Source organism: Elephas maximus, chromosome 1, assembly GCF_024166365.1.
Source record: "Elephas maximus indicus isolate mEleMax1 chromosome 1, mEleMax1 primary haplotype, whole genome shotgun sequence".
NCBI classification, from domain to species: Eukaryota; Metazoa; Chordata; class Mammalia; order Proboscidea; family Elephantidae; genus Elephas; species Elephas maximus.
Window position 1 is genome coordinate 239,579,042 of NC_064819.1, and position 144,179 is coordinate 239,723,220.

At 42.9% G+C, this 144,179-nt stretch overlaps 1 protein-coding gene across 3 annotated transcripts; it reads left to right on the forward strand.

Moving 5' to 3' along the window:
• Positions 1-5,086: 5,086 nt before the first annotated feature.
• On the forward strand, positions 5,087-61,703 carry CEP43 (centrosomal protein 43). 3 transcript variants are annotated; one of them, XM_049905359.1, is made up of 13 exons: positions 5,087-5,263; positions 7,438-7,491; positions 23,329-23,383; positions 23,762-23,850; positions 24,301-24,438; positions 29,497-29,577; positions 33,519-33,578; positions 41,501-41,724; positions 45,571-45,683; positions 47,207-47,275; positions 52,849-52,888; positions 55,591-55,681; positions 59,309-61,703. In XM_049905359.1, exons 1-13 carry the CDS (start codon positions 5,162-5,164, stop codon positions 59,381-59,383), a joined length of 1,191 nt encoding a protein of 396 aa, XP_049761316.1. In that variant the 5' UTR covers positions 5,087-5,161; the 3' UTR covers positions 59,384-61,703. The 3 variants fall into 3 exon arrangements, with proteins under 3 accessions (XP_049761316.1, XP_049761306.1, XP_049761327.1); XM_049905349.1 differs by having other exon boundaries at positions 5,088-5,263; positions 55,585-55,681; XM_049905370.1 differs by lacking the exon at positions 33,519-33,578 and having other exon boundaries at positions 5,090-5,263; positions 55,585-55,681.
• The last annotated feature ends 82,476 nt before the right edge of the window (positions 61,704-144,179 follow it).

Genomic DNA, 144,179 nt, shown 5'->3' on the forward strand with positions numbered 1-144,179 from the left:
AATGCAGCTGGTGACTTTAAAGTAGCTGCTGAATTTAAAGTTGAAGCCAGTGCTCATTTACCATTCCCAAAATCCTAGGGCCCTTAAGAACTATGCTAAATGTACTACCTGTGCTCTATAAACGGAACGACAAAGTCTAGATGACAATATTGTTTTTATAACAGTTCACTGAATATTTTAAGCCCACTGTTGAGACCTACTGCTCAGAAACAAAAAGATTCCCTTCAAAATACTACTGCTCATTGACAATACAAGTGGTCACCCAAGAGCTTTGATGGAGATGTACAAGGAGATTAATGTTTTCATACCTGCTAACACAACATCTATTTTGCAGCCCAAGGATCAAGGAGTAATTTTGACTTTCAAGTCTTATAATTTAAGAAATACATTTTGTAAGGCTACAGCTGCCATAGATGGTGATTCCTCTGATGGATCTGGGCAAAGTAAACTGAAAACCTTCTGGAAAGAATTTTCCATTCTAGGTGCCATTAAGAACATTTGTGATTCATGGAAGGAGGTCAAAATATCAACATTAACAGGAGTTTGGAAGACGCTGATTCCAATTCTCATGGAGAACTTTGTGAGGTTCAAGATTTCAGTGGAGGAAGTAACTGCAGATGTGGTGGAAACAGCAAGAGAACTAGAATTAGAAGTGGAGCCTGGAGCTGTGACTGAATTGCTGCAATCCAACGATAAAACTTTAACAGATGAGGAGTTGCTTCTTATGATTAGCAAAGAAAGTGGTTTCTTGACATGGAATCTACTTCTGGTGAAGATGCTGTAACATTGTTGAAATGACAGCAAAGGATTTAGAATATTACATAAACTTAGTCGATAAAGCAGTAGCCAGGGTTTGAGAGGACTGACCTCAATTTTGAAAGAAGTTCTACTGTGGGTAAAATGCTATCAAACAGCATTGCGTGCTCCAGAGAAATCTTTCATGAAAGGAAGTCAGTGGATGCAGCAAACTTCACTCTTGTCTTACTTTAAGAAATTGCCACGGCCACCCCAACCTTCAGCAATCACCACCCTGATCAGTCAGCAGCCATCAACACCGGGGCAAGACCCTCCACCAGCAAAAGGATTACAGCTCGCTCAAGGCTCAGATGACAGTTAGCATTTTTTAGCAATAAAGCATGTTTTAAATAAGGCACGTACATTGTTTTTTAGACCAGATGCTATAATAAAAACTACCAAAAACAAACAAACCAACCTACTGCCCTTGAGTAGATTCTCACCCACAGTGACCCCACCAGGTTGCCAAGACTGTAAATTTCTTTGGGAGCAGACAGCCACATTTTTCTCCCATGAAGCGGCTGGTGTTTTTGAACTGTCAACCTTTTAGTTAGCAGGCCATTGCTCTAACCACTGTGCAACCAGTGTTCCTTTAATTACACTACAGCACAGCATAAATGTAAATTTTAAATGCACTGGGAACCAAAAAATTCATGTGGCTGCATTTATTGTAGTATTCACTTTAGTGCGGTGGTCTGGAACTGAACCTGCGATATCTCTGACGTATGCCTGCATAACAGACCACTACCTGGTCCTACGCCATCTTCATGACCATTGGGATGTTTGAGTCCATTGTTTTGACTGTTGTGTCAATCCATCTCATTGAGGGTTGCCCTTGTTTTCGCTGACCCTCCACTTTACCAAAGGTCCCTGGGTAGCACAAAGAGTTTACAATTGACTAGTAACCTAAAATTTGGCAGTTTGAGCCCATTCAGCCGCGCTATGGAAGACAGACTTAGTGATCTACTTCCATAAAGACTGCAACGAAGAAGGCTCGATGGAGAAGTTCTCTGTAACACATGGAGTCGCCATGAGTTAGAATCAACATGACTGCAACAGGGTTCTACTTTAGCAACCATGATGTCCTTATGAGGATACCACGCCCTTCATTAAAGTCCACTTACTCACTGAGTTTCTTCTTATCTTCCAGGTCTATTGGTCACCGTTTTCTCTCATGTGCCCAAATTCTCATCAGATTAGATCCCGCAACCCAAGCAGTACTTTCCAGTCCCTTTTCTTTTATTCATGTTGGCCCTTATGCTTAGAATGACTTCCTTCTCTTACATCAGTCTGACTTAATTATTCTCCTCAAGGCCAAAACTGCCTTCTTAATGAATTCTTTCCTGGTATCGAGAAATAGGTGTGATTTCCAACAAACCATCTCATTTATTCTACAAAACTCTGAGAGACAGGTTATATATTTCACAGCTGAGGAAACTGAGGCTTAGAAAGGTCTAGAGACTTTGAGAATTAACAGTATAAACCCTCAGATTCAGGAAGCCTAGGGAATACAGTGGAGTGCTGCTAAATGTTTAACAATTCGCTGTCTGTAAAAAAAAAAAAAAAAAAAAGGCAAATCAAGTCCTGGTTTACAGTATTTGCCTATTTCCACAGTGTAATACTCCCACCATAGCTGACTGCAAGCTACCAATAATATCAGGGGAGTTTCTGGCTTACAAAAATGGCTCCCACGTTCTGCCGCACACCGATAGTTGGCTGACTTGTGTCTGTCATTTCTTCAGCACTTTGGTGTCATAAAAAAAAAAAAAAAAGTCTTTAAAATTACTTTTTCCCACTTCTCTCAAATGCTATAGATATCGCATAAGTCAATACCTCCCCTTCCACCTGTGTTCCCATTTCAAGACAACACAGGTGAAATTTCTCATAATTGTAACTGCTAAACCATGCTGTGACTATCACCACCACCGCACTTACCACTAACAATGGGGTCCTTGTTGCCACCTGGCTGGAGAGTAACTCAATTCCAGGATCCAAATCCTAGCATTCGCTTAGTGCGCCCAAATCTGGTGTAACTGTCTTAGTTTGAGTTTCCTAGAAACAGACCCAGAGATAAGGATTTGAGTGCAAATTATTTGCGTGGAAGGTGATCCCAGGAAACACTTGTAGGGAATGGGGAAATGGGCCAAGGAAGGAATGGAAGGTAATACCATGTGTGCCAGCAAGCTGGTTTCTATTTAACTGGACCTGAAACCAGACACACTGGAAGTCTGCGTAGAACTCACCTTAGGTTACCTCCCTGCCCCCACGGGTAAAGGTGTTGGGGCTTTTATCTGTCCAGCTGAGGGCACTCCCAGAAGGTGTCAATTTCCTGGCATCTCAGGCCTTTCCTGTACACAGGCAGAGCAGGCTCTGGTGGCCAGAGAGAGCCAAAACCGAAAAACGAAACCCGGTGCCATTGAGCTGATTTCAACTCACAGTAACCCTATTGGATAGAGTAGAACATCCCCATAGGGTTTTCAAGGAGCAGCTGGTAAATCAAAACTGTTGACCTGCTGGTTAGTAGCCAAGCTCTCAACCACTGCACCAAAAGGGCTCCAAAAATATGGAAGGGTTCATGAATTCCAGCAGGCAAATACTCTCAGCTGCTGGACTTCGCAGTTGAACCAGTTTGAGTAAAATGTTCAGTTCAAGGGCACATAGACTATACCCAACAGGTCTGTCTCACCCCTAACACTGTGAATGCTGTTGATTGGTTTCCAATCCATGGACAAAGCTAGACATATTTAATTATAATGATCAGGGCAGATTAACCAATAAACCAGGTAGGTACGGACTTAACTGTGTTTACTTACTAATTTGTAGTGTACTACAGATTAGTAAGTAAGCACAAGTAAGCCCATGCCTACCTGGCTTCTTGGGTGAGCCGTCATTACTAATGATAGAAGAGAATGCAAATTTTTGATAGCATAGAAATAAGAATAAATGTAACAATATTAGTACGGGAGGACGGAGAAATAAAAGAAAGTAGAAATCTCAACTTTTACTTTCTTACTTTATATTACAGTTGGCCCTCTTTATCCGTGGGTTGCACACCTGCAGATCCAACGAACCATGGATCGAGAATATTCAGGGGTGGGGGGAAAACCTTTTTTTTCTTATCGTTAGTCCGCAAATAATACAGTACAACAATTACATAATATTTACATTTTAATTAAGTATTATAAGTAATCTACAGATGATTTAAAGTATGTGGGAGAACCTACATATAGGTTATAGGCAAGTACTATGCCATCTTATGGAAGGGAATTGAGCATCCGCGGATTTTGGTACGGGGGATGTATTGGAAAAAACCCCCAGCAGATAGAGAGAGGAGTATTTGTATCTCCAATGAGAATCTACAGACCACCTGCGTTAGAATCACACGGGCCACCTGTGGAAAAGAAGATTCCTAAGACTCTCCCCAGACGCCGTGAGTGAGAACACCTGGGGGTGGAGACGCAGCACCTGCCTTTTTTCTCACGCGCTTCCTAGGGACTCTTACACAGACTACCGTCGAAGTCCCGCTGCTTGTCGGTCATCTTGGATTCCTTCTCCTTCCCCAGCGTTTTACTGCGAACCGTTCAAACACACGGAGAAATGTAAAGGACGACACGGCAGTGTGCTGAAAGTTACACACCCTCCAAGCACGTGCCTCAGCGGAGCCGCTTCCCGCTCTCCGCGCGTGTCCTGTTAGCGCAGCTTCCCGCCCCGGCTGCACCGGCGGAGCGCGAGCCGCCCACGTCACGGTCTCCCCGGAGCACCCCGCCCCGCAGCAGCTCCTCGGACTGGCTTCTCCACAACCGGACGCGAAGGCGCAGGGAAAAACGGCACACGTGCACCAGCGCGCAACGTCAGCGCCGGTGCTTGTGACGTTCACGCAGACGGCGCACGGGCGCGGGAAAGCCAGCCCGAGAGCGTACGGAGCGCGGGCGGGAGGTGCGGCCGACGCCCCGTCCTCGTGTCGCGCCAGCCCGCGCACCGCAGCGTCCGGAGCTGACGGGCGAACGTGCCCGCCTCCCCCGGGTGTCCACGCTCACGCCACGCCCAAGGCCCCGCCCCGCGGCCCGAAGCCCAGCCCTTTCCGGGCCGCGCTTTTCGCACGCCCGAGGCCACGCCTACTGCGTCACCCCGTTGCCGCCGGCCCCGCCTCCCTACGCCGCAGTCTCAAATCTGAAGCCACGCCCCGCGATTTAAGGCTCCGCCCCTATAGGGGTCACACTCTCCGCACGCCCAAGGCCCCGCCCCACTGCGTCGCACCTCCCGCACGCCCAAGGCCCCGCCCACCGCGTCGCCCCGCCCCGCGACCTGGAATCCGCGGCGGCCGTTGGCCGTTAGTGCGGTTTGGCGGTTGTCTTGGAGAAGCAAGATGGCGGCCACGGCGACCGCGGTGGTGGCGGAGGAGGACACGGAGCTGCGGGACCTGCTGGTGCAGACGCTGGAGAACAGCGGGGTTCTCAACCGGATCAAGGTGCGGCGGGGCGGCCGCGGCGGTCGTGGCTGGCGGGGGGTCCTCACCCGGCCCGCGCCTGCGTCCCCCGGCTGGCGAGGCGAGCGGGCCGATTCCCGCGCTGGAGCTGGGTCGGCCGCGGACGGGCGGGAGGCCCTGTGAGCGCGGGGCCGATAGAAGCGCGAGACGCGGCGTCGTCCCGGGGGCGGCCTGGCTTGTCCGCGGCGCGGCCTGGGGGACGGCGGGGACGCCTGCAGCCAGGCCGCGCGCGCCAGGACGGGAGGCCTAGGACCGCTCAGCCCTGCTGGGCCTCGGCTTCCGAACTCCGGGTCCGCGACCGCCGGGTCCACCGGGTCCGCGACCGCCGGCTCCACCGGGTCCGCGACCGCCGGCTCCACCGGGTCCGCGACCGCCGGCTCCACCGGGTCCGAACCACCGGGTCCGCGACCACCGAGCCCGCGACCACCGGGTCCGCGACCACCTACCCCGCTGGCTGGCGGCCGCCGCCGTGCTGCAGGGAGTCGAGTGGCAAACGCTCGGGGTGGCGCGGACGGTTGTGCGCTCGCCTGCGAGGCTACGCTCCGGGCTCCTCGCCGCAGAGCTGGCGGTTGGAACCCACCCAGAGGCTCCTCGGAAGACAGGCCTGGCGGTTTGCTCCCTAGTGTCGCGGCCGTGGAAACCCTGGGCAGCGGTGGCTGGCACACCTGGGGTCGTCAGGAGTCGGAATCCGCTCCGCGGCAGCTACCGAGCGGCAAACCCTCTCTTCAGACGCCCTCTCCTGACTGTGGGGCCAGGCAGCTGAAGGTGGAGTGAACGCCTCCAGCTTGTTTTAACAGAGCTGTTGGGCTGGTTTCTGTGTGTTATTTCTTAGAGTTGTTGGGCGTTAAAAAAAAAAAAAAAACACAAAAACAGTTGCTCTGGAGTAGACTCCACCTCATGGCGACTCCGTGTGTGTCAGACTAGGACTAGGTCCATACGTAGGGTTTTCAGTGGCTGGTTTTTCAGGAGTACATCGCCAGGCCTTTCTTCCCAGGCACCTTCGGATGGACTTGAACCTCCACCCTTTTGGATAGTAGACCAATGCATAAACAGTTTCCACCACCCTGGGACTCAGTTGGACACTAAGCACTCGTTAATAGAGGGAAAGCAGAGTGTGTAACCAAAACAGTGATGCCCCACTGCCGTCCAGTTGATATCCACTCAGAGCAACTCTCTAGGACAAGGTAGAGCTGCCCCACACGGTTTCTAAGGCTGTGATCTTTTTTTTTTTAATTGTGCTTTAAGTGAAAGTTTACAAATCAAGTCAGTCTCTCATAAAAAAATTTATATACACCTTACTATGTACCCCTAGTTGCTCTCCCCCAATGAGACAGCACACCTCTCTCCACTCTGTATTCCCCGTGTGAATTCAGCCAGCTCCCACCCCTCTCTGCCTTCTCATCTCCCCTCCAAACAGGAGCTGCCCACATAGTCTTACGTGTTCGCTTGATCCAAGAAGCTCACTCCTCATCAGCATCATTTTCTGTCTTATAGTCCAATCCAATCTCTGTCTGAAGAGTTGGCTTTGGGAATGGTTCAAGCCTTGGGCTATCAGAAGGTCTGGGGACCATGACATCCAGGGTCCTTCCAGTCTCAGTCAAACCATTAAGTCTGGTCTTTTTATGAGAATTTGAGTTCTGCATCCCACTGCTAAGGCTGTAATCTTTATGGAAGAAAACTGCTACACCTTTCTCTTGCAGAGCACCTGGTGGGTTTGAGCCATTGACCTTTAGGTTGGCAACTGAGCACTTTAACCACGTACCACTAGGGTTCCCTTAAACAGTGATTACTAAAATAAAATTACAAGGAGAGGGAATAGGCTTGTGGAGAAATGGAGAGCTTATAATAACTCTTTAGAACTTTGGGATGACTTTCCGACCTCTCGTCTGCACTGTCCTAGTCTGCATTATTGCCTTGCTAGCTTTCGTTTTTGGGGTTAGATGGTGTGGATGGTGCCCGTGGAACTTACTAAGAGTTAGGGCCACCCCCACATTATGAATTTCAACTTCCTCAATTCCTTAATAGACAGACACAAAAAATATATCAGGAGTAGAAAAATCAGTGTGGAAGGCAACTGATAATTTAGGGATTTTTTTGTGTGTGCCTTGTCGTGAAAATTGTCCTGAGATAATTGTTCCTTTTTTTTTTTTTTTAAGGCTGAACTACGAGCAGCTGTGTTTCTAGCACTAGAGGAGCAAGAAAAAGTAGAGGTATGAACTTTACAAATTTTAATATGACCATATTCATTAATGTTTAACTCATAATTTATAGTTAGTGTTTATAGTAGTGCATAGTGCATAGTCAAGGATAAAGGAGGCCTGGAGGCGCAATGGTTAAGCATTTGGCTGCTAACGAAAAGGTCAGCGCTTCAAAGCCACTAGCTGCCCTGCAGAGGAAAGACGTCGCAGTCTGATTTTGTGAAGATTTAAAGCCTTAGAAACTGTGTGGGTCAGTTGTATTTTGTCCTATAGGGTCTCTATAGTTGGAATTGACTCGACAGCAGTGGGTTTTGGTTTAGCGTCAAAGATCCTTTTGGACCGTTAAGGATTGTTTGTTGTTAGCCATTGTCCAGTTGGCTATGACTCATGGCAACCCTGTATATAACAATGAAGTGTTACCTGATCCTGCACCATCTTCATGATCCTTGATGTGGTTGATTGTAGTTGGTCAGTACTCTGTTCTGATTTCATGGGGTTTTCATTGGCTAATTTTTGGAAGTAGATCTGTAGGCCTTTCTTCCTAGAGTGTCTTAGTCTGGAAACTCAGCTGATGCCTGTCTACCGTAAGCGACCCTGCTGATATTTGAAGTACTGATGGCACAGTTTCCAGCGTCAGAGCAAAACACAAGCCACTGTTGTTGTTAGGTGCCATTGAGTTGGTTCCGACTCACAGCAACACAACAGAATGAAACACTGCCTGGTCCTGCTCTATCCTCACAATTGTTGCTGTGCTTGACCCCATTATGTCAGTCCGTCTCATTGAGGGTCTTCTTTTTTGCTGACCCTTTGCTTTACCAAGCATGATGTCCTTCTCTGGAGACTGATCCCTCCTGAGAACACGTCCGAAGTATGTGAGACGTAGTCTCGGCATCTGTGCTTCTGAGGAGCATTCTGGTTGTACTTCTTCCAAGACAGATTTGTTCATTCTTTTGGCAGTTCCTGGTATATCAGTATTCTCCACCAACACCACGATTCAAAGGCTTCGATTCGTTTTTGGACTTCCTTATTCACTGTCCAGCTTTCACATGCGTATGAGGCGATTGAAAACACCAGGGGCTTCTGGCTTCCGGCAGGTATACCTTAGTTCTCAAGGTGACATCTTTGCTTTTCAACACCTTAAAGAGGTCTTTTGCAGCAGATTTGCCCAGTGCAATGTGTCTTTTGATTTCTTGACTACTGCTTCCATGGGTGTTGATTGTGGATCCAAGTAAAATGAAAACCCTTCACAACCTCAATCTTTTCTCCGTTTATCATGATGTTGCTTATTGGTCCAGCTGTGAGGATTTTTGTTTTCTTTATTTGGAGGTGTAATCCATACTGAAGGCTGTGGTTTTTGATCTTCATCAGTAAGTGCTTCAAGTTTTCTTCACTTTCAACAAGCAAGGTTGTGTCATCTGTATAACGCAGGTTGTTAATCAGTCCTCCTCCAATCCTGATGCCCCGTTCTTCTTCATATTGTCCAGCTTCTCAGATTATTTGCTCAGCAATACAGATTGAATACGTATGGTGAAAGGAGACAACCCTGACGCACACCTTCCCTGATTTTAAACCATGTAGTATCCCCTGGTTGTGTTTGAACAACTGCCTCTTGATCCATGTACAGATTCCTCACGAGCACAATTAAGTGTTCCAGAATTCCCCTTCTCTGCAATGTTATCCATGATTCGACTGATCCATACAGTCGAATACTGTAGCATATTCAGTAAGACACAGGCAAATATCTTTCTGGTATTCCCTGCTTTCAGCCAGGATCCATCTGTCATCAGCAATGATATCCCTTATTCCACGTCCTCTTCTGAATCTGGCCTTAATTTCTGGCAGTTCCCTTTCGATATACTGCTGCAGTGGTTTTTGAATGATCTTTGGCAAAATTTTCCTTGCACGTGATGTTAACGATATTCTATAATTTCTGCATTCGGTTGAATCATCTCTCTTGGGAATAGGCATGAACATGAATCTCTTCCAGTCGATTGGCCAGGTAGTTTCTTCCAAATTTCTTGGCATAGACGAGTGAGCATCTCTAGCGCTGCATCTGTTTGTGGAAACATCTCGATCATTACTCGGTCAGTTCCTGGAGCCTTGTTTTTCACCAGTGCCTTCAGTACAGCCTGGACTTCTTCCTTCAGTACCAGCAGTTCCTGAGCGTATGTCACCTCCCGAGATGCTTAGATGTTGGCCAGTTCTTTTTGGTGCAGTGACTGTGCTTTCCTTCCATCTTCTTTTGACGCTTCTTGCATCGTTTAATATTTTCCCCATAGAATTCTTCAGTATTGCAACTCGAGGCTTGAATTTTTTATTCAGTTCTTTCAGCTTGAGAAATGCTGAGCGTGTTCTTCTGTTTTGGTTTTCTACTTCCGGGTCTTTGCACATGTTATCATAATACTTTACATTGTTTTCTTTAGCTCTTTGTTCAGCAATTCTGCTTCATCATTTCTTCCTTTGCTTTAGCTACTCGACATTCAAGAGCAAGTTTTAGAGTCTCCTCTGACATCCATTTAGGTCTTTTCTTTCTCTCCTGTCTTTTTAATGACTTCTTGCTTTCTTCACATATGATGTCCTTGATGTCATTCCACAACTTGTCTAGTCTTCGGTCATTAGCGTTCATAGCGTCAAATCTGTTCTTGAGATGGCCTCTAAATTCGGGTGGGATATACTCAAGGTCATATTTTGGCTCTTGTCTACTTGTTCTAATTTTCTTCAGTTTCAACTTGAACTTGCATGTGGGTAATTGATGGTCTGATCCATAGTCAGCCCCTAGCCTTGTTCTGACTGATGATATTGAGCTTTTCCATTGTCTCGTTCCACAGATGTAGTCGATTTGATTCCCGTGTATTCCCTCTGGTGAGGTCCATGTATATAGTCACCGTTTATGTTAGTGAGAAAAGGTATTCGCATTGAAGAAGTCGTTGATCTTATAAAATTCAATCATGCGATCTCCGGCATCATTTCTGTCACCAAGGCTGTATTTTCCAACTACTGATTGTTCTTTGTTTCCAACTTTCGCGTTCTAATCTCCAGTAATGACCAGTGCGTGCTGATTTCATATTCGATCAATTTCAGACTTTGCCCTTAGTGATTGCTGCATAAATTCGAATAATAGCTGTATGAACTGGTCTTCCTGTAGGCCTGTGGATATTATCCTATCACTGACAACGTCGTGCTTCAGGATAGATCTTGAAATGTTCTTTTTGACGATGAATGCAATGCCATTCCTCTTCATGTTTTCATTCTGGCGTAGTGGACCATATGATTGTCCCATTCAGAATGGCCAATACCAGTCCATTTCAGCTCACTAACATCTACAATATTGATGTTTATGTGTCCCATATGATTTTTGATGATTTCCGATTTTCCTAGATTCATACTTTGTACATACATTCCAGGTTCTGATTATCAGTGGATGTGTGCAGCTATTTTTTCTCCTTTTGAGTCTTGCCACATCAGCAAATGAAGGTCCGGAAAACTTGGCTCCATCTGTGTCATTAAGGTTGATTGTACTTTGAGGAGGTAGCTCTTCCCCAGTCATGTTTTGAGTGCCTTCCAACCTGAGGGGCTCATCTTCCGCCATGATATCAGACAGTGTTCTGCTGCTATTTTTAAAGTTTTTCCTGGCTAATTCTTTTTAGAAGTAAACTCCCGGGTCCTTCTTCCTAGTCTGTCAGTCTGGAAGCTTAACTGAAACCTGTCCGCCATGGGTAACCCTGCTGGTATTTGAATACCAGTGGCTTGGCTTCCAGCATCACAGCAACACCCAAGTAGGACAGACAGACAGACACTTGGGGGCACAGGCCACTACAGTATGACAGATTGACAGGTGGTGGTAAAGAATTATTTTATTTTGGGAGGGAGCTAAAAAATATTAGTCTTTCTTTGTATATATTTTAGAGCTTTAGGTTAACTTAAGAACATCAGGCTACGACAATAACTTTGAGACTAATTTTAAATCTTAAGTTTGATAATTCCTTTTCATAGACGAAATCTGAAATACATGACCATTGGACTTACTTGAAGAAATGGTTCTATTGTTAGTGATACACTTTGCTGCAGGACTCTTGAGAAATTTTAATATGCTAATATATGTCATGAATTCTGATGGGGAGAAAGTATATAGAACCCCACTCTTCCCCAGCTCACCTGCCTACCCAGTTATTTTAAAATCATGCTAATCTTTCTTGCCATCCAAAGTCCAGTCACTTCTCTGGGGTGAAGTACATGATTTAACTCTTTCTCTTTACTCCCAAGTTTTACAACCATCCTGAGTAAATATCCTGGACCTTTTGGTCAACAAGAATCACTCCTTGTCCAAGTCTTAAAGGCTTTCTCTGTGACAGTCAGTCTCCTCTCCTCGTCACCTCTGTAGACCTACATACCTGCTCTATAATCCCATCAGACTCTCCCAGCCTTTGCTCTCTCTTGGATTTCCAGGCATCAGTCTTCTCTGGGCTGCCTTTTGTTCTCCACTAGTCCGGACCCCATGACCTATACCCTCCAAAACTCTTAACTCCCTTGCTTTCCAGCCATACTTGTAAAAAAAAATTAGTTATCATTGCTGCTAGGTGCCGTAGAGTCCGTTCTGACTCATAGCATCCCTGTGTACAACAGCAAAACACTGCAAGGTCCTGCGCCATCCTCACAATCATTGCTACATCTGAGCCCATTGGTGCAGCCACTGTGTCAGTCTATTTTGTTGAGGGTCTTCCTTGTTTTCCTCTTTACCGAGCATGGTGTCCTTCTCCAGGGACTGATCCCTCCTGATAATATGTCCAAAGTATGTGAAGGAAAGTCTCTCCATCCTCGTTTCTAAGGCACATTCTCAGTGTACTTCTTCCAAGATAGATTTGTTTGTTCTTCTGGCAGTCCCTGGTACAGTCAATATTTTTTTGCCAACACCATAATGCAAACACATTCATTCTTCTTTGGTCTTCCTTACTCATCATCCAGCCTTCACATGCACATGAGGGAATTGGAAGTACCACGGCTGGGCTCAGGTACACTGTAGTGACATTTTTGCTTTTTAATACTTGAAAGAGATTTTTTTGCGTCGGATTTGCCCAGTGCGATACATCGCTTAATTTTTTGGCTGTTGCTTCCACGGGCATTGATTGTGGATCCAAGTAAAATGAAATCCTTGACGACTTCAGTCTTTCCTCCATTTATCACGATGTTGCTTATTGATCCAGTTATGAGAGTTTTTGTTTTCTTTATGTTGAGGTGTGATCCATACTGAAGGCTGTGGTCTTTGATCTTCATCAGTAAGTGCTTCCAGTCCTCTTCACTTTCAGCAAGCAAGGCTCTGTCATCTGCATATCACAGTGGGTTAATGAGTCTTCCTCCAATCCTGATGCTGCTTTCTTCTTATTGTCCAGCTTTTCGGATTATTTGCTCAGCATGCAGATTGAATAAATACGTTGAAAGGATACAACCCAGACACACACCTTTCCCGATTTTAAACCACGCAGTATCCCCTGGTTCTGTTTGAATGACTGCCTCTTGGTCTGTGTGCAGGTTCCTCATGAGCGCAATTAAGTGTTCTGGAATTCCCATTCTTTGAAATGTTACCCATCATTTCTTATGATCCACACAGTGGAATGCCTTTGCGTAGTCAAAGAAACACAGGTAAAGATCTTAGTGGTATTTTCTGCTTTCAAACAGGAGCCATCTGAAATCAGTAATGATATCCGTTATTCCACGTTTTCTTCTGAATCTGGCTTGAATTTCTGGCAGTTCCCTGTCAGTGCACTGCTGCAACTGTTTTTGAGTTAACCTTCAGCAAAATTTTGCTTATGTGCGATACTAATGATTTTGTTTGATAATTTCTGCATTGATTGATCACCTTTCTTTGGAATGGGTACTAACAGGGATCTCTTCCAGCCGTTTGGCCTGGTAGCCGTCTTCCAAATCTTGGATAGAAGAGTAAACACTTTCAGTTCCATCTGTTTGTTGAAACGTCTGAATTGGTATTCCGTCAATTCCTGGAGCTTTAGTTTGTGCCAATACCTTTAGTGCAGCTTGGACTTCTTCCTTCAGTACCATTGGTTCTTGATCATTTGCTACCTCCTGAAGTGACTGAATGTCGACCAGTTCCTTTTGGTACAGTGAGTCTGTGTATTCCTTCCATCTTCTTTTGATGCTTCCTACATTGTTCAATATTTTGCCCGTAAAATAAAAAACAAAAACCTGTTGCTTTTGAGACAATTCCAGCTCATAGTGACCCTATAGGACAGAGTAGAACTGCCCCATCGGGCTTCCAAGGAGTGGCTGGTGGATTCGAATTGTGACCTTTTATCTAGCAGCCCTAGCTCTTAACCACTGTGCCACCAGGCCTCCGTTTTGCCCATAGAATCTGTCAGTATTGTAACTCGAGGCTTGAATTTTTTCTTCAGTTCTGTCAGTTTTGGAGATGCCAAACGTGTTCTTCCTTTTTTGTTTTCTAACTCCAGGTCTTTGCACATGTACAGCTCTTTGTTTTCTTGAACTGCCCTTCGAAATCTCTGTTCAGCTCTTTTACTTCATCATTTCCTCCATTTGCTTCAGCTACTCTACATTCAAGAGCTAGTTTCAAAGTCTCTTTTGACATCCATTTTGACCTTTCTTTCCTGCCTTTTTAATGACCGTTTGCTTTCTTCATGTGTGATGTCCTTGATGTCACCCTACAGCTTCTCTGATGTTCGGATATTAGTGTTCAACACATCAGATCTTTTCTTGAGATGGTCTCTAAACCAGGTGGGATATACTCAAGGTTGTACCTTGGTTCTCGTGAACTTGTTTTAATTTTCTTCAGCTTCAGTTTGATCTTGCGTATGAGCAATGGATGGTCTGTCAGTAGTCGCCCCGGCCTTGTTCTGACTGACGATACTGTGCAGCTCCATTGTTTCTTCCCACACAGGTAGACAGTTTGATTCTTGTGTATTCTGTCCACCGTGGTCCACGTGTATAGTTGTTGTTGATGTTGTTTGAAGAAGGTATTTACAGTGGATAAGTCAATTCTTTCCTGTGATCTCCGGTGTCATTTCTGTCACCAAGGCTGTATTTTCCAACCACTTATCCTTTTTTCTTTGTTTCCTTTTGCCTTCCAATCACCAGTAATTATCAACGCATCATGATTGCGTGTTTGATCAATTTCAGACTGCAGAAATTGGTAAAAATCTTTGATTTCTTCATCTTTGGCCTAAGTAGTTGGTGCGTGAATTTAAATAATAATTGCATTAACTGGTCTTCCTTGTAGGCGTATGGATATTATCCTATCACTGACAGAGTTGTACTTCAGGATAGATCTTGAAATGTTCTTTTTGACGATGAATGGGATATCATTCCTCTTTAATTTGTCATTTCTAACATAATAGACTACGTGATTGTCCATTTCAAAATGGCCAATACCAGCCCATTTCAGCTCATTGATGCCTAGGATATCCATCTTTACGCCTTCAGTTTCATTTTTGAGAAGCCCTGATGATGCAGTGGTTAAGAGCTGTGACCGTTAACCAAAAGGTTGGGAGTTTGAATCTACCAGCTGCTCCTTGGAAACTGTATGGGGCAGTTCTACTCTGCCCTGTCGGGTCACTATGAGTTGGAATTGACTTGATAGCAGTGGGTTTAATGCCTAGGATATCAATCTTTATGTATTCCATTTCATTTTTGAAGACTTCCAATTTTCCTAGATTCATACTTTGTACATTCTGTGTTTGGAATTTTAATGGATGTTTGCAGCTGTTTCTTCTCATTTTGAGTCTTGCCACATCAGCAAATGAAGGTCCCCAAAGCTTAACTCCATCCACGTCATTAAGGTGGACTCTCCTTTGAGGAGGCAGCTCTTCTCCAGCCGTGTTCTGAGTGTCTCCCACCTGAGGGGCTTATCTTTCAGTGCTATATCAGTGTTCTGCTGCTATCCATAAGGTTTTCCTGGCCAGTTTTTTAGAAGTAGATCAGCAGGTACTTCTTCATAGTCTGTTTGAGTCTTGAAGCTGTCCTGAAACCTGTCCACCACGGGTGACCCAGCTGCTATTTGAAACACTGGTGATATAGCTTGCAGCATCACAGCAACGTGTGAGCCATCAATATGACAAACTGACAGACGAGTGGCTGAAAAAAAAATTAGTGATTTAATCAGTAAAGCGACTTCCTCCTCTGTCTGTGCATCAGTGCTGCTAGAGAAAAGTCACTCGGCCCTGACACCTCAGCTGGGTCCTGAGCAGGGCCCAGCAGCTATGGTTTTCACCCAGCAGCTCCCACTTCAGCTTCACTCTGGCCTCACTCTCAGCAGATGGTCTTGTGTCTCCCTTCACAGAGAACATAGCAGCCATCAGACCCTCACTTTTTTCTCCCTTGCTCCCAACCTCCCACTCCCCTCAGAAAAAGCTTATGTGCATCTGTGTTGTCTGCACCTCGTTCCTGCTTACCTTAGGAGAGGACGTGTCTGCTCTAAATCTTTAGTCTGTGTTTGCCTTTCATGTTCTCTAAATCTCCTGAGTAGCCTGACATCAATCGTTTCTCATGCCTCGCTTTCTGCTGTACGAAGCGGGGAGTGGGGACCGGGCATTTCAGATGCAGAACTGACAGGGCAGATGGCTAGGAAAGCGTCAGATTTCTTGCTTGCTTAAAATGAAGGTACCTTAAGTAAGATCAGCCTAGCGGGCGGTCTCAGAAACTTGTCTGGAGCTCAGGTTGGGAGATTAGAGCTGAAGTTACTGGTTTGCTTTAGGTCATCCAGATAGAGACCGCAGAATAAAAATGTGACCAGAACTCTTACAGGCTATTGCACCAGCGATTTCAGTGAGGTATACAGGAAAAAGGTCATGCTAAAGAAACTAAGGAGTGGTCAAAAGAAAAAAGAGAAACAGAACAAAAAGCGGCCCCAGAGGTCAAGGGAATTTTCAAGCACAAGAAGGAATTAAAGTCAAATGCCACAAAAATGAAGACTGATAGGTAAGAACTAAAAATACCTAATTTGGAGATTCTTCTTGACCACAACAAGAGAAATTACTTAGGTACAGTAGCAGTGATGTAAGATTTTAATAGATAAAGAGGTGCCTGAAGCTTAAGGAACAGCATAAGACGTACATGTTCTTCAAAAACTTGACTACAAGCAAAAAAGCAGTGACACTGAGAGAATATGGGTAAAGAATTTTCTCTTTAAAAGAAATGTAGACGTATCTGCATGTTGAAAGGAAGAGCCAACAGAAAGGGAGGCATGAGAAATGACTGATGTCAGGCTACTTGTCCCGCTTAGTTATTTCCTCTCCAGATGGCTGCCACCTTCCCTGTCTCCCGTTTCCCCTTGTCTGCTGTCCCTCACCACCTTCCTGAAATCCTTCTCCACAGTGGGCCCAGATGGGTTGTATGTAATACACATCTGATCTTGGCCCTCCATTTTCTTTAAATATTTCGGTTGATTCAGTGTCTTAATGTTTCCTAGACCAGCCTTCCTAGTATCTTTGTGATCTTTCCCCTCATCTTTTTTTTTTTTTAAAGGAATTTCATTGAGGTATAATTCACCTACAGTAAACTGAACATGTTTGAAGTATACAGTTTGTTAAATTTTAACAGAGGTATGCAACCATGGAATAATGACCATGTGCCAGGTAGTGAACGTAACTGTGGCCCTCCAGAGTTTGCCCTTTGTCGTGCTCAGACAACCCTGGCCTTTTTAGGAGCTATACAAATGACCGCCCACGTGTCTGTCAGTTTGTCGTACTGTGGGGGCTTGCGTGTTGCTGTGATGCTGGAAGCTATGCCACCGGTATTCAGATACCAGCGGGGTCACCCATGGAGGACAGGTTTCAGCTGAGTTTCCAGACTAAGACAGGCTAGGAAGAAGGGCCTGGCAGTCTACTTCTGAAAAACATTAGCCAGTGAAAACCTTATGAATAGCAGTGAAACATTGTCTGATATAGTGCTGGAAGATGAGCCCCCCAGGTTGGAAGGCACTCAAAAGATGACTGGGGAGGAGCTACCTCCTCAAAGTAGAGTCGATCTTGATGATGTAGATGGAGTAAAGCTTTCGGGACCTTCATTTGCTGATGTGGCACGACTCTAAATGAGAAGAAACAGCTGCAAACATCCATTAATAATTGGAACCTGGAATGTACAAAGTATGAATCTAGGAAAACTGGAAATCATCAGAAATGAAGTGGAACGCATGAACATCAATATCCTAGGCATTAGTGAACTGAAATGGACTGGTATTGGCCATTTTTAATCTGACAATCATATAGTCTACTATGCTGGGAATGACAACTTGAAGAGGAATGGTGTTGCATGCATTGTCAAAAAGAACATTTCAAGGTCTATCCTGAAGTACAGTGCTGTCAGTGATAGGATAATATCCATACGCCTACAAGGCAGACCAGTTAATACGACTATTGTTCAAATATACACACCAACCACTAGGGCCAACGATGAAGAAATAGAAGATTTTTATCAGCTGCTGTAGTCTGAAATTGATTGAACACACAATCAAGATGCATTGATGATTACTGGTGATTGGAATGCGAAAGTTGGAAACAAAGAAGAAGGATCGGTAGTTGGAACATATGGCCTTAGTGATAGAAACAATGCTGGAGATCGAATGATAGAATTTTGCAAGACCAACGACTTCTTCATTGCAAATACCTTCTTTCACCAACATAAACGATGACTATACACGTGGACCTTGCCAGATGGAACACACACAAATAAAATTGACTACATCTGTGGAAAGAGATGATGGAAAATCTCAATATCGTTAGTCAGAACTAGGCCAGGGGCCGATTGTGGAACAGACCATCAATTGCTCATATGCAAGTTCGAGCTGAAACTGAAGAAAATCAGAGCAAGTCCATGAGAGCCTGAATATGACCTTGAGTATATCCTACCTGAATTTAGAGACCATCTCAAGAATAGATTTGACGCATTGAACACTAGTGACTGAAGACCAGACGAGGTGTGGAATGACATCAAGGAAATCATCCCTGAAGAAAGCAAGAGATCATTGAAAAGACAGGAAAGAAAGAAAAGACCAAGATGGATATCAGAGGAGATTTGGAAACTTGCTCTCGAACGTCGAGCAGCTAAAGCAAAAGGAAGAAATGATGAAATAAAAGAACTGAACAGAAGATTTCAAAGGGCCTCTCGAGAAGACAAAGTAAAGTATTATAATGACATGTGCAAAGAGCTGGAGATGGAAAACCAAAAGGGAAGAACACATTCGGTGTTTCTCAAGCTGAAAGAACTGAAGAAAAAATTCAAGCCCTGAGTTGCAATAGCGAAGGATTCTATGGGGAAAATATTAAATGATGCAGGAAGCATCAAAAGAAGATGGAAGGAATACAGAGTCATTATACCAAAAAGAATTAGTCGATGTTCAATCATTTCAAGAGGTGACATATGATCAGGAACCAATAGTACTGAAAGAAGAAGTCCAAGCTGCTCTGAGGGCATTGGCAAAAAACAAGGCTCCAGGAATTGATGGAATATCAATTGAGATGTTTCAACAAACAGAGGCGGCGCTGGAGGCGCTCACTCGTCTATGCCAAGAAATATGGAAGACAGCTTCCTGGCCAACTGACTGGAAGAGATCCACATTTATGCCTGTTCCCAAGAAAGGTGATCCAACTGAATGTGGAAATTATGGAACAATGTTATTAATATCACACACAAGCAAAATTCTGCTGAAGATCATTCAAAAACAGCTTCGGCAGTATAGCGACAGGGAACTGCCAGAAATTCAGCCTGGTTTCAGAAGAGGACTTGGAACCAGGGATATCATTGCTGATGTCAGATGGATCCTGGCTGAAAGCAGAGAATACCAGGAGGATGTTTACCTGTGTTTTATTGGCTGCGCAAAGGCATTCGACTGTGTGGATCATAACAAATTATGGATAACATTGCGAAGAATGGGAATTCCAGAACACTAAATTGTGCTCATGAGGAACCTTTACATAGATCAAGAGGCAGTTGTTTGGACAGAACAAGGGGATACCGATTGGTTTAAAGTCAGGAAAAGTGTGCGTCAGGGTTGTATTCTTTCACCGTACCCATTCAATCTGTATGCTGAGCAAATACCAGGAGCTGGACTCTATGAAGAAGAATGGGGCATCAGGATTGGAGGAAGACTCATTAACAACCTGCGTTATGCAGATGACACAACCTTGCTTGCTGAAAGTGAAGAGGACTTGAAGCACTTACTAATGAAGATCAAAGGCCACAGCCTTCAGTATGGATTACACCTCAACATAAAGAAAACAAAAACCCTCACAAATGGAGGGTTTACACAGGTAAACATCCTTCTGGTATTCTCTGCTTTCAGCCAGGATCCATCTGACATCAGCAATGATATCCCTGGTTCCATGTCCTCTTCTGAAACCAGCCAGGATTTCTGGCAGTTCCCTATTGATATACTTCTGCAGCTGTTTTTGAATGATCTTCAGCAGAATTTTGCTTGCATGTGATATTATCTCATAAACAGAGAAAAGATCAAAGTTGTCAAGGATTTCATTTCTTTTGGATCTACAATCAACAGCCATGCAAGCAGCAGTCAAGAAATCAAAAGATGCATTGCATTGGGTAAATCTGCTGCAAAGGACCACTTTAAAGTGTTGAAGAGCAAAGACGTCACCTTGAAGACTGAGATGGGCCTGACCCAAGCCGTGGTATTTCCAGTCACATCATATGCATGTGAAAGCTGGACAATGAATAAGGAAGACCGAAGAAGAGTTGACGCCTTTGAATTGTGGTGTTGGCAAAGAATATTGAATATACCATGGATTGTCAAAAGAACGAACAAATCTGTCTTAGAAGAAGTACAGCCAGAATGTTCTTCAGAGGCAAGAGGCTGCCTCTTACATACTTGGGACATGTTGCGAGGAGGGATCAGTCCCTGGAGAAGGATATCATGCTTGGCAGAGTACAGGGTCAGTGGAAAAGAGGAAGACCCTCAACGAGGTGGATTGACACAGTGGCTGCAACAATGAGCTCAAGCCTAACAATGATTGTAAGGATGGCTGAGGACGAGGCAGTGTTTTGTTCTGTTGTGCATAGGGTCTCTATGAGTCGGAACTGGCTCGACGACACCTAACAACACAACATACAAATGATGTCATAGAGTATATTCTCTCTTTTTTTGGTCTGGTTTCTTTTGCTCAGCAAAATGCATTTGAGATTCATTCATATTGAAGTGTGTATTAATATTTCATTCCATTTTGTTCTTGAGTGAAATTCCATTGTATTGATAGACTGCAATGTTTAGCCATTCACTTGTCGATGGACATTTGGGTTGTTTGCAGTTTTGTATTGTTAGGAACAAAGCTGCTCGGAACTTTGTGTACAAGTCTTTGTTTGGATATGTGCTTTCTGTTCTCTCGGGACAGAGAAACCCGTAGATGTAGAGTGGCAGGATCACATAATAGGTATATTTTTAACTTTTTAAGGAACTGCCAAACTGGTTTTCCTAGTGGTGGTACCATTATTTCACACATTGTCATCAGCAGTGGGCAAGGGTCGCTGTTCCTCTACACCGTTGTCAGCTTTTGGTAGATCAGATGTGTGTAGTGGTATCTCATTGTGGATGTAATTTACATTTTCCTAATGATTATCAAAGGAGCCCAGGTGGTGCAGTGGTTAAGCGTTCAGCTGCTAACGGAAAGGTCAGACTCGAACCCACCAGCCGCTCTGTGGGAGAAAGATGTGGCAGTCTGCTTCCATAAAGATTACTGCTTTGCAAACCCTATGGGGCAGTTCTGCCCTGTCCTCTAGGGTCACGATAAGTTGGAATCAGCTAGACAGCAATGGGTTAATGGGTAACAATATTGAACATCTTTTCTTTTGCCTAATTATATATTTTATTTTGGGAAACGTCTGTTCAAATGTTTTGCCCATAGATTTTGTTTTTTTGTCTTGTTGAGTTTTGAGAGGTCTTTATATATTCTGGATACAAATTCTTAACAAGATAAATGCTTTGCACATGTTTTCTACCAGCCTGTGGCCTGTCTTTTCCTTCTGTTCAGGAGCCCTTTAGAAGAGCAGAAGTTTTTGATTTGATGCAGTCCAATATCACTTTTTTTCTTCTATGGGTTGTGCTTTGGATGTTATATCTAAGAAATCCTCGCCCAACATAAGGTTGTGATAATTTCCTTCTGCGTTTTCTTGACGTTCTGTACTTTCAGACATTACGTTTGGTACAAGTTATGGATTCAAGTTCGTTTTTTTGCATGTGGCTATCTAGTTTTTTTTTTTTTTTAATCTAGTTGTTCCAGCACTGTTTGTTGAAAAGACTGTCCTATACCTACTCAGTTGCCGTATATGTGCAGGGCTATTTCCGTCCTCTGTTTTGTTCCATTGATGTATCTTTATTCTACTGCCACACTTCTGTAATTACTATACCTTTGTCGTAAGTCTTGAAATCACTTAGTCTTAGCTCTCCAGCTTGGTTTTCTTTCTAAGCTGGCTTTGGCTATTCTAGGCCCTTTGCACGAGTGAGATACAGCTCTCCATTTAGATAGGAGTAAATCTAACAAAAGATGTGTAGGACTTTGAACTGCAAACTATAAAACATTGCTGAGGGAAATGAAAGAATGCCTAAATAAATGGAGAGATATACCTTTCCAGGAGCCCTGGTGGTGCAGTGGTTAAATGCTAGGCTGCTAACCAAAAGGTTGGCTGTTAGAACCCACCAGCTGCTCCAAGGGAGAAAGATGTGAGATTGTGCTTCCATAAAGATTATAGTCCTGGAGACTGTATGGGGCAGTTCTACTCTGTCCTCTAGGGTTGCTATCAGTCGGAATCTACTCATGGGCAGCGGGATTTTTGGTTTACCTTGTTCCTCGGTCACAAGACTGAATGAGTATTGTTAAGATGTTAGTTCTCCTCAAATTAATCTACAGCAGGCCATTTTGTGGACATTAACAAGCTGATTCTCAAATGCCTATGGAAATGCAGAGGACCTAGAGTGGCCAGAGAAACTCTGAAAGTCAGCAGTGAGAAGACACACAACCCAGCTAACCTTAAAACCAGCACTCTCCACTTCCTCCCCTCTGGTGTCATCGGTTCCTTGCCCTTGAGGAGAGAATCACCACTGCCCTGACCTTCAGGGTAACCTCAGAAGTGACGACTTGACAGACGTGCAGGACGTGTGAATCCACTTAGTGACCGACATCGTCTGCACTGTCTGTATTCCCAGCAGTTAGGACTGCACGTTTAGATTTGAAGCATTCGTGAGTGTGCCGGTGCACTGTCCTTGTAGAGCACGTGGCCTGTTTAAGAAAGCTTACCGTATGCTACCTGCTTTAGCCTCATTCTCAGCAATTATCACAGATTCGATGTGCTAGAAATTTTTCTTCTTATATTTGTTCAGATGTATAATTACAAAGACACATAAATCGGGCTTTGTGCCACATATGTCATCTCACATACCGCTGATAAACTGGGACTTGCAAGTGTGTATGATTAAAGTCCCATTTGTAGTGACTGTGCTGTAAATGGTAGATATGTAGTTAGAGGGAAAACAAAGTGTCAAATTTCATATACTCGAAAGAATAAACAGTTTTATATAAGTTTCATTTCATGCAAATGGGCATTTGAAGATTTAACTTCTAAAGCAATTTAATAATTTATTAAACGTTTAGAAATTAAATATAATACAAACCATCATGTATAGTTTTGTTGTATTAATTTTGAAAAATTATTAAATAGCATGAAACGATTCCTGTGGTAATCAGCAGTTGTGGCATGGTTTTAACCATAATTTATGAATGACAATGTATTGCTTATGTTTTTTGTCATAAAAGTGAACTTAATCTACACTTTGTAGTTTTTAGGATAAATATATGACACTTAAAATATTTCATTTTTTAACAGAACAAAACTCCTTTAGTCAACGAGAGCCTGAAGAAGTTTTTAAATACGAAAGATGGTAAGATGTTCTACTTGGTTTTATCTGTCTCTGAATTTTCAAATCTTGACACAATTTGGGAGAAATCAAGAATTTCAGATTATTGTTTGATGTCTACAGTACTTTTTACTACATAAAGCAGAGTGCTGTTAGCCATTTATAAAGTGTGACGTTGTCTTACTAATACATAATTGCAGACTGATGATCATAATGAAAAAATTGGGAAATAGGCACTTTCATTACTTAATCATATTAATATAAAGAGATGAAATTTGTTATTTAAAAAATTTAGGATTCTGTTTCATTAACTTAGTTTATCTTGTGTCACGATGTTCATGAAAGGACTTTCAAAGTGCTTAAAGATTTGCTTACCCACATTCTTTTTCTTGATCTTTACAGGTCGTTTAGTGGCTAGTCTCGTTGCAGAATTTCTTCAGTTTTTCAACCTTGACTTTACCTTGGCTGTTTTTCAACCTGAAACTAGCACAGTAAGAATAATGATCCTTACATGTGTCCTGCGAGACCTCCTTGGTGCCAGGGGATTATTTATACGCTACAAGTTAGCGACACTTGACAACTTACAGTTTCTTGCATATAGATTGTTTTTTAGAGTTGATTATGTTTTTCTTCACAGCCAGCAGAGCTGTCAGGCAGCTGGCCTCGGTGTTGCTGCTTCCTATCCCTCGGGGAAGTTTGCTGAGGCAGGAGTCTTTTGTTGTAGAGTTTATTTCCTTAGGATGTTAGCCTGCAGCTGTTAGTGGAAACAATGTACAGGTTTTGCAAAAGAAATAAGTGTATTTAAAAGCGAACATTTTGTCTATCAGAAAGACAGGCTTTTTGAGTTCAGGGATGTCTTTAAGCTCCGAAAATATCTTTATTTAAGCTCTGAAACTATTTTTTGCTACGCTTTATGGACTTTAATCTTGTTTCTTCTCTAGCTTCAGGGTCTTGAAGGTCGAGAGAATTTAGCCCGAGATTTAGGTATTATTGAAGCAGAAGGTACTGTGGGTGGACCCTTGTTATTAGAAGTGATTAGACGCTGTCAGCAAAAAGAAAAAGGACCAACCAGCGGGGAAGTAAGTATAATCATCTGTTACTCGTTCTGTTTCTGGTTTAATTATCGGCTACTGAGTTTAGCCATGCTCGTTAGTACAAGGTTTAAACAAAAAGCCTTTAGCTTAGAAACAAGGTGAAATACACTCAGATTCTAACATGGTAATTGTAATGAAATTGCAAATGGGATGACTCTAAGGCTGCCGCCCCAGCTGTTCTGGTTGTCGACACTCGCGGTGTTGGGTTCAGGGGCCAGACTACCAAGGAGCAGATCCTGGCTTCGCTGTTAGTAGCTAGCAGGGACTTGCGACTTAGCTCCCTGTCCCTCATTTGTAAAACAGGTAAGATCCCTCTCCTTGTATATAGGAGAGTCCCTGCTGGTGCTTGCTGCTAACCAGGAGGTTGGCAGCTCAAGTGCACCCAGAATTGCCTCAGAAGAAAGGCTTGGAGATCTATTTCTGAAAAATCAGCCATTGAAAACTCTAAGGAGCACAGTTCTACTCTGATACGTACGGGGTCACCAAAGTCGGATTCGAATCCATGGCTGCAGGTGATGGTATTCTGTGTAAAACACTAAGAACAGTGCTTGGCATAGAAAAAACTAATTGTCAGTTATTTTTGTTGTTATATAATAATATATATATATATATATATAACATTTTATATAATTAAATGTATCTTATGTAATGACATGGTATATATAATAAAAAGGGCTGATATATAGTATAGTTAATTTTTTGGAAGGTATTGTTAAAAGTAAGTTCTTGCTTTCACTTAGTTTCTAAATGTTTTCAAACTTCTACTTTTTTGATTGGCAGTTTTTCTTCCTCTTATTCTTTCTTTGGGGAGGAGACCCTGCTGATGAGATGAGTAGTCTGGTCTCTGTTTCAGCACATTAGCTTTACCTGCAGATACTCTTTCTCAGAGGCAGCAGCTGTAAGTGTTGCAGATCTCTGGTAAAGTGGACTTCAGTAACAAATTTATAGGTAGAACATGGAGGGCTATGGGCTGCTCAGTTACTCCATTTGGAGTTTCACAGTGTATTTCCTGTCAGGTTAGAATCTTTGGAAATGAGTAAAGCTTGCTTGAGTACCTATCGAATATTAAAAAAAAAAAAAAAACTAAACCAAACCCAGTGCCATCGAGTCGATTCCTACTCACAGCGACCCTATAGGACAGGGTAGAACTGCCCCACAGAGTTTCCAAGGAGCGCCTGGCGGATTCGAACTGCCGACCCTTTGGTTAGCAGCCATAGTATGTAACCACTATGCCACCAGGGTTTCCCCTATTGAATATAAGTCACTGTAAATAGATTCTGTGGGAAATACTAGATATAAATATAAGGAAGTTCAGTGGCCTTAAAGAGCTTAGAGCTGTTCAGGATGAGATAATGCTCACAAAGTGTAATTAACATTAAAATAGTGGCTTAGGATTGTAGAGGAAGTATCATACAATATATGCTTCTTTCCAAACAGTCCATAAATAATCATTTCAGTTAAAATGGAGTAGTGATTGTTTCACGCTAATGGTTTGATAACCTCAGCCGTGATGGGTAAGACTAGGGTGTCAGTTGTGAGGACAGGATTGGGAAGGACATGCCAAGAAGACAGGGCATTACGAGCAAATGTGGATGCTGGAAGCATAGCCAGGCCTGTGGACAGTGAGCCTGGCTGGAGCCCGAGTTCTCACCTCAGCACCACAGTGTTTCGGGTTGTTCGTTTATGCATGTGCTCACTCGTCACTCACTTCCTGCGTTATGTTGTGTGCTTACTATATGATGGGTATGGTGCTAGGCACTCCCACTAAGCCCACTCCCCAAAATAAACCAATTTAAAAACCCTGAACCACCTTGGTGCCTGCTTTCTCCTGGGGTCACCTTAGCGGGTAGTGACAACCCTACTGGGCCCGTGCTGCTCTTGGCTTCTGTGCCACTGGCCTACGTTCCTGTCTTTTGCCTGCCCTTCATTTCCTTAGCTAGCTGCCCTTCTCACCTCTTCACGGTGGCGATTGCCCCCATTTGAGCTCCCTTCCCTAACAGTGGAGCTGGGCTGCTTGGGCTCGACTCCCAGCTCTGTCTAGCTTTGTGACCTCTGTAAGTTACTTAGCTTCCCCGTGCTTTAGGTTCTCCATCGATAAAATGGAGGCAGTTACAGCCCCCACCTCACAGGGTTGTAAGGAGGACTAACTAAAGGAATTCCTGTGTGTAAAGCTCTTCGAACAGTGCTGGGCAGGTAGTCATCCTTGCGTGAATATTCGCCATTGTAATCATTACCATTTCATGTTTTTCTTATTACAGTCTGGATGACTCCGAAAGTCTCCCTAAATCCAGCTTAACCTTTTCCCCTAGCACTGGACCAGAATTCCCAGTTCTTCACAAAACAGACCCACCTGGTTATCCCACTAGTGCATTTAAATCACGCATGGAAAAACCTGAGCCATGTATGCTCTTTACTTTCAGTGAAGTGAAGCCACGCAAGACAGAAATAAACCCACCCAGAGACCCGGTTCCGGTTCTTCCTCACTTCTTTGTTCCGACTCTCTTACTGTGACTCCTTGGTTTCAGCCCAAGGCGTGGCCTTCTCACTGTACCATGTCAGCCAGTCTGTTGGTAAGGACTCATGTTCTCCTGGGCCCGAGAGCTCTGGCTTCAGGTTGTAGGGGAACCGTTGACTACTGTTCTCTGCTAGACTCAGTGAAAGCTTTCCTACGTGGGTGGTTTGGTGTAAAAACCAAAACTAGGTAAATGTATTGTTCAGTATCCCACTCTGACTGCACCCTGAGCACCCCGTCAGTTTGCCCAGTTTTGCAGGTGTGAGTCCGTCTTCATGAACCCAGCTTGTGGTTTTCTCTATCTTCTAATGGTCATTGTTTTATTCGCCCAAATTTAGTAATAAGGAGTACACAGGTTTCCGTTTTGGCCCTTCCATCGTTACTGTGGCTTTACTATACAACTTTGAGAGGGGCCCTCTCACTAACAATGACATAAAAAGTATGTAGATTGTTTTTATTGACCTTCCTTTGACTTTTGTTTCTGCTGAAGAAAACGAGCTGTGGATGGAGAGCAGTGAACTCAGTTCTGATGCTCTTGCCCAACTGCATTTTAAAGCCACCTCAAGAGCTTGCTGTGCCTCACACATGCCATCCTGACTTTGGATGATTGCAGTGAATGTCCCTAGCTGGAGATGGTTGTTTTCTGAGCACCTTGGTGAGGCCTGTTCGTCTCCAGTGCCTGTTACCAGCCAGTCCTCCTCTGGTCTGCAGCGGCCTAGCCTCCGTGTGTCTTTGAGATGATATGGCCTCTCCCTTTTCAGTTCTGCTTCATTGTTACTGAGTTCATTTTAGAACTCAGCTCTCAGTCTGTTCTTCTCTTCTTTAAAAACTGCAGTGTCTGTGTGATTGCAGGTGGTCTCCCGATGGCTCCTCCTTGCTTTGAAGATCTTGCGCAGTCGGCACGAGCTGACTTTTCTGGCCTGATTGCCTTCCTGTTAATGTGGAACCTTGGAGTTAGCCCACACTGAATTTATTCCTTGAAAGTGGCTTTTACTTTCTCGGAATTCCACCCCCCCTTTTTTTTTTTACCTTATTCTCCACCTGAAATGATACGTCTTCCCCCTTGACCATCTGTGGAATTTCATCATTGATTTCTTTCCTCAGCTGTGACTTTCTGTGCTGTTTTCTCTTGTTCCTCCTCTCTCCTTACTGAGTTTGCAGCACTCTGCTTGGTTGTAAAAGTTACCTGCACGCGTCTTTGCCCTACTACTAAATTATGAGCTTATTGAGGACAAGGGCTGTGTCTTTCTCTTGTATCCCTTGTAAGTCTAACACATAGTGATTTCTTAAAAGATAATTTGCATGGAATTTGGAGAAGTTAGAAAACTAGAAAAAGTGAAACCCATGAGGCAAATCTAGACAAGAATGGCAGCAGGAAGAATAGTAATAAAAGGTCAGATACTAAACCAAAAAACCAACCATCCAGTCAGCCCAGACTCCTGACAACCCATGTGTTTCAGAGTAGAACTGTGCTTCATAGGGTTTTCAATGGCTGTGAGCTTTTGGAAGTAGATTGCCAGGCCTTTCTTTTGAGGTGCCCCTGGTGAATTCAAATCAGCAGCCTTTTGGTTAGTAGCCATAGCATCACCCAGGGACTCCAACAGACAGATGAAGATTGCCTCATAAAGCAATGATCAACAAGACTTGGTAAACTAGTATTTTGTTACAGGGGCAGGGTCCTAGAGGGCAATGGGAAAAAGGAAACCTTTCCAAGGTGAGCTTTAGAATTTTAGCCTGGGAGGAGACGTTGCAGATGACAGAAATAGTGGGACTTAGGATGGGGAGAGAGTGTGAGTTACGAAGACCAGCACACCTTATTTAAAAAGTTGGAGTTGTCGAAAGGAGTTTTGTAACAAGATAGCTGCTGTTTAACATACACACAGTAGATGAATTTTAAGAAGTGATTTTTACTCAAGGAATGTTTGTAGAACCTTCATCCTTTGCCTTTACCACAGTACCTAGGACCCAGCAGTTGTTGCTCTGAAGTGGGTGATGCTGAGGTGATGGGGTGTGATCAGGCAGATATGAGGAACTGCAGAGCAGCGGGACTAGAGTGTGTGCGGTAACACTCTGCAGGAGACAGAACTGCCGCTTGGAGGGGTGAACCTTTTCATGAGAGAGTTGCTGTTTGCTATTTTCCTTGAGGTAAAGTGAAGTAAGGAAGTCAATCCCAGGAGGGTAGGCAGTAGCAGTTTGAGGATCATAGAATAGTCTGCTGAACAGGGAGAAAGTGATGCAGGAATCGTAGACGGGATAGTAGGCTGGGGCGTGTCCAGTGCGGACTGCTTGCCTCTTCAGGGAGAGCCAGTGGGATACTTGGCAAGCAATTAGAATCTAAGTGGTTTTTTTTTTTTTTTTTTTGGTTTTTTTGATTATTATTCTGGTAGAGGAAAATACAGATATTCACAATAGGAACAAATAAAAATCTAACATTGTGTAGAGTTTTTAAGTGCTAAAGCTCTCTTGAAGTGTAAATATTATATTCATTTATGTGTGCTTTTTTTTTTAATGTTTTAATTTTAATATTTTAGGGTGCACTAGATCTATCTGATGTACATTCACCACCAAAATCGCCAGAAGGAAAAACAAGTTCCCATACAATTCCAAGTAAGGTAAGTCAGCCTCAGGGATATGGAGGTAACTGTGGTCTATGACTCCATACATACAGCTGGTTTTCTCTCTCTAGTCTTCATTTGTTATGAGGTTTGGTCTTGTTTTTGTAACACAGGTGCTCTTTAGTTTCTTGAAAGTGTTTTTTTCCCCCTTAATTATGTATCTCAAAGAAGTTAATTCTTCTGCTTCGTTGGTAGTATTTTGAATTTTCTATCACTGAAATGAATATTCTGTTAAAAAACAGGTTTGTAGAATTATTTGGCTCATATGGTACACATGGAACACTTCTTTTCTTCCATTCACGAGGAAGTTTACTTATAAATTCTTAGCTTGAGAATATTGTTGCTGTTAGGTGCCATTAAGTCGGCTCTGACTCGTAGCGACCCAGAACAAAACACTGTGTACACCAGAACAAAACACTGCCCGATCCTGCACCATCCTCGTAATCGTTGTTATGCTAGAGCCCATTGTTGGAGCCACTGTGTCAATCTGTCTTGTCGAAGGTCTTCCTCTCTTTTGCTGACCCTCTGGTTTACCAAGCATGATGTCCTTCTCCAGAGACTGGTCCCTTCTGATAACATGTCGAAAGTATGTGAGGCGTAGTCTCTTCATCCTTGCTTCCAAGAAACATGCTGGTTGTACTTCTTCTAAGACAGATTTGTTATTCTTTTGCCAGTCTATAGTAAATTCAATATTCTTTCCCAATACATAATTCAAAGGCCTCAGTTCTTAGGTCTTCCTTATTCATTGTCCAGCTTTTGCATACATATGAGGTGATTGAAAATGCCATGGCTTGGGTCAGGTGCACCTTAGTCCTGAAAGTGACATCTTTGCTTTTTAACACTTTAAAGAGGTCCTTTGCAGCATATTTGCCCAGTGCGATGTGTCGTTTGGTTTCTTGACTGCGGCTTCCATGGGCGTGATTTTGAATCCAAGTAAAATTAAATCCTTGACAACTTCAATCTTTTCTCTGTTTATCCTGATGTTGCTTATTGATCCAATTGTGAGATTTTTTTGTTTTCTTTATGTTGAGATGTAATCCATACTGAAGGCAGTGGTCTTTGATCTTCATCAGTAAGTTCTTCAAGTCCTCTGCACTTTGAGCAAGCAAGGTCGTGTCACCTGCATAACACAGGTTGTTAATGAGTCTTCCTGCAATCCTTATGTCCTATTCTTCTTCATATAGTCCAGCTGGTCAGATTATTTGCTCAGCATACAGATTGAATAGGTATGGTAAAGGATGCAACCCTGATGCACACCTTTCCTGACTTTAATCCATGCAGTGTCCCCTTGTTCTGTTTGAACAGCTGCCTCTTGGTCTATGTACAGGTTCCTCATGAGCACAATTAAGTGTTCTGGAATTCCCGTTCTTCACAATGTTATCTATCATTTGTGATGATCCACACAGTCGAGTGCCTTTGCATAGTCAGTAAAACACAGGCGAACATCTCTCTGGTATTCTCTGCTTTCAGCCAGCGTCCATCTGACAGCAGCAGTGACATCCCTGGTTCCACGTCCTCCTCTGAATCTGGCTTGAATTTCTCTCTGTTCCCTGTGGATGTACAGCTGCAGTTGTTTTGAATTATCTTTAGTAAAATTTTACTTGCATGTGATAGTAATGATATTGTTCAATAATTTGTGCATTCTTTTGAGCCACCTTTCTTTGGATAGGCATCTCTTGTCAGGTGGCCAGTTGCAGAATATGAAATTGTTGTGTTGAATATTGTATTTTAGACAGATGACCAGATTTGGAGTTGTATGTCATGATGGTTTTTATATTAATGGGCTATTTTTTGGTGGAATTTGTGAGAAAATCTGTGTACTCTGCTTACTTTTTTTTGTTTTTTCATGTTCTTTTATGAATTGATTTATGCATTGATTTTAGGGATTTGGCATATGGAGAAAAAAATTGAGTTGAACCCTTGAATTTAAAATCAAGGATGTATGTAATAGTAACTGGAATGGATAAAAAAAAAAATGCCAGTAAGAGTAGTGTCTTCTGTGATTGGTTACAGTGTATAGCCTGAGGTGACAGAGCCTGTTGGCCTCACACAGAATGGGGTGGTCAGGTTTGTGGTGTGTGACTGCTCCTCTGGTGTCCACTCGGTGAAAAGAAAGCCCTGCCATAGAGACCATTCCAAAAGGTTAGGCTTCACAGTGGTTTACGACGGTCCGTCCGTAGACTCGGGTGTAAACGTTACATCTTCTTACGCTGGGTGAACTTGGAGAAGGTAGTAGTCACTCTGCGAGATTTCTCCTCCTTTTACAGGTGTCTGGGCACAGAACACTGAGGAATGGTTACCATCGTTTTTGTTGCTTGTTTGATGTTGCTCCTTTTAATGGTTTTAGATTTAGAAATTCAGAGGAATTTTATACTTTATGTCTCACCAAGGAAAGAGACCATTTTGCTGTTCATAGTTGTCCCATCTGTCTGAGATCTCTGGCCAGCCTTTTTGGACAGGAAGGCCCTTTTTAAAAGATGCCCAGGGGAGGCTGTAACCACAGTAACAACATGGTCATGAGTAAAGTTAAAAAAAAAAGCAAACAAAAAACCTTTAATTTATTGCCAGATGTAAGAGCCTTTGTAAAACTGCCTTGCTGTTTTTGTGAAACTGTCTCCTTTAGAGAGATTAAAATTAACTCATATTCCAGTATACTTGTGAGCACGTAGAACATTGGGAAGCAATTGGAGCTGTTTGAAAGTTCTCTTTTTAGGAAAAATGTCTTAAGCAAATTAGCAATGCTAGCCTTCCACACTGGTGTTTCTTTATGATAAAATATCAATGTCTGTTTTACATATTCTTACTCCCTCTACGTATATTTTTTTGAGATCTAAGGATTATTGTGAGAATCTTAAGTGTTTTAAGCCAATTAGGAAATGTTTAAATACTTACAGAGGAGTGGCAATGATTTAAGGCTAATTTAGAAAACAGCACTCTGTCCTCCAGGTGGCACCAAATCTCTCCCATCCACATGTTAATTTTGTTCAGTTTGGTCTCCGTTTTTGGGCCCCCAGTCTGTGTTACGAGCCCTGGTGGTACAGTGGTTAAGTGCTCGGCTGCTAACTGAAAGGTCAGCGGTGCAAATCTACCAGCAGCTTCTCAGGAGAAAGATGTGGCAGTCTGCTTCCTCAAAGATTACAGCCTTGGAACCCTATGGGACAGGTTCTACTCTGTCCTATAGGGTCACTGTGAGTCAGAATCGACTCGATGGCAGTGTGCTTGGTTTCAGACAGAATTATGAATCTGTGATGGCCAATGGCCACTTGAGAAGTACCATAGATGATCTCTGGTGGGGGCTGGGATGGACTCTGTTTGAAGTTAAGGCCTTATTTTGCAAATTAAAATGCAGTTTCCCTGGTCCTGAAGGATCTCAACTGGGGATTCCAGTACTTTTCCCACCCTTTTCTTGCCAGATTTCTCCTACCTCTCAGTCTTCTTTGAATAGTTTTGGGCTCTAAGAGTCAGGTCCCTTGTCAGTCTTGAGAGTCAACAGAGAGCAGTAGGGGCTCTCAGGAAAGGTGTAGACAGAAACAGGGCCTATCCCAAACCTTTAGGCATCAGTTTCTGTGCCCCTGAAGATGGTAAGGTAAGGTGGGACAGTTCTTAAACTAAGCTGCTTGGGGATTCAAGCATAATTTATTTAGAGAGCTGCTAGCTGCAGCTGTCTAGTAGCTTCTCCACGTACTGGACACTCAGTATTAAGGTCATGACACCCACATGTGACCAAACCACTGCTGGGAACAATGATGAAACATGACTTGGAGCATTTGAGGAGTAGCGTTAAGGAAGGATAAAAAATTAGGCTCAGAGAACGTATTAATTAGATTTTCCATTTTTAAAAGAAAAATTTTAATAGGAAATTTTATTAATTTGCTTATGAGTTTATTTTTTTAAGAGTTATATTTTGTGGTAAAATGTCATTTTATTCTCATGCTCAGATACCAAGGTATAAAGGACAAGGTAAAAAGAAGAAAAGCGAGGAGAAGTCTGGTGCAAAGGTAAAGTGCATGAGAGCACAGGCCTGGCGAGCGCTGTCAGATCTCTTGTAGGGAGAAAGCAGCTGCTGCTGCAGAACAGCGGGGTTGATGGGACCTTGAGTTGGTGTTAAATGCTTATCGGCCTGGGTTTTTAAGTTCTCTTGAGTGGCCACTTTGATTTATTTAGAATCCGAACAATACAGAGTAATGGTGGCCTGGAATAAAAAGCAATTTGACTTTCAGTTTTTATCCAGGTGAAAATCATACTGATGTATCTTAAAACTACGTTGCAGTTTTTACTTTAAAAATTGTTTTATTGGCAATAAAAAAATTTTTATATGGTTATTTTCCTTTTGAATGGATGATGGTGTACATATTCTTAAACATTTTGATTTTTATCTGAGAAAACTAGAATATCAGACAGCTTTCTAGATTAAGTCCCAGCTGAGAAATGACATTTTCATGTATGTTGAGCAATTTATGCCATCACTGCCCACGTATTACCTGGCCTGGGAGCCCCTGGCCTCTGAGTGCTTATGGGCTAGCGACCTGTGTGGTGGACACCAACGGGGGCCTGTAGGTGGCCACTGCCTTGGCTTCTTGGTTTGCTCCCCAAACATCACACGTTGACTAAGCCAGTAGGCTCATTTGCTGCCGATAAAGTTTAAATATTAGAGATAATTCTCAGAAGCATGTCAGTGCCATTTTTATACATATTTAGAGTAAGACAAAATGGTTTAACTTTTAGTTCTGTGAGGGTCCTTAGTCCTTCGTTGAACCTTGGTTTTCATGTAGATTTTTTTTTTCACTAAGTTGAAAAACCTCCAAAATGAAGGGGTTTTTAAAAATTATATTTGCTGTGTGAGCTGGCATTAGTTCCAGTGTTTTCAGTAGTAAATTCCTGTTGTATGCTCTTTGGGCACAGTATTCCCTATTTGTTATTAAATGAGAAGGTGTTCTAAATATTATTCAGCAAATGTTATTTAGACATTTACCTGGTGGAAGTCACTGTTCAATGCTGTGGGCAAGACAGACTGAACTTATTAAGGGGCTGTGACAGTCTTATTGGAGAGCTGAGACGTACCATGGAAAAGATGAGAGTATAAAACAGAAGAACATAAAACAGCCTGCTCTTTATAGAGGCTTTGTAATCAGTTCCTTGGACTTTTTTTTTTTTCCGTTAAGGTTAAAAGAGCCATATTTCTCAGTATTAAATTTTTACAATCTTATTGATGACAGGGGTTCTAAAGAAGTTCATACATTTTGCAGAAGTTGGCACATGTAACAAGAGCATCCTAAGAGGCAGGTTTTCTGATCTTGTGCAAAGGAGCACTACTGTGGCCAGCCTTTCCTACTCCTGTGCCCTACTGGGGCCTCCCCGGCTCCCACCCACCGTGCCCTGCTCGGGCCTCCCTTACTCCCACCTAACCACTGCGCCTTGCTAGGGCCTCCCTGGCTCCTACCCACAGCGCCCCGCTCCGGCCTCCCCGGTATCCCCCCACAGCGCCTTGCTTGGGCCTCCCTCGCTCACACCCACCGCACCCTGCTTGGGCCTCCCTTGCTCCCACCCACCCACAGAGCCCTGCTCAGGCCTCCCTCGCTCCCACCCACAGTGCCCTGCTTGGGCCTCCCTGGCTCCCACCCACCCACTGCGCCTTGCTCAGGTTTCCCTCACTTCCACCCACAGCACCCTGCTGGGTCCTCCCTCGCTCCCACCTACCCACTGCGCCCTGCTCGGGCCTCCCTCACTTCCACCCACAGCTCCCTTCTCGGGCCTCCCTCACTCCCCCCACAGCGCCCTGCCCGGGCCTCCCTTGCTCCCCTGAGTGGTTGGAGGGTCCGCACCGGCGCATGGCCTGGAGTTTGGGGCGGTGGCCTGGGCCTCTTCTATCTTGCTATTGTGTTCCTGAGCTCAGGATACTTTATCACTTTGAAGCTTTTTCCCTCTTACTTCTGGATACTGTTCCTGAATTGCCTTAGAAAGGAACGTGTGCCTTCCCCAGGGCTGCCTTCCTCCCACCTTACACATGGACCTGAGCTCTCACCTGCTGCCTGCCTCCCGCCTTATACATGGACCTGAGCTCTCACCTGCTGCCTGCCTCCCGCCTTACACATGGACCTGAGCTCTCACCTGCTGCCTTCCTCCCGCCTTACGCATGGACCTGAGCTCTCACCTGCTGCCTGCCTCCCGCCTTACACATGGACCTGAGCTCTCACCTGCTGCCTGCCTCCCGCCCTACACATGGACCTGAGCTCTCACCTGCTGCCTGCCTCCCGCCTTACACATGGACCTGAGCTCTCACCTGCTGCCTGCCTCCCGCCTTACACATGGGCCTGAGCTCTCACCTGCTGCCTGCCTCCCGCCCTACACATGGACCTGAGCTCTCACCTGCTGCCTGCCTCCCGCCCTACACATGGACCTGAGCTCTCACCTGCTGCCTTACTCCCGCCTTACACATGGACCTGAGCTCTCACCTGCTGCCTTCCTCCCGCCCTACACATGGACCTGAGCTCTCACCTGCTGCCTGCCTCCCGCCTTACACATGGACCTGAGCTCTCACCTGCTGCCTTCCTCCCGCCCTACACATGGACCTGAGCTCTCACCTGCTGCCTTCCTTCCGCCTTACACATGGACCTGAGCTCTCACCTGCTGCCTGCCTCCCGCCTTACACATGGACCTGAGCTCTCACCTGCTGCCTTCCTCCCGCCCTACATATGGACCTGAGCTCTCACCTGCTGCCTGCCTTCCGCCTTACACATGGACCTGAGCTCTCACCTGCTGCCTGCCTCCCGCCTTACACATGGACCTGAGATTTCACCTGCTGCCTTCCTCCCACCTTACACATGGACCTGAGCTCTCACCTGCTGCCTTTGGCTTTGCTGTGTGCTGGCAGGATGCTCCTGCATCCTGGGCGTTTGTCAGCGCTGCTGCATCTGGCTGTGCAAGGTGCACACGGCCAGAGTCCCGGACGCCTGGTGGATGGCGCTCCCAGGTTGTGCCGTGCCCCGTCTGCATGGCTGCATGTGCAGCCCTGCCCTTCTGTCCAGGAAGCGGGACAGCAGCCTGGAGCACTGAGCAAGGAGGCCTCATTCAGGGAAGCTGTGCTCGCGTTAGAAACAGACTTGGAAATCATTCGTACTTGCGTAACGACCGATGTGTCGAAAGCAAAGTTAAGGTTTTTTAAACTAATGTAAATGAGTAAACTGGAAGTTATATTTGTTTCTTATTTTTCTTGTTGTTGAGAGGCAAAATAGGATGGATAGAAGCATTGGAATACAAGTGGATGAATATTAATTAGGAGGGCATTTCTTTAGTGAGTTCTGTTAATACTTTCTGACTTAAAAGTGTCACCTATAAGAATTTGTCTCATTTTAAACCATTTTGTTGTACGGAACATTGTCCTAGTTGTCTAGGAGAAAAATAGACATCACAATAATTACAGCAGACATTTGCTGGGTTCCGCTAACTTAGGTCCTCACCATCAGTTAGAAACTGAGCCAGGTGCTCAGTAGGTACTTTTATTTTTTTTTTTAATACTTAGAATAAAGTGCATCTGTTATCACAGTAAATATAACATGAAAGACCTTTCTTTTTATAATCAGTTTTCAGGTGTTTTAAAACTAATGTGTGCTGAGGTACTTTTTATTTTTAAATTTTTAAAACTAAAGCTCTTCTTAATTTATCATTCCTAGTTTTCAGTATTCCGGTATAAGACTGGCTTCGCGTTGGTTTAGGCCAGTGAGGGTGTCATACTGTACCTGTGGCTTTTCTTTTTGTTGGGGGGGCAGGGGAGCATATGTGTTCCTCTGTCTTCCGCAGTCACCTCAGGGCTTTCCAGACAAACTGAGGATTATGACCGTCTTAACGCACACACACACGCACGCCCCCAACCATCATGAGTGAATGAACAGTCCTACCAAACAGCCCTTTTCCATTGCCTATGACCCTGTTGTGGTTAGGTGCCGTTGAGTCAGTTCTCACTCACAGTGACCCTGTGTACAACACAAGGAAACACTGCCCAGTCCTGCCCCATCCTCACAGTTGTTGCTATGTTTGAGTCTATTGTTGCAGCCACTGTGTCAATCCATCTTGTTGAGGGTCTTCCTCTCTTCCGCTGACCGTCTACTTTACCAAGCATGACGTCCTCCTCTAGGGACTGATCCCTCTTGATAACATGTCTACAGTGTGTGAGATGAAGTCTTGATGTCCTCGCTTCCATGATCCTAGCTACTTCAAATTCTAGACTTGAAATCTTAGCGCTGCTTGTCAGCCCAACCGTCTCAGCCTGACTGAGTGGGCTGCGCTGGGCTCAGGGAGGACACAGGGAGCAAAATGGCGGCTAGGTGGTCATCTTCCCCTCTGATTACAAAGCGTGGTAGCAATTACATATTGTTTATAGGGAGTGGGATAGACTTCCCCTAGAGAAGCTGATTTTTGGAAAGCAGGATTTAAGTCTTCGTTTTGTAGTGTAGAAATCCATCATATCACCTCCTAGGTGACTGAGTTAAACTTTTGAACTCCGTGTCCCTGTTACAGGTGTAGTAAACCCTCTTCTCTCAGTTGCTCACAGATAGCTCAGGGACCAGAAACTGCCGTTGGCGGGTGGAGGGGGCTGCTGGAATGGGAGAAGGAAGAGAGTTAAATGTTGCATGAATTTTTCAAACAATTTTGCAGAACTGGGGTATTTCTTTGACATTGATGTTTCTCATTATGAACAGTGCAGATTAAGCCTTTAGTTTGGAAAAATATTGTTTTTTCTATGTTCTTAAGACCGGAAAATTAGCTAGTTATTTTACTGTGAAATTTATCTATGATTCTAATTTGTCGATAATGTAGAAATTTACTATAATTTACATAAGATTATTGGTCTTGTAGGCCATCCCAGGGAATTTAATGACTGCTGTAGTGTTGTGCAGGGTCCCTCGTTGTTATGAAAACAGAACTTCATTATAAGTTTTATATATTTATTACAAATATTTCTGAGGTCATCCAGAGGGTGAATTCTAAGACATTATCATGAGAGGTTTTTTGTTTTTTTTAGTAGCACTTCTTGGTTTTAAGAGATATTTAACCTTAGTTATTTAAATTCATCCTGAATCATTAACTCCAACTTACCCAAATCTGGGTGGTAGAAAATCCAAGTAATTTGAAGGTTATATAACATAAAGACTTGTTGTACGCCATGGTAAGGATTTTATAAACAGAGATTCCAGAGCTTATACGTCATGGGTTGATTGGTTGTTGCTCAAAAAATTTGATTTCCCCCCATGGAAATTGTTCTAAAAACCTGCAATACTTTTGTTTTAATCTCTGTAAAATGTTTTGATGACAAAACTTGCTCCTCTTACTGTGTATTTTTTTTAAATAGTGAAAGTTTTTGGAATCGAATTTAGTGAACTGATTAATTAACCAGTTGGGTGATGCTCATTTCAGTTAAAATGAGCTGTAGTTACATGGTGACGAAACGTTCCCGTGTGACATAGAAACAGATTTTGAGAGCACTTCCAAAGGAGATGGAGTATTTTGAAAATTTCATTTGACAATATAGATAAGTAGAACTCTATTGCCTCTATTTTCAGGAGAAAATAATTCTATTATTTACAAAACTATTATGTATTGTGTGGAACAGAGAAATGTACTTCTACATGAGACTTGTCTTCCTAAAGCTGGCTTTTCTGCTCACGGCAGGAGTATTACGGAAACTGGTCCAAAAGTAACCATGGATTCGTAATGGTTACTAAGTGTGGATAGTTCACTGCATGGACTTAAATTATGTGGGAAATGTGAATTCATGGGGGAAAGATTCTATTATTGGATAATTTCTTGTTTTTGGTAATGTGCTTTAAGTTTCCATTTCAGTTTATATCGTGCCTTTGTCCTCTTGAACTTTTTCAGGAGTGTCTTGAAGGACAGAATCTATCATTATTCCAGTATCCGTAATTGTAAATTGTGTTTAAATATCCCAAGACGTCAGAATATTTCTTTCCAAATTCATATACCTTTGAAAAGATACAGATGATTATTATAACATTGGAGCCCTGGTGGCGCAGTGGTTGAGAGCTCCAGCAATCTACGGCGCTAACCAAAAGGTTGGCAGTTCAAATCCACCGGCCGCTCTTTGGAAACCCTATGGGGCTGTTCTGTTCTGTCCTGTAGGGTTGCAATGAGTCAGAGTTGACTCAACAGCAACGAGTAGTTATAATATTTATAACTCAGAAATTACAACTGACATGAATCTAAAATACATAAGTAGATAGTATTCTTTGTGTTTGATAACAGCAGGAAAACCTTAAGAAAGTTGTTAGGAAATTTTTTGAAAAATTAGCTTCTTTGAAGATACATGGAATGTATAGCTCTGTGTTGTTGAGTCACAAAGCCCTGAAATTTATAGTGTTTATCTTGCTTGCTGGCAACTGATTAGTTTACTGATGGCATCTAACTGGTGTAGAACATGTGAACTTTTAACTTCATACATACATAATACATTCTGTCTGCTTGTATTAAAAGTGAAAAAAACCTTAGGTAGTAGCTTGCTCAATAGTTTTTAACCCACATTTTTACCACCCTGCCTTAGTAGTTATTTTTGTCCCTTCCCCAGCCACCTATGCTTTCTTCCTTAACCTAGTTATTTTATTTGGAAAATAACTAATCTAGTTGACTCTTGTGGAAACTCATACCTAGGAAAATTAAAGTTAGATTTTGTAGTTAGTAGTGAAGCATGGACTAAATTCCAGATTCCTTGTTTTAAGTTCAGTGCTTTTCTAGTACACCACACATATTTTATACAGTACTGTTCTCTTTAGTATTTAAGTCCGAATCTTAGGAAATCATCATTTTTAACCTATAAAAAACAGCCCTGTCATGCCATTCGTCCTAATCATGTGATGTAAATATTAAGAGCAAAACTCTGAAATCATACTTTGATTCTGGTATTGCCCCTACCACTTTACCTAGCTGGTGATGTTGGCAAGTGACTTGTATCTCCCTGTCTCATGTTTCAGATCTTTAGAGGCAGTAATACCTCACCCCATACTGTAGGGCTGTTTAGGGGATCAAATAACATGCATGAAGCATTTGAATACTTTCAGTAAATGTTAGCTGCTTTTGTTATTGCTATCATTTTTTGTTACTATTATTGGCATAGACATGTCTAAGGGCAAAAAGCAGTTTGGCCAAGGATAGAAGAAAATCAGGGTGTAAAGATTAGGACTTAACTGAAAACAAGGAAATACAGCCTGGTGTTTTGTGCTAGTATTACCTCATCAGGAGGACATGGGTAAGAATAGTGGACAATTTTTTAAGTTGGTGTAAGACAGAGAAACATACATGCTTGTGGACATTTAAGTCAGGGGGGGGTTAGGGCATTACTCCGAAAGTCTGAATTAAGGTAATTATCTTAACTAGAAAATCTTAACACCGTAAACATGAATAGTTGAATCCAGCATCTTTCATCTCGATGCACATTGTATTTGGCACTGGATGGAGAAATTTTTTTCGCTTAAGAATAGTTGGTTTAAACACTTGGTTCATTTATCTGAAATGATTTTCATCTCCTCTTTAGCAGTAATGTCATCTCCTGTGTGCAAGTTGAAAACACTAATTTCTGAGGCAGTGACATACATGAAGAGGAAGAGGGACAGCTAGGGAGAGTGAAGGCATTTCCACTTAGGGCGGGAGAGAAGGAACGGTATAAACATACTTCCTGGGCATTTTGTCCCTTCAGTGATTATCCATGTTACGAAGCGCAGGAATGAGCTGATCAATCACGGCAGCACACTGCAGAGTATGTTGTTCTGAGACAACGTAGACGTTACTTAACACACGTGAGGGTTTGTGTGCACAGATTGCTTCTTTTTATTGTTTTAAGATATTCAGAGTTTTATTTCACCGAGGTGAAACATATGTGAGTCCACCCCTTCTCTGTCCTTTTCTCTTTTTCTAGAAGTCCAGTGAAACTAGTCAGAGTGACACGAGTACCTCCTCATCAGAACAAAAGAGCAAAAGCAGTCTCCACTTACTGGCCCATGAGACAAAAGCTGGATCTTTCTTAAGCAACAAATCTTTAGATGGCAAAGACAAAGCTGGCCTTCGTCCAGATGAAGATGATGTGGAAGGAGATTCTTTCTTTGATGATCCCATTCCTAAACCAGAAAAAACTTACGGTTGGTGAGTGAACTGTTCCTGAATTGTCGTACTACTTAGAAGTTTAAAAATATATTTTCTAAATATTTTCATTTTAAATTCAAAACTGTTAAGTCCATAGGTCTGATTTTGTGTCAAAAGTTGTAAGAAAACCCCAGGTCTAAAAAAAAGAGACATTAAATATTTCGGTAATTAAGTATATGTTGTCAGCACCCGTCTTTCAGTTTGTCGTTCTGTGGTGGCTTGCGTGTTGCCACTGATGCTTCAAATATAAGCGGGGTCACCTGTGGTGCACAGGTTTCAGCAGAGCTTCCAGACTAAGATTAGGAAGAGAGGCTTAGCCCAGGAAAAGTCCATGGATCACAACAGACTTGTCCGACTTGCTTGTTTTGAACATGGAATCAGGAGGGATCTGTTGTTTGATGAAGCAGCAGCGAGAGTGGGGAAGACCCTTGGTGAGACGGGCCGGCACAGCGGCCGCGGTGCGCAGACGCAGACACGCCAGCGGTCTCCAGCGTGACGCGGCGACGGCCTTGCCTTCCGGTGTGCCTGACGTTGCTGTGAGTCAGAGTGGACTCCGTGGCAGCTTACTGCCTGTCTGAGTGCACACGGAGTGTCTACCAGCTGTGCACTGACAGTGTGCCAGTTACTGTTTCTCGCCCTCACGGAGTTTGCAGTCTTGAGGATGGAGGGGATGGGTGGTGGTGGTGTTGGTGCTGTCCAGTCACAACAGAAAGAAACACTGCCCGGCCCTGCGCCATCCTCACAGTCGTTACGCTTGAGCCCATCGTTGCAGCCACTGTGTCAGTCCATCTCATTGAGAGTCTCCCTCTTTTTCAGTGACCTTCTACTTTACTAATCATGATGTCCTTCTCGAGGGACTGGTCCCTCCTGATAACATGTCCAAAGGATGTGAGACAAAGTCGGGCCGTCGTCGCTCCTAAGGAGCACTCTGGCTGTGCTGCTTCCGGACAGGTGTGTTCATTCTCCTGGCACCCACGGCATATTCAATACTCTTTACCGGCACCGTGATTCAGGGCCGTCGGTTCTTCTCAGGTCCTCGTTACTCGTTGTCCAGCCTTTGCCTGCTGATGAGGTTATTGAAAATACCATGACTTGAGTCAGGCGCACCTTAATCCTCAAAGTGTCATCTTTGCTTTTTAACACTTTGAAGAGGTCTTTCGCGGCATATCTGCCCGGTGCAATATGTCTGATTTCTTGACTGTTGCTTCCATGGGTGTGATTGTAGATCCAAGTAAAATGAAATCCTTGACAACTTCAATCTCTTCTCCGTTTATCATGATGTTGCTCATTGGTCCAGTTGTGAGGATTTTTGTTTTCTTTATGTTGAGGTGTAATCCATACTGAAGGCTGCGGTCTTTGATCTTCATCAGTAAGTGCTTCAACTCCCTTTCACTTTCAGCAAGCAAGGTTGTGTCATCTGCATAATGCAGGTTGTTAATGAGTCTTCCTCCAATCCTGATGCCCTGTTCTTCCTCATATAGTCCAGCTTATCAGATTGTTTCCGCAGCATACAGATTGAAACTTACTCTTGAACGCAGAGTAGCTAAAGTGAATGAAAGAAATATTGAAGTAAAAGAGCTGCATAGAAAATTTCAAAAGGGCTTGAGTAGACAAAATATAATGAAATGTGCAAAAACCTGGAGTTAGAAAACCAGAAGGGAAAAATATGCTTGGCATTTCTTAAGGTGAAAGAATGGAAGAAAAAATTCAAGCCTCAAACTGAAATATTGAAGGATTCTATAGGCAAAATTTTGAATGATGCAGGAAATATCAAAAGAACATGTAAGGAATAAACCGAGCCACTGTACCAAAAAAAAATTGGTCAAGGTCACCCATTTCAGGAGGCTGGAATTAGACAATGAATAATTAAAGAAGAGCGTGTTGGATGGCAGTAAGCCTATGGAGAACAAAGAGTATAGGAAGAGAGCGGGAGTGTGTGATTGATATGTATTTTTAAGTGGTGTCAGAGAAGGCCTTACCTGGAGGAGGGCCTCATCTGGAGGAGGCCTCATCTACTGGGCGTCGGGGTCCTCACTTGGATGGGTCTCACCTGGAGGAGGACTTATTTGGAGGGGTTTCTCCCGGAGGAGGCTTCGCCTGGAGGGGTCTCACCTGGAGAGAGCCTCAGTTGGAGGGGCCTCACTTAGTGGGTGCCATTTGAACAAAGAGCTAACAGCTGAGAGAGTGCACCACGCAGACATCTGGGCTTAGAGAGCTCTAGGCAGAGGAAAAAGGCAAAGGTGTCTGGCAGGTGCAGAGCAGCAGGGAAGACAGTGTGGTTGGAGCAGAGAGAGTAGGAGGGGGAGTTGTAGGAGATGGGTTCAGAGAGCCTAGAGGGCTGGTCCAAGTAGAGGAATGAGTGAGGTTGTGAACAGAGGAGACATAATCCAGCTTATGTTGTGAGAGGACCACCCTGGCTGCTGTGGGCAGGGGTGCAGGTGGGAGGCTATTGCAATAAGCAGATGAGATAAGGTGATGCAAGTGGTGAGAAATAGGTGGTTTCTGGGTGTATTTTGAGGTTACATCCAAAAGCATTTGCTCACAAGTATTAGAGGAAAAAGTAATGTTGAGGAGAACTCCAGAGTTCATAGCCCAAATAACTAGAAGGTTGGAGCACCATTGACTGAGATGAAGACTGGGAAGAGCAGGACTGCGTTGCACAGGCGGGTGATGTGGCAATCCGGAGTTCACCTCCAGCATTCCCTTTCAGATGTGTTAAGTGTGAGAAGATTCATAGTGGAAGTATCAAGGAGGCTATCAGATGTATGAGTTTGGGGGTTAAGGGAACGATGTGGGCTTGAGATATAAACTGAGGAGTCGCCAGGTTATAGATAAGACACAGACAACCAAAACTGACTCAGTGAGAGAAGAAATAGAAAATCTGAAGAAACCTGTTACCGGTAATTAGCAATTAAAATTTTCCCACAAAGGAAAGCTCAAGCCCTGGCGAATTTTACCAAATATCTAAAGAAAAAATAATTAAAACTTCCCCAAATAACTTTTCCAGGAAAAAGAAGGAAAACTTCCCAACTCATTCTGTGAGTTCAGAGACATCACAAGAAAACTATGGAGCAGTTTCCATCGTGACCGTAGGTGCAGTACCCTCAGCAAAATATCGGTAAACCACCAACATACAGAAAGATCAGACACCACGACCAAAGTGGAATTTAAACCAGGAACTAAGATCTCCTTAACACCCAAGAATTAATTAACGTAATATGCCATATTAGTAAGATAAAGGACAGAAATTCCACGATCATCTTAATTGACACAGAAAAAGCATTTCTCAAAATCTAATACATATTCATGAGAAAATTTTAGCCAGGAATAGATAGGAACTTCCTGAGCCTGATAAAGGGCCTCGACTAAAAACCCATCACTAACGTCAGAATTATTAGTGAAAGGCTGACTCCGCCTCCCCCCAGATTAAGAACAAGAAAGAGTGTCCTTACTCCTCTAGTCACTAGTGTGTGCGGATCCCAGCCAGCACAGCTACAGTAAGGCAATCTCCCCTAGATGGCAAAGAAGAACAAAACTGACTTTATTCTCAGATAAAAACTGATCCTGAATGTAGAAAATCCTGAAGAATAAAAAAAAAAAAATCCCAAAGAGGCAAAACCCTGCTAGGACTAATAAATTAGATCAACGGGGTTTCAGGATACAAGATTCCTATGTAAAAATTGCATTTCTATTTACTAATGGTGAAGAATCCAAAAATGAAATCAAGAAAACAACTTGATTTACAATACATCAAAGAAATACAATACTTAGAAATGAACTTGGCAGAAGTACAGGAGTTGTAGACTGAAAGCCATAAAGCGTTAACTGTATGTTTTTTTCTGTTAGGAGAAGTGAACCCAGCAAGCAGCGGGGAGGTCTGGCGTCACTCTCAGACGCACCGCCCCTGAAGAGTGGGCTCAGCTCCCTGGCAGGAGCCCCGTCATTAAAAGACTCGGAAAGTAAGTGCCCTGGCAGCCTCATGAGGTTTATCTGCTGATGACGGTTCTTTCTCTAGTTGAATAGCTTATGATCATGGTTTATTTTTTCAGAAAAACACATGTAAAAGTAGCCTGCGGTTTTATCACACAGAAATATTTCCTGTGAATATTTTGTTATATTTTTTAATTTTCTTTTAAAACGCAATTGTCATATTGTCTCTATCGTTTTGTATTTTTAGGAAGTAGGATTTTTTTAGTTGCCTTACATTATCTGTAGATAAAATTTTCAGACCTTCTCTTGTATGTTGGACATTCAGATTGATCTTAGTAGCTCAAATAATTAATTAAAAAAAATTTGCTTCCTAGATTCTGTGATCCCAGTAATCCTCATGGGAATGTTAATAATATGCCTTCAGGGATTTGGGTCTGACATATCTTTTTATATGTAGCAGAGATAGGGATTGCTATCTAGAAAATAGAACAGCCAAGGTATTGTACAGCTTACCTTCTTATCCCTCCACCACACAGAATCAAAGAGCGTAGCCTTAAATGTACTTACATAGGTACATAGATAAACTTTGCATACTGTGTGTGCAAAAACATACGGGATTTCATGGGCAGAGTGTTTAGCACATAAAAATGTCTGTTTTGACAAAGTTTCCTAAAGAAGTAAATCTCTCCTTGAAATGTGGAATGCCATCTGGTATGACTTTACAGTGCTTCCTCACCCCTTCTGGGCACGTGGTACAGCTGTGGGCTTCTGGGACACTGTGAGACCTAGTATACCGCATGTACCTACGAATACTGCCACTTTCCTTTTCTCTTCTTTTCCTTTCTTGTGGTTATCGCCACCTTCCACAAGGGAATCCAGGTCACTCGGGTCTGAGGTCATGCTAACACTGGGTAAGGAACAGTGATTTTAAGAAGACATGAAAGTGAGGGACGAGAGAAATCAAAGCACTGAGGGTATCAGTTTGGCAGATGAAAGACAGTTAAACTGGAGCCGGATCTAGAAGCTCAAAGGAAAAACAGAATGGATGAGAATAGTTAAGAGTCCATGAATTCACACTGATGGACCTTCTCGTAGAAGGTGACGTCTTATTGTTGGGCAGAAAGGGTTTTGAGGGTCGTCTTCCAAGAAAGAGGAGTACTGCTTATGGTTAAAAAAAACTTGGGTGTAATGGAAAAGTTAGAGGAGCCGTGGTGGCACAGGGGTTAAGCGCTCAGCTGCTAACCAGAAGGTCAGCAGTTTGAATCCACCAGCCACTCTTCAGGAGAAAGATGGGGCAGTCTGATTCCATAAAGATTACAGCCTTGGAAACCCTGTGGAGCAGTTCTGCTCTGTCCTGCTGAGCCCTATGAGTCGGAATCAACTCTGATGGTAATGAGTTTGGGGTTTTTTTTGGTTTGTGTAAATTAAGCAACCATTAGTTATTAGTTTGCTGTCATATAAAGAAGCCTCATACTAAAAAAAAAAGTTTGACATGCTTCAGAAAATGTGTTGTAAAAGTCCGTTGAATGCTAATACTTTTTCTTGTTCACAGGTAAAAGAGGAAATGCAGTTTTGAAAGAGCTGAAATTGGTCAGTGATAAGATTGGATCACTTGGATTAGGTAACTAGATTTCTAATTTTCGATATTGGTTGCTGTGGATTGTTTTTTAGGATAAAATCTTAAATGAAGTGACTAGGTCAGTCTGCATGGAGCATTTTCCTGTCCTTCTGCAGCAGATGTTTGGATAGTTTTTATGTATCCAGGATTATACCACGTGCCACGGATATAGCGGGTCACTTCTCTAGGTGCAGGGAGTGCAGCCTGTTGGCAGGCAGACCGGTGTAAAGAAAAGTTATGAGATCCATGTTCAGTTCTGAGCATGCGGTTGGTGGGTGTTCAGAGCCCTTTGTGAGTGAGCACATTCCTGCAGAAGCAGGTGTCTCGGTGCAGACATGATTGAACCATGGGCCATACATTGAGAACAAAGTTCTCGTCTAATTTTCTGTCCTGTGCAGAACCACAGACCCGTGTGACAGTTGTATCCAGGCCCACTTCCTCAGCCCAGGCTGACCATCGTCTCTGGGGGCCGTGAAGTGTATTGTGGTGCAGCAGTGGGTTCTCCCTGATCTCGGTGTGTTCAGAGCAGCAGTGAGCAGGACCTCACAAGCAGAGGCAGCAGGAGGCTGCACCCCCATTCTCTGGAGTGTCTCAGTGCAGGCACGTGCGTGGAACGTGCGGGCTGGCGGCCCAGAGCAGTGCCTGCACCCTCTGCTGGAGGGCGTTCTGGGTGGGGAACATGGGCCTGGGCGTTAGGCAGATGAAGCTCAAGTTCCAGATGTGGCACTAACCCAGGAGGAAGGTGGGGAGCTGACCTGAGCTCTGTCCGCATCTGTGAAGTGGAGCTAATGATGCCTACCTCGTTTTAAAGACTGTGTAGAATTTAAATAAATACACACCTGAACGTACAAGTGCAGTGCCTGGCGTGATCGGTGCCCATAAACGTTAGTTTCCTGTTTATGTTGCTTTGTTCCCGTTTGCAGCATTTGCAGAAGAAGAGATGCTCTACTGAGCTGCAGGACCCCAGCCGCTGCGGTGCGGTGCCGCGCCGCAGGCTGGTGACTGCCTGTGCAGCTGGCGCACCTTGCTGGCTGCCTGGGTTAGGTGGGCCTGCCCCCTCCCCGTGCCTGTCTCTGTGACTTTCACCGACACCTCAGCGAGATGTTCTTGTCCACAGCCCACTGTAAACCTGCTTCTTGTTCTCACCAGGGGCCACCGGGAGACATTTAGACCTCGGAGTTCTGGGGTCGGCCCTTGTTCCTTAGCAGTTTGTGTTTTGTGTCACTCTGTTGCCACACCGTTTAGCTTCTCTCTGAGTGCCCTGTTCTGCCTCAGGGCAAGGGCCTCCCCAGCCTGTTGCTAAGACTCCTCCTCCCTGGTGGGGATGTGATGGCTGCTGGCTCCGGTGAGAGTGGAGAGGTGCTGTACTGCGTCACGCCCCTCCTGCTGGCCGCCCGGGCAAGCCTGGGTTGGGAGTTTTAGTAGTTAAACAGCTCAGACTAACCGATCCACTAGCCAATCTATTTGATCATTTTGTGAAATAAAGTTTTATTTAGTTTTGTCTGATGGTATTACAACAGTGTCGTTTTCTGTTTTTCCATTATAAATATATAGTACCATAGGTATGTTAGTTGAGCCCTGGTGGTGCAACGGTTATGCTAACTGAAAGCCCACCCAGTGGCACTGTGGGAAAAAGACCTGGCACTCTGCTCCCGTGAAGATTACAGCCTAGAAAACCCTACAGGGTAGTTCTACTCTGTAATATAGCGGGTGGCTGTGGGTCGGAATCTCCTTGATGGCACCCAATACCAGGTGTATTAGGTAATGTGTAAACGTCAGTGGATAACCTGGGATGATGCTAGTGATACATGCCTGGCACAGTACCAAGAACTTACTTCATTCTTATCCTGAGGTAGCTGGTATTATTATCTCCATTTCTACAGATGAAGAGCCTAGCTTGAGCAGCGTACCTATGACCGTCAGCTTTGAGAATCCTGGTACGTCACCAAAGCTGGTGCTGTTAACCACTGTGTTTTACGGCCACACATTATGTAGACATTTAAATATCGTTAAACTGGGAAATGAGTTTGGTGCTCCAAAGGAACAGTTTACAAACAAAGCTTTGTAAACTGTAAGAGGCTGATTTTGGTTTTGGTATGGTTTCTATCGTTAGTCAGAGGCAACCAGATGAAATGCTTGTGGACAGATCATCAAGTGTGTAAAGCAGGGGCACCAGGCCTTCTATAAGGGGCCAAACAGTAGGTACTTTAGGCATTGTGGGCCACAGATGGCCTCTGTCTCATACTCTTGGTTTTCTTACAATCCTGTAAACATATAAAATCCATTCATAGCTCCCAGGCCATACAAAAACATGCCGTGGGCTGTAGTTTGCCCACCCCTGATTTACAGTGATACATAGTCTGTTAAAACCCACTGACTTGTTATGGTGAGGTAATGCTATCTGTGCCATAACCAGAAGGTCAGAATCGAATCCTAGGTTCTAGCATGTTTTTCAGGAAATACTTAGTGCTTTGAGTATGACTGCACGTGCTGGAGGGTAGAGATGCAGTTAGCTTGCCCTAAATCTAAGCTCCAGCCACAGCTGCTCCATTGCTTGGGCTGGATGCTCACTTTTGCCATCTGCATTGGGTCTCACATGGGGCCTGATGGTGGGTCCCAGGTGCCTGTCTGCAATGGGTCTCACACGGGGCCTGATGGTGGGCCCCGGGCGCCTGTCGGCATTGGGTCTCACACGGGCCCAGTGGTTGGTCCTGTGCGCCTGTCGGCATTGGGTCTCACACGGGCCCAGTGGTTGGTCCTGTGCGCCTGTCGGCATTGGGTCTCGCACGGGGGCCCTAGGGTGGGTCCCGGGTGGCTGTCTCAGCTTTGGCAGCTACGCCTACAGGTCTTCCATGGCACTGGCAAGGAACCTACTGTGGGGGTTCCTTCAGTCAGAAAAGTGCTAACCTCACTCTTCTTGTTCTCTGACTGACTGTTCCTCCTTTTTCAAGAGTGTTCTGCAGCCCCTTAACCTATGAGGCCACGGCTCACCTGGCTACTAGTGGAGGTGGGCTCTTACTCGAACAGGTACAGCATCAGTACCTGGCTGGGAGGAAAACGAGGAGAAAGCCATCTGGGAACTGGGCCTTACTCACCGTGACCACTCGCCGGTGACTGCTGGGGACTCCTGACCACTCATGGTGACTGCTGGGGACTCCTCACCACTCACTGATGACCACTGGGGACTCCTGACCACTCACTGGTGACTGCTGGGGACTCCTGACCACTCATGGTGACTGCCGGGGACTCCTGACCACTCCCTGGTGACCGCTGGGGACTCCTGACCACTTACTGGTGACCGCTGGGCACTCCTGACCACTCCCTGGTGACCACTGGGGATTCATGACCACTCACTGGTGACCGCTGGGCACTCCTGACCACTCCCTGGTGACCACTGGGGATTCATGACCACTCACTGGTGACCGATGGGGACTCCTGACCACTCGCTGGTGACTCCTGGGGACTCCTGACCACACACTGGTGACTCCTGGGGACTCCTGACCACTCCCTGCTGACTGCTGGGGACTCCTGACCACTCACTGGTGACCTTTGGGGACTCCTGACCACTCACTGGTGACCATCTGGGACTCCTGACCACACACTGGTGACCGTTGTGGACTCCTGACCACTCAAGCGGACTGTCAGGGTCTCCTGATGAGCTGTCCATGAGGGTGTGGGCCTAGCAACAGTTGTGACTTTTGTCTTCTTCATATTCTGATACCCTGTCTTCCCCACCCCATGGAATGATTGTCTTATCTGTAGGACACTTGGTCCAGCCTCACTGCCTCCACCCTAGCCCTTGCCCTGTCCTCTCTAGCCTGGACTTCTGCAGTAGCCTTCTCTGTTCTTTACTTGCATCTTGGCTCTGAACACATGGTTCTTATAGCAGTCAGAGTGCCTGTGGAAAAACAGAAACCAGACACCACATCCCGTTCTCTTTCACTGCTCGCCTAACACATCCCCCGCCCCCCCCGCCACCATTATTTCCACTCACCAGGGAGTGGTCAGGAGTCCTCAGCAGTTACTAGTGAGTGGTCAGGAGTCCCAGCGGTCACCATTTTCAGGATTTGGGCTGAAATCCTTACTTTGACCTACAAGAGCCTAAATGAGCTGGCCTGCAGGCCCTTTTGGTGCCCCTCCCCGCTCATCATTCAGTGATTCTCCACACAACCAGCCCTCCCATCTCAGGCCTTGGTGCGCGTATCGCAGCTTGGAACACAACTGCCCTGTGGTTTGTACTTCTGTGCTGTCACCTCCGCAGGTCCTTCGCAGTCATCCTGTAGCACTTGGCTTGTTTAGTGTCAGGCCCTGAGGTCAGCAAGGTCATCAGGTTTATAGCTCTGTCCCCAGGGACAGCTCTCAGTGCCTGGCACCTAGTGGTCTCATGTTGATAAATGAATACAGTAATTCTGATGCCATTTTATCATAAGAGAACCACCTTCTCTAACTGCCTGTCCAGAACTTGAATCCCTTCAACAATGTACCTGACCTGAGAGTAAGGCCAGTCTTCATTTTGAGGGATGTGAGGGGCAGCGCCAGCGGCATCTCCAACAGCTGGCTACTGAGCCCGGATTTCTCTTGGCGACCTGGATTCGTCCCCTCGTGCCCAGACGTAGGCGTTGTGTGTCTGTAGCGTGTCGTTTGCTTGCAGCTTAAGATGGCTGTCACGTGCCTCTAAGTCTTTCTCTTGAGGCTGACAACCTGTTTCCCTCAGCCAGCCCTCAGAAGACATGGGGGATGAAGCATAGTATGAGCCTGTCCTCTGTAGCCTGAAGCAGGTGGTAAAGGCGTCCACTGGCAGAGCCTCACGTGCACACGGCCCACTTGTAGAAGCTGGTAGCGCTGGTCCCTGGCCTTATCCTGCAGCCTTTTATCAAGAGCGTCCTGTGCACTGAGGTCAGTGTTGAGCCCTTGACAGACATAGCTCCTCAGGCCAGCTGTGGGATTGCGTGGTTTGACCCCATGTTAGAGCTGAGGAAACAGCCAAAAGATGTCCAGTAACTGCCAAGTTCATATAGCTGCAAACGGGGTTCCTGAGTGTGACCCTACTCTGTCCCCGCAGTCAGCACTTCTGTGCTGTGCTCTGCTTACTGTGCGATGGCTTTATTTTATAGCTAGGATTGGGTTGAAATGTCTCAGTAATTTAAAAAAGGTGACTAAAGGCGTTGATTATAATTTACTGTGCTGTATCCCGTTAATAACTTCAGATTGGCTTTTAATGTGAAAGGACCACATATATGGTAAGCATGTTACAGTTACACTCTTGAGCGCCTAGAATAAGAGACTAGGTATTAACTACATTTTTGTGATATGGTATAATCACTTCTCTTAAAAAAGTTTACTATTTCCTAGGTAGCTTATTTTGTCATTTGCCTTCATTATGCATAGTAAAAATATTTCTGATCGTTTTAGTATTTAGACTAGAGTTTTAAGTTTAGAAGTTTATTATTTAATGATGCCACGTAATTCCGTAATGTGCGTTTTTTGAAGCAAGTCTCTCTGTGTGTGTATTTAATGGTAGGTTTTCATGAAGTGTATTTACATGAATATAACGTATCTTTTTTTAAACTCACCAGGGACTGCAGAGGAAGATGACTATGTCGATGATTTTAATAGGTAAGAAAAAGAGTTGGGCAACAAATGCATAAATTTTAAGTAATTTCCGAACCCAGGAAAGTGAGACAGAGTTATATCCGTGCTTACATTCCTGCACTGGATTCTCTTGTTCGTATCCATTGACGGGAAATAAGAGATAGTTAATCTAAAATTACGTATTTGACTTGGGAGCATGTTTTTTAATATATGTCTGCAGTAAATTCAGGAAACTTGTTAAGAAAAAATAATATGGGGGAATGACTCAGGCCATTTAGAAGCAGTCATGCTGCCATGTTATAAGCTCTCTTTCTCCACCTCGCATCTCAGAGTCTTTTTCTGAGAGCCTTCCCCTTGACTACGGGGACGAGGCAGGGTGCCCACTGTCCCCACTCCCATTCAGTTCTGTTCTGCCAGTCCTAGCCAGAGCAATGAAGAAAGAGAGAAATAAAGGGTGTGTTAAATTAGGAAGGAAGAAGTAAAACTATTGCAGATGACATGATCCTGTATGTAGAAACCCCAAAAAGTCCACAAGAAAGTAGCTGGAACTATAATGTCACTGAACAATTGTGTACAAATTATCAAATGGAAACCTAAAAGAAAGAAAATTACTACAGCTAACTGAGGAATTTAGGAAGGTTGCAGGCTGCAAAACCAACATGCAAAAATCAGTGGGGTTTCTATCCATCAACAATGAGAAGTCTAAAAAGGAAATCAAGAAAAGTATATCATTTACAATAGCACCTAAAAAAAAAAAAAAAAAAACCTAGGAATACACCAAACTAGAGGTGTAAAGGACTTGTATAATGAAAACTACAGCATTGCTATGAGAGGCTGAAATAGACCTAAGTGAATAGAAAGACACCCTGTGTTCCTAGATTGGAAGATGTAATATTGTGAAAATGTTAGTACTACCCAAAACAACCTATAGATTCAACTGCCAGAAATTCAAGCCAAATTCAGAAGAGGACAGAACCAGGGATATCATTGCTGATGTCAGATGGATCCTGGCTGAAAGCAGAGAATACCAGAAAGATGTTTACCTGTGTTTTATTGACTATGCAAAGGCATTTGACTGTGTGGATCATAACAAATTGTGGATAACGTTGTGAAGAATGGGAATTCTAGAACATTTAATTGTGCTCATGAGAAACCTTTACATAGATCAAGAGGCAGTTGTTTGGACGGAACAAGGGGATACTGATTGGTTTAAAGTCAGGAAAGGTGTGCATCAGGGTTGTATCCTTTCACCATACCTATTCAGTCTGTATGCTGAGCAAATAACCCAAGAAGCTGGACTTCGTGAAGAAGAACATGGCATCTGGACTGGAGGACGACTCATTAACAACTTGTGATATCCAGATGACATAGTCTTACTTGCTGAAAGTGAAGAGGACTTGAAGCATTTACTAATGAAGATCAAAGACCACAGCTTTCTGTATGGATTACACCTCAACATAAACAAAACAAAAATCCTCACAACTGAACTTCATGATAACCAGAGAAAAGATTGAAGTTGTCAAGGATTTCATTTTACTTGGATTTATAATTAACGCCCATGGAAGCAGCAGTCAAGAAATCAAACGACATGTTGCACTGGGCAAATCTGCTGCAAAAGACCCTTTCAATAAGTGTTAAAAAGCAAAGATGTCACTTTGAGGGCTAAGGTGCACCTGACCCAAGCCATGATATTTTCAGTTATCTTGCATGCATTCGAAAGCTGGACAATGAACAAGGAAGACCAAAGAATTGAGGCATTTGAATTACAATGTTGCCGAAGAGTATTGAATATACCATCGTGGACTGCCAGAAGAATGAACAAGTATGTCTTGGAAGAAGCATAACCAGAGTGCTCCTTGGAAGCAAGATGACAAGACTTCATCTCATGTACTTTGGACATGTTACCAGCAGGGTTCAGTCCCTGGAGAAGGACATCGTGCTTCGTAAGGTAGAGGATACCAAGTCGATGGCATCTTACAACAGCAGATTTGGATACATGTCGTGCCCAACTTAAAACATTTGAGTTATATGAACCTCATTCATGACCGTCTGATATCATTAGTACTGTGTACTACATACAATGTTGCATGTGTGTAATTTGCTGATGTTATCATTTTCATGGCAACCCCCAAGGACAAGTAAAGGTTGAAGTTATAAAGATACTGATAATAAAGGCCAATGATAGTGGAACTAAAAAAAAATAAAAGTGGGGGGAGGTATTAACATCAGAACTTATTTACGATGGAGTTGTTGGAACAGAACCTGGTCGTAAGTCAGGAACTCACTGTATAATGTGGATATAGTTAGAAATTGAAATCAGATGGCTGAGGATTTTAAATGTGACATTTTTTTTTTCTGTTTAGAGTTTGTAATAATTTTTTAGCAACTGATCGTTTTTTGAGAGAGAGCGTGGCGTAGTAGGTGGAGTTTTAAAAATCGGTATTTCTTGCCATTCTGACTAGTCACCATTACAAACCTGAGTTTTCTCATCTGTTAAATTGTCTGTGTTGCTGCCCTTGCAGAGTTACTCTAGGGACCAAGTGGAATTGTATATGTGAAGTGAATGATATCGATGGCAATGGGTTTAGTTTTTTTTTGCAGTTTATAATGTTTTATCTAAAGGATTAAAATAAATACCCAAATGTTAAAGAATGGTAGTTACTCTCTTAAATGTTGACATTCAGAGTTCTTATTTACGTTTTTTTTTCCCCTGAAATGAGTGCCAGCCATCGCTCAGAAAAAAGTGAGATGAGCATTGGTGAGGAGATGGAAGAAGACCTTTCTGTGGAAGTCGATGACATCAATACCAGTGATAAAGTACGTGCCGTGTCTTTGCTGCAGAATGATGGTCTTGACTCTTTGCTGCTTGATTTACTGCAAAGCTTCAGAAGTGTAGATTGATTAGGAGAAAAGCCGGTTGAAAGTCGTATGGAGTTCATTGCTAAGTTAGCTGGCCCACACCTGAGTGGAGCCTCCCCCGAGCATGCAGGATTACTTTGGGCTGTCATTGCTGGGTGAGCACTTCTGAAGTGTTTGATGTTCTGCCGGGACACGGATGCTGTGGGGTGAGGTCGGCCACAGTGGGCTGGGCCAGAGCCAGAGCTGCAGTCAGTGTGCAGGAGGCCCTGCTCAGGTCAGGGAGAGCTGCCACACCTGTCAGCACTATGCCCCCAGGGCATGCAGCTTCATGCCCTAGCCAGGTAAGATGCAGAGCAGCAGGCAGATGGGCCGTGCGAGCAGGCAGCAAAGGCCAAGATGGAGCCAGGCTGTCAGACTAGACGTCTTTACTCAGGACCCAGGTTTGACCTTATCACATGGGCTGAGGACAGAGCGTGTGGAGGGTCCTGAGCTGTATCCAGAGGTGAGTCTGCCGTCATGTGTGGGCTGTTCTGGCTGGGACGTGACAGTGCTGTCCAGGATGAGGGGGCTCTCCAGAGCTTGCACTGTGCAGTGGTGTGTACAGCCAGGTCTGAGAGGTAGCGTTGGTTTCACATGAAAACCCCAGCCTGAGTCAGCAGGCCCAGCTTTGAATTCTGACTCTTGTATCCCCTGTGTTTTCTGAGGTAAGTTTTGACTTTCAAGCCTCAGTTTATTTGTAAAGTGGAAGTATGAATACCTGCCTAATAGGGTTATTTTGAAGGTTAAATTTGATAATATCTGAAGTATCTTGTCTAATTCCTGATACAGGATTATAATAATTTGCATTTCATGTATATCATCATAAGAGGCCTAAAAAGTTACTTTAAAGTTATACAAAGTTATACTATAGAACTGTTTGCACCATCAGTTTTTTTGGTAGAGTTAAGATAGAGTTCAGCTGTTGGCCCAGCCTCTTGATATTATCACAGCTTTCAAAGTATGGAGATAAAAACGAGTTGGAGGATTATGAACACATGGCTGCATAGCTGTGATTTGTGGATTTGAGGGGTGGGTAGCCGAGGAGATAGACACGTGACTCTGCCGTTGGGTACCTTGGGCTCCTTGCAGGTGGCCCCAACGGCTCTGGGGGCTGTCCCTCATGGCTCCTGCTTCCCTGTCCTTGCCCCATCATATGTCTTTTGGAATTTTCACTTAAAAGCCTAACTTTGTACCATTGTAACCTTCATCTGGTTTGTGAGTGGCATTTTTTAAAGACTTCTGTGCAGGCATCTGGGAACACAGAGAGTTTGTGAGGTTTGCCCTAGTGGAGTGGCTAGCTGAGGGACTGAAGCAGTCCCCATTAAGTACCTGCTGTCTAGAAAGCATAGCAAGGGTGGGGGGTCGTGAGAAAGAGGGCAGCTGGGAGAGTAGGCTGGCTTTGTAGTCCTGCAGGTCTGGTGGGAATCCTGGGTCTGCCCCTTACCACTCATAGAATGTCTTGTGTCTCGGGTTGCTCACATGCGTTATTACATCTCTCATGCAGGGAGGTGGGTGTGAAAGTGAGAGGCCTTGTGTGGTCTGCAGCTAGGCCCTAGCAGAGCTGGCTTGCAGTAAGTGGTAGCTAGAGTCACAGTTCAAACAGAGATGGACACTGCCCTCCAGGGGTCCTATAGGATTAGGAGAAAAACCACATCCATAAATGCATGACAGTCCCAATGAAAAGGGGCGTGTCATCAGGTATGCATCACTTTAAAGCTGTGATGATTCAGGAAGGGAACTGATCTTTGACCTGGATTCGAAAGATGGCCATGCTCAGGTGGGAGCCTTGTCTGGAGTAGAGAGAGCCACATGGACCAGCTGTCAAGTGAAGGGTATAGGGCCTGTGAGACCCCTGGGGCATGAGGCCACCAGTCTGGGGCTCATGGACACAGCTCAGCCCAGAGCCGGGGGAGGAGGTGACGTGACTGGGCTGCTGGGCTCTCTGAAGGTCAGTCTGGACCAGGAATCAGAGGTGACGAAGGAGGAACAGAGGGACAGCCAGCAAGAGCCGAGACGTGTGTAGGGGAAGAGCCAGGCCTCCCCCAGGGACGGAGCAGTAGCCAGCACGCTGCTGCTGACTCAGCAGACCGGGGTGCATTTACACTTGATAAAGATTTTGGAAATCTTTTGAAAAGTTCTTTGTTGCTAATTGATATTTAACTTGCTGTCACAGAGATCCATAATTTCCTTTTCAATGCTTAAAACGTTTCTTTGAGATATTTTTATCTCGTGACATGAAAAATCTCTATTTTTATATTTTGAACTGAGTCCTAATTCTGAAACTGGTGAGGCGTGAAAGCCTTTACTAAGTAGCCCTCAGTTCCTACTTAGTGTCTATTCCTCCAGCTTCCTTGCTTCTGGCTATCTTCAGTTATGTGGTTCTTCTCGGGATGTTTTCAGTTGTTACTATGGTCTCTCTTTGCCTTGAAACAGGACTGAATACAACCTGATAACAGAATTATCCAGGTTAAGAAAGTACTTTTCTACCCACAGTTCTTCTCTCTTCACTCGTCTGCAGTTGAGAAACAGTGTTAACACAGAACTTGATTGCTTCGCTGGGCAGTCTGGTTTGTCTGTTTTGTGACAGCCTCCGAAAGGGGAGAATGGCTTTAGCTTCAGTTGACACAGTATGAGAGGGTGCTATGCGTATATGGTCCTGGTGGTGCAGTGGTTAAAGCAACCAACTGCTAAATGAAAGATTGGCGCCTTGAAACCACAGGTGGCTCTGTGGGAGAAAGATGTAGCAGTCTGCTTCCGTAAAGATTTACAGCCTTGGAAACCCTGTGGGTTGCTATGAGTCGGGACTGACTCGACGGCAGTGGGTTTTGGTGGGGTACCTAACGTGGGAGTCCATGAGTGCAAACGGTTAGCACACTCGGCTGCTAACCAAAAGGTTGGAGGTTTGAGTCTACCCAGAGAAGCCTCGAAAGACAGGCCTTCGAAAAACCAGCCACTGAGAGCCCTGTGGAGCAGTTCTATACTGACACACATGGGGTCACCATGAGCCGGAGTCGCCATGGAGGCAGCTGGTTTGATGTCATACTTTGAGTTGATGCTTCACCTGCCGTCTTATAAAAACAGAGCAAATAATACTTTTCAAACGAGAATATTACACATTTCAGTGAAGTTCAATAAAATGTACTATGTAGGTCCGAGTTTTAGAGGTCGGGAATTCATAGGGTGATGTTTACTATGTGCAGAATCAGTGTTGAGACTGTATCCAGGTAAGGCGTTTTACAGTTTTCTGCTCATTTCAGCTTTTAGATTAAATTAGAATAATGCCTAGGGTATTGTCTGTTTTGTTAAGTCCCACGTGAAACATTTGAGAGTGCAGTCTGTACGAAACACTGAACTTAGTTAACGAGCTGTGTGATCTCAGGCAATGGGCTTCTTAGGGCCTCTGCGTTGCCTTACCTCCTGAGCTTTACCTCTGAAGCAATGAGCGCGGTATAAAGTCCCGTTTACATCTTAGCTGTGTTTTCACTGTCACTCAGGACACTGCTTGCGTTCTGACACTGCCTCTTCCCTTTCTCTTGAACATCCCAGCTTGACGACCCGACGCAGGACCTGACTGTGTCCCAGCTCAGCGATGTGGCGGATTACCTGGAAGATGTGGCATAGACACAGAAGAAGGAAGTGTTCGCACGGAAAAGGACAAGGGACTCTGGCTGCGTTTTGTCAGACGATCATTTTTGGCTGGAATGTCTGCCCCCTGTTGATGGTGCCTTGTGTTTCGAAAAGACTACGGATATTTTGAAAGTTAACTTTTCACTACTAAACAAAATACTTGCTATTTGAGCCCATGTGTGGAAGACTTAATATTCTTAATTTGATTTAGGTGCACATTTCTCTGTGGACGGTGATTATCTGCCTGAGCTCAGGTTCGTTACGGGAGCGAGCCCATGGAAAATAGCAGTATTATGAGCACACCGACAGGTGCCGATAAAGTGGTAGGTCTCCAGAACTGTGTGTGAGTGTGTTTGCGTGTGTGTGGTTGACGTTACAGGATGGCGTTGGAAAACGGGGGCTTTAGCTTTCTAGACTTGAAGCCTACCCACTGTATTATATTTTGATATTAGGTAGTTTTACAGCTAGTTGGCAAAAGACCCTGGTAACTTTGTGGTAATGAAGCATATTGATATAAGTTAAATTTGACATATCAACTTTATTGTGTATTTCCATTTGGAAGGTTCGTTAGACCATTGAGGTTATATTACAGTACTCTTTTGTATGCTACTTAATTTTGCTTGTTTTTAAGAAGCTTAGAAGCGGTCATGACTCTTAATTCATAAATTTTGTCAGTAGACTTAGCTTGGCTGTTGGCGTCCCTGTGTCCACGTGGGAGACTTTAGTCACAGGTTCTCTTCTTTATGGTTATAATTTATTATTTGTAAAGATGCCTCGAAACAGATACCAAAATACATCTGAAACCATTAAGCAGTGCTTTAATTTCAGATCTGTAAGTTGATTATATTAAAATCCAAATTGGACTGTAACAGTAGTAATGGCCTAAGACCATACTCGGTTTGCCAGAAGCTTTATATACTGTACATACTTTCCTTAGAGTCCTTTGGGAACAGAGTGAATGGTAGGGTTTCAGGAAGCCTCGATTGTGCTGTGTACAGCACGCTGCTGATGTGTGGGTCCTGACCTTGATGAGGCTGCAGGATTTTAAAATGTGCAGGGGAGAACGACAATGAGAAGTGATGTGTCCTTTTTCAGATACACAGAAGTGAAGCTGTGATTGTGTTAAATTCTTATATTTTTAAATTTCAATTAAATTATGACTTTTTATTAAAATTAGACCAGATTTTTGATCTCAGTAAGTAAGCAGACTCCATGGTTTGCATAATATCAGTTTCTCATTTCTTACCCTAGATATTATAAAAATATTTGTTGGGCCCTAAAATATAAAGGGAACCCTGGTGGCATAGTGGTTAAGAGCACAGCTGCTAACCAAAAGGTCAGCAGTTCAAATCAACCCGCCATTCCTTGGAAACCCTATGGGGGCAGCTCTGCTCTGTCCCGTAGGGTTGCTATAAGTCAACACTGACTCGACGGCACGTATCAACAACAACAAAAGGTAAAGAGAAGTAAAAACGTTTCAGGATTAAAGGCTGTATGACATTAAATCAGATTTTTTTCTTTTTTTAATTTAAGTGAGACAGCTTTAAACATCAAGAGGAAGTAGGACAGAAAACGGGCCAGTGTAGCTTGAAAGCCCCTGTTAAGAGCTGCCCTCAATGTGTAAAGCATCATCTCATTGAATTAGGGGTTTTTGTATTTTTATGTGTGTGCTCTGTTGAGTAAACAGTGTTGTGTGTAAGGATGTCATGTTGCCAGCAGTCCCCCAGCTTGCTGGTTATAAAATGATTTTGTCCTTTGTCATCGCTGTGAGCAGTGTGTGAAACGGAGTTACTGTCTGTAAAGGACTGGACTTCTCTGCTCCTCTGCAGTCTGTGTCAGACGTGTGCTTTATTTTTAGTTTTATCTGATTGAAGTTAGATTTCAGTAGAAGGATTGGAACGTACAGCAGGATGTGGCCTTAATTTTGTGGGAAACCTTTGAATAGTACCATCTGAAATCTGCCATTTTTCCGTTCCCCAGAGAATCTGACCTTTGAATAATAATTAGGAAGGTGGGGGAGAATTCCAAATGTGAACATTTCTCTGTCATCAGCGCTGCATCCATCTTATTGAATAATGTTGAATAACTTAAAAGTCAACCATGAGAAGGTTTTGTTTCTACCTGTATACTTTGGTGAGACATTACTAACCTGTTAAATGTGAAGATGTGGAATGACAGAAGGTTTTGATTGTGATTAGGACTTTCTTTTTGTTAAAAAAAAATGTCTATTGAAATGTTAAACCGTGAAAAGCATTTCTTTGGTAAAACCTGTGTTAAAGTGGAGTATTTCAAACTCCAGGTCTTTCATTTTATGGATGATAACTAAAAATGAATAAAAATCTTTTATTCTTTCTTTGTTTATATTTTCTCACACCTTTTGTGTTTTACGGCATGTTTTCATCACCAGAAGCCACTTGCATAGATGTTGTCCTTGGCTCCTGCCTTCCTCTGCTATGGTTTCCAACCCCATCTATTAGGCTCTTCTCCCTCTTTCTGGTCAGATGGCCATTGGGGCTCCTGTCTGTACCATGGCCTGCTCAGGCTGTTCCCATCTCAGGATGCTATGTGTGCCTCCCATGCCTGGGGTGCCCCCCTGCTGGCACTCTGTCACAGGACACCATTTTACTTTACTCACCTCTTGTCAGTGTCTGCAATGACCTTGTTTAGGTCTTCACTTCCATGTTTATTTCTCACATACTCTCAGCAGGCACCTTTTCTGGTGTTTTTAACTTGGTACCTAGCACAGCATCTGGCCTGTCCTGCATGCTCGTTAAACATCTCTGGGATTGTGAACAGGCCCTGTAAGCACCAGGGTGGGCCTGGACAGCTGAGCCCACCACCAAGGCTGGGCATGTAACTGCTATCCAGAGGAAGTGACCGGCCTTCTGTCTGTGGCCTCTGGTTTGGATGCAGGCACAGGAGAGGGAACAGAGCAGGACTGCCCTGCTAGCCATGGAAGGTGGGCCCGAAAGGAAAGGCAGCTCTTCCTGGAGAAAAAGACACTAAATTAGAGTCCTTGTCCCCACAGAGTCCCTAGGTGGTACAAATGATTAAGCACTCAGCTACAAATAAAAAAGTTGGCGTTTTGAACCTGCCTGGAGGTGCCTCGGAAGAAAGGCCTGGTGTCTGCTTCCAAAAGGTCACAGCCTTGAAAACTCTATGCAGCAGTTGTACTCTGCACACTTGGGGTTACCGTAAGTCAGAATTGACTTGACAGCAACTGCTTAGATTTTTGTTTTTATCCCTGCCTGGAGTGACATCCTCTGAGATTTGGGCATGAGTTGGTAGGGATCCCCAGATCCGTTCTCTGCCCAGGCACACTGAAATGAATCCCACCCCCTGCCCTCCTAGGCCCGTACCCAGCAGCCCCTCCATCTGACGTCAGTGCAGGACAGCTACATAAATGAGACCCTAGTATCACCGTCATGAGGGCATGGCCTACGAAGGGTCTCCCGACTCAAGAAAAACAGCATGTACCAGGAGGCTGAGGCAAAGAACAGCTGGTCTTGGAGAAAACAATTCTGAGGACAAGATAATTGTGAAAAGCCTAACTACTCAGATTGGAGATGATTTTTTGGTACATGAAAGAAGTATCGAAACAACCTGGTAACTAAAGTTGCTGGGTTGAGACATTTGGTAGAAGGGCTTAGTGATGGGGGGACTCAAAAAAATTGGTAATTTCAAATTCAAAGAACTCTCTACATGTTGAGCAAAAGGCCAGGATGGAAAAGAGAAGCTGAGGGATGTGGGCAGGGAACCATTAAGGACATCTGTGATAGGAGTTCCGGGAGGCTAGGACTGTGCAGGCCATGCACAGGGAAAGAATTTCCTCAGTCAAAGGAGGCCCTTGGGTGCATCCTGGAAGAACTGGACAATTCTTTGTTAAAAAAAGAAAAAATAGGGCCCTTGGTGATTCATTGAAAGGAACCAGGAGGAGAACAGCGTCAGACTGTGGCCTGCACCTGATACTGGGAGACAACAGACCGGTGACTACAAAGCTATGAGGTGCTGGGAGACAGCAAACCGGCGACACAAAGCTATGAGGTGCTGGGAGACAGCAGACCGGCGACACAAAGCTATGAGGTGCTGGGAGACAGCAGACCGGCGACACAAAGCTATGAGGTGCTGGGAGACAGCAGACCGGCGACACAAAGCTATGAGGTGCTGGGAGACAGCAGACCGGTGACTACAAAGCTATGAGGTGCTGGGAGACAACAGACTAGTGACTACAAAGCTATGAGGTGCTGGGAGACAACAGACCGGTGACTACAAAGCTATGAGGTGCTGGGAGACAGCAGACCGGTGACTACAAAGCTATGAGGTGCTGGGAGACAGCAGACCGGTGACTACAAAGCTATGAGGTGCTGGGAGACAGCAGACCGGCGACACAAAGCTATGAGGTGCTGGGAGACAATAGACCGGCGACACAAAGCTATGAGGTGCTGGGAGACAACAGACCGGTGACTACAAAGCTATAAGGAAGACGGAGTTTTGAATCTAGAAATGATTGCCTGATAAAAAGATACCTTCCTGCCTATAGAAAACAAATCAAGAAGCAAGGGCAGGTTGACCATGTGTCCCAGGAGTCCTCGGGCTCTGGGTGGTGGTCCTGTGGAGCCGAGCACACTGCTGCCACCAGCTGGGAGAGAGGACCCGACAGGTGGCACCACCAGGAGTACCTGCTCCTGGCTGCTTCCTGCCTGCCTTCTGTGGCCTTGCCAGCCAGCCTGATGTCCTTTTCACCTTGCCACAACTTGCCTTCTGAAGAGAGGACAGGATGTGGCCCTGGAATGGAGAGGGTCTTTCCTGGAGCCCCGGTCTCAGTGCACGTGGGGCAGAGGGACTAGTGGGGACTGTAGATACCGGCAGAGAGAAGGACAGACAGTGGCAGTAAAACGACCATTGTTCTGACCTTTTAACTCGAGGCCTTTGTTATTGACAATTTATGGGATCTTCAGATGTTCTGATGACACTGCTTTTTCCAAGGCTGTTTATAGTTTCAAAAAATGCCAATTCTGTTATGTTTGTAAGTTGCCAGGCTGTTGGCTATAGATCTCAGTTATATTTAAATGTTTTCTTTTAAATCATCTGTTGTTTCTGAACCTGAATGGTAGCTTTTCTGAAAGGCAGGTTCTTGGTAAGTTCCCTTTTAAAGCACTTAGCATTTTGCCTTTTTCTTCCATATACATGTGGGCAAGGCCTTGCCTTTTTTCCATGTTTCAGCCCCCACGTTGGAGGAAGGAGATTTTCTCTGCCCCCTCTGAGCCAGGCACCCTCATCTGTTCCCTTTTAGCTCCCTGCATGCCCCAGCGGCCACCAGGCATCGGCCCTGGGCCAACAACAGCAGCAAATGGCAAGGGGACATAGCCCACACCTGTTCCAAAGCAGCCCCCCCCGGAAGCAGTTGTCCAGTCCTGGCTTTTGGTGCTGGTGTGGTGGCATGGTGGAGGAGAGAGCAGGTGAGCTCCCAAAATTTGCAGAAATGTTTTGCCTTTAGAATTACACCTGGCTGTCTTTAGGGAGAGTGATGGTGTGGAATATGGCACAAAGGTAGAGTTACTCTCTCCAGGTCTGCTCTTCCAAAAGAAGAGTAGACAGCCACACTAAGTAATACCCGCCCCCCCAAAGCAAAAGAAAAGGAAGGCAGGCTCTGAGTAGTCCCAGCTCCAGCTGTGCTGGCCTCTGCTTGTCTCCTTAACTGGTGGACCATGGGCTCAATGTGACTGGCAGTCCTCCCAGGGCCTCGCGGCAGGGGGCCATCCTCAGGGGGACAGGGCCATGCAAGCAAGGACAGGTGGGCACAGTGTTGGGAGACAGCAGAGAGAGGCAGGAAGGCAGAGTGGCTGAGTATAGGTTTTGAAATCCTGCCACATGGATGGGAATCCTGGACGAGTAACTTGCAGGCTGAGTGGCCCTGAGCAGGTTGTTTATCAGTAGTCAGTTTCCTCATCTGTAAAAGGGGATAAAATACCCCCTTATAGGGCTGCTGCTGGGTGAAATGAGAGCACACTGGTGGAGCGTTTAGACTTTGTTCTTGGCAAGTAGTAAGTACTCAGAATGTGAACATTGATTATTAAGAAGGTAAAATCCATGAGACTGGGTGTTGTCTTGGATGTTGAGGGTATGGAGAAAGAGTACCTGGGATGCCTGCCGTGTTTCCCTCGACTCTGTTCCCCTTCCCGGGCCTGGCTCAGCTGGCACTTCCCTGTAAAGCCCCTGTCACGGCCCGAGCCCCTGGGCACTGCATGTGTGTGCAATCCTGCGGCATCCCGCGCGGCTCCCGACATCTGCACTCGGCTCCACCATAACGTGGGCAGAGGAGCCCTCCAGCATATTCAGGAAATGAAAGTCACAGCTTGCGGTAAAGTTTACACTGAAAACGGTTTTTAACACCGAGAAATGCATTTTAATTTTCATCACGGGCGAGGCGTGGGATTATATCGCCATTCTTAGTACATGACAGACTGCCATCCAGAAGTAAGGTTCAGACTGGAACTTGTGTGATGGGCATCATTAGTCACTCCTGCTGTTCTGTTACCTGTGGAAACCCCAGGCTCTGCTGGACGTGACTGTAATTGGCCGGTGAAGGAGACCGAGACCCAGGTGGGAGAGCAGGAAAGACACCTTTATTTTGTTTCACAAAGAAAGGAATTCGAGCTGCTGCTGCTGAGACTGTTCCCGGAGGGCGACAGGATAAGTTACTTCTAAGGGTTTTACAAGTAGAGAGTTCGTACAAGTTATGTTGCAACGTTGGTAATCGTGCTACGCAGGAGAAGTGGGGTTTACATGTAGCTTCCAAGCAAAGAAAGCCAGATTTTACTGTAGTGCCGTGGGGGAGGAAGCCAAGCAAAGGAAATTGGATTCCGATGCAAAGCTGCTTGAGGCTGCCTGAGTTATGTGAAATCTGGGTGACAAGGATGAGTGGTGACATCATTAGAGATAGTCCCCAATCAAAGGTAATTGTAACAAAAATGTTTCCGAGCATACCAAAAAGAGTCGTACAAGGGTTAATTTTGAATAGAAACAGTGAGTAGGCACTTGTATTAGTTGATAATCCAGTTAGTGAAGAGGGGCACATCATACAGACACATTGAAAAATATTTAAATTTGTCACTGATTGGACACAACACTGATGATGATAATATGAAGCTACAATATGCCGCTACCACGAGGACACTGATAAAAACTAGCTAATGAGGGTCGTCGTTGTTAGTTGCAGAGTAGAACTGCGCTCCGTGGGATAGTCACGGCCGGGACCTTTCAGAAATAGATTACCAGCCCTTTCTTGCGAGTCACCTCTGGGCGAGTTTGAACCGCCAACCTTTGGCTAGTAGTTGAGTGCTTAACCATTAGCGCCACCCAGGGATTCAGTAAGTAAAAGAGTATACTACTACTAAGGTTATTAGTCACTGCATAAGAAAATTTGAAACGTTCTAAAATCCTAAACTCTTGTGTGAAAAAAGAACCTGAAAAATGTTTCCCAAATTTGACAATTCTAAACTTACGTGACATTTCTAAAAATGAATTGCGAAAATGAATGGAGCTCTGTAAGAATAATTTTTGATCATTCTAGAGTAATCTTTATTTCATATCTATGGTGAGATATTACAAAATCATTGTCATATGAAAAGGCAACATAAAGAAGTATGTAGTAAAGCCGTGTAGGAAAAAAAACAAAGATCTGTCAGGCAGTTAATAAAAAAATTTGTTATTAGATTTTGTGATGTTTGTGGTATTTGTCAGATTTTTGAAAATTTAAGTTTATTGTCTTTTTTCCTCATTCAAAGTGTTTACATTTATAGCTAACTTTTATAAGTAATTTTGTATCCTTTTTCTTAAAGAGACTGCCTGCAAACTGTATAAGCTTCGGGTTCCATAAAACAAGGATCTACGCTGGTATGTGTATAGAATAGAATTGAAAAGGAAGTAGAGGAGGTGAAAAACAGTTTAACTCTGTTCTCAGTAGCATTGATTATTGAAAATATGTCATAGTCTGAAATCTGAGCAGACCCTGTACCTCAGATAACTTTGAGGAATTTTGTTAAGAGTTGGTGACATCGTGCCTCCTGAAACTCACACTGAGAACCTTCCAGAGAAGGACCTAAACGCTGCACCGTCATCTCCTCCATCACTCACGCAAATTTATCCAACGAGAATACCATATGCTGAGCTGTACCCGAGATTAATATGTTCGATTATCTCATGACGTTACTGAAGATCAGCCCCTCTCCAGGATCACTCACCCTTCAGGGATTTAAATTTCACAAATGCAGTCAACATCAAATGAAGTCAGCCGCTTATACTGCAGCTCCGTCATTGTGCTTAGCAGCCCAAGTTCCTAGTTGCAAGCAACAGAATCACTCTGCCCTTAACAAGTGGAAATGGAACTTATTGGAAAGACAGGGTGGAGAAACAGGTTTAGAAAGCAGGCTGGAACCAAGGAAGGTTAGGCAACAGGAACAGTCTGGCCAGGACAGTGAGCAGAGCATAGGCCTCGGAACTGGTGCCACCAACACTACTGTTGTGAGACGGTCCATTGCTCCCTCAGAATGCAAAACTCACGGCTTGTGATCGGCCAGCCCAAGTTATGCGTCCATGCCTTTGCCCCAAAGGGGCAGGGAGGAAGGAGCCTCAAGTTCCCTTTGGTTTCAGCAGTGGGCAGCTGCCTCCCAGCAAGACTCACGTCACCTGGGGAATACTCCCCAAGTAAGATGGAGGAGGTGAGAAGAACCACGGCAGGTGGTCATTGCTGCCATTCCTCTGTTGGAATTTCTTAGAGTTCATGCAGTGGGGGATAAGCATAGCAGTCACCCTTTATTGAGTGACTACTGTGTGCCTGAAGTCGTGCTAAGCACTCTGTGTGGATTCTTCATGTTCACAACTTGATGAGGAAGCAGGTCTGAATAAGCCAGACTGTGCTTCAGAATTGCATGGTTTACCACAACAGAGATGCACGTTTTTGCTCATGCCCGTCCACTGCAGGCCTGTGGTGGTTCAGCGCTGCAGGCTGCTCCCAGTGGGTGGTAACTTTGTCTCACACAGGACCATAGGTTGGTGACAGTGGAGGATAGAGTTTAGAGTTTCACGTACCCACTCTTGAAAGCTTCATGTCACCCCTGGCACTGCCCGTTGGACCGAGCTCCTCCTATGGCCCTGTCCAGCTGCAAGGGGTGTCGGAAACACTGACTCCTGTGTACCCAGGAGGCGGGAGAGGACCAGAAATACTGCTGAGAACTAGTAATATTTACCACAGGCAAGTGCCTCAAATACAAGAAATCACCTTGAATCCTTACAAAAATAGCTCTTGGGTGACCAAATTTGACGTTTATATTTTGGATGTTGTTGTGTGGCACTGAGTCGGTCCCGACTCACAGTGACCCCATGTGACAGAGTAGAACTGGCCCGTAGGGTTTCCCAGGCTGTCTTCCTTATGGGAGCAGATCAACAAGCCTTTCTCCTGCGAAGCTGTTTGTGGTTCGAACTCGTAACAGTTTCAGCTCCGAGTTATTTTCAGCGGCTATCACGCGTGGTGGTTATTTTAATAGCAGCCGCTAATGCAAATCACTTTTTAAAAAGAAATAAGATAAAAACAAATGTGGAGAGGTCTGTAGTCCGCTGAACGTCTCTGGTGTACAGTGAGCAGTCTTGCTGGCAAAGAGGGTCTTTGGGAGGGGCCTTTATAAATGCCAAACTTAGGAGTCGACTGATCTCTGGCGAAGGGGTAAAGGCAATTCAGTGGAGAAGGGGCAGCCTTTGGTGCTGGAGCAATTAGACATCTGTGTGCAAATTTAAAAATGAGTTGAGACATGGACCTTACACCTCTCACAGAAATTAAATGGGTTATAGACCTAAATGTAAAACAGAACTATGAAATGTCTAGAAGTAAACATAGAAAATCTACATGACCTTGTTGATGAGTTTTTAGATACAACATCAAAACCATGATCCCTGAGAGAAAAAATGGGTAAGTTGGACTTTATTAAAATTTAAGAAGTTCTGCTTTACAAAAGATACTATTAATAACATGAAAAAAGACAAACCGTAGACTGGGAGAAAATATTTGCAAAATATATATCTGATAAAGAGCTTGTATCCAAGACAAGACATAAGGAGCCCTGGTGGTGCAATGGTTTAGCGTTTGGCTATTAACAAGATGGTTGTCAATTCAAACCCACCAGCCTCTCCAAGGGAGAAAGATATGGTCGTCAGCTTCGGTAGAGATTGCAGCCTTGGAAACCCCGTGGGCCAGTTCTATTCTGTCCTGTAGTGTCGCTGTGAGTCAGAATTGACTCCATGGCAGTGGGTTTAGGCTTATTTTTAGAACTGTTACAGCTTACAGAGTGTTTTCTGTGAAGATAGGTGTGCTGCTCCAGTCCCTGCTGTATGCTTATTTCAATGATAAATGTCACCTAACGGAATCGACTGGACGGCGTTGGGTTGGGTAACCTGCCCCGCTACCCAGTTTTACAGAGAAGACCGTGTAAAGCTGCGGAGTCAGAACCAGCGCCTTTTCAGACAGGACGAGCAGGCCGTGAACACGTGTGTTTTAGCAGGGCTGGGGTTTAGTCGGGACACCCACTTTGTTCAGGGCCACCCCCTCATACCCATCTGTAGGGCAGCATGCATGTCTGGGTAGCTAGAACGGATTCTGAGAGTGGCAGGGGGAGAAATGGACACAACCCTCATCAGTGTTTACTCTTGGTAATTATTCACGTCCTGAAAGTCAACAGGAGTTTCTGCAGCCGGGGCAGATGGAGCGTTACCGACAGCAATGTCTGCCCCTTTCTGCGGGGATGTGATGAGAACCAGGCAGATACCCCTATAGGGCCTGAGGTCTGTACTGTAGATGGGGAACCTGAAAAACGTGAGTCTGGGAGCCTCCCTCACCTCCCCAGAGAGGGACAGAAATTTAGTCCTCTGAATGTAAACAAAGTCTCCTTAGGGATTCTGCTCCAGGTCTCACCCCCTACCTCCCCCGCCCCCAGGATGTAAGCAGACACCTCAGAGAGGTACATTTCTATCTAGTCAGTCACTTCCATGGCCTTTTGTTTTGATCTAGGTACCAGTAAAAGTTGTTCAGAAAGCCCTGACCATCCAGAAACACAGAAACCTGTCTCTCCAGCCCCACAACCCACGCCCCGCTACTGGTCATGGCTCACCAAGGAGAAAGGCGGGCAGACGGAGCTGGCTGAGCGAGGTAACGTATGGGGCAAGCAGAGGGCGGGCTGCATAGCGCAGAGCACAACCTGGCACGATGCAGCGTCTACAAATCGCCATGAAGACTTGCTGTTATCTGTCTTCTTTATTATAACCGTCCTAGTGGGTATGAAGTGGTATCTCGCTGTGGTTTAGATACTCATTTCCCTAATGGCTAATGACACTGAGCAACTTTCCCTGTGCCTACTGGCCGTTTGCGTATCTTCTTTGAAGAGATGTCTATTCAGGTACTTTGTCCAGTTCTAACTGATTTATCTGGGCTTGAGTTGTAAGAGTGTTTTGGTGATTTCCGGATACAAGCCACTTATCAAATATATGATTTTTTTTTTTCCCCCATTCTGTGGGTTGTCTTTTCATTTTCCTGGTGGTGGTCTTTGAAACACAAAAGTTTTTAATTTTGATGCAGTGAGATTTATCTGGTTTTTTTTTTTGTTGTTGTTGTTGTGCTTTCGATATCATATCTAAGAATTCTTTACCTAACCCAAAATCGTAAAGATTGACTTCTACGTTTTCTTTTAAGAGTTTCATAGGTTTAGCTCCTCCGTTTAGGCCTCTGATCCACATGGAGGTAATTTTTGTCTCTGACATGAGGAAGGAGGCCTGGGCCCAACTTCATTCTTGTGCATGTGGGTGTCCAGTTCTCCCAGCACTGTTGGTTGAAAAATTCTCCTTTCCCCTTGAGTTGTCTGGGCAGTCGTGGAAAAATCCACGTGAGGGTTTGTCTCTAGATGCTCAGTTTCTATCCATATGCTGGTACCACACTCTCTTCATGACTGCAGCTTTGTACTACGCTTTGAAACCAGGAAGTTAGTCTTCCAACCTTGTTCTTTTCCAAGATTGTTTTGGCTATTCTGAGTCTCTTGAGTTTCCATGTGAATTTTAGGATAAGCTTACCAATTTCTGGAGAAAAAAACAAAACAAACAAAAAAACCCATCTTGCTAGGATTTTGATGGGGATTGAATTGAATTTGTACATCAATTTAGGGAATATTGCTATCTTAACAAACTTAGCAACTTTTCTAGTCCGCAAACAAGGGGTGTCTCTCCATTATTTTAGACATTCTTGAATTTCTTTTAGCAATGTTCTATAGGTGTCAGTTTACTTGTACCTTTTTGTTACATTTATTTCTAAGTATTTTATTCTTTTTGATGCTATTATAGATGAAATTGTTTTCTTAATTTCATTTTTGGTTTGTTAATTTCTAGTGTGTAGAGATATAATTGATTTTTCTATATTGATCTTTACCCTGTAACTTTGCTGAACTGATTTATTAGTTCCAACAGTTTTGTGTGTGTGTGTGTGTGTGTGTGTGTGTGTGTGGATTCTTTAGAATTTTCTGCATACGTTTTTTTTCTGGGAATATCATGTCATCTGCAAATATAGTTTTACTTCTTTCTTTCCAATCTTGATGCTGTTTTTTTTTTTCTCTTCTCTCTCTTTCTTGCCTAATTTTCCAGACTAGAATCTCCAGTGCAGTGTTGATGGAAGTGGTGAGACGGGCATCCTTCTCGTGTTCCTGATCTTAGGGGGAAACATTCAGTCTTTATCAGGCTGACGAAGATTCCTTCCATTCCTAGTTGGTAGAGTGTTTTTATTATAAAGCTTTTGACTTTGTCTTTTTGACTTTGTCAAATGCTTTTTCTGTGTCCACGAAATGATCTTGTAGTTTTTACATTACAAATATTTGGGATGAATCCCTCTTGGCATGGTATGTAATCCCCTTTTATCTGTTGCTATATTCAGTTTGTTGAGAATTTCCATGTCTATATTCAAGAGTTATTGGTCGATAGTTTCGTTTCTTGTGATGCCTTTGTCTGGATTTAGCATCAGGGTAATACTTACAGAATAAGTTGAAAAGTGTTCCCTCCTCTTCTGTGTTTTGGGAGAGTTTGTAAAGAATTGATATTAATTTTTCTTTAACTATTTGGTAGAATTTACTATCTGGGCCTGGACTTTTTGGGGGGGGAATTTTTTTAAAATTAATAATTCAATCTTGTTATAGTCCTATTCAGAGTTTCTATTTCTTTTTAAGTCAGTTTTGATAGTTTGTCTTTCTAGAAATGTGTCCATTTCACTCAAGTTAAGTAATTGTTTGACATACAATTGTTCATAGTGTTCCCTTATAACGTTTTTTTATTTTTACAAGCTTTGTAGTGATGTGTCGTCTTTCATTCCTGGTATCAGTCATTTGAGTCTTCTCTCTTTTTTTCTTGGTCAGTCTAGATAAAGCTTTATCAATTTTGTTATTCTTTTCAAAGAACTAACTTTGGGGTTTTATTGATTTTCTCTATTGTTTTTCTTTTCCCTGTTTCACTGATTTCTGCTCTAATCTTTAATGTTTTCCTTCTGCTTGCTTTAGGTTTAGTTTGTTTAGTGAAAGTAATTATTAGAATTATTTAATGTTTTAAAAGTAACCCCATCTTCAAAAAACCCCCTTAGAACTATTTAATGTTTCTCTGTGTGAACTGAGGTATTTAGAGAACATCTACGTAGTATGCTCAGTAATAACAACAAATGAAAATAGGTCGTTTAACCAGTTCACATTTTTGACTCAGACCACATGAGTGGTGAGGGCGCTTTACCCGCAGCGATTTCCACTTGAAAAAACAAAGCATTGCCATGGGTTTATAAAAATATTTGGCAATGTGTCTCCTAAGAAACAGCAGAGAACCTTCAACATTTTTCCACTGAGAAATTGAAGACTCAGGAAACTAGGGAAAAAATTACAGATTTTTAGAGAGAAAGTGTTTAGCTGACCAATAGTATAAGAACAGAATAAAATTAATAATTTTCAGTTGATTTGTTATGGTCAGGTAAGGATTGTATGAGGGAGAGTAGAAGAGACAACAGAGGAGAAAGTGAGAAATAGAAACCAGGGTCAGGAGGAGAGAGTGATAAGGAAGGGAGGGAGGAGTTGAGAAAGGAGGAGAAAGGGCATTAGAGGGAGAGCTGGGCGGAAGGAGGGGGAAGGTAAAATCAACAGCACACATATGAATCAATGTTTTCTGAGATGAAATAAAGTTACACAGTTTTTTATACGTTATGCTAACCTGGGTTTTGGGGCAGACCTTATCAGAGTCGGAGTCTACTGATAGAGCTACCACATAATTCATGCATCAGTCATGAACCATCCCACACAACTCTCCTATCACGGCAACCAATTATTAACTTTTCTGGATCTGTTGGTACTAGATGCCTCCTGAGAAGAAATATTCCCAACTACAGTGGTGTGAAGAAAGTAATTTCATTTCATCAGATATTTGCTTCAGAGCTGCATAAAACCCACAGACTACCTTCAGCCTGGTTTTGAGAATACTTGAAACTGACACACACACACATACACACATATACACATGCACACACAGTACACATGTACACACATACACATATACATGCATACGTGGACACACACATGCACACAACCGTGCACACATACACACATTCACACTACACACATCCACGTGTGCACACACACACATTCATACTACACACATCCACATGCACACACATGCACACATGCATACAAACATGCAGGTGCACACATCTCACATGCACACATTCACACTACACACATCTACACGCGCACACATGTGTACACATGCATACAAACATACAGGTGCACACATACCCACATGCATACATTCACACTACACACATCTACATGCACACACGCAGACCCCTCCACACACTTACACACAAATGAATTTTTATAGGTGATTTCTACTCACCCAACCTAAGTAATTCTCAAAGAATGAGTTGAAAAATTTCAGGTTTCTGAGAAGTCTATTTGTCTAATAAAAAGGAGTAAAATCCTTTGAAATGTTTAAAATATCTCATTAATATTTAAAGGCTACCAGTGAGATTGAATACAAAGCAAAGGAGACAGACTCCTAGTCCTAAAATCTGTCAGGTTTCCCAATTCCCTTTCACAGCACAGGACATGTGCAGGCACCACGTAGTGTGGCACCTCTTTCCAGTTTTACCATAATGATAGGATGTGTATGTGTCTTTTTGCTTAGAAAATATTTTCTCCTTAATTGTGTGGGCTTTTAAAAGCTTTAGAAATATAGGGCACCTTAGAATGCCTGCCGGAATAGGAAACCTTGCAGAAGGTTATCTTGCTTTTTCTCTCCAGAGTAGCTGAGTTTTCCCCTGTGGTCTGACCGCGGTGGTTTTAGAAATAACGTGTATCCTCAGAGTGTGTGCTGTTAAGTAATAACAACCATACTGTAGGTGTGCTTGTCCATCAGCCTTTGTCCAGGCCATACCCGGGTAAAACCCAGGTAAATAAGACTACTCAGAGACAGCGTGTTCTCATTAACAGGATTCTCTCTCTAAATGAGAAATCTGGAAACTTTAACATTAGAAACATATTTAAAATGCACACCCATTAATCAGTAGCCTTAATGAATGCCCATATTTCAACTTCTTTCTTTACAGACTCAAGATCTTTTCATTAATTGAGAATAATCTCTTAGCTCAGTTCTAGCTATTTGAATGTCTTCTTTTCTGATAATTTCTCTTTCCGTCCATTTCAAGGATCATTATTATAATAACTGAAGTCTTTCGTCTGATAATTCCAAGGGCTGTGTCATCTCAGCATGTGGGATTGTTGATTTTCTTTTCCTGTGAAACCTAATGAATTTATATGCTAGAAAATATGTAAAAAATGATCTCATCCACTCAATCACTAATTTATGTTTTAACAACCTTCTTATCTCCTTTGTAAACCTTGTGTTTAAAATTATTGGGAATCTTTGTTTCCCTCACTAGACAGTAAACTCCAGAGTAGCAGGGGTGAGGGAGAGCTATTGTTTTGATCTTTGTATCTCCGACATTGTCCAGTACCTGCCTTGTCGTAAAAAACAAACAAACAAACACAAACCTGTTGCAATCGAGTCCATTCCGACTCATAGCGACCCTACAGGACAGCGTAGAACTGCCCCATAGGGTTTCCAAGGAGTGGCTGTTGGATTCGAACTGCTGACCTTTTGGTTAGCAGCCAAGCTCTTAGCCACTGCACCACCAGGACTGCACCTTGTCATAAATGGGCACCCAATAAATACTTTTGTATGAAAGAAAAACCAAGATTAATTTGAAAAGCAATTTTCTGAGTGCTTATTAACAAATATGAAGGAGCCCTAGTGGCGCAGTGGTTAAGAGCTTAGCCGCAAAACTGAAAGGTTGGTGGTTCCAACCACCAGTGTTGCCCACTCGGTCTCGTATACTTGATTCAACTAAGAAGCACGTTCCTCACATGTGTTATTGTTTGTTTTAAAGGTCTGTCTAATCTTTGGCTGAAAGGCACACTTTGCGAGTGGCTTCAGTTCTCGGTTAAGGAACAACATCTTTTACTTAAAAAAAAAAAAAAGAGATGGTGGTTGAGACTGCTGCCATGTTAAGTATGCAATTGTCATCGTATGTGAGGAGAGGAGTGGGTTAGTGGATATGGATAGAAACAGCTCCAGGAGAAGCCTTTGGGCTCTGACTGGGAAATGGGATTCCTAACATTCAGCAAGAGTGGGGGAAATGCCTCACTCTTCTTTCTCCATCTGTTCTGTGGTCCCCGGGCAGTCCTGCAATAGCAGTGGTCCAGCAGATGCCACAGGTGCTAAAACACTGATGGAGGAGATACCTCTTCTCTGACAGAAGGAACCAAAGTCCCAAGAGGGTGGGGCAAGCCCCTGTTATATCATTTCTGTCTCTCCTCCAGAAGCTTCGCCCTGATGCAGGTGCAGTCATGAGAAATGGCAGCAGTGTGGAGTAGTTGAAGCTAGATCTTCCTGACAGGAGAACTAGACAGGGAATCCTAAGGAATCAGCTGGACTCTATGGAGAAGAATTGGGCATCAGGATTGGAGGAAGATTCATTGACAACCTGCGTTGTGCAGATGACACAGCCTTGCTTGCTGAAAGTAAAGAGGACTTGAAGCACTTACAAAGACTACAGCCTTCAGTATGGATTACACCTCAACATAAAGAAAATAAAAATCCTCACAACTGGACCAATGGGCAACATCAAGATAAACGGAGAAAAGATTAAAGTTGTCAAGGATTTCATTTTACTTAGATCCACAATCAACAGCCATGGAAATAGCAGTCGAGAAATCAAAAGATGCATTGCATTGGGCAAATCGGCTGCAAGAGATCTCTTTCAAGTGTTAAAAAGCAAAGATGTCACCTTGGGGACTAGGGTGCACCTGACCCAAGCCATGGTGTTTCCCGTGTGCATGGGAAAGCTGGAGAATGAATAAGGAAGACTGAAGAAGAATCGAAGCCTTTGAATTGTGGTGCTGGTGAATAATATTAAATATACCGTGGACTGCCAAAACAGCAAACAAATCTGTCTTGGAGGAAGTACAGCCAGAATGCTCTTGGAAGCAAGGATGGCGAGACTTCACCTTACGTACTTTGGACATGTTATCAGAAGGGATCAGCCCCTGGAGAAGGGCATCATGCTTGGTAAAGTAGAGGGTCAGTGAAAAAGAGGAAGACCCTCAACGAGATGGATTGACACGGTGTCTGCAACAATGGGCTCAAGCATAACAATGATCATAAGGATGGCACAGGCCCTGGCAGTGTTTCGTTCTGTTGTGCATATGGTCACTATGACTCGGAACCAACTCGATGGCCCCTAACAGCAACCTAACAACAAGGAACCAGAGAGCACCAGGGAGATTGCAGAGGGAAGACCTCACAATGTTGTTTATGAATGCTTTGGCACACTCCTAGGCTGTGCACGCATGACTCCAACCCTAAACAACATGCCATAGACCTTGAGTACTGAACTATGGGATAGACTGCCACTCAGGTCCAAGACTGGCCACTGGATGACACATACCTGAGACAGATAGGAGTACCACTGTGAAGGCATAGACAATGAACTAACATTGGAATCACAACCCACAGGAGGCTGGGAGGAACTTGTGGCATGAACCCAATTTGGTTGATTACTTGCCAAAAGAAACAAAAAATTCATGCAAGTTAAAACAAGATCCAGGCTTTTATAATATTCAAATAAAACCCAAAACAACACTGCTTACAAAGAACCAGGAAAATCTCAACTCACACAGGAAAAAACAACATAAAAGAAACCTGTTGCGGTCAAGTCGATTCCAATTCCTAGTGACCCTCCAGAACAGAGTGGGACCGCCCCGTAGGGTTTCCTTACGGAAGCAGACTGCCACGTCGCTCTACTGTGGAGCAGCTGGTGGGCTTGAACCATCAACTTCTGAGCAGCCGCGAGCTTAACTACTGCACCACCAGGGCTCCTTAGCATTGGCGAAAAACAAGGCTCTGGGAATTGACGGAATACCAACTGAGATGTTCCAACAAACATGCAATGATTGTGAGTGTGGCTCAGGACCAGGCAATGTTTTGTACTGTTGCGCATAGGGTCACTATGAGTCGGAACAGACTCAACGGCACCTAAGAACAACAACAACAAGTATATCATGAAAAGTGAATTTTATATAGGTAATCTATTGAACAATCACTTAAAAATTATAAAAAGAGATATAGTAAACACAACAGATAAAATAGAATACTATTAAATGTTCAAACAATGCAAAAGAAAGCAGAAAAGAAGAAACAGGAATGAAAAAGAAGACAGAAGCAGAAAACAAAAATAAAATGGTAGACATAAATATAAACATCAATAAGTACGTTAAATATAAATGGTCTAAACATATCAATTAAAGATAGAATAATAATAAAAGAACCCAACTCTGTGCTCTCCAGAAGAAACTCATTTCAAATAAAACTATATGGATTAGTTAAAACCAAAAGGATGAAAAAAAGATACACCATACAAATACCAATAAAAAGAAAGCTGGAATGTTGCTATTAATATGAGGCAAAATAAAATTCAGAGCAAATATAATTACCAAGGATAAAGAGAGATATTGCATAATGACAAAAGGTCAATTTACAAAGAAGATACCTAAAAAGAGAGCTTCAAAATTCATGAAGCAAAAGCTGACAAACTGAAAAGAGGAAAAGGTAAATTTGCCATTGTAGTTGAAGATTTGAACACTCCCGTCTTAGTAAGCGATAGAACACATGCACAGAAAATTAACAAAAATACCAGTCACTAGGTCTATAGAACCCTCCGCCCAACAACAGCAGGATATATGTTCTTTTCAAGAGCGTATGAAATATGCACATTGTCGTTAATCGAATTGTGTCCCCCAAAAATGCATGTCAATTTGGATAGTCCATGATTCCCAGTATTGTGTTGATTGTCCACAATTTTGTCATCTGCTGTTATTTTCCTGTGTGTTGTAAATACTACGTCTATGATGTTAATGAGGTGGAATTAGAGGCAGTTATGTTAATGAGGCAGGACTCAATCTACAAGATTAGGTTGTGTCTTTTGAGATATAAAAGAGAGGAGCGAGCAGAGAGACATGGGGACCTCATACCACCAAGAAACAAGAGCCAGGAGAATAGCGTGTCCTTTGGACCCGGGATCCCTGCTCTGAGAAGCTCCTCCCCCAGGAAGAGACTGATGACAAGGACCTTCCTCCACAGCTGACAGAGAGAGAAAGCCATCCCCTGGAGCTGATGCCCTGAATTCAAGCTTCTAGCCCCCTAGACTGTGAAAGAATAAGTTTCTCTTTGTTAAAGCTGTTCACTTGTGGTATTCTATTATAGCAGTACTAGGTAACTAAGACACACATAAATAGACTACATCTAAAGTCGTTAAAAAACCTTAACAAATTAAAAACAAATGAAATGATACAAAGTATGTTTCTATAATGGAATTAAACTAGAAACCAATAAAGGAAAGATAACAAGAAAATCTCTAAACGCTTGAAAATTAAACGGTACATTTCTATAAGCCATGGGTAAAATAGAAAAACTTAAAGGAAGTTAGAAAATATTTTGAACAGAATGAAATGGAAACAAAAGACAAATGTATTCTTGAGATGGTCTCTAAATTCAGGTAGGATATACTAAAGGTCGTACTTTGGCTCTTGTAGACTTGTTCTAATTTTCTTCAGCTTCAACTTGAACTTGCGTATGAGCAATTGATGGTCTGTGCCACAGTCGGCCCCTGGCCTTGTTCTGACTGATGATATTGAGCTTTTCCGTCATGTGTTTCCACAGACATAGTCAATTTGACTCCTGTGTGTTCCATCTCATGAGGTCCATGTGTATAGTCGCCGTTTATGTGAAAGTAGATATTTGCAATGAAGAAGTCATTGGTCTTACAAAATTCTATCATGCGATCTCCAGCATCATTTCTATCACCAAGGCCATGTTTTCCATCTACCAATCCTCCTCCTTTGTTTCCAACTTTCGAATTCCATTTGCCAGTAATTATCAATGCGTTTTTGATCAGTTTCAAACTGCAGAAGTTTGTAAAAATCTTCAATTTTTTCGTCTTTGGCCTTAGTGGTTGGTTCATAAACTTGAATAATACTTGTATTAACTGGTCTTTGTAGACGTATGGATATTATCCTGTCACTGACAGCATTGTACTTCAGGATAGATCTAGAAAGTACAATTCTGGGTAAAATTACTGAGGCCTTGCTCTGTACCCAGCAATGTGCTAACCACTTTGCATGGATTAGCTAAGAGTTCTCCCAACAAGTCTGTGAGGTGGAAAAATTGCAGATGAAGAAAGTGAAATTTCAAGAGGAGAGGTGGCTTACCCAAGGTTCCTCTTCATGTTGTCATTCCGGCATAGCAAACTATATGATTGTCTGATTCAAAATGGCCAATACCAATCCATTTCAGCTCACTAATGCCTAAGATATCAATGTTTATGCATTCCATTTCATTTTTGATGATTTCTAATTTTCCTAGATTCATACTTTGTACATTCCAGGTTCTGATTATTAATGGATGTTTACAGCTGTTTCTTCTCATTTTGAATGGTTCCACATCAGCAAACGAAATGTTCTGAAAGCTTGACTCCATCCGTGTCATTAAGGTTGACTCTCCTTTGAGGAGGCAGCTCTTCCCCAGTCATCTTTTGAGTGCCTTCCAACCTGAGTGGTTCATCATCCAGCACTGTTATCAGGCAATGTTCCACTGCTTTTCAGATATGTGGGGGCACAGACTTGGAAACCCTATGGGGCGGTTCTACTCTGTCCTGTAGGGTCACTGTCAGTTGGAATTGACTCAATGGCATGCAGCACTGACAACCTTGGGTAAGATGCCTCTCTTCTGGGTGGGGGGAGGTTTGAATAATGAGAGTGAGAAGGTAAGTCTTACAGCTGGCAGAGTGAAATCTCAGGGTAGGAGGGGGATTGGGAATATGCAGACAAAAGAAACTGGAATTTGTGAATAACAACTTTATAATATTCCCCAGACCTATAGTAACATGTTGATGTGTAGTTGGGGGCATTCCTTTGGAAAAATCATTAAATAGTGAAAACTGGAATGATGCCGTATCTACAAGTGCTCCGCTTAGTGTCAGCTCAGAGTGGGTGCTCAGTATGGGCCTGCATGTGATCACAGCATTTTGAGGGAGCTGCCACTGTGTCTTTTTGGCTCTAGGCCTGTCTCAGAAGTTGGGGAAGTCCCCACACTTCCAGTGAGGCCCTCTATAAAAGCCTCAGTTTCAGGTCCTCCACTCGAGACATCCTCTCAGTCAATGTGGGAGTTTCTAGCTGTGGGCGCTCTTTTCTGTGTCAGGGCCTCTCACATGAAAGCAGTGAGGGCTGTTGGGGCCCCTCACATACGATAGAACACAAGAGCAGTGAGGGCTGTCGGGGTCCATCTCATAAACTTGAACACGAAATCAGTGAGAGCTGTCGGGGCCTTTCGACAGAACACAAGAGCAGTGAGGGCTGTCGGGGCCTCTGTCATACAATTGAACACGAAAGCGGTGAGAGCCGTCGGGGCCTCTCACAGACCATTGAACATGAGAGCCACTAGAGTCACAAGTCCTGGGAAGGACCCGGTGGATCGGGCCTTGGTCTGTGTCCTCAGCATTGCTGCCCCAAGCCTGCTCCCTAGAGGGTCCAGCAGCACCTTGACCCCCTGGAGTGGGAAGAAGAGCAGATATTCACACCAAGGCCTGAGGTGTTGTGTCAGAGCCTGGAATGTAATAAGATTTTAGGTTGCCCACGCACATATTAAAATTTGAGCAACACTGGCCTGGAGAACAACTCAGCATTCCTTTCAGAGCTAGAAATGGTGCTGCTCTGGTGTGGTCATAAAAAACAAGGGCAGTTGCACAGTTACTCAATGAGGGTCCCTTTACAAGCCCTGAATTTTAAACCTCTGGCAGGAGGAGCAAGAGCGGTCTTTCTCCCATACTTTGTTCCCTAGTGGCCACATCTGGAGCCTCTCACAGGGCACATTGATGACTTGAAGGCCCAGTCCTTCTCTGAATGTTCTCTTGTCTCTGGTGCCTAAATTTCTTGTCAGATACTGTGCAAGCTAGAAGAGAATGGAGTGACATCTTTAAAGTACTGAAAGAAAAAAAAAAATTAAAACCTGTCAACCCAGAATTCCATACCCAGCACAAATAGTTTTCGAAACTGAAGGCAAAAAAAAATTTTTTTTTTTTAGATAAACAAAAGCTTATCTAATTCGTTGACAGCAAACATGTGCTATAAGAAATGTTAAAAGAAGTCCTTCAAGGTGCAGGAAAATGATACCAGGAGGAAATTTGGATCCACACAAATGGAGAGCACAGTAATAGCAGAAATAAATACTAAGTATGCTTTTTTTAAAAAAATTTTTGTGCTTTAAGTGAAAGTTTACAAATCAAGTCAGACTCTCATATAAAAATTTATAAACACCTTGCTGTATACTCCTAATTGCTCTCCCCCTAATGAGACAGCACACCCCTTCCCTCTGCTCTTTCTTTTCGTGTCTATTCCACCAGCTTCTGACCCCCTCTACCCTCTCATCTCTCCTTCAGACAGGAGATGCCAACATAGTCTCGTGTGTCTACTTGATCCGAGAAGCTTATTCTTCCCCAGTATCATTTTCTATCCCATGGTCCAGTCCAATCCCTGTCTGAAGAGTTGGCTTTGGGAATGATTCCTGTCTTGGGCTAACAGAAGGTCTGGGGGCCATGACCTCGGGGTCCTTCTAGTGTCAGTCAGACCATTAATTCTGGTCTTTTTATAAGAATTTTGGGTCTGCATCCCACTGCTTTCCTGCTCACTTGGAGGTTCTCTGTTTTGTTCCCTGTCAGGGCAGTTACTGGTTGTAGCCAGGTGCCATCTAGTTCTTCTGGTCTCAGTCTAATGTAGTCTCTGCTTTATGTGGCCCTTTCTGCCTCTTGCGTTCATAATTACCTCGTGTCTTTGGTATTCTTCATTCTCCTTTGCTCCAGATGGGTTGAGACCCACTGATGCATCTTAGATGGCTGCTTGCTAGCGTTTAAGACCCCAGACGCCACTCTTAATAGTGGGATGCGGAATGTTTTCTTAATAGATTTTATTATGCCAGTTGACTTAGATGTCTCCTGAAACCATGGTCCCCAAACCCCTGCCCCTGCTACGCTGATCTTTGAAGCATTCAGTTTATTCAGGAAACTTCTTTGCTTTTGGTTTAGTCCGGTTGTGCTGACCTCTCCTGTATTGTGCGTTGTCTTTCCCTTCACCTAAAATAGTTCTTATCTACTATCTAATTCGTGAAAACCCTCCCCCACCCTCCCTCCCTACCCCCTCTCATAACCATGAAAGAATATTCTCTTCTCTGTTTAAACAATTTCTCAAGTTCTTATAATAGTGGTCTCATACAATATTTGTCCTTTGGCAACTAATTTCACTCAGCATAATGCCTTCCAGATTCCTCCATGTTATGAAATGTTTCATGGATTCATCATTGTTCTTTATCAATGAGTAAAATCCCATTGTATGAATACACCATAATTTATCCACTCATCCGTTGATGGGCACCTTGGTTGCTTCCATCTTTTTGCTATTGTAAACAGTGCTGCAATAAATATGGGTGTGCGTATATCTGTTTGTGCAAAGGCTCTTATTTCTCTAGGATATATTCCAGGGAGTGGTATTGCTGGATAATATGGTAGTTCTATTTCAAGTTTTTTAAGGAAGCAACAAATTGATTTCCAAAGTGGTTGTACCATTTTACATTCCCACCAGCAGTGTATAAGTGTTCCAGTCTTTCCACAACCTCTCCAACATTTCTTATTTTGTGTTTTTTGGATTAATGCCAGCCTTGTTGGAGTGAGATGGAATTTCATTGTAGTTTTGATTTGCATTTCTCTAATGGCTCATGATCGTGAGCATTTCCTCATGTATCTGTTAACTACTTAAATGTCTTCTTTAGTGAAGTGTCTGTTCATATCCTTTGCCCATTTTTTAAATGGGTTATTTGTCTTTTTGTGGCTGAGTTTTTGCAGTATCATGTAGATTTTAGAGATCAGATGCTGATCAGAAATGTCATAGCTAAAAACTTTTTCCCAGTCTGTAGGTAATCTTTTTACTCCTTTGGTGAAGTCTTTGGATGAGCATAGATTTTTAGGAGCTCTCAGTTATCTGATTTCTCTTCTGCATTGTTAATAATGTTTTGTATACTGTTCATGCCATGTATTAGGGCTCCTAGTGTTGTCCCTAATTTTTCTTCCATGATCTTTATCGTTTTAGATTTTATATTTAGGTCTTTGATCCATTTTGAGTTAGTTTTTGTACATGGTGTGAGGTATGGGTCTTGTTTGATTTTTTTTGCAGATGGGTATCCAGTTATGCCAGCACCATTTGTTAAAAAGACTGTCTTTTCCCCATTTAACTGACTTTGGGCCTTTGTCAAAAATCAGCTGCTCATATGTGGATGGATTTATGTCTGGATTCTCAATTCTGTTCCATTGGTCTATGTATCTGTTGTTCTACCAATACCAGGCTGTTTTAAGTACTGTGGCGGTATAATAGGTTCTAAAATCAGGTAGAGTGAGGCCTCCCACTTTGTTCTTCTTATTCTGTAATGCTTTTCTAATCCGGGGCCTCTTTCCCTTCCATATGAAGTTGGTGATTTGTTTCTCCGTCTCATGAAAAAATGTCAGTGGAATTTGGATCGGAATTGCATTGTATCTATAGGTTGCGTTTGGTAGAATAGACATTTTTATAATGTTAAGTCTTCCTATCCATGAGCAAGATATATTTTTCCATTTATGTAGGTCTCTTGGTTTCTTGCAGTAGTGTCTTGTAGTCTTCTATGTGTAGGTCTTTTACATCTTTGGTAAGATTTATTCCTAAGCATTTTATCTTCTTGGGGGCTACTGTAAATGGTATTGATTTGGTGATTTCCTCTTCGATATTCTTTTTGTTGGTGTGGAGGAATCCAACTGATTTTTGTATGTTTATCTTGTATCCTGATACTCTGCTAAACTCTTCTATTAGTTTCAGTAGTTTTCTTGAGGATTCCTTAGGGTTTTCTGTGTATAAGATCATGTCATCTGCGAATAGAGATACTTTTACTTCTTCCTTGCCAATCTGGATGCCCTTTATTTCTTTATCTAGCCTAAATGCTCTGGCTAGAACCTCCAGCACAATGTTGAATAAGAGTGGTGGTAAAGGGCATCCTTGTCTGGTTACCAATCTCAAGGGGAGTGTTTTCAGACTCTCTCTATTTAGGATGATGTTGGCTGTTGGCTTTGTATAAATGCCCTTTGTTATGTTGAGAAATTTTCCTTCTATTCCTATATTGCTGAGAGTCTTTATCATGAGTGGGTGTTGGACTTTGTCAAATGCCTTTTCTGCATCAATTGATAAAATCATGTGGTTCTTGTCTTTTGTTTTATTTATATGATGGGTTACATTAATTGTTTTTCTAATGTTGAACCATTCCTGCATATCTGGTATGAATCCCACTTGGTCATGGTGAATTATTTTTTTAATATGTTGTTGAATTCTATTGGCTAGAATTTTGTTGAGGATTTTTGCATCTAAGTTCATGAGAGATATAGTTCTGTAATTTTCTTTTTTTGTGGAGTCTTTACCTGGTTTTGGTACCAGGGATATACTGCTTCATAGAATGAGTTTAGGAGTATTCCGCCCTTTTCTATGTTCTGAAATACCTTTAGTAGTAGTGGTGTTACCTCTTTTCTGAAAGTTTGGTAGAACTCTGCAGTGAAGGTGTCTGGGCCTGGGCTTTTTTTTTGTTCTTGGGCCTTTTTTGATTACCTTTTCAGTCTCTTTTTTTGTTATGGGTCTATTTAGTTGTTCTACCTCTGTTTGTGTTAGTTTAGGTAGGTAGTGTGTTTCTAGGAATTCACCCATGTCTTCTAGGTTTTCAAGTTTGTTAGAGTACAATTTTTCACAGTAATCTGATATGATTTTTTTAATTTCAGTTGGGTCTGTTGTAATAATCGCCCATCTCATTTCTTATTTGGGTTATTTGCTTCCTCTCCTGTTTTTCTTTTGTCAACTTGGCCAGTGGTTTATCAATTTTATTAATTTTTTCAAAGAACCAGCTTTTCGTCTTGTTAACTCTTTCATTTGTTTTTCTGTTTTCTATTTCATTTAGTTCTGCTCTAATTTTTATTATTTCCTTTCTTCTAGTGTCTGAGGGTTTCTTTTGTTGCTCTCTATTTGTTCAAGTTGTAGGGATAATTCTTTGATTTTGGCCCTTCTTTTTGTAAGTGTGCATTTATTGAAATAAATTGACCTCTGAGCACTGCTTTTGCTGTGTCCCAAAAGTTCTGACAGGAAGTATTTTCATTCTCATTGGATTCTATGAATTTCTTTATTCCGTCCTTAATGTCTTCTATAATCCAGTCTTTTCTGAGCAGGGTACTGTTCAGTTTCCAAGTATTTGATTTCTTTTCCCTGCTTTTCCTGTTATTGATTTCCACTTTTATGGCCTTATGGTCAGAGAAGATGCTTTGTAATATTTCAGTGTTTCGGATTCTGCTGAGGCTTGCTTTATGACCTAATATGTGGTCTATTCTAGAGAATGTTCCATGTGCACTAGAAAAGAAAGTATACTTGACTGCTGTTGGGTGGAGTATTCTGTATATAAGGTCAAGCTGGTTGATTGTGGCATTTAGATCTTACGTGTCTTTATTGAGCTTCTTACTGGAAGTCCTGTCTTTCACCAAAAGTGATGTGTTGAAGTGTCCTGCTAGAATTGTGGAGCTGTCTATCTCACTTTTCAATGCTGTTAGAGTTTGTTTTATGTATCTTGCAGCCCTGTCATTGGGTGCATAAATATTTAATATGGTTATATCCTTCTGGTAGATTGTCCCTTTAATCAATATATAGTGTCCTTCCTTATCCTTTGTGGTAGATTTAACTTTAACGTCTATTTTGTCAGAAATTAATATTTCCCCCCTTGCTCTTTTTTGATTGTTGTTTGCTTGATATATTTTTTTCTATCCTTTGAGTTTTAGTTTGTTTATGTCTCTAAGTCTAGGGTGTGTCTCTTGTAGGCAGCATGTAGACGGATCATGTTTCTTTATTCATTCTGCCACTCTGTCTCTTTATTGGTGCATTCAGTCCATTGACGTTCATTGCGATTACGGATAGGTATGAGCTTAGTGCTGTAATTTTGATGTCTTTTTTTTGTGTGTTGTTGACAGTTTCTTTTTCCAATTTAATTTTTGTGCTGAGTAGTATATCTTTATATATTATCTTTTCCTCTTATTCGTTGTTGTTGATTTTGTCTCTATTTTTTCCTTGTATTTTGTTTTGATGAATAGGATAATTAGTCTCCTTTGTGGTTACCTTAATATTTACCCCATTTTTCTAAGTTTAAACCTAACTTTTATTTCTTTATATCACCTAGTCTTCCTCTCCATGTGAAAGATCTGTGACTACGTTTTCTTGGTCCCTCTTTATTGTTTTAATGTTGTCTTCTTTTACATAATGACGTCACTGTTTCCCGGTTTTGAGCGTTTTTTATCTTGATTTATTTCTGTGATTTCCGGGCCTGGATTGACATATGATTGCCCTGCAGTGTTCTAGTCTTAGATCTATACCTGATATTATTGATTTTCTAACTGAAGAGCTCCCTTTAGTGTTTCTTGTAGTTTTGATTTGGTTTTTACGAAATCCCTAAACTTCTGTTTATCTGGAAATGTCTTAATTTCACCTTCATGTTTGAGAGACAGTTTTGCTGGATATGTGATTCTTGGCTGGCAGTTTTTTCCTTCAATGCTTTGTATAAGTCATCCCATTGCCTTCTTGCCTGCATGGTTTCTGCCGAGGAACCCAAGCTTGTTCTTATTGACTGTCCTTTGTAGGTGACTTTTTGTTTATTCCTTGCTGCTCTTAAAATTCTCTCTTTATCTTTGGTTTTGGCAAGTTTGATTACAATATGTCTTGGTGACTTTCTTTTAAAATCTACCTTATGTGGAGTTTGATGAGCATCTTGGATTGATATCTTCTCATCTTTCATGATATCAGGAAAGTTTTCTGCCAACAGATATTCAACAATTCTCTCTGTATTTTCTGTTATCCCTCCGTGTTCTGGAGCTCCAATCACTCATAGGTTATTTCTCTTGATAGAGTCCCACATGATTCTTAAGGTTTGTTCATTTTTTTAATTCTTTTTTTCTGGTTTTTCTTCAAATATATTGGTGCCAAGTGCTTTATCTCCAAGGTCACCAATTCTGCCTTCCACTTGCTCAATTCTGCTCCTCTGACTTTCCACTGAGTTGTCTAATTCTGTAATTTTATTGTTAATCTTCTGGATTTCTGTTTGCTGTCTCTCTATGGATTCTTGCAGCTTATGTTCTTGAAGAACCTTTTTACTTTCTTCAACTGTTTTATCTTTGTGTTCCTTGGCTTGTTCTGTGTATTGCCTGATCTCCTTTCGGATGTCTTGAAGAGTTCAGTATATTAATCTTTTGTATTCTGTATCTGGTAATTCCAGGAAGGCACCTTCATCCAGAAGATCCTTTGATGCTCTGTGCTGAGAGCTCGTTGAAGCGACGATGGCCTGTTTCTTTATATGGTTTGATATTGACTGTTGTCTCCGAGCCATCTGTAAGTTATTAGTTTATTTTATGTTTGCTTTTGTATCCCAGTTTCTTGCTTTGTTTTGTTTTGATTTGCCCAAATGGGTTGCTTGAGTGAGCTAGCTTGATTATTTTCACCTTTGGAGCTCTGACGTCCTGTCACCAGATGGCTAGAGCTGTTATCAGGTATATGAGCTTATGAATTCATTCACTTTTCTTGTGTGGATTCAGCTCAGGTGTCCAGGTAGCTGATCATCAAGTACGTCATACAATCTCTGTCATAGAATCTTTGAGGAGCACAGGTGTTTGGTGTAGGTACCGGTATCTGATTGCAGCAGGGGGTCATGCCCTGAACAAGGCATGGAGCTAAGCGCTGTCACCCTAGTGTCTCTGAGGAAAGCGCTTCTCTATTCCATAGAGTGTACAGGTGGATGGGTTCTGCAGATGGATCATGGGCACCCAATGCTTTTGGTTGTAAAGGGTGGGGGGTACCACTTATCCTTGGACCACTGTCATTGGTGGCTGGGTGACCTGAATGGAGCCACCAGCCATTTGGCCCCTGATGTGGGTAGGTGAGGACCCTGTTTAGTAGGCAAAGCGGTGTCAAACATCAAACACCCACCTCTCCACTGCACAGCTTAAACAGTTGCAGTCTGCCAGCAAGGGCCTATTCTCCTGAAATAGGCCCGCGTGGTCCATGTAGCAGGGAAAAGTATTCAAAATCTGCGGGCCGTTTATACCTGGACAGGAGCCGCTTCTGTCCTGAGCTCCCCTGGTTAGTGGGGAAATCAAGAGCTACTGAAGCCAGCTTGGGGGTTCAGGTGCAGTAAAATATATGCAAGTGTGTAGCTTTTGCCTAGAGCTCCGTTCTTCTCTGGCTCTGGAGGTGTGAGCAGGCTGCACAGCTGGCTGCTTCTCCCTGAGGAAACTGCAGCCAAACGCTACTCCAGCCTGCCGCAGCTACTCCCGGAAGTGGTGCCTGAGGCATCTCGGCAGTTCAGGTCCAGCAACTCCTCCCTGCTTCTGAACCATCTCTTCCTCCCCCTGCCTCTCAGTCTGTTTTCTAACTTTGCCTTTGAAGTTCAGGGCTCCTAGCTTGTCATAAATATAATCATTTTACTTGATTTTTTGGGTCTTTGTTGTAAGAGGGATCGCTGGAAGCACCTGGCTATTCCACCATCTTGGCCCTGCCCAGTGGTTTAAATAGGCTTTTATTATAATTAACTGCTTTCAAAGGTAATTGACTAAAGCAAAAATAGGAAGTAGGTGTGTAACATATGTGTAAGTAAAACAGAAGAATTCGTGTGTGGCACAAACGATTAAGCACTCGACTACTAGATGTAAGGTTGGAGGTTTGAGTCCACCCAAAAACTCCTCAGACGAAAAAAAATCAAAAACCAAACCTATTGCCCTCGAGTTGATTCTGACTCATAGCAACCCTGTAGGACAGAGTAGAACTGCCCTACAGGGTTTCCAAGGAGCAGCTGGTGGATTCGAACTACCGACTGTTCAGTTAACAGCTGAGTTCTTAACCACAGCACCACCAGGGCTTACCTCAGAAGAAATCCCTGCTGATTTACTTCGAAAAAATCAGCTATTGAAAACCCTATGGAGACCCCTGAAACTATAACCAAAACCAAACCAAACCCATTGCCATTGAGTTGATTCTGAGCCCTGAGATAACCTTTAAACCGAAAATTATTCCCTGAAATCGTTTTTAAAACTGAACAATAGTTAACTAGTAAAAAAAAAGGTCTGCCTTGAGCATTGTGCTCTTTTAGAGGCATATCTATAGGGGATCAAAGTGACAACAGCAACTCGAAAGATTAGATGAAGACCTTAGGGGGTGGTAAGTTTATGTTAATGGAGAAAGAACAATTCAGAAAAGAAGGGTAAGAATGGTTATATAGCTCGAAGGATGCAATCAGTGTCTCCAAATGGCACATGTACAAACTGTTTAATTGGTTTATGTTTTTCTGTATATATTCTCAACAATAACAAAATGACTAAACTTTAAAAAACAAACAGAAAACCCTATGAAGCACAGTCTGCTCTGACATATATGGGGTTGCCATGAATTGAAATCAACAGCAACTAAGTAAAATTATGAAAAAATGGCACCAGGGATGGGTGGGAGGAACCCAAAGAATAATGCTGTAAATGCAAGCCACTGAGGTAGGATAGTATTTTGAAATTTTCAAAGTTTTTCTTTTAATCTCAAAGAAGTAATTTCAAATCGCTTGCTAGCATCAAGTTCATACCAATGTTTGAAACATTAGTATATATTAGAAATGACGCCAGAGATTGAATAACAGAATTTTGCAAGACCAATGACTTCTTCATTGCAAATACCTTTTTTTTTACCAACATAAATGGCGACTATATACATGGACCTTGCCAGAGGGAATACGCAAGAATCAAATCAACTACACCTGTGGAAAGAGATGATGAAAAAGCTCAATATCATCAGTCAGAACAAAGCCAGGGGCCGACTGTCGAACAGACCATCAATTGCTCATATGCAAGTTCAAGTTGAAACTGGAGAAAATTAGAACAAGTCCATGAGAACCAAAATACGACCTTGAGTAGGTCCCACCTGAATTAAGAGACCATCTCAAGAACAGATTTGATGCATTGAACACTAATGACCAAAGACCAGACAAGTTGTAGAATGACATCAAGGACATCATACATGAAGAAAGGAAGAGGTCATTAAAAAGACAGCAAAGAAAGAAAAGACCAAAATTGATGTCATAAGAGACTCTGAAACTTGCTCTTGAACTTCGAGCAGCTAAAGCAAAAGGAAGAAATGATAAAGTAAAAGAACTGAACACACGATTTCAAAGGGTAGCTCTAGAAGACAAAGTGAAATATTATAATGACATGTGCAAAGAGCTGGAGATAGAAAACCAAAAGCGAGGTACACACTTGGCATTTCTCAAGCTGAAAGAGCTGAAAAAAAAAAAAAAAAATTCAAGCCTCAAGTTCAAAGAGTGAAGAATTGCATGGGGAAAATACTAAACGATGCAGGAAGCTTCAAAAGAAGATGGAAGGAATGCAGTGAGTCACTGTACCAAAAAGAATTGGTTGACGTTCAGATATTTCAAGAGGTAGAATATGATCAGGAACTGATGGTACTGGAGGAAGAAGTCTAAGCTGTGCCGAAGGCACTGGCAAAAAACGGGGCTACAGGAATTGTTGGAATACCAATGAGATGTTTTAACAAACAGATGCAGTGCTGAAGTGCTCACTTGTCTATGCCAAGAAATTTGGAAGACTGCTGCCTGGCCAGCAACTGGAAGAGATCCATATTTATGCCTATTCCCAAGAAAGGTGATCCAACCAAATGCAGAAATTATTGAACAATATCATTAATATCACATGCCTGTAAAGTTTTGCTGAAGATCCTTTAAAAGCGGCTGCAGCAGTGTATCGACAGGAAACTGCCAGAAATTCAGGCCCAATTCAGAAGATTTGGAATCAGGGATATCATTGCTGATGTCAGATGGATCCTGGTTGAAAGCAAAGAATACCAAAAAGATGTTTACCTATGTTTTATTGACTATGCAAAGGCGTTCAATTGTATGGATCATAACAAATTATGGATAACATTGTGAGGAATGGGAATCTCAGAACACTTAATTGTGCTCATGAGGAACCTGTACATAGACCGAGAGGCAGTTGTTTGAATAGAACAAGGGCATACTGTATGGTTTAAAGTCAGGAAAGGTGAGTGTCAGGGTTGTATCTTTTCACCATACCTATTCAATCTATATGCTGAGCAAATAATCTAAAAAGCTGGACTATACGAAGAAGAAAAGGCTTCAGGATTGGAGGAAGACTCATTAACAACCTGCGTTATGCAGATGACACAACCTTGCTTGCTGAAAGTGAAGAGGACTTGAAGCACTTACTGATGAAGATCAAAGACCACAGCCTTCAGTATGGATTACTTTATGCTATAAAGAAAACAAAAATCCTCATAACTGGACCAATAAGCAACATCATGATAAATGGAGAAAAGATTGAAGTTGTCAAGGATTTCATTTTGCTTGGATCCATAAACTACTCCCATGGAAGCAGCAGTCAAGAAATCAAAAGACGCGTTGCACTGGGCAAATCTGCTATGAAAGACTTCTTTGAAGTGTTGAAAAGCAAAGATGTCACCTTGAAGATTAAGGTGCGCCTGACCCAAGACATGATATTTTCAATCATATCATATGCATGTGAAAGCTGGACAACGAATAAGGGCAAAGAAGAATTGATACCTTTGAATTGTGGTGTTGGGTAAGAATATTGAGTATATGGTTGACTGCCAAAAGAATGAACAAATCTGTCTTGGAAGAAGTACAGCCAGAATGCTCCTGAGAAGCAAGGAGGCGAGACTACATCACACGTACTTTGGATGTGTTATCAGGAGCGATCAGTCCCTGGAGAAGGGCATCATGCTTGGTAAAGTAGAGAGTCAGCCAAAATGATGAAGACCCTCAATGAAATGGATTGATGCAGTGGCTGCAACAATGGGCTCAAGCGTAACAATGATTGTGAGCATGGCATAGGACCTGGCAGTGTTTTGTTCTCTAGTGCATAGGGTTGCTGTGACTAGGAACTGATTTGACGGCACCATAACAACAACAGTAGAAATAATACAAGAGTCAATCCTAGACTTAAATTTTAGGGAAAAAAAAAACTTTTTTTTTTTTTAAGTCTTTTGTTATCATTTACTTTAGTGGTTTCCAAATTTAGCTAACATCAGAAGTGCTTGGTGGGAGTTTGTTAAGACATGGAAGTTTCTTGGTACTATCCCTGAAAGTCTGATGCAGGAGATCTCTGACTTTCTGCCTAACAAGCAGCCTATGTAATCAAATGGTTCCTGCTCCTGCAGGGAGGAAGTTGACCTTAACTGCAATGGCTTTCCTAGAGAATTAAACAGAGTGGTGGAGACGGTAATATGTGGTCCTCCACTAGTGTATGATGGCTTCCCACTGGTATAGAAGATCTCCATTTCATTGGTGAGTGGCTGAGTTGAGTCAGGGTAGGCCAGATTGAGCAGAAGTAAATGAGCTTTTAGCTGCTAAGAGACTGCAGTCTTGGTTAAACCCAAGAGGATCCCTTTCCTTTTAATAAGAAGTTGTATTATTGACATGGTCAATGTGAAGAAATAGGAGTCCCTGGGGAAAAACAGACATCCTCGATAAACTAACAGTCTTCCATCCCAGGAACTTGGTAACCAAGGAAGCTGTGGGGCAAAGATGGTGGACAGCCGCAGCCTCTTGGTGTGGTTTAGAATAGAAAGTCCTCCTGGGTCACTGTAAGATCCCATGGCCATCTTTCCTCCAGAAAGAGACCACAGAACAGCAGTGGCCTTTCCAGAACCCAAGTTTGCTTTGGGTTATGTCCGTGCCATGTCTCATGGGGCCAGGGTTGGGTATACAAGGTTGCCAAGTGCTCCGAAGTCAACCATGGCTTTGGTCTGAGGCGAATATGAGAGCAGAAGTAGCCATTACTGTTGAGCCAAATCACTAAGAATAGGAAGGAGCCAGTGGGGTGGACAGGTGAGAGGAAGGAATTCTAATGCAAGAAGCTATGGATTAAGGCTGGGTTCCTTGGGGAATTCTCTTGATATCCATGAGGTTTTCAAAGTATATTGCTTATGCTGTGGACTTCCAGAAGAATGTACAAATCAGTCTTAGAAGAAATATGAGAATGCTCCTTATAAGTGAGGGTGGTGAGACTTTGGCTTGCTTGCTATGGACACATCATAGGAAAAGACCAATTGCTAGAAAAGGATATTATGGTTGGTAAAGTGGAGGGTTAGTGAAGATATAAGGAAAACCATCAATGAGAAAGACTGACAAAATAGCCCCAACAATGGACTCAAACATACCAACAAATATGAAGATGGCCCAGGACCAGGCAGCGTTTCCTTCTGTTGAACCATGGGGTTTCCATGAATCGGAGATGACTTGACAGCAACTAAAAATCACTACCACCACCACCTTGGGGAATTGTGCATGGGCAAGACAACTCTGCTTAAAGAGCCAGAGTGGGCATTTCCTTTCTTTGAGGGTCTCCAATGGAAGAAATAATTGAATTTGTCTCCTTTCTCCATGGGACAGCAGATAAAGGACTTTCTTCCTTCTACTCAGGAGGGGAACTTTCTAGATTCTGCCAAAATAATAGAAACTCTGATGTCTCCTTAATTAGCCTCGTATTTCCTCCAGGTGGCAGGAAAAGGAGCTGTCACCTCACTTCTTGTGGCTGCTTTGTTTTTTTCCTTCTTTTCTGTTTCCTCCACAGCCCACTTCCTCCATTTTGGGTTCCTGTATGTAAAGTACTGACCGACACACTAGTTGCACCTGTTCTGCTTTGTTAGGTGCCATCCAGTTGGTTCCAACTCATAGCGACCCTGTGTACAACAGAACTAAACACTCGAAACACTGCCTGGTCCTGCACCATCTTCACAATTGTTGCTATATTTGAGTCCGCTGTTGCAGCCACTGTGTCAATCTATTTCGTTGAGGGTTTTCCTCTTTTTTGCTGACGCTGTACTGTACCGTGTTATCCTTCTGCAGACATTGGTCCTGCCTGATAACATGTCCAAAATACATGAGGCGACATCTCACGACCCTCCCTCTTAAAGAGCATCCTGGCTATACTTCTTCCAAGACAGATTTGTTCATACTTGTGGCAGTCCATGGTATATTCAATATTCTTCCCCAACACCACAATTGAAAGGCGTCAATTCTTCTTCGGCCTTCCTTATTTCTTGTCCAGCTTTCATATGCATATAAGGAGATTGAAAATACCATGGCTTAGGTCAGTAATACCTTAGTCCTCAAGATAACATCACTGCTTTTTAACACTTTAAAGAGGTCTTTTGCAGCAGATTTCCCAATGCAATACATTGTTTGTTTTCTTGACTCCTGCCTCCATGAGTGTTGATTGTGGATCCAAGTAAAATAAAATCCTTGACAACCTCGATCTTTTCTCTGTTTATCACAATATTGCTTATTGGTCCAGTTGTGAGGACTTTTGCTTTCTTTATGTTGAGGCATAATCCATACTGAAGGCTGTAGTCCTTGATCTTCGTTAGTAAGTGCTTCAAATCTTCGCTTTCAGCAAGCAAGATCGTGTCATCTGCATATCTCAGATTGTTAGAGTCTTCCTCCAATCCTGATGCTCTGTGCTTCATGTAGCACAGGTTCTCAGATTGTATTCTCAGCATACAGATTGAGCAAGTATGATGAAAGGGTACAATCCTAAAGCACACCTTTCCTGACTTTAAACCACCCAGTGTCCCCTTGTTCTGTTCGAATGACTGCCTCTTGGTCTATGTACAGGTTCTTCATGAGCACAATTAAGTGTTTTGGAATTCCCATTCTCCGCAACGTTATCAACGATTTGTTATGATCCACAGAGTCGAATGTCTTTGCATAGTCAATAAAACACAAGTAAACATCTTTCTGGTATTCTCTGCTGTCAGCCAAGATCCGTCTGACATCAGCAATGACATCTCTGGTTCCATGTCCTCTTCTGAATCTGGCTTGAATTTCTGACAGTTCCCTGTCAGTGTGCTGCTGAAACTGCTTCTGCGTTACCTCCAGCACAGTTTCACTTGTGTGTGATATTAATAATATTGTTCTATAATTTCCACATTCTGTTGGATCACCTTTCTTTGAAATGGACATAAATATGGATCTCTTCCAGTCGGTTGGCCAAGTAGCTGTCTTACAAATTTCTTGGCATAGATGAGTGAGCACCTCCAGCGCTGCATTCTGTCAATTCCTGGAGCCTTGTTTTTGGCCAATGCCTTCGGTGCAGCTTGGACTTTTCCTTCAGCACCATCAGGTCTTGGTCACATGCCACCTTCTGAAATGGTTGGATGTCGACCAGTTCTTTTTGGCACAGTGACTCTGTATTCCTTCCATCTTCTTTTGATGCTTCCTACATCGTTCAATATTTTCCCCTTAGAATCCTTAAATATTGCAACTCTAGGCTTCAATTTTTTCTTCAGTTCTTTCAGCTTGAGAAATACTGAGCATGTTCTTCTCTTTTGGTTTTCTAACTCTAGGTCTTTGCACACGTCATTATAACACTTTACTTATTTTTTGTCTCTGAAGCTGCCCTTGGAAATCTTCTGTTTAGCACTTTTACTTTGTCATTTCTTCCTTTTGCTTTAGCTACTCTACGTTCGAGAGCAAATTTTAGAGTTTCTTTTGACATTCATTTTGGCCTTTTTTTCCTTTTCTTTTTAATGACTTTTGCTTTCTTTGTGTATGATATCCTTGATGTCATCCCACAGTGTCTCTTGTCTTTGGACATTAGTGTTCAATGTATCAAATCTATTCTTGAGGCGGGCTTCAAATTCAGGTAGGACATACTCAGGGTTATACTTTGGCTCTCGTAGACTTGTTTTAACATTTTTAGCTTCAACTTAAACTTGCACAGGAGCAGTTGATGGTCTGTTCCACAGTCAGCCCCTGGCCTTGTTGTGACTGATGATATTGAACTTCTCTATCATCTCTTTCCGAAGATGTAGTTGATTTGATTCCTGTGTGTTCCATCCGGCGAGGTCCTTGTGTATTTTGCCATTTATGTTGAAAAAAAGTATTTCCAATGTGTAAGTCATTGGTCTTGCAAAATTCTATCATCTGATCTCCCAGAAATGCTATATCAGAAAGGGTAATTTTCCTGCTGAGTATCTGAAGAAATGGTTCCCAAAAGGCGTTCTTAGCCTGAAGTAAGGAGTAAGCATCTGGACTGTAGTTTAGTTGTTTAATGAAAGCTTTTAGCAACCTTCTAATGAATTGAATTAATATAAATTAGATCTGTGTCATCAGTAGCTTAGGGTAACTTAGGCATGACTTAGATGCTTCTCCTCCTCTTAGCTCCCCAGTTATTTAACATCTGTTCTTGTTGGCTGCTGCTGAGTCGGCCCCTGACTCATGTTGACCCCATGCAACTAAACAACAGAATGTTGTGATCCATAGGGTTTTCATTTGCTGATTTTCAGAAGTACATTGCCAGGGCTTTCTTCCTGGTCCTTCTTAGTCTGGAAGCTCTGTTGGAACATGTTCATCACCATCCCATTGCTGGCGAGTTGATTCTGACACATAGTGACCCTATAGGGCAGGGTAGAATTGCCCCATAGGGTTTCCAAGGAGCTGCTCATGGATTTGAACTGCCGACCTTTTGGTTAGCAACCGAGTTCTTATTAACCACTGCGCCACGAGGGCTCCGTTCAGCATCACAGCAACATGCAACCCACCACTGAAAAACAACTGATGGCTGCATGCGAGGTGCCTTGGCTGGAAATCAAACCCACGTCTCCCAACATGGAAGACGAGAGTTCTACCACTGAGCCGCCTCTGCCCCATTTCACATTTATCAGTTGCTGTGAAGTCAATTCTGATTCATGGAGACCCTTTGTGTTAAGATTTAACATCTGCTGTGTGTCAAATGGAAACCCTGGTGGCTTAGTGGTCAAGAGATACAGCTGCTGACCAAAAGGTTGGCAATTCGAATCTACCAGGTGCTCCTTGGAAACCATATGGGGCAGTTCCACTTTATCCTATAGGGTCGCTATGAGTCGGAATCAACTTGATGGCAATGGGTTTTTTTTTTAATGTGTCAAATGGGAGCCCTGGTGGCACAGTGGTTAAGAGCTCAGCTGCTAACCAAAAGGTTGGCAGTTGGAATCCACCAGCTGCTCCTTGGAAACCCTAAGGGGCAGTTCTACACTGTCCATAGGGTCTCTATGAGTAGGAACTGACTCAACAGCACCTAACAACAACAACGAATGTGTCAAATGCGTACCTATGAGCTGGTTGTCCCCATATTTCGCACATAAGGAAACTGAGGCTCAGAGAGATTAAGAAACTTACAAGACACCCAGTTCATAAGTGGTAGAGTCAAGATTCAAATGACGACCTAATTGCAAAGTCTGTGTAGTTAACCGTCAAGCTGTATGACCTCCTATTTCAGTGAAGAGGCTGTCTCTGTGTATCTCTATCCAGGTGGCACCCCCACAGTCTTCCCCCGTTCTTGGGGGCCTCATTTCCCATATATTCCAGTTTCCTAGGAGTGTATACTTTAGTCATGTGACCAAGGGGGAGGAACATCACCCAGTTTGGGATTACGTTCATTTTCCTGACACAGAGGCATCCACTGGCAGAGCTTGTCTCTGTACCCAGTTGTGTGAGTCAGATGAAGACACCTCACCTTCCCGGCTGTCTGCAGTGCTCTGTGGCCTTCAGTGGAATGGGTGCATGGGCAGTGTCCGGAGGAAGGAGAAGTTGGGAAGGAAGCTTCTGGCCAGAATGAAGTTCCGCCTAAGTGTTGCCTGTACAGGCCGTCCACTTCTTTTTCTCTTTCAACTTAAAACCTCTTCCTCTTTTTAGATGACAAATCATTAAATTGGTTTGGCCTACACTGCTGCTATCCTGCCCTATCTAGGCATCAACTAAAGCCGATACAGGATCAGGTCTGAAGATTATTGCAAAAACGAGATAAACTTAAAAAAAAAAAAAACCCCACAGGCTTTAATTTTTCATGCCAATCATTAGCTCATGCATTCATTCACTCAGCAGGTACTTCCTGCCATCTGCTAGGTTCTGCTTCAGACACCAGGGTGAGGTTGTTGGTACTTGCCCTTGGCTCGTGACAACCTCATGCACAACAGAACGAAGTGTCTCCTGGTCCTGTGCCATCTCACCATCATTGGTGTGTTTGAGTCCATTGTTGTGGCTATCCTATCAGTCTACCACTGAGCCAGCATGGCCTCATGACCATCTACCAATTGCCATGAAGTCAATTCCAATTTGTGGGGGGCTCCCAGGGGGCAAAACAGGCAAAGCTCCTTCTCCTGGGTCTCACCAACTGGTGATAGCAAGCAGTCAAATATGCCAGACTGTGATAAATGCCAGGTAGAAAACTAAAGCAGTGTGAGAGCAGAAATGGGGGTGGTCAGGGAAACCTCGGTGTAAGAGTGGACATCTAGGAGCCTCTTCTCATGCTTGTCTGGCAGAAAGGCACTCCTGGCTAAGGACACTGCAAGGACAAAGGCCCAGATGCAGGAATGTGCTCAGCAAACTTACAGAATGGTAAGATTTTGGGGTGACAGGTGTAAACCATAGAGGTTCAAGAGATGATGTCATGGAGGTGGTGAGAGCTTGGCTTGGCAAGTCCTCTACATGCCCATAGGTCATAGCTGGGACTTGAGTTTTTATTCTGATGCACTTGGGAGGCCCCGGGAGAATTCCAAACAGAACACAGGCGTGGTTTGAATTATTTTCAAAGTCTTGCTTTCTCTGCTGAGCAGAGAGCAGACTGTAGTACCTCCAGGAGCCTATGTGGAATGTGAACGCAAGAGTCCAGGCTGTTGGCGTGAACAGAGTAAGTCACTGGATTTGGTGTCTATTTTGCTGAGAGAATTGACAGGAGTGGCTGATTAATTCGATGTGGAGGATAAGGACTCAAAGATGACTCCCTGGTTTGCTGCTGAGATGAGAAGGCTGTGGAAGAGCAGGACTGGAGTCAGGAAAGTTGAGTTCAGCTTTGGACATGAGATGTTGGAGATTTTTCGGAAAGTTCCAAGTGGGAATACTGAAGTCTGGAGTTCCAGAGAGGGGTCTGGCCTGGAGATACAATTTGGGGGCTGTAGTGTGTTAAATGGTCTCCCCCCAAAACTTACATCCACCTGGAATTTCCAACTGTAGCCTTCTTTGGGAATAGGGTCTTTGTAGATGTAACTGGAGTCCCTGGATATCACGAACAGTTAAGCACTTGACTACTAACTGAAAGGAAGTTGGTTCGAACCCACCCAGAGGCACCTTGGAAGAAAAGCCTGGCGATCTGCTTCCAAGAGATGCAAAACCCTATGGACCACAATTCTCTTCTGACACTCAGGGGTCCTCATGAGTCAAAATCAACTTGACAGCAACTAATTTGGTTTGGTTTTTGGTTAGATGTAATTGGTTAAGGATGTCTAGATGAAATCATCTCGAGTTTAGGGCCGGCCCTAAATCCAATGACTGGTGCCCTTCTGAGAGGAGAAGACGCTGAGAGACACAGGGAAGGAGATGTGAAGATGAAGGCAGAGAGTGGAGTGACGCAGCCACAAGCCAAGGATTGCTGGCAGCCACCAGATGCTAGGAGAGAGGCACCAGGTAGTCTCTTCCCTAGGGCCTCCTGAAGGAAGAAACCCTGCCGACACCTTGATTCTGGACTTCCAACCTCCAGAACTGTCCAGGAATATGTTTCTGTTCTTTTAAGGCATGCAGTTTGCGATTCTTTGTTTTGGCAGCCACAAAGGACTCGTAGAGCTTAATGCAGGGCTCCACTTCCAGACGTGTGTTTGCAGCCTTGGAATGGGCGAGGTCACGCAAGGCTGAGTGTGACAGTGGCCCACAGCCTGAGCCCTGGGGGTGCACAGATGCTCAGACGAGAGATGGTGAGGAGGGCCCCCAGAGCAGCTTTAGAAGTCTCTTCTCTCATCATTCCAATGGAATTCAACAGTGGTAATCTGTGGAAAGCAACAAGGAAGGAGGCCAGAGTACGTTTCCAAAGCAACTCTGCCTAGCATCCTCTTCAAGGCCTTCTTGGCAAAAGCTCTGTGCCAAACTGAGCGTCATTAAGTCTCATTTATACTCTATATCAAGTACTAAAAATCCACCTCATAATATCTTTACTAACTTGAGGGGTGGGGTCACATCTTTTTAAAAATCAATTTATTGAGATATAATTAAATACAATAAAATGTCTCCGTTTTCGGGGTTATTTCAATGAGTTGTGACAAGTTTATACCAGTGTAACCACAACCACAGTCAAGATGTAGAACACTGCTGTGCCAGTTGTTACCGAGTGGACGCTGATTCATGGCGACCCCATGTGTGTCAGGGTAGAAGTGTGCTCCACGGGGTTGTCCTTGGCTGATCTTTTGGAAGTAGATCACCAGGCCTGTCTTCCGAGGTGCCTCTGGGTGGACTTGGACTTCCAGCCTTTTGTTTAGTGGCCGAGCGTGCTAACCGTTTGCACCACCCGAGACTCCAGATGCTGCTCCTCACATTTCCCCCGGAGTCCTGGGAGCTGGGCCGTGAGGGGCTCGTCCCGCTTCCTGGCATCCAGGGTGGAGAGTGGAGGCCCTGGTCTGCCCCTGGCACGAGCACAGGCTGCCTGTTTCCCGCTGACGCTGCTGTCACCTGTCACAGGTGTTGTCTGTGAACGTGCCACTGACATTAGTCTAGACCAGGCGGGAGGGGTGTTCTAAGGAAGCTGAGGGCTCCACTGAGCTCAGGGGTTCTCTCTGCCTGCACATTCTCAGCGCTGTTCCCCAGGGCTCTCAGCATCGCGTGGAGGGACTGAGGAGCTGCCTCGTCAATCTCGGGCATGCTGAGACCAGCCTGATGCCCCAGAGCCTTGAGCCCTGGTCACTTGCCAAACTCTACTTTCTTCACGGCATATTTCCCCTTGGACTGTGGGTGTTCTTTCCCCAGTGGACTTCAGGTGGTGTTGCGGTTGGCTGCCATCGAGTCCCCGGACTCATGGCTACTCACGCGCAGTGGAGTGAAACTCCACCTGTTCCTGCTCCATCCCCGTGGTTGGCTGTGGACTGGACCGTTGTGACCCCCAGGGTTCTCACTGGCTGATTTTCAGGAGCAGATCGCCAGGCCTTTCTTCCTCGTCCATCTTAGTCTGGAAGCTCTGCTGAAGCCTGGTCAGCACCATGGCAGTACGCAGGCTTCCACAGACAGACGGGTGGTGGCTGTGTGTGGGGTGCACTGGCCGGGAAATGAACCCGGGTCTCCTGTGTGGAAGATGAGAATTCTACCACTGAACCACCAATACCTTGGGCTTCAGTTGAGACCACCCTCATCATCAGAGAGGCTTTAGTAATGTTGGACCTAAAAAGAAAAGGTGTTTCTTTTTTTCTAGGGAATCCCCCTGGCCCTGGCACAGATTTATCTGAGAAGAAAGGTTTATCCACTTTCTTCCCAGAGCTTTGAGATTTTGAAAACTCAGAGTCAAGCTCTAGTAAGCCAGCAACAAAAGGTCTTGTTGCAAATTTCCACCATGGCCTATTTGCCCTACATTTACGTAACTTCTAAGAACCACAAAGATCTGACTCAGGCTTCTTACTGTTTCTACTGAGACAGAAAGCAAGCCAACTGACAGTGACAGCTTTTCAGCTGAGTGTGACTGGGGCAGTGTTTTTCATGATTATCTCTTTCCTCCACGGCAGCTTCCACGTGAAGTCCTCAAGTTTCTCCACTATCTTGTATTCGTAAGGAAATAGAAACAACCCAGTGTAACGTCCTTACCCTTTACACAGAACCTCTATGCCTAGTCATTTTGAATTCTAAGTCTGGTTCTGGTAACAATTTGGCTTGTGTTAGTTCGCCAAAGATTAACTCAAGTTACTTCTCTATGTAAAGGGGAAAAACGTAGTCAGCCGCAGGAGAACAATGATCTACTGTGAATTCAAGACGTACTGGGCCTTCTGTCTTGGGTTTGTGGTCAGACTGGCCCTGTGGACCACCTGACCTGTTGGAGACACCAGCCCTCTCTAACTTCACTGCCACACGACGCAGGGGTCACGTGACCCTAAGGCGCCCAGCTGCGCTGTGCTTTCTCACCCTTCAGTTTGACAAAACAGGTGAGCAAGCACTTAGCAATTTAGGGTTGATGCTGAAACAGAGTGTTATGTCTCTGACGAAGGCACTTAGGAAGTCTAAATATGTCTGTGAGTGTGAAGCATGGTATGATAGGTCCCCAAGAACCCGTCACAGCTGCAGGACCAGCTCCGTAGAGTTGAGAGCTGAGAGTCGGAAAATCATTTGGAAGTTAGCTCTTGTGCCTCCAACTGGGGAGTGAATGCCTTTTGTAACAACTCTGCTTAAATAATTTCAGTTTCTGAACCCACCTATGGCGGATGAACTATTGGTGCAATGGTTAAGCACTTGGCTGCTGACAGAGAGGTTAGCAGTTCAAACCCGCTAGCGGCTCTGCAGGAAAAAGAGCTGGTGATTGGCTCCAGTAGACTGTTGTTGTTAGGTGCTGTTGACTGTTCCAAGTCATAGTGACCCCATGTACAACAAAACAAAACGCTGCCCAGTCCTGCGCCATCCCCACGATCGTTGCTCTGCTTGAACCCATAGTTGTAGCCACCGTGTCACTCCACCTCGTTGAGAGTCTTCCTCTGTTTCGCTGACCCTTCACTTTACTTTTTTTTTTTCACTTTACCAAGCATGATGTCCTTCTCCAGGAACTGATCCCTTCTCATAACAAGTCCAAAGTATGTGAGACATAGATTCTTCATCCTTGCTTTTAAGGAGCATTCTGGCTGTGCTTCTTCCAAGACAGATTTGTTTGTTTGTCTTTAAATGTATTAGAATGTGGTTATTATACTTCTTATGAGAGATCTAGCAACTTATATAGTTACCGCCCGGCAAAATTACAACCTAGGAAACCCTATGGGACGTTTCTACTCTGTCATATGGGATTGCCGTGAGCCGGAATTGACTCAACGGCACTGAATAGCATCATTATTTGATAGTATTCATTTCAAGGATTATGTTTTACTTGTATCCATAATCAACACCCATGGAAGCAGTAGTCAGGAAATCATATGACATATTCCATTGGATAAATCTGCTGTAAAAGACCTTTATAAAGTGTTAAAAAGCAAAGATGTCACTTTGAGGACTAAGGTGCACCTGACCCAAGCCATGGTATTTTCAGTTGCCCCACATGTATGTGAAAGCTGGAAAATGAATAAGGAAGACCAAAGAATTGACCCATTTGAATTATGGTTTGGGGGGAGAATATTGAATATGCCATGGACTGCCAAAAGAGTGAACAAAACTGTCTTAGAAGAAATACAACTAGAATGCTACTTAGAAGTGCAGATGGAGAGACTTCGTCTCACATACTTTGGACATGTTATCAGGAAGAACCAGTCTGTGGAGAAGTACGTCATGCTTGGTGTCTTAGTTATCTAGTGCTGCTATAACAGAAATATCCCAAGTGTATGGCTCTAACAAAGAGAAATTTATTCTCTCACAGCTTAGGGGCTAGAAGTTCAAATTCAGGGCGCCAGCCCCAGGGGAAGGACCTCGCTCTCTGTCGGCTCCAGGAGAAGGTCCTTGTTATCAATCTTCCTCTGGTTTAGGAGCTTCTCAGCAAAGGGAACCTGGGTTCAAAGGACATGCTCCACTCCTGGTGCTTCTTTCTTAGTGGCATGAAGTTCCCTATCTCTCTGCTTACTGCTTTCTCCTTTTATCCCTTGTAAGATTAAAGGTGGAAACCCTGGTGGCGTAGTGGTTAAAAGCTATGGCTGCTAACCAAGAGGCTGGCAGTTCGAATCCACCAGGGGCTCCTTGGAAATCCTATGGGACAGTTCCACTGTGTCCTATAGGGCCACTATGAGTCAGAATTGGCTCGACGGCAGTGGGTTTTTTTTGGTTTAAGATAAAAGGTGATACAGGTCACACCCCAGAGGAACCCCCCTTATGTATGATCAGGGCTATGATCTGAGTAAGGGTGTTGAATCCCACCCTAATCCTCTTTAACATAACATAACCTTGCCTCATGAACCAAAGACCGAGATTGTTGTTTTTGGGTACCCTCTAGTCAGTTCTGACTCATAGTGACCCTACGTACAGCAAGATGAAACATGGCCTGGTCCTGCGCCATCTTGACAATCGCTGTGATGCTTGAGCCCATTGTTGGAGCCACTGTGTCAGACCATTGCATTGAGTGTCTTCCTCTCTTTCAGTGACCCTCTGCTTTATCAAGCATGATGTCCTTCTCCAGGGACTTGTCCCTTCTGATAACATGTCCAAAATACATGAGACAAAATCTTGCCATCCTTGCCTCTGAGGAACATTCTGGCTGTACTTCTTCCAAGACAGACTTGTTTGTTCTTCTGGCAGTCCGTGGTGTAGTCAATATTCTTCACCAACACCACAAGTCAGAGGTGCCAATTCTTCTTCTACATTCCTTATTCATTGTCCAGCTTTTGCATACATATGAGGCAATTGAAAACACCATGGCTCGAATCAGGTGCACCTTAGTCCTTAAAGTGACATCTTTGCTTTTTAACACTTTAAAGGTATCATTTGCAACAGATTTTCCCATTGCAATATGGCAATTAGGATTTACAAAACATAGGAAAAATTACATCAGATCACAAAATTGGAATTACACAATACTGAGAATCACAGCCTAACCAAATTGACACATATTTTGGGGGGACACAATTAAATCCATTACACCTGGTAGAGGATCAGTGAAAAAGAAGGCCCTCAATGAGAGGAGTTGACACAGTGGCTGCAACAACAGGCTCGAACGCAGCGATGATTCTGAGGATGGCGCAGGACCAGGCCATATTTCGTTCTGTTGAGCCAACTCAACAGAACCAACTCACCAGCACCTAACAAGAACAACGACATTCATTTGTTACAAAACTTTTCCTTTGGAAAAGCAGCTGTCTACTGAAACTTGCCTCATTCTACTTTTGTCATCTAGCACAGTTCCTGTTATACATCAAAACCTCAGAACATGTTAGGGGAACTGAAAACAAGACTGTTGTTTCTTCCATCTTTTGTTGTTTTTGTTGTTAGGTGCTGTCCAGTCTGTTCCGACTCATAGCGACACTTTGTACGACGGAACAAAACACTACCCAGTCCTGCGCCATCCTCACAATCATTGTTATGCTTGAGCCGGCTGTTGCAGCCACTGTGTCAGTCCATCTCATTGAGGGTTGTCCTGTCTTTTGATGACACTCTACTTAACAAAGCATGATGTCCTTCTCCAGGGACCAGTCCCTCCTGATAGCATGTCCAAAGTAGAGAAATGAAGTCTTGCCACCCTTGCTTCTAATTAGTATTCTTCCGAGTATTCTTCCGAGACAGATTTGTCCATTTTTTTGGCAGTCCATGGTATATTCAATATTCTTTGCCAATACCACAATTCAAAGGCATCAATTCTTTTTTGGTCTTCTTTATTCACTGTCCACCTTTCACATGCATATGATGCGACTGAAAATACCATGGCTTGGATCAGGTGAACTTTAGTCCACAAACTGACATCTTTGCTTTTCAACACTTTAAAGAGGTCTTTTGAAGCAGATTTGTCTAGTGCAATACGTCGTTTGATTTCTTGACTGCTGCTTCCATGACTATTGACTGTGGACCCAAGTAAAATGAAATCCTTGACAACTTCAGTCTTTTCTGCGTTTATCATGATGTTGCTCATTGGTCCACTTGTGAGGATTTTTGTTTTCTTTATGTTGAGGTGTAATCCGTACTGAAGGCTGTGGTCTTTGATCTTCATCAGTAAGTGCTTCAAGTCCTCTTCACTGTCAGCAAGCAAGGTTGTGTTATCTGCATAACGCAGGTTGTTAATGAGCCTTCCTCCAGTCCTGATGCCCCGTTCTTCTTCATATAGTCCAGCTTCTCGGATTATTTTATCAGCGTACAGATTGAATAAGTATGGTGAAAGGATGCAACCCTGATGCACACCTTTCCTGACTTTCAACCATGCAGTGTCCCCGTGTTCTTTTCGAATGACTGCATCTTAGTCTAAGTACAGCTTCCTGATGAGCACAATTAAGTGTCCTGAAACTCCCATTCTTCCCAATGTTATCCAAAATTTGTTATGATCCACACAGTTAAATGCCTTTGCATAGGACCCATCTGACATCAGCAATGATTTCCCATGTTCCACGTCCTCCTCGAAATTCGGCTTGAATTTCTGGCAGTTCCCCGTTGATGTACTTGCTGCAGCCACTTTTGAATGATCTTCAGCAAAATTTTACTTGCATATGATGTTAATGATATTCGATAATTTCCACATTCTGTTGGATCACCTTTCTTGGGAATAGGTGTACATATGGATCTCTTCCAGTCAGTTGGCCAGGTAGCTGTCTTCCAAATTTCTTGGCACAGACGAGCGAACACTTCCAGCCCTGCATCTGTTTGTTGAAACATCTCAGTTGGTGTTCTGTCAATTCCTGAAGCCTTGTTTTTCACCAGTGACTTCAGTGCAGCTTGGATTTCTTTCTTTAGTACCACTGGTTCCTGATGATATGCTCCTGAAATGGTTAAACACACCAATTCTTTTTGGTATAGTGACTGTGTGTATTCTTTCCAACTTCTTTTGATGCTTCCTGCATCATTTAATATTTCCTCTGTAGAATCCTTCAATATTGAACTCGAGTCTTGAATTTTTTCCTTAGTTCTTTCAGCTTGAGAAAAGCCGAGCATGTTCTTCCCTTTTGGCATTCTAATTCCAGGTGTTTGTACATGTCATTATAATACGTGTTGGCTCATCATAAATTTGAAGCTAGTCTTCATGCCATCCCCTAACGTTCTCATTATGGGACGAAACACGCTCAGTCCCTCCTGCGCTTGCTAATGGAGCATGGCCCCCAATGCCTGACCTCTCAGATGCACCACTCCACTTAATCCTTCAGCAGTGATCCCTAGGGCAGCTGTAACAAGTGGGTGGCACAAGGCCACAGAAATTCATTCTCTCACAGAAATATCTGGAGGCCAGAAGTCTGAAATCAGAGTGTTGTCAGGGCCCTGCTTATCTGAGGACGATCCTTCCTTGCCCTTTTTAACTTCTGGGGAAGCTGGTGATCCTTGGGTGCCTTGGCTTGTGACGGCATCATGCCAGACTCTGCTTCCACATCCACACGGACTTCTCCCTGAGTTCCTGTGTCTCTGTGTTTTCTGCTTACAAAGACAACAGTCTTATTGAGTGAGGACCCACCCTACTCCAGTATGACCTCATCTTCACTAATTACATCTGCAAAAACCCTGTTTCCAAATAAGGTCACATTCTGAGAGATCTTGGCTGAAAGCAGAGAATACCAGAAAGATGTTTACCTGTGTTTTATTGACTATGCAAAGGCATTCGACTGTGTGGATCATAATACATCATGGATAACATTGCAAAGAATGGGAATTCCAGAACACTTAATTGTGCTCATGAGGAGCCTGTACATAAAAAAAAAAAAGAGGCATTCGTTTGAACAGAACAAGGGGATTCTGCGGGGTTTAAAGTCAAGAAAGGCGTGCATCAGGGTTGTATCCTTTCACCATACCTATTCAGTCTGCATGCTGAGCAAATAATCTGGGAAGTTGGACTGTATGAAGAAGAACGGGGCATCAGGATTGGAGGAAGACTCATTAACAACCTGCATTATGCAGATGACAAAATTTTGCTTGCTCAAAGTAAAGAGGACTTGAGGCACTTATTGATGAAAATCAAAGACCACATCCTTCAGTATGGATTGCAACTTAACATAAAGACAACAAAAATCCTCACAACTGGACCAATAAACAGCATCATGATAAATGGAGAAAAGATTGAAGTTGTCAAGGGCTTCATTTTACTTGGATCCACAATCAATGGAACCCAACAATAAAAACAACACTGAGAGATCGGGTGGACATTACTTTTGGGGAGGCGATGTTCGACCCAGAGCAGTCTAAAATGGTGCCTGTCTCTAGAAATGCCGATCCATCTGTGTTTGGATCAGCATAAAAGTCCTGAGACTATTGTTTCCCATGCCATACTGATTGCGCTGCAGACCCGGTCAACATCCTCTCTGTCTCCCTCCTTCGCAGTGCAGTTTCTCAGCTCTGTCCATCCACAGGCACAGTCTTTGTCCCCACCTCGTGGATCTGGTCTGGAGACTCGCTGTGGTCGTGGAATGTGCCAACAGTGAGGCTGTGCCAGTTCTGGTCAACCGCTCTCGAGGTCTGTGGGCTTCTGCTTGCTCTGTGGACAATCCACCCTCATCGTGAGGCCAGGCCCAGGCTGCCGACTGGAGGAGGACAGAGCACAGTGAGGAGAGGCGCTTTGTCACAGGGAGGCCATCCCAGACCAGCCTGTACCAGCTGACCCTTTGGCCAGGCCCTGATGCCTGAGCTAGCCCAGTCGAGCCTAGCTGAGTCCAGCCCTTTCAGTAAGAGCAGTTCTTAGTTACCCTGTGGACTTGTGAGTCGTGGTGGTGCAAACGGTTAACATGTCTGCTACTAACTGAATGATTGGAGGGCCAGGTCCACCCAGAGGTGCCTCAGAAGAGAGACCTGGTGATCTACTTCCGAAAAATTAACACTTGAAAACCCTGTGGAGCAGTTCTACCCTGACGCGTGTGAGGTAATCATGACTTGTAATCAGCTTGACCGTGACTGGTTTACCGGCATGCCGATGAGGCTTGGGGGTTGATTCTTATGCAGTGTTATTTTAGCAATAGATAGGTGATACATTACCCCATCTGTGCAGCCTGAGATTGGATTATTTCTTTTAGTGGCTTACATCAAGGTTGTGATCAATTACGTTCGTATGTTAATTTTTACATATACTATTTTCTAGACTTGGGCCACCCAACATGGTAGCCACTAGCCACGTGTGGCTATTGAGCACATGATAAGTGGTTAGTCTGAACTGAGGTATGCTGTAAGTGTAAGATACTCACATTAGTAGAAAAACAAAAAAGAGAGAGAGAGAATGTAAAATATCTTATGAATAACTTCTTACATTGAAGAGTGAACAAATTTATCTCAGAAGTACAACCAGAATGCTTCTTAGGAGCAAGGATAGTGAGACTACATCTCAAATGCTTTGGACATGTTATCAGGAGGGATCAGTCCTTGGAAAAGGACATCATGCTTGGTAAGGTGGAGGGTCAGAGAAAAAGAAGAAGACCCTCTACTGGATAGATTTACACAGTGGCTGAAACAATGTGGGCTCAAGCATAACAATGATTGTGAGGATGGCGCAGGACTGGGCAATGTTTCGTTCTGTTGTACGTGGGGTCACTATGAGTCGAAATCGACTCCACGACACCTAACAGCACAACAACACATTGATTACATGTTGAAATGATTATATATTTTAGATATATTGAGTTAAAATAAAAATTATTTTGGAAATTAATTTTCGAAGTTCCTTTTTAACTTTTTAAAAAATGTGGCTACTTAGAGAATTTAAAATAACATATGTGGCTTGAATTATATCCTTGTTGGATAGTGCTGGTGTGGACCGTGTATTTTCATTCTACATGTTTATGATTTTTTTTAAATCTCTGTATCTTATTGCTTTCAGCTCAGACTGTCAACCACATGAAATCATATGGAATCTTAGTCACTACTGTGGTTTGAATTGTGCCCCGCCCTAAAGATATGTTCAAGACCCGACCCCCAGTGAACATGAGCTTGTTTGGAAATAGTCTTTGCAGATGTATTCGGTTAGCATGAGGTCATACAGGAGTAATTGTTGTTGTTGTTAGGTGCCATTGAGTTGGTTCCGACTCACAGAGACCCTATGTACAACAGAACAAAAACACTGCCCAGTCCAGCGCCAACCTCACAGTCCAGCAACTATGTTTGAGCCCATTGTTGCAGCCACCGTGTCAAACGATCTCCTTGAGGGTCTCCCTGTTTTTCACTGACCCTCTACTTTACCAAGCATGATGTCCTTCTCCAGGGACTGGTCCCTCCTGATAACACTAACCCAGTGAATGGTGTTCTCATAAGAAGAGAGAAAGATAGACAGAAAGACAGCCAAATGTACAGGGAAGATGGCCATATGAAGGCAAAGACTTGAGTGATGCTTCCACAAGCCAAGGAATGTCTGGGCCTCCAGAAGCCAGAAGAGGTAAGAAGCTAGAGCCTTCAGAGGGAGCACAGCCCTGCCGACACTGGATTCAGACTTCTGGCCTCCAGAACTGTGAGAGAATAAACTTCTGTTCTTATAAGCCACCTGGAAACCCTGGTGGCGTAGTGGTTAAGTACTATGGCTGCTAACCAAGAGGTCAGCAGTTCAAACCTGCTGGGTGCTCCTTGGAAACTCTGTGGGGGCAGTTCTACTCTGTCCTATAGGGTTGCTATGAGTTGGAATTGACTCGATGGCAGTGGGTTTGGTTTTTGGTTTTTATAAGCCACCTAGTTTGTGGCGTTTTGTTATAGGGGCCCCAGGAGGCTAACACAATCATTATCTGTAATAATAGTTATCCGTAGAAGATAGCATAATTCAGCGACTTTGATAAGCATGTTTCCATTGGTTTAAATTAGTTCTGACCAGCTCAAAACCAGTAGCAGAACTCATTGACATTTTGGTAATCAACTCCTTTCATGCTAATAAATATGTTTATTGGTCCTGGCTGGACGGAGTAATTCAATCAGCTAAGGGCCTGCCCAAGAGTGGTGTTATTCGGCCCACAGTTCACCATTTTATCCATCAGGATATAAAAGGAAACTTTGTGAGGTGCTTTGCTAAAATCAAGATGTGTTTGGGAACCTCCTGGTGTGTGGTATAGGGGCTTACAGATTGTGTCAGGAGAGGAAGTGGGGTTGATCGGGGATGACTCAGAGTATTTTTTTCTTCTTTTTTTTTAATTTGAGTTTTTGGCGAAAGTTAACACAGCAAGATAGGTTCCCATTTGACAATTCCTGCGCACATTGTTCAGTGGTATTAGTAAGAGTTATCACAATGTGTCAACATTCTCTTTAATTGCGTTCTGTTTATTCCATTTCCAGTATTCTAGTTTCCCTGCCCCCTTATCTTCTCATCTTTGCTTTTGAGTAATTGTTGACCTTTTGGTCTCATACTGATAGTTTTTAAGTAGAACACCGAGCTTACGGGTGATGTCTTTTATTTTGTATGCCACTCTGCTATTTTGCTAAAGAGTGATCTCAGGGGATAGGCTCGGTTCTAGGTTTAAAGACTGTCTCGGGGTGATAGTCTCGGGGAGTCCTCTGTTCTCTATGGTTCCAGTTTGTCTGGATTTTTTTTTAAAAAAAATAAGAATTTGAGTTCTGTTCTATATTTTTCTTCTTTTCTATCCAGGACCATCTATTGTGACCCAGGTCAGAATGGTCAGTGGTGGTAGCCAGGCACCATCTAGTTCTTCTGATCTCAGGGTAGATGAGGTCAAGGCTCATGTAGACTTGTTTCTTCTCTGAGTTTTTAGATACCTCCTTATTATTTTGCTCCTGGCAAGTAGAAACCAGTAGTTGTGTCTTAGATGGCCACTCACAAGCTTTTAAGATCCCAGAGGCTATTCACCTCACTAGGATGCAGATCATGAGTTTTGTGAGCTGTGTTATTCTGCCAGCTGACTGAGTTGTCCCATGAGACTACGGTCCTAAGCCTTCAAACCCAGAAAATCAATATTGGGAGGTGTTTGAATATGTCTGCCGAGTATCCTTATTTGTGTCTTCCGTGAATATATATGCCTGCACCCACATATATGTATTTACACTTTTTTTTTTTTTTTTTTACAGATACTTCCATCTGTTCTCACCTACGTACATATCTATACCTACCCATATGCCAGTATGCCTGTATCCATCCATATGTGCTCAAACACTTGTTTTTACTTTGGTTGTGCTATGGTCACTGCATTCATGTTCAGGGTCACTTTTCCCATCACCAAAAATAACTAGTCTCTATGATCTGAAGTGTACTTTTCCCTCCCCTCCTTTTCCAGGTAACCACCAATGAACATTGGTCTCTATCTCTATATCTATTCTTGTCTTTTTATAAAAGAGGGATCATACAATATTTGTCCTTATATGCTTGACTTATTTCACTTAGCATTATGCCCATCAGGTCCATCCATGTTATAATATGTTTTGTGTCCTCATCATTGTTCTTTATGGTTGTATGATATTCCATTGTATGTATGTACCATAATTTGGTTATCCATGCGTTCATTTACGGGCACTTCAGTTGTTTCCATTTCATTGCTATTGTGAATAAAGCAGCAATGAATGTAAGTGTGCGTATGTCTGTTCATGTCATTGTTTTTAGGTCTCTAGAGTATATACTGGACACCCTGGTGGCATAGTGGTTAAGAGCTACAGTTGCTAACCAAAAGGTCAGTAGTCCAAATCCACCAGGTCCTCCTTGGAAACCCTGTGGGCAGTTCTACTCTGTCCTATAGGGTCACTGTGAGTAGAAATCAACTTGATGGCAGTGGGTTTGGTTTTGTTTTAGAGTATATACCTAGAAGTGGAATTGGTGGATCATAGGGTAGCTCTATTTCTAGTTTTTCGGGAAAGTGCCATACTGTTTTCCATAGTGGTTGTACTATTTTACAGTCTCATCAGGAATGGATACAGGTTCCAATCTCCCCACATCCTTTCCAACACTTGTTGTTATCTGCTTTTTTTTTTTTTTAATCAGTGCGATTTTACCTGGGGTGAGATGGTATCTCACTGTAGTTTTGATTTGCATCTCTCTAACGGCCAATGCAAAAATGAGCTCAAGCATAACAACAGTTGTAAGGATGGCTCAGGACCGGGCAGTGATTCAGTCTGTTGTGCATAGGGTCGCTATGAGTCGGAACCGACTCCACGGCACCTAACAACAACAACAACAATGGCCAATGGAGACTTGGTAGCAAAGTGGTTAAGAGCTCAGACTACTAACCAAAAGATCTGCAGTTCAAATCCACCAACCGCTCCTTGGAAACCAGATGAGGCAGTTTTTACTCTGTCCTATAGGGTCGCTATGAGTCAGAATTGGCTCAATGGCACACAATAACAAAACAACGGCTAATGATTGTGAACATCTTTTCACACTTGTTGGCTGTATGGATGTCTTCTTTGGAGAAAGTTCTGTTCATGTCTTTTGCCCATTTTGTGATTGTGTTGTTGGTCTTTTTCTTGTTGAGTTGTTGCAGTTTTCTATAAATTTTAGAGATTAGTCCCTTATCGGATAAGTTGTTTCTGAATATTTTTCTCCCAGTCTAAAGATTCTCTTTTTACGCTTTTGATAAAACGTTTTAATGAGCATAAGTTTTTCATTTTTTATGAGGTCCTATTCATCTATTTTGTATTCTTCTATTTGTGTATTTTCTATTTGTATCATATGATCAGGAACCGATGGTAATGAAGGAAGAAGTCCAAGATATACTGAAGGCACTGGCAAAAAACAAGGCTCCAGAACTTGATAGAATACCAATTGGAATGTTTCAACAAATGGATGCAGAAATGGAAGTGCTCATTCATCTGTGCCAAGAAATTTGGAAGACAGCTTCTGGGCCAACAGATTGGAAGAGGTCCATAAAAAAGTCCATATTTATTCTACTTCCGAGAATGGTGGTCCAACCGAATGCAGAAATTATTGAACAATATCATTATTGTCACATGCAAGTAAAATTTTGCTGAAGATCATTCAAAAGTGACTGGAGCAGTATATTCACAGGGAGCTGCCAAAAATTCAAGCCGGATTCAGAAAAGGACTTGGAACATGGGATATCATTGCTGATGTCTGATGGATCCTGACCGAAAGCAGAAAATGCCAGAAAAATGTTTACCTGTGTTTTATTGACTATGCTAAGGCATTCAACTGTGTGGATCATAATAAATTATGGATAACATTGCAAAGAATGGGAATTCCAGAATGCTTAATTGTGCTTATGAGGAACCTACACATAGTCATTTGAACAGAACAAGAAGATACTGTGTGGTTTGAAGTCATGGAAGGTGTGCATCGGGGTTGTATTCTTTCACCATACCTATTCAATCTGTATGCTGAGCAAATAATCTGAGCAACTGGACTATATGAAGAAGAATGGGGCATCAGGATTGGAGGAAGACTCATTAACAACCTGTATGATGCAGATGACACAGCCTTGCTTGCTGAAAGTGCAGAGGACTTGAAGCACTTACTAATGAAGATCAAAGACCACAGCCTTCAGTATGGATTACTCCTCAACATAAAGAAAATAAAAATCCTCACAACTGAACCAACAAGCAAGGTTATGATAAACAGAAAAAAGATTGAGATTGTCAAGGATTTCATTTTACTTGGATCCACAATCAACACCCATGGAAGCAGCAGTCAAGAAATCAAAAGATGCATTGCATTGGGCAAATCTGCTGCAAAAGACCTCTTTAAAGTGTTGAAAAGCAAAGATGTCAGTTTGTGGACTAAAGTTCACCTGATCCAAGCCATGGTATTTTCAATTGCATCATATGCATGCGAAAGCTGGACAATGAATAAGGAAGATTGAAGAAGAATTGACGCCTTTGAATTGTGGCATTGGTGAAGAATATTGAATATACCATGGACTGCCAAAAGAACGAATAAATCTGTCTTGGAAGATGTACAACCAGAACTCTCCTTAGAAGGGAGAATGGCAAGACTACATCTCATATACTTTGAACATGTTATTATGAGAGATCCGTCCCCAGAGAAGGGCATCATGCTTGGTAAAGTAGAGGGCTAACAAAAAAGAGGAAGACCCTTGAGGAGATGGATTGATGCAGTGGCTGCAACAATGGGCTCAAACGTAACAACAATTGTGAGGGTGGTGCAGGACCAGGCGATATTTTGTTCTGTTGTACATAGTGTTGCTATGAGTTAGAACGTACTTGATGGCACCTACGAACAACATTTATGTATTTGTTATGTTTGTTATCCTATTTTTACAAAGGATTAGTTCCCATAGTTTTCTCCCTATGTGTTCTTATAGGAATTTTATGGTTTTAGGTTTAACATTTAGGTCCTTGATCCATTTTGAGTTATTTTTTGTGTATGGTGTAAGGTATGGGTGTTGTTTCAGTTTTCTGCACGTGGATATCAAGTTTTGCCAGCACCACTTATTAAAAAGACTGTCTGCCCCCACTGGCTGGACTTTGACCCCTTGTCAAAAATCAGTTGTCCAAAGACAGCTGGGTTTAATTCTGAGTTCTCAATTCTGTTCCACTGGTCTATGTTGTCTATCATTGAACCAATATCAGGCTGCTTTAATTACAGTGGCTGTATAGTATGTTTCACTATTGGGGAGTGTGAGGCCTCCTACTTTGTTGTATTTCTTCCATATTGCTTTGGCTATTCTGGGTTTCTTTCTTTTCCATATGAAGTTGGTCATTAGTTTTCCATTTCAGTAAAGAATGTTGTTGGGATTTGCTTTGGGATTGCATTTTATCTGTAGATCACTTTAGATAGAATTGCCATTTTCACTATATTAAATCTTCCAATCCATGAGCACAGGATTGGACCACTCATAGTTTTTGCCATGTTCTCCTCTAGACGCCCACAAAAATAGTTACTAAACAATATGTTTTGACTTGTTTCTGGGTGTTAAGTCCACTTTTTGGCAGTGATTGTTTTCCACATGGCTCCTTTCTTTTGGAGCTCAGTGCAGTGACCTCTCTGCAACTCCTGGTCACTGTCTCAACTCTTCCCACCCTCTTGTCCATCAGCTGTTACAGCAACTCCTGGTCACTCTCCCCGCTCTTCCCACTCTGCAGTCCATCAGTGGTCACAGCAGCTCCTGGTCACTGTCTCCACCCTTCCCACCCTCCTGGTTACAGCAACTCCTGGTGCCTGTCCCCAATCTTCCCACCCTCTTGTCCCTCTCAGCTGTCATAGCAACTTCTGGTCCCTGTCCCCATTCTTCCCACCCTACTGTACTTCTCAGCTGTCACAGCAACTCCTGGTCCCTGTCCCCACTCTTCCCACCCAGCAGTCCATCAGCAGTTACAGCAGCTCCTGGTCACTGTCCCCAGTCTTCCCATTCTGTACTCTCTCACCTGTTAAAGCAACTGCCGGTCACTGTCCCCACTCTTCCCACCCTCCTGTCCATCAGCTGTCACAGCAACTCCTGGTCACTGTCCCCACTCTTCCCACCCTGCAGTCCATCAGCAGATACAGCAACTCCTGGTAACTCTCCCCACTCTTCCCACCCTCTGGTACTTCTTAGCTATTACAACCACCTGTTGAGCACACTGGCCTCACATGAAAGGCACTCAGGCCAACAGTTAAAATGCCCATAATTTTCCACCTTAATCATGATGGGATGAGAAGGTGGGGCCAAGATGGCTGACTAGGTAGAAGCTACCGCAGATCCTTCTTGCAACAAAGACTCAGAAAAAACAAGTGAATTGATCACATACATGACAATCTACAAATCCTGACCATCAAACACAGAACTAAGGAGTTGACCTGAGTGACAGGGGAGCAAAAAGCTGCATGGTGAAGCAGCGACTGCTTGTGGAACGGGCGTCCCCCCGCCACAGCCTTGAGCCCTCGCGGTTCCCTGGTGCCAGAGTGGTTGGGCTGATTGCAGGTTACTGAGATGGGGCAAGCGTGGGATGCAGCCCTATCCCCTAACCCCCTGGAGTAACCTCAGCAGAGATTCACCCAGCACAACCTGGCTGCACACTGACACAGCTGACAGGAGAACGAGAACCCACGGAGAAGCAGTGACTGTTTTTGGAGCCTGGGAGGCAGTGTCCCAGTGAGAAAGCCTTGGTGCTGGGCTTTGGACTAGGAGCAGAAGAGCTGATCACGGCTTTCTGAGATGGTGCAAGCATGGGAGGCAGGCCTGACCAATCTCAACCCAGCCAGCGCACACAGGCTACACACCCCTCTGGAATCTCAGATAAAACAGTCTTCACCAAACAAGATAAGTAACTTTGCCTATATTGCAGTGCTACTCTCTCCTGTCTATCTGATCCCGCCCCTCCCTGCCCCAGGCGGCTTCATTAACATTTGAATTTCCTGGGCCAAGGAGTGAAGTGCTCTGCAGGTTTTTTTTTTCCTAAGCCATTCTCCTGGCCTAAGAGAAGCAGCAATTAACAATGCGGGAGAGAAAAATCCTTCCTGACTTCCCTAAACTGAAATAATAATACACAACCAGCTCCAGCCAAGCAAAAGAAATCCACAAAGTCTCTGGTTTTCATCCCTACAAGGAACCAGGTGGCTATTATAATGCAAAGGCAATTCTGACAGAGATCTGACTGTAATTGTTTTAGCAAAGCAGTGGAAAGACAAGTTTTGGAGGTCTATACCTCTCTACCTATTAAACAGAGCCCTCACGGATCCACAGCAGGGAACTGAGGGCTAAAGCTCCACCTAACCACCTGCTAAAGGGGTCTGAGGATAGTGACGCCTACAAATCTTTAGAGGTACAAGCATTGGGTGCTTAAGATACAGCAGCAGAGGCCACCCACCAAAGTGCTCTGGGAATAGAGACACTCCTACCTCATTGGCACATGGGGGAAGGCTGTCAGCATCCTGCCCTCCTTGGAGTGTGACTCCCTGCCACTACTAGAATCTGGTGCATACAACCATCACCACTCCTCCTTTAAGTTAATAGGTGACAGCCTACACCACACACTAGGCAACACACAATCAGCACACCTAAGCTGATTCTATTCAAGAATAGGGGATAGACTCATAAGCTCATATATCTGGTAACAGCTCAAACCAGCTTGTAATAGGACATAAGTGATTCAAAGGCCACAACAATCAAGATAGAGCAATCTAGTAGCCCATCTGGGTATATAGAAAAAATGAAAACAAGAAGACTCAAAGAGCAAATATAAAATAAATCATACAATATCTTATAGATGGCTTGGAGACAGCAGTCGATATCAAATCACATAAAGAAGCAGACCATGATTGCTTCTACAAATCCCCAAATTAAAGAATTAAAATCTTTCCCAAATGAAGATACAATCCTGGAATTGCCAGATGTAGAATATAAAAAACTAATTTACAGAATGCTTCAAGACATCAGGGATGACCTCAGAAATGAAATAAGGCAATATACAGAAAAAGCCAAGGAACACACTGATAAAGCAGTTAAAGAAATCAAAAAGATTATTCAAGAACATAGTGGAAAAATTCGTAAGCTGCAAGAATCCATAGAGAGACAGCATTCAGAAATCCAAAAGATTAACAGTAAAATGACAGAATTAGACAACTCAATAGAAAGTCGAAGGAGCAGACTTGAGCAATTGGAATGCAGAGTTAGAGGATAAGACAATTGACACCAATATAGTTGAAGAAAAATCAGATAAAAGAATTTAAAAAAAATGAAGAAACCCTAAGAATCATGTGGGACTCTGTCAAGAAGAATAACTTGCGTGTGATTGGAGTTTCAGAACAGGGAGGGATAACAGAAAATGCAGAGAGAATAGTTGAAGATCTCCTGGCAGAAAACTTCCCTGACATCATGAAAGATGAATGGATATCTATCCAAGATGCTCACTGAACACCATACAGATAGATCCCAAAAGAAAATGACAAAGGCATGTTATCATCAAACTTGCCAAAAACAAAGATAAAGAGAAAATTTTAAAAGCAGCCAGGGATAAACGAAAAGTCACCTACAAAGGAGAATCAATAAGAAATTCAAACTACTTGGCAGAAACCATGCAGGCAAGAAGGCAATGGGACGACATATATAGAGCAATGAAGGAGAAAAACTGCCAGCCAAGAATCATATGTCCAGCAAAACTCTCTCTCAAATATGAAGGTGAAATTAAGACATTTACAGATAAACACAAGCTTAGAGAATTTGTAAAAACCAAACCAAAGCTACAAGAATTACTAAAGGAAATTCTTTGGTCAGAAAATCAATAATATCAGATACCAACACAACACAAGGTCACTGAACAGAACATCCTGATATCAACTCAAATAGGGAAATCACAAAAACAAAATAAGATTAATTTAAAAAAGAAAAAAATGCCCCAAACAGGGAATCATTGAAGTCATTATGTAAAAGATTACAATAATCAAAAAAAGAGGGACTAAATGCAGGAGACATAGATCTTCCATATGGAGAGGAAAACAAGATGATATAGGATGATGCAAGTAGGTTTTACTTAGAAAAATAGGGGTAAATATTAAGGTAACCACAAAGAGGTCTAACAATCCCATACTTCAAAATAAAAACAAAGATAAACATAACAACTCAGCAAAAATAAATTCAACTACTATGAAAATGAGGAACACACAATTTACAAAGAAAAACTTCTCAGAACAAAAAAGTAAGTGGAATAATGAAATTGTCAACAACACACAAAAAAAGGCATCAAAATGACAGCACTAAACGCATAAAAAAATATCTATAATTATACTGAATGTAAATGGACTAAATGCACCAATAAAGAGACAGACAGTCTCAGACTGGATAAAAAAAAACACGATTCATCTATATGCTGCCTACAAGAGACACACCTTAGACTTAGAGACACAAATAAACTAAAACTCAAAGGATGGAAAAAATACATATCAAGCAAACAACAATCAAAAAAGAGCAGGAGTGGCAATATTAATTTCTGACAAAATAGACTCTACAGTTAAATCCACCACAAAGGATAAAGAAGGACACTGTGTAATGATTAAAGGGACAATTTACCAGGAAGATGTAACCACATTAAATATTTATGCACCCAATGACAGGGCTGCAAGATACATAAAACAAACTTTAACAGAATTGAAAAGTGAGATAGACACTGCCACAATTATAGTAGGAGACTTCAACACACCACTTTCGGTGAAGGATAGGACTTCCAGTAAGAAGCTCAATAGAGACATGGAAGATCTAATTGCTACAATCAACAAACTTGACCTCATAGACTTCTACAGAACACAAAGTATACTTTTTTTTTCTAGTGTGCATGGAACATTCTCTAGAATAGATCACATATTAGGTCATAAAACAAACCTTTACAGAATCCAAAACATCAAAATATTACAAAGCATCTTCTCGGACCATAAATCCAATCAAATACTTGGAAACTGAACAATACCCTGCTCAAAAAGGAGTGGGTTATAGAAGACATTAAGGATGGAAGAAAGAAATTCATAGAATGCAATGAGACTGGAAACACTTCCTATCAAAACCTCTGGGACACAGCGAAAGCAGTGCTCAGAGGTCAATTTATATCGATAAATGCACACATACATGAAGAAGAAAGAGCCAAAATCAGAGAACCGTCCCTACAAATTGAACAAATAGAAAGCAAGCTACAAGAGAATCCATCAGGCACTGGAAGAAAACAAATAATAAAAATTAGACCAGAATTAAATGAATTAGAGGACAGAAAAACAATTGAAAGAATTAACAAAGCCAAAAGCTGGTTCTTTGAAAAAATTAACAAAATTGATAAACCATTGGCCAGACTGACTAAAGAAATACAGAAAAGGAAACAAATAACCCGAATAAGAAAAGAGATGGGCCATATCACAACAGACCCAGCTGAATTTAAAAGAATCATATCAGATTACTACGAAAAATTGTACTCTAACAAATTTGAAAACCTAGAAGAAATGGATGAATTCCTGGAAACACACTACCTACCTAAACTAACACAATCAGAAGTACAACAACTAAATAGACCCATAACAAAAAAAGAGATTGAAAAGGTAATCAAAAAACTCCCAACAAAAAAAAAAGCCCTGGCCTGGATGGCTTCACTGCAGAGTTCTACCAAACTTTCAGAGAAGAGGTAACACCAGTACTACTAAAGGTATTTCAAAGCATAGAAAAGGATGGAATACTACCTAACACATTCTGTGAAGCCAGCATATCCCTGATACCAAAACCAGGTAAAGACACCACAAAAAAAGAAAATTACAGACGTATATCCCTCATGAACATAGATGCAAAAATCCTCAACAAAATTCTAGCCAATAGAATTCAATGACATATCAAAAAAATAATCCACCATGACCAAGTGGGATTTATACCAGGTATGCAAGGTTGGTTCAATATTAGAACAACTAATGTAACCCACCATATAAATAAAACAAAAGACAAAAACCACGTGATCTTATCAATTGATGCAGAAAGGCATTTGACAAAGTCCAACACCCATTCATGATAAAAACTCTCAGCAAAGTAGGAATAGAAGGAAAATTCCTCAACATAATAAAGGGCATCTATACAAAACCAACAGCCAACATCATCCTAAATGGAGAGAGCCTGAAACCATTTCCCTTGAGAACAGGAACCAGTCAAGGATGCCATTTATCACTGCTCTTATTCAACATTGTGCTGGAAGTCCTAGCCAGGGCAGTTAGGCTAGACAAAGAAATAAAGGTCACCCGGATTGGCAAGGAAGAAGTAAAATTATCTCTGTTTGCAGACGACATGATCTTATGCACAGTAAACCCTAAGGAATCCTCAAGAAAACTACTGAAACTAAGAGAAGAGTTCAGCAGAGTTTCAGGTTACAAGAGAAACATACAAAAATCTGTTGGATTCCTCTACATCAACAAAAAGACCATTGAAGAGGAAATCACCAAATCAATACCATTCACAGTAGCCCCCAAGAACATAAAATACTTAGGAATAAATCTTACCAAAGATGTAAAAGACCTATAGAAAGAAAACTACAAGGTACTACTGCAAGAAACTAAAAGAGACCTACATAAGTGGAAAAACATACCTTGCTCATGGATAGGAAGACTTAACATAGTAAAAATGTCTATTCTACCAAAAGCCATCTATATATACAATGCACTTTCAATCCAAATTCCAACTACATTTTTTAACATGATGGAGAAACAAATCACCAACTTCATACGGAAGGGAAAGAAGCCCCAGATACATAAAGCATTACTGAAAAAGAAGAAGAAAGTGGGAGGCCTCACTCTACCTGATTTCAGAACCTATTATACAGCCACAGTAGTCAAAAGAGCCTGGTACTGGTACAACAAGAGACACATAGACCAGTGGAACAGAATTGAGAACCCAGATATAAATCCATCCACATATGAGCAGCTGATATCTGACAAAGGCCCAGTATCAGTTAATTGGGGAAAAGATAGTCTTTTTAACAAATGGTGCTGGCATAACTGGGTATCCATCTGCAAAAAAATGAAACAGGACCCATACCTCACACCGTGCACAAAAACTAACTCCAAGTGGATCAAAGACCTAAACATAAAGACTAAAATGATAAAGATCATGGAAGAAAAAATAGGGACAACCTTAGGAGCCCTAATACAAGGCATAAACAGAATACAAAACATTACCAAAAATGACGAAGAGAAACCCGATAACTGGGAGCTCCTAAAAATCAAACACCTATGCTCATCTAAAGACTTCACCAAAAGAGTAAAAAGACCACCTACAGACTGGGAAAGAATTTTCAGCTATGACATCTCCGACCAGCGCCTGATGTCTAAAATCTACATGATTCTGTCAAAACTCAACCACAAAAAGACAAACAATCCTATTAAAAATTGGGCAAAGGATATGAACAGACATTTCACTAAAGAAGACATTCAGGAGGCTAACAGATACATTTGGAAATGCTCTCGCTCATTAGCCATTAGAGAAATGCAAATTAAAACTACGATGAGATTCCATCTCACTCCAACAAGGCTGGCATTAATCCAAAAACACAAAATAAGAAATGTTGGAGAGGCTGCAGAGAGATTGGAACTCTTATACACTGCTGGTGGGAATGTAAAATGGTACAACCACTTTGGAAATCTATCTGGCGTTATCTTAAACAATTAGAAATAGAACTACCATACAACCCAGAAATCCCACTCCTCAGAATATACCCTAGAGAAATAAGAGCCTTCACACAAACAGATACATGCACACCCATGTTTATTGCAGCTCTGTTTACAATAGCAAAAAGCTGGAAGCAACCAAGGTGTCCATCAACGGATGAATGGTTAAATAAATTGTGGTGTATCCATACAATGGAATACTACGCATCGTTAAAGAACAGTGATGAATCTGTGAAACATTTCATAACATGGAGGAACCTGGAAGGCATTATGCTGAGTGAAATTAGTCAGAGGCAAAAGGACAAATATTGTATAAGACCACTATTATAAGATCTTGAGAAATAGTATAAACTGAGAAGAACACATACTTTTGTGGTTACGAGGGGGAGAGGGAGGGAGGGTGGGAGAGGGTTTTTTACTGATTAATTAGTAGATAAGAACTGCTTTAGGTGAAGGGAAGGACAGTACTCAATACATGGAAGGTCAGCTCAACTGGACTGGACCAAAAGCAAAGAAGTTTCTGGGATAAAATGATTGCTTCAAAGGTCAGCGGAGCAAGGGCGGGGGTTTGGGGACCATGGTTTAAGGGGACTTCTAAGTCAATTGGCAAAATAATTCTAGTATGAAAACATTCTGCATCCCACTTTGAAATGTGGCGTCTGGGGTCTTAAATGCTAACAAGCGGCCATCTAAGATGCATCAATTGGTCTCAACCCACCTGAATCAAAGGAGAATGAAGAACACCAAGGTCACATGATAACTAAGAGCCCAAGAGACAGAAAGGGCCACATGAACCAGAGACCTACATCATCCTGAGACCAGAAGAACTAGTTGGTGCCTGGCCACAATCGATGACTGCCCTGACAGGGAGCACAACAGAGAACCCCTGAGGGAGCAGGAGATCAGTGGGATGCAGACCCCAAATTCTCACAAAAAAGACCAGACTTAATGGTCTGACTGAGACTAGAGGAATCCCGGCGGTCATGGTCCCCAAACCTTCTGTTGGCCCAGGACAGGAACCATTCCCGAAGACAGCTCATCAGATATGAAAGGGACTCGACAGTGGGTAGGAGAGAGATGCTGATGAAGAGTGAGCTAATTATATCAGGTGGACACTTGAGACTGTGTTGGCATCTCCTGTCTGGAGGGGGGATGGGAGGATAGAGTTGGAAGCTGGCAAAATTGTCACGAAAGGAGAGACTGGAAGGGCTGACTCATTAGGGGGAGAGAAAGTGGGAGTACGGAGTAAGGTGTATATAAACTTATATGTGACAGTCTGACTTGATTTGTAAACGTTCACTTGAAGCTCAATAAAAGTTAATAAAAAAAATGGATCAAAGATCTAAACGTAAAGTCTGAAATGATAAAGATCATGGAAGAAAAAATAGGGACAACGTTAGAAGCTCTAATACAAGGCATAAACAGAATACAAAACATTTCTAAAAATGACAAAGAGAAACCAGATAACTGGGAGTTCCTAAAAATCAAACACCTATGCTCATCTAAAGACTTCACCAAAAGAGTAAAAAGACCACCTACAGACTGGGAAATAATTTTCAGCTACAACATCTCAAACCAGTGCCTCATCTCTAAAATCAACATGATTCTGTTAAAACTCAACCACAAAAAGACAAACAACCCTATTAAAAATTGGGCAAAGGATATGAACAGACATTTCACTAAAGAAGACATTCAGGAGGCTAACAGATACATTTGGAAATGCTCTCGCTCATTAGCCGTTAGAGAAATGCAAATTAAAACTACAATGAGATTCCATCTCACTCCAACAAGGCTGGCATTAATCCAAAAAACACAAAATAAGAAATGTTGGATAGGCTGTGGAGAGATTGGAACACATACACTGCTGGTGAGAATGTAAAATGGTACAATGACTTTGGAAATCGATTTGGCACTTCCTTAAAAAGCTAGAAATAGAACTACCATATGACCCAGCAATCCCACTCCTTGGAATATATCCTAGAGAAATAAGAGTCTTTACACAAACAGATATATGCACAATCGTGTTCATTGCAGCACTGTTTACAATAGCAAAAAGATGGAAGCAACCAAGATGTCCATCAATGGATGAATGGATAAATAAATTATGGTACATTCACACCCATCGATAAAGAACAGCAATGGATCTGTGAAACATTTCATAACATGGAGGAACCTGGAAGGCATTATTCTGAGTGAAATTAGTTGCAAAAGGACAAATATTGTATAAGACCATTATTATAAGATCTTGAGAAATAGTTTAAACTGAGAAGAACACATTCTTTTGTCGTTACAAGAGGGGGGAGGGAGGGAGGGCGGGAGAGGAGTATTTACTGATCAGATAGTAGGTAAGACCTACTTTAGGTGAAGGGAAGGACAACACTCAATACAGGGGAGGTCAACACAACTGGACTAAACCAAAAGCAAAGAAGTTTCCTGAATAAACTGAATGCTTTGAAAGTCATCAAAACAGAGGCAGGGGTTTGGGGACTATGATTTCAGGGGACATCTAAGTCAATTGGCAAAATAAAATCAATTAAGAAAACATTCTGCACCTCACTTTGAAATGTGGCATCTGGGGTCTTAAATGCTAGCAGGCGGCCATCTAAGATGCATCTGTTGGTCTCAACCCACCTGGATCAAAGGAGAATGAAGAACACCAAGCTCACAAGGTAATTATGAGCCCAAGAGACAGGGCTACCTGAACTAGAGACTACATCATCCTGAGACCAGAAGAACTAGATAGTGCTCGGCCACAACCAGTGACCTCCCTGACAGGGAACACAACAGAGAACATCTGAGGGAGCAGGAGAACAGTGGGATGCAGACCCCAAATTCTCATAAAAAGACCAGGCTTAATGGTCTGACTGAGACTAGAAGGACCCTGGCGGTCAGGGTCCCGAAACCTTCTGTTCGCCCAGGACAGGAACCATTCCGGAAGCCAACTCTTCAGACATGGAATGGGCTAGACAATGAGTTGGAGAGAGATGCTGATGAGGAGTGAGCTACATGCACCATGTGGACACTTGAGACTTTGTTGGCATCTCCTGTCTGGAGGGGAGACGAGAGGGGAGAGGGGGTTAGAAACTGGCAAATAGTCACGAAAGTAGAGACTGGAAGGAGGGAGCGGGCTGACTTATTAGGGGGAGAGTAAATGGGACTGTGTAGTAAGGTGTATACAAGTTTATATGTGAGAGACTGACTTGATTTGTAAACTTTCACTTAAAGCACAATAAAAATTATTAAAAAAAAGATAGGATGAGCCTGAAATGAAATATTCATTATGCAAATCGGAAGTATTAAGGTCTTAGGGAGCAGACAGGGCCAAAGATGGCGGAGTAGTCAGACGCTTCCTGTGGTCCTTCTTAGAACAAAGAACCAAAAAAACAAGTGAATTGATTATATATGACATTCTAGGAGCCTTGAACATCAAATGCAAAGTTGAGGAATCAGACTGAGTGGCAGGGGGAGGGAGAGATGGTTGAGAAGCAGTGAGGAGGTTCCAGACCTGACCCAGTGGGAACTGGCACCTTGCAGGTAGGGTTGATTGTGCACAGTGAGGCAAGCAGTGGAGTTTGGGATGCGTTTTCCACATTGGGAGAGACCGAGCTGCAGAGAGTCCACTCACACCTCCAGAGTCAGCGATAAGTGGTGTGCCATTGGCAAAAGACAATTACATGCGTCTAACTTACCTCACGGGTAAAAAACACCATTTTGGGAAAAACCTCTCTCCTGTTTACCTACCCACTACCCACTCTGCACTAGGACTGAGCTGGCTTCAGAGATTGCCACCTCCCTTGGGCTGGAAGTAGGACCTGTCACACGCTCTGAGCCATTCTCTCAGCCTTGGAGAAGGAATAAATTAACAAACAGGAAAAAAAAAATCTGCTGGCTCCTCTAAGCCAGAAATTCAGAGCAGAAACAGCTCCTTTGCCTAGGGACAGGTATAAGGGGTCTGGAGACCCCTTTGAATGACGTTCATTCCTGCATAGACCTGTGAGGGCCTACTTCAACAGTGTAGGCCCTCATTAGCACAGTACAACAGGGTATATACCTGAAGTCTAACTTCAACTGTTTCAGTTATATGGGGGAGAGTCAGGTTTGTGACATTTGACACCATTCAGCCTATTAAGCAGTGTCCTCACCTGCCCACATCAGGGGACTGAGGACTGGTGGCTCCACCCATGGCACCTAGCCACCCGTGGCAGGGGTTCAAGAATAAGTGATGGCTCCCAGTCCTTACAGCCAACAGCATTGGGTGCCCATAGTCTGGCTGTAAAATCCACCCACCTACATGGTTTAGGGAACAGGGACATGCTTTCCTCACAACACTTGGGGTGCCTGTCAGCCCCCTGCCTTTCTCAGCACATGACCGCCTACTGTAGCCAGATACCTGTGCCTACACCGATCACCCCTGCGCATCTAGGACTGTAGGTGAGAGCCTGCACCACACTTGGTGAACAACTGCCTGGACACCTGAGCTGAATCCATGCAAGTCAAGTAAACAGACTCCTGGGCTCACATACTTAGTAACAGCTCTAACCACCTGGTGACAGGCTGTTAGAGCTTCAAAGATGCCAATAATCAAACTAGCTCACACGAGCAGCCTATATGGGCATATCAAAACAAAAAAAAAAAAAGCAAGAAGCTAGGACACAGTAAGCAAATATAAAATAAATAAGTACAATAACTTACTGATAGCTGGGAGACAACAGTCAATATCAAATCACAGAAAGAGGCAGACCATGATGACTTCAACAAGCTCCCAAAGCAAAAATTCAAGAAAATCTTCTGGGTGAAGAGAACTTACTGGAATTACTGGAGGTAGAATACAAAAGATTAATACACAGAACTCTTCAGGACATCAGGAAGGAGATCGTGCAATACGCAGAAAAAGGCAAGGAGCACACAGAAAAAGCGATAGAAGAAATTAAGAAGATTAGAGAAGAGCATAATGACAAATTTAATAGGCTGCAAGAATCCATAGAGAGACAGCAAACAGAAATCCAGAAGATCGACAATAAAATTTCAGAATTAGACAACTCAAAAGAAAGTCATAGAAGAAGAATTGAGGAAATGGAAGTCAGAATTAGTGAGATTAAGGATAAAGCGCTTGACACCAACTTACTTAAGAAAAAGATGAAAGAATTTTTTTTAAATGAAGAAATTGTAAGAATTATGTGGGACTCCATCAAGAGGAATAACCTACGAACAATTGGAGCACCAGAACAGGAGGGGATAACAGGAAATACAGAGAGAATTGTTGAAGATTTATTGGCAGAAAACTTCCCTGATATTGTGAAAGATGAGAAGATAGCTATCCGAGATGCTTATCAAACCCCACACAAGGTAGATCCCAAAATAAAGTCACCAAGACATATTAAAATCAAACTCACCAAAACCAAAGATAAACAGAGAGTTTTAAGAGCAGCTAGAGATAAACAAAAAGTCACCTACAGAGGAGAGTGAATACCAATAAGCTCAGACTACTCAGCAGAAACCATGCAGACAAGAAGGCAATGGAATGATGTATATAAAGCCTTGAAGGAAAAAAAAATTGCTGGCCAAGAATCATATATCCAGCAAAATTGTCTCTCAAATATGAAGGTGAAATTAGGACTTTTCCAGATAAACAGAAGTTTAGGGAGTTTACAAAAACCAAACCAAAATGACAAGAAATACTAAAGGGAGTCTTCTGGTTAGAAAATCAATAACAGAATATGACACTGCAAGACGAGAACACAGGACAGAACAACCAGATATCAACCCAGGTAGGGAAATCACAAAAATAAATCAAGATAAAAAATGACAAGATTAAATCAATAAAGAAGGACAAAAAAATTAGTCATAGATCTTTCATACTGAGAGGAAGTCCATGTGATATAAAGAAATAAAAGATTGGTTTAAATTTAGAAAAATAAGAATAAATTTTAAGGCAACCACAAAGGAGACTAAAAATCCTACGCATCAAAATAAAAAAAAATACAAGAAAAACATAAAGACTCAGCAAATACAAAATCAGTAACAATGAAAAAGATGAAAAGAAAATACATAAAGAAAATGACCAAGCACAGAAAATTAAATGGAACAAAGAAACTGTCAACAACACACACACACAAAAAGACATCAAAATGACAGCCCAAAACTCATACCTAGCAATAATTACGCTGAATTTAAATGAACTAAATGCACAATAAAGAGACAGAGAGTGGCAGAACAGATTAAAAAAACACAGTCCATCTATATGCTGCCTACAAGAGACACACCTTAGACTTAAAGACACAAACTAAAATTCAAAGGATGGAAAAACATATATCAAGCAAACAACAATCTAAAAAGAGCAGGAGTGGCAATATTAACCTATGATAAAATAGACTTTAAAGTAAAATCTACCACAAAGGGTAAGGGAGGACACTATACAATGATTAAAGAGTCAAGACACCAGGAGGACATAACCATAATAAATATTTACATGCCCAACGACCGGGCTCCAAAATATATAAAACAAACTCTAACAGCATTGGAAAAAGAGAGACAGACAGCTCCACAATAATAGTAGGAGTCTTCAACATGCAACTTTCAGTGAAGGACAGAACAGCCAGAAAGAAACTCAGTAAAGATCTAAATGCCACAGTCAACCAACTTGACCTCATAGACACATACAGAACACTCCACCCAGCAGCAGCCAAGTATACTTTCTTTCCAACACACATGGAACATTCTCCAGAGTAGACCATATATTAGGCCATAAAGCAAGCCTTAACAGAATCCAAAGCACTGCAATATTACAAAACGTCTTTTCTGACGATAAAGCTGTAAAAGTAGAGCTCAGTAACAGAAAAAAGTAAGGAAAAAAAAAAAAAAACACATGGAACCTGAACAACACCTTGCTCGAAAACTACTGGGTTATAGAAGAAATTAAGGATGGAATAAAATTCACAGAACCAAATGAAAATGAAACACATTCTATCAGAACCTTTGGTACCCAGCAAAAGCAGTGCTCAGAGGTCAATTTATAGCAATAAATGTGTACGTGTAAAAAGAAAAAAGGGCTAAAATCAAAGCATTAACCCTACAACTCGAACAATTAGAAAGAGAGCAGCAAAAGAAGCCCTCAGGCACCAGAAGAAAGCAAATAATAAAAATTAGAGCAGAATTAAATGAAATAGATAATAGAATAACATTTGAAAGTGTCAACAAGACCAAAAGCTGGTTCTTTTTATTTTTGTTTTTATTGTGCTTTAAGTGAAAGCGTACAAATCAAGTCAGTCTCTCATACAAAACTTATATACATCTTGCTATGTACTCCTGGAAACCCTGGTGGTGTAGTGGTTAAAGGCTACGGCTGCTAACCAAATGGTCAGCAGTTCGAACCCACCAGGCACTCCTTGGAAACTGTATGGGTCAGTTCTACTCTGTCATACAGGGTCGCTATGAGTCAGAATTGACTCAACAGCAGTGGGTTATGTACTCCTAGTTGCTCTTCCCCTAATGAGACAGCATACTCCTCCTCTCCACCCTGTATTCCCCATGTCTATTCACCTAGCTTCTGTCCCCCTCTGTCTTCTCATCTTGCCTCCAGACAGAAGCTGCCCACATAGTTTCTTGTGTCTACTTGAGCCAAGAAGCTCACTCCTCACCAATATCATTTTCTGTCTTATAGTCCAGTCCAATCCCTGTCCAAAAAGTTGGCTTTGGGAATGGTTCCAGTCTTGGACTAACAGAAGGTCTGGGGACCATGACCTCTAGGGTCCTTCTAGTCTCAGTCAGACCATTAAGTCTGAAGTCTGGTCTTTTTATGAGAATTTGAGGTCCGCATCCCATTATTCTCCTGCTTCATCGTGGATTCTCTGTTGTGTTCCCTGTCAGGGCAGTCATTTGTTGTAGCTGGGCACCATCTAGTAGTTCTGGTCTCAGGCTTATGTAGTCCCTGGTTTATGTGGCCCTTTCTGTCTCTTGGGCTCATATTTACTTTGTGTCTTTAGTGTTCTTCATTCTCCTTTGCTCCAGGTGGTTTGGGACCAGTTGATGCATCTTAGGTGGCTGCTTGCTAGGTTTCAAGACCCCAGATGCCACTCACCAAAGTGGGCTGCAGAGTGTTTTCTTAATAAATCTTGTTATACCAATTGACCTAGATGTCCCCTAAAACCATGGTCCCCAGACCCCGCCCCTGCTACTCTGGCCTTCAAAGTGTTCAGTTGTATTCAGGAAACTTCCAAAAGCTGGTTCTTTGAAAAGATTAACAAAATCGATAAACCATCAGCCAACTGACAAAAGAAAAACCAGAGAGGAAGCAAATAACTGGAATAAGAAATGAGATGAGTGATATCACAACAGACCCAACTGAAATTAAAAGTATTATAATAGAATACTATGAAAAATTGTACTCTAACAAATTGGAAAACCTAGAGGAAATGGACAAATTTCTTGAAACACACTACCTACCTAAACTAACACAAACAGAGGTAAAACCAAAAAAACCAAACCCGTTGCCATCCAGTCAATTCCGACTCATAGTGACCCTATAAGATAGAGTAGAACTGACCCATAGAGTTTCCAAGGAGCATCTGATGGATTCGAACTGCTGACCTTTTGGTTAACAGCATAGCTCTGAACCACCATGCCACCATGATTTCCAAACAGAGGTAGAACAACTAAATGAACCTATAAGAAAAGTTGAGATTGAAAAGGTAATTAAAAAACTCCCAACAAAAAAAAGCCCTGGCCCTAATGGCTTCATTGGAGAATTCTACCAAACTTTCAGAGAAGAGTTAACACCACTACTACTAAAGGCATTTCAGAGCATAGAAAAGAATGGAATACTCCCAAATTCATTCAATGAAGTCAGCATAACCCTGATACCAAAACCAGATAAAGACACTACAGAAAAAGAATATTACAGACCAATATCCCTCATGAATTTAGACACAAAAATCCTCAATAAAATTCAAGCCAATAGAATTCAACAACATATCAAAAAAAAAAAAAAAATCACCATGACCAAGTGGGATTTATACCAGGTATGCAGGGAAGGTTCAACATTAGAAAAACAATGTTATCAATCACATATATAAAAAAAAAAAGATAAGAATCATATGATTTTATCAATTGATGCACAAAAGGCATTTAACAAAGTCCAAAACCCATTCATGATAAAAACTCTCAGCAAAATAGGAACAGAAGGAAAATTCCTCAAAATAATAAAGGGCATTTATACAAAGCCAACAGCCAACATCATCCTAAATGGAAAGAGTCTGATAGCATTCCTCTAGAGATTGGGAGCCAGACAAGGATGCCCTTTATCACCACTCATATTCAACATTGTCCTGGAGGTGCTAGCCAGAGCAATTAGGCTAGAAAAAGAAATAAAGGGCATCCAAATTGGGAAGGAAGAAGTAAAAGTATCTCTATTCGCAGATGATATGATCTTATACACAGAAAACCCCAAAGAACCCACAAGTAAACTACTGGAACAAACAGAAGAGTTCAGCACAGTATCAAGATACAGGATGTTGTTGTTGTTGTTAGGTGCCGTCGAGTTGGTTCTGACTCATAGCGACCCTATGCACAACAGAACAAAACACTGCCCAGTCCTGTGCCATCCTTACAATCGTTGTTATGCTTGAGCTCATTGTTGGAGCCACTGTGTCGATCCACCTTGTTGAAGGTCTTCCTCACTTCCACTGACCCTGTACTCTGCCAAGCATGATGTCCTTCTCCAGGGACTGATCCCTCCTGACAACATGTCCAAATTATGTAAGATGCAGTCTTGCCGTCCTTGCTTCTAAGGAGCATTCTGGTTGTACTTCTTCTAAGACAGATTTGTTCGTTCTTTTGGCAGTCCATGGTATATTCAATATTCTTCGCCAACACCAGAATTCAAAGGCGTCAATTCTTCTTTGGTCTTCCTTATTCATTGTCCAGCTTTCACATGCATGTGATGCAATTGAAAATACCATGGCTTGGGTCAGGTGCACCTTAGTCTTCAGGGTGACATCTTTGCTCTTCGACACTTTGAAGAGGTCCTTTGCAGCAGATTTACGCAATGCAATGCATCTTTTTGATTTCTTGACTGCTGCTTCCATGGCTGTTGATTGTGGATCCAAGTAAAATGAAATCCTTGACAACTTCAATCTTTTCTCCATTTATCATGATGTTGCTCATTGGTCCAGTTGTGAGGATTTTTGTTTTCTTTATGTTGAGGTGTAATCCATAGTGAAGGCTGTGGTCTTTGATCTTCATTAGTAAGTGCTTCAAGTCCTCTTCACTTTCAGCAAGCGAGGTTGTGTCATCTGCATAACGCAGGGTGTTAATGACTCTTCCTCCAATCTTGATTTATGCCTATTCCCAAGAAAGGTGATCCAACCGAATGTGGAAATTATAGAACAATATCATTAATATCACACGCAAGTGAAATTCTGCTGAAGATCATTCAAAAATGGCTGCAGCAGTATATTGACAGGGAACTGACAGAAATTCAGCCCGGTTTCAGGAGAGGATGTGGAACCAGGGATATCATTGCTGATGTCAGATGGATCCTGGCTGAAAGCAGAGAATACCAGAAGGATGTTTACTTGTGTTTTATTGATTACGCGAAGGCATTTGACAGTGTGGATCATAACAAACTATGGATAACACTGCGAAGAATGGGAATTCCAGAACACTTAATTGTGCTCATGAGGAACCTTTCATAGATCAAGTGGCAGTTGTTCAGACAGAACAAGGGGATACTGATTGGTTTAAAGTCAGGAAAGGTGTGTGGCAGGGTTGCATTCTTTCACCATACCTATTTAATCTGTATGCTGAACAAATAATACGAGAAGCTGGACTATATGAAGAAGAACGGGGCATCAAGATTGTAGGAAGATACAGGATAAACATAGAAAAATCAGTTCCATTCCTCTACACCGACAAAGAGAACGTCGAAGAGAACAACACTAAATCAATACCATTTAAAATAACCCCCAAGAAGATAAAATACTTAGGAATAAATCTAACCAGAGACGTAAAAGACCTATAAAAGAAAACTACAAGACACTACTGCAAGAAAAAAGAGACCTACATAAGTGGGAAAGCATACCTTCCTCATGGATAGAAGACTCAACATTGTGAAAATGTCTATACTACCCAAAGTGATCTATAGATACAATGCAATCTTGATCCAAATTCCAATGGCATTTTTAATGAGATGGAGGAACAAATCACCAACTTCATATGGAAAGGGAAGAGCCCCCAGATAAGTAAAGCATTGCTGAAGAGGACAAATAAAGTGGGTGGCCTCACACTACCTGATTTTAGAACCAATTATACCACCATGGTAGTCAAAACAGCCTGGTATTGGTGTAACGACAGATACATAGACCAATGGAACAGAATTGAGAATCCAGATGTAAATTCATCTACTTATGAGCAGCTGATACTTGACAAAGGACCAAAGTCCGTTAATTGGGGAAAAGATAGTCTCTAACAAATGGTGCTGGTGTAACTGGATATCCATTTGCAAAAAAATGAAACAAGACCCATACCTCACACCATGCACAAAAGCTAGCTCAAAATGGATCAAAGACCTAAATATAAAATCTAAGATGATAAAGATCATAGAAAAAAAATAGGGACAACAGTAGGAGCCCTAATACACAGCATAAACAGTATATAAAACATTACTAAAAATGCACAAACACCAGAAGAGAAACTAGATAACTGAGAGCACCTAAAAATCAAACACTTATGCTCATCCAAAGACTTTACCATAGGAGTAAAAAGACGACCTACAGACTGGGAAAAAATTTTTGGCTACGACAAATCTGATTAGCATTTTATCTCTAAAATTTGCAAGATACTGCAGAGCCTCAACAACAAAAAGACAAATAACCCAATTAAAAAATGGGCAAAGGATATGAGCAGGCACTTCAGCAAAGAATACATTCAGGCGGCTAACAGGTACATAAGGAAATGCTCATGATCATTAGCCATTAGAGAAATGCAGATCAAAACTACAATGAGATACCATCTTGCCCCAACGAGGCTAGCATTAATCCAAAAAACACAAAATAATAAATGTTGACGAGGTTGTGGAGAGACTGCAATACTTATACACTGCTGGTGGGAACATAAAATGGTACAACCACTTTGGAAATCTATTTGGCGCTTCCTTAAAAAGCTAGAAATAGAACTACCATATGATCCAGCAATCCCACTCCTTGGAATATATCCTAGAGAAATAAGAACCCTCACAAGAATAGATATATGCACACTCATGTTCATTGCAGCACTGTTCACAATAGCAAAAAGATGGAAACCTAGGTGCCCATCAATGGATGAATGGATAAACAAGTGATGGTATAGTCATACAATGGAATACTACACAACAATAAAGAACAATGTGAATCCGTGAAAGGTCTCCTAACATGGAGGAATCTGGAAGGCATTATGCTGAGTGAAATTAGTCAGTCGCAAAAGGACAAATATTGTGTGAGACTATGATTATAAGAACTCAAGAAAAGGTTTAAACACAGAAGAAAACATTCTTTGATGGTTATGAGGGTGGGGAGAGAAGGAGAGGGGTATTCACTAACTAGATAATAGATAAGAATTATCTTAGGTGAAGGGAAGGACAACACACAATACAGGGGAAGTCAGCACAACCGACTAAACCAAAAGTTAAGAAGTTTCCTGAACACAACCAAACACTTCGAGGGACAGAGTAGCAGGGGTAGGGGCCTGGGGACCGTGGTTTCAGGGGACATCTAGGTCAATTGTCATAACAAAGTATATTAAGAAAATGTTCTGCATCCCACTTTGGTGAGTGGCATCTGGGGCCTTAAAAGCTAGCAAGTGTCATCTAAGATGCACCAATTGGTCCCAGCCCACCTGGAGCAAAGGAGAATGAAGAACACCAAAGACACAAGAAAATATGAGCCCCAGGTAAAATAGACCAACATCCATGTTCATTGCAGCATTGTTCACAATAACAAAAAGATGGAAACAACCTAGATGCCCATCAAAAAATGAATGGGTAAACAACCTGTGGTACATACACATAATGGAGTATTATGCAATGATAAAGATCAACGAATCTGTGAAGCATCTCATAACACGGATGAATCTGGAGGGCATTATGCCGGGTGAAATAAGTCAATCATAAAAGAACAAATATTGTAGGAGACCACTACTGTAAAAACTCATAAAAAGGTTTACGTACAAAAAGAAACAATCTTTGATGGTTACCAGGGAGGGGAGGAGTGGGGATGGAAAAACACTTAATAGAAAATAGATAAGTGGAGACTTTGATGAAGGGTAAGACAGTACACAGTACTGGGAAAGCCAGCACAACTTGTACAGGGAAAGTTCATGGTAGCTCCATGAAACATCCAAACTCCTTGGGGGATTGAATTGTTGTGCTGAGCGCTATGGGGACCATGATCTTGGGGAATACTTAGCTCAATTGGTATAACATAGTTTATAAAGAATATGTTTTACATTCTACTTTGGTGAGTAGCGTCTGGAGTCTTAAAAGCCTGTGAGTGGCCATCTAGGATACTCCACTGGTCTCACCCGTTCGGGAGCAAAGAAGAATGAAGAAAGCTAAAGGTACAAGGGAAAGATTAGTGCAAAGGACTAATGGACCACATCTACCAAGGCCTCCACCAGACTGAGTCCAGAAAAACTAGATGGTGCCGGGCTACCACCACTGACTGCTCTGACAGGGATCACCACAGAGGATCCTGGACAGAGCTAGAGAAAATTGTAGAACAAAATTGTAACTCAAAAGGAAAGACCAGACTTGCTGGCCTGACAGAGACTGGAGAAACCGTAAGAGTATGGCCCCTGGACACCCTTTCAATTCAGTAATGATGTCACTCCTGAGTTTCACCCTTTAAGACAGGGAACAGACGGCCCCCTAAATCTGCAAAGTACAGGAAATGGGCCAGGGCACAGAAACAACGCCATTCTCCAGAACGATGGAGCAGGGTATCAGAAAATAGCCTGCAAACTTCTTTAAAGTTGTCTTACAGAAGCAGGTGGATAAAACCAGCCCCAGGGATATGTGCAGAACATCTACCTGTGACCGCTGTGTGACCTTCCACCAGGGGCAGTGAGGGGCAGCAGCAACAGCTCGGAATCAAACTTAGGGAGCGAGAGACTGCACAAGCACAACACCCCATAATAAGTCCTGCTGCAAATCCCAGAGGCCTCCAGGACAGGAGCCGTCTTAGAAAGCTGCTGCACTCACACCTTAGTTAACCTATCGCCACCCAAAACGGGCTACATGCTGGAAAAAACCCCACCTGCCTATGCCTGCGAATAAACGTGAATATTTTCCTGCCCAAAAACTTTTAAAAACCCCGGGTGGGTCTTGTTTTGTGAGATGGCGTAAGCGTTGCTTTAGGCCCTCCTCGTCTCCACTTACGAGCCTCTTCAATAAAGCTTTGCTTGTGAGGAAAATTCTGTGTGCCTTACCTGTTCATTCTTGACCAATGAGAGGCAAGAACCTTATTTGATTCCAGTAACACCTTCAGCCAAAGATTAAACAGTCCCATGGAACAAAACAAGACTAAAGGGGAGCACTAGCCCTGGGGCAGGGACCGGAAGGCAGGAGGGAACAGGAAAGCTGGTAATAGGGTACCCAGGGTTGAGAAGGGAGAGTGTTGACATGTTGTGGGGTTGTTAACCAATGTCATAGAACAATGTGTGTACTAATGGTTTGATGAGAAACTAATTTGTTATGTAAACCTTCATCTAAAGCACAATTTAAAAAAAAGAGAGAGAGACATAAACCAGAGACTCCATCAGCCTGAGACAAGAACTAGATGGTGCCCGGCTACCACCAATGACGGCCCTGACAGGGAACACAACAGAGAGTCCCTGAAGGAGCAGGAGAAAAGCGGGATGCAGAACTCAAATTTCTGGTAGTAAGACCAGACTTAATGGTCCAACTGAGACTGGAGGGACCCCAGAAGACATGGCTTCTGGACTCTGTTAGCCCAAAACTAACACCATTTTTGAAGCCAACTCTTCAGGCAAAGATTAGACTGGAGTGTAAGATGTAAAATGATACTGGTGAGGAGTGTGCTTCTTAGCTCAAGTAGATACATGAGACTATGTGGGCAGCTCCTGTCCGGAGGCGAGATGAGGAGGCAGAGAGGGATAGAAGCTGGTTGAATGGACATGGGAAATACGGGGTGGAGGGGAGGAGTGTGTTGTCACATTGTAGGGAGAGCAACTAGGGTCACAAAACAATGTGTGTTTAACTTTTTGTTGAGAAACTGACTTGAATTTTAAACTTTCACTTAAAGTACAATAAAAATAAAGATCGTAGGGGAAAATTTCAAAGTGCAAACTTCTGAGCATCTCGAAAGCCTTTTTATTCACATTTACATGATTGATACACTTGAAAATCATGTGGCACAAGCTGTGTGCCATCCGCTGCTAATCTAAAGGATGGCAGTTCGAACCCACCCAAGGGTTCCAAGAAAGAGCCTGGAAAGCTGCTTGATCTGCTTCCGTAGAGATCATAGCCATTGAAAACCCTATGGAGCGCAGTTTTATTCTAAAGCACATGGGTTTGATATGAATCAAAATCTACTCTATGTCAGCTGATTTGGTTTTGGTTTTAAATATCAGTGTGTAACTTTAAATCTCTTCTCCATTGTTTTCTGTGCAGTTTTTCCTATGTTGTCGTTGTTAGGTGCTGTCGAGTCGGTTGGACTCATAGTAACCCTATGTACAACAGAACAAAACACTGCTTGGTCCTGCGACATCCTCACAATCATTGCTACGTTTAAGTCCACTGTTGCAGCCACCGTATCAATCCATCTCCTGGAGGATCTTCCTCTTTTTTGCTGACCCTCTACTTTACCAAACATGTCCTTCTCCAGGGACTGGTCTTTTCTGATAACATGTCCAAAATACGTGAGACAAAGTCTCACCATCCTCGCCTCTAAGGAGCATTCTAAGGAGTACATTCTGGCTGTACTTCTTCCGAGACAGATTCATTCATTCTTCTGACAGTCCATGGCGTATTCAATATTCTTCACCAACACCATAATTCAAAGGCATCAATTCTTATTCAGTCTTCCGTATCCATTGTTCAGCTTTCACTTGCATATGAAGTGGTTGAAAATACCATGGCTTGGGTCAGGCATACCTTAGCCCTCAAAGTGACATCTTTACTTTTTAATACTTTAAAGAGGTCTTTTGCAGCAGATTTGTGCAATGCAATATGTTGTTTGATTTCCTGACTGCTGCTCCAATGGAGGGGCCCTGGTGATGCAGTGGTTAAGAGCTCAGGCTACTAACCAAAATGTTGGCAGTTTGAATCCACCAGCTACTCCTTGAAAAACATATAGGACAGTTCTATTCTGTCCTATAGGGTAGCTATGAGTCGGAATCGACTTGATGCCAATGGACAGCAGTGGGCTCCCATTGGTGTTGATTGTGGATCCAAATAAAATGAAATCCTTGACAACTTCAATCTTTTCTGTTTATCATGATGTTGCTTATTGGTCCAATTGTAAGGATTTTTGTTTTCTTTATATTGAGGTGTAATCTATACTGAAGGCTGTAGTCTTTGATCTTCATCAGTAAATACTTCAAGTCCTCCTCACTTTTAGCAAGCAAGTTGTATCATCTGTTTATCACAGGTTGTTAATGAGTCTTCCTCCAATTTTGATGCCATGTTCTTCAAATAGCCTAGCTTCTCAGATTATTTGCTCAGCGTACAGATCAAATAAGTGTGGTAAAAGGATACAACCCTGATGTGTACCTTGCTGATTTTAAACCATGCAGCATCCCTTTGTTGTGTTTGAACAACTGCCGCTTGGCCTATGTATAGATTCCGTATGATCACAGTTAAGTGCTTTGGAATTCCTATTACTCGCAGTGTTATCCATAATTTGTTATGATCCACGCAGTCAAATGCCTTTGCATAATCAATAAAACAGGTAGACATCTTTCCGGTATTCTCTGCCTTCAGCCAAGATCCAACTGACATCAACAATGATATCCCTCATTGATGTCCTCTTCTGAATCCAGCTTGACTTTCTGGCAGTTCTAGGTTGATGTACTGCAACCGTTTTTGAATTATTTTCAGCATAATTTTACTTTCGTGTGATATTAATGATATTATTCAATAATTTCTGCATTCGGTTGGATCACTTTTCTTTGGAATGGGCATGAATATGAATCTTTTCCAGTGAGTTGACCAGGTAGCTGTCTCACAAATTTCTTGGCATAGATGAGTGAAACACTTCCAGGAAATGCATCCGTTTGTTAAAACATCTCAATAGATTTTCTGTCAATTCCCGGAGTCTTGTTTTTTGCCAATACCTTTAGTGCAATTTGGACTTCTTCCTTCAGTGCCATTGGTTCTCGAAATGGTTGAACATTTACCAAGTCTTTTTGGTACAGTGACTCTGTGTATTCCTTCCATTTTCTTTTGGTGCTTCCTACCTTGTTCAATTCTTTGCCCTAAAGTGGTGTTCTAAACCAGAACCCATTCGTTTGGCTCGTGAAAGATTACATGTGCAGACATTTGGATTTTCAACTTAGGTCCCTTATTTGTATGAATAAATCTTATCATTCATCTGTGCCATCTGTATGACTTTGCTCCAGGGTACAATGTCACTGCCGATCAGAGTGTCCAAGGAGTAACTGGAGAATGTATGCTCTAGAGGTCCAAATGGACACTGGGAGCAGTCCAATCTAGTGGAGGTGCTGGGAGCTCACGGCTGGTATAACTTCAGACAGTACGTCGACTCTTCACCTTCGTATATACTAAATAATTCCACCTGTGTGCAGCTGATGTGTCATTTTGTAATGTTTAAGTTGTTGTGGTTGCTGTTTGCTGTCTTCAAGTCAGTTCCAACTCATGGTGACCTTATGTATGACAGAACAAAATGCTGCCTGGTCCTGTGCCATCTTCATGATCATTGGTATGTTTGAGTCCATTGTCTAAGTTAGCTACTCTAAAGCATGTGCTCAGTCTGCAAATGGAGTCTTGATATTATTTTGAACTATTCGATATGAAAAGTTGTTATCAGATTTGGCATGCATTCACATTATGCAAAGAATTTCACCATTACATTTGTTGCTGGGAAAACAAATCTGTTAGATTCTACGAAAACGGTTTCAAACATTGTAACTTTTAGATGACTATAATAAAGTGGTTTTAGATTTAAAAGTTCTAATCAAGAATTTCTAAGAACACAGGTTTTGTTGGTGTCTGTCATGGATTGAATTGTATCCCCCCCAAATGTGTGCCAACTTGGGTAGGCCATGATTCCCAGTACTGTATGGTCGTCCTCCATTTTGTGATCTGATGTAATTTTCCTATGTTTTGTAAATATTAGTGTCCACCTGTGGTTAATGAGGCAAAAATTAGGTTATATTAAAGTGGATTGGGGGGATGCAACACCCTTACTCAGGTCACATCCCTAATCTGTTGCAAAGGGAGTTTCCCTGGGGTGTGGCCTGCATCACCTTTTATCTTAAGAAAGCTAAAAGGAGAGAGAAGTAAGGAGAGAGATAGGGAACCTCCTACTACCAAGAAAGAAGAACCAGCAAGGGAGCTCATCCTTTGGACCTGGGGTCCGAGTGCTGAGAAGTTCCTAGACCAGGGGGAGATTGATGAGAAAGCCTTCTCCTGGAGCTGGCACCCTGAAATCAGACTTCTCGCCTCTGAGACTGAGAGAGAATAAATTTCTTTTTGTTAAAGCCACCAACTTGTGGTATTTCTGTTATAGAAGCACTAGATGACTAAGACAGTGTTTATGAAGAATCTGAAGAGACCATCATTGAAATCTTTTATTTCAGGAAGCCCTATGTCCCCATTTCAAGCCTAAAACCAAATAAGAAAAGTTATGCTCATGGAAGCAAGCTCAGCTTTTCACTTAAAAAAAAAAAAATTTCACTTGAACATTTGATACAACTCAGTACCTTCTCTAATGCCTTCTGTTTTACTGTTCTTATCTGATGATGTAATAATAAAGGAAATGCAACAGGAGTTTATTCCAAGACTCATCTAAAGCCAAAAAATCCAGTTGCCATCGAGTCAACTCTGACTCATGGCGACTCCAAGTGTGCAGAGTAGAACTGCTCCACAGTGTTTTCAGTGCTGCGACCTTTCAGAAGCAGATTGCCAAGCTTCTTCTGAGGTGCCGCTGGATGGGTTTGAACCACCAACCTTTTGGTTAGCAGCCAAGTGGTTAACTATTTGTGCCACTTGGTAACTCCTAAGCCTCATTTACCCATTGCTGTAGAGTTGACTGCAACTCATAGCGACTCTACAGGACAGAGTAAAACTGCCCCATAGGGTTTCCGAGGAGCAGCTGGTGGATTCAAATTGTTGTTCTTTTGGTTAGCTGCTGAGCTCTTAAGCACTACACCACCAGGGCTCCAAGCCTCATTTAGGTGCCCCGAATCTCCCCTTTTGCCCGGTGTGCCTGATATATATATTACAGTTCAATGGATGCCTTGAGGGGAGTGTTCCCGGGAAGCTCTGCTCCAATATGTCCTACTTCCTTTGCCTCAGAGCTTCTGCTTATGCATTTCCCTTAGCCTGGAAGCTTCTCTCCTGGCTCACCTTTGTGGTAAATTCCTACTCATCCTTCAGTGCTCAACCCAATGAGATGTCCTCACTAAAGGAATCTTTCCTTGACACCCAGTCCATGTCAAAAGCCTGTTGTATGCTCTCACAGAACCCTCACTTCTTCATAGCTTTTACGGTACTTTGAGGGCGTTATCTGTGTAATTTTTTCTGTAGTCTTCCAGGGGGTCAACACTTCCTCAGACAGAGCCACCTCTCTCTGGCCTCTCCTTGCTGCGTCACCGATGCTCATCCTAAAGCCTTCACAGTTCATGCACCCCCGCTCCACCGCACACGTAGTCCCTTCCTCTTAAGCTCTAAATTCAACCATCAGCTACTTTATTCCGTCCTTCAGAATGTTTCTCATTCACTCCACCTTTTCTCTTTCCTTCCCCTACTCACCTGCATAGCCTGACATGGCACCCCTACAGCCTGTCTCCCCGTCTCCCAATCCAGTGGGCCCTTCCACTGCCACTGCTAAGCATGGCAACAATCAAGCTGTTCGCCAGTTTGGTGGTCAGAGACTCCACCAGGCCTCAGTGTCGGAGGTCCAACTCCTTCCTCTGGCTGGCACTCGAGGTCTTCTACAGCCTGGCCCAACCTAGTTTTCCTTCCGTATCCAAGCACATACCCTGTTGGTGGGGTCCTTCTGACATGACAGGTATTGTGTTGTGGTGGTGGTGGTGGTTGTTTTTATGTGTGGGATTTTTTAAAAGATACTTTTAGGAGTTATTCTGATATGACTAATATGGCCCAAGAACATTTTGACATGGCATAAAAACCCATTAAATGTTCATCTT

Bases quoted from the DNA above. Each gene is read 5' to 3' on its own strand.
- CEP43 (XM_049905349.1), top strand. From the start codon at position 5,162: ATGGCGGCCACGGCGACCGCGGTGGTGGCGGAGGAGGACACGGAGCTG. The intron at 23,384-23,761 runs GTAAGATGTTCT...TGATCTTTACAG, and splicing joins GTTTTTAAATACGAAAGATG to GTCGTTTAGTGGCTAGTCTC. The intron at 52,889-55,584 runs GTAAGAAAAAGA...CCCTGAAATGAG, and splicing joins TATGTCGATGATTTTAATAG to TGCCAGCCATCGCTCAGAAA.